Source organism: Sorex araneus, chromosome 3 (genome assembly GCF_027595985.1).
Source record: "Sorex araneus isolate mSorAra2 chromosome 3, mSorAra2.pri, whole genome shotgun sequence".
Taxonomy (NCBI): Eukaryota; Metazoa; Chordata; class Mammalia; order Eulipotyphla; family Soricidae; genus Sorex; species Sorex araneus.
Genome location: NC_073304.1, coordinates 47,632,494 through 47,754,389, shown reverse-complemented (window position 1 = coordinate 47,754,389; position 121,896 = coordinate 47,632,494). Strand labels below are relative to the sequence as shown.

At 42.0% G+C, this 121,896-nt stretch overlaps 2 protein-coding genes across 2 annotated transcripts; one reads left to right on the top strand and one right to left on the bottom strand.

Annotated features, from left to right (window-relative positions):
* The first annotated feature begins 596 nt into the window (after positions 1 to 596).
* On the top strand, positions 597 to 17,341 carry RTRAF (RNA transcription, translation and transport factor). Its single transcript, XM_004601739.2, has 8 exons — positions 597 to 768; positions 4,159 to 4,283; positions 4,784 to 4,883; positions 9,771 to 9,857; positions 10,549 to 10,637; positions 13,372 to 13,440; positions 16,242 to 16,290; positions 16,998 to 17,341. Exons 1-8 carry the CDS (start codon positions 708 to 710, stop codon positions 17,150 to 17,152), a joined length of 735 nt encoding a protein of 244 aa, XP_004601796.1. The 5' UTR covers positions 597 to 707; the 3' UTR covers positions 17,153 to 17,341.
* Positions 17,342 to 18,316: 975 nt separating this feature from the next.
* Positions 18,317 to 101,350, bottom strand: NID2 (nidogen 2). The gene is made up of 21 exons (XM_055133867.1): positions 101,085 to 101,350; positions 100,166 to 100,474; positions 88,677 to 88,906; positions 82,709 to 83,010; positions 73,499 to 73,648; positions 72,901 to 73,146; positions 69,616 to 69,816; positions 68,163 to 68,393; positions 54,368 to 54,511; positions 52,552 to 52,680; positions 50,784 to 50,927; positions 36,710 to 36,820; positions 36,503 to 36,523; positions 35,724 to 35,945; positions 32,271 to 32,492; positions 26,464 to 26,621; positions 23,656 to 23,785; positions 23,012 to 23,183; positions 21,292 to 21,449; positions 19,898 to 20,021; positions 18,317 to 18,437 (listed from the first exon to the last, which is right to left on the bottom strand). The coding sequence occupies exons 1-21, from the start codon at positions 101,313 to 101,315 to the stop codon at positions 18,317 to 18,319; spliced, it is 3,756 nt and encodes a 1,251-aa protein (XP_054989842.1). The 5' UTR covers positions 101,316 to 101,350.
* Between the last annotated feature and the right edge of the window lie 20,546 nt (positions 101,351 to 121,896).

The window sequence follows — 121,896 nt, the reverse complement described above, 5'->3', positions numbered from 1 at the left end:
ATTTGCTGGACCCTTTGAAGATGCCAAGGAATAAAAAATGAGTCCCATCCCCCTCTCCACCTCCCTCCCTACCCCCCACCCACACCACCTTTCTGATTTTAGAGGTTCCATGTTTGGTGGAACAAACATACAGTCTAGTCGTATGTTTGCGTGTATATCACAATCATGCTCAACTAGTCCTGAAGGAATTTTGCAAAAAAGGGTTTGTATTCGGGTTTTCTTAGAGTAACACCTATATTATAGGTGGCAGGCACACAATGAATGAATGAATGAATTTAAAAGAGTAAACAGAAATTCTGTAATCTAATGAGGGCTCTGGCCAATAGGAGAAATCCTATACCAACTATTTGCAGTGTTCAGTATCCAAAAGTGTGACAAAAACGAAGATCCGGGCTCAAAAGCCGCAGAAAAGGGGCTTCACAGTCACTTTCTGTCAAATGTACAAGTAGGGAGCGGACAATAAAGTTTATTTGAGCGTCGACGTGCCGCGTTGTGGCCCCACCTCCCCCGCCGGAGCTTTGATTGGTGGGAAGTCGCCGGCATCCGCCGTGCCTGGGCCGCGATTGGCGCAGGCCGCCGTCCTTTGCGGACGTCTCGGCGCCCGCCCGCCCTCCTTCTCCGCGCGTCGCCGGTGCCTTCGCAGCCGTCTCCTGCTCCCCTCGACTCTCCGGGCCGAAACCCGGGGGACCAGAGCGAGAAGCGGGGCCATGTTCCGACGCAAGCTGACAGCTCTCGACTATCACAACCCTGCGGGCTTCAACTGCAAAGGTGAGGCAGCGGCGGCCCCGGGCCGGCCGCGTTTCCTTCAGCCGCCGGCGGCTGCTCTTCGTGGCGTCGGGACCCGGGCTCCCTCAGCCGGACCCTCGGAGGCCTTGTGACGGTCGGGGCTCCCCGGATCCTTCCCCGGGCCACCAGGTAGCCGCTGCTGTCGGGCGAGCCTGGGTGGCACCCACTTCTTTGTCGTGGTTCCGACTTGCTAAACTCCAGCCTCCCCCCCCCCCCAGACCCCCGCTCTGAGCACTTTGGCAGGAAGGTGTTGGCGCCCTCACTCGCCCTTCAGCACCACCTCTCCGCAGGGGGAGCGGTATCCGAAGTGAATGGCGGGCGAGGGTCCCGTGGAACTGCAAATACGGAGGCGTTGGGGATCTTACAGCAATGATAGTTTGTTTTTGTTTGTTTGCGGGAGGGGGTCGCACCTTTAGCAGAGCTCGGGGCTTCCTCCTAACACCGTGCTCGGGAGCGCTCCTGTGATGCTTAGGGAACCATATGGGGTGCCGGGGAACAGTTCCTGGTTAGCCTTGTGCAAAGCAAGCACTCTGTCTCCTCTGTACTTCCCAGATCCCTCTGTGTGTGTGTGTGTGTGTGTGTGTGTGTGTGTGTGTGTGTGTGTGTGAGAGAGAGAGAGAGAGAGAGAGAGAGAGACTGACTGACTGACTTTGTTGGGGAGTAGAGGTGTGTGTGTGAATTTCTGTTGGGTAGTAGGGCTGTGTGTGTGTGTGTGTATTTTTGTTGGGGGTTGACACCCACCCAGGTTAGCCTTGTGCAAGGCAAGCACTCTGTCTCCTCTGTACTTCCCAGATCCCTCTGTGTGTGTGTGTGAGTGAGTGTGTGAGTGTGTGTGTGTGTGTGTGAGAGAGAGAGAGAGACACACACACACACACACACACACACTGACTTTGTTGGGGAGGAGAGGTAGGTGTGTGTGTGTGTGTGTGTGAATTTTTGTTGGGTAGTAGGGCTGTGTGTGTGTGTGTGTGTGTGTGTGTGTGTGTGTATTTTTGTTGGGGGTTGACACCTACCCAGTCGTGCTGGCCTCAGGGGTTCAGGGGTCACTCCTGGTGGTGCTCAGCTGGGGATGGAACCTAGGTCTACCCTGCACTGCCTTCTCCAATCAGCCCTGATTTAGTACATTTCTAAGGAAGTTAACCTTGCTGACCACTGTTACCCACCACTACAATTTATTTCTTCCCTGGTTTTAGGTCTGTGAGACCTGGTTGACCATACCTTTGAAAGGGGTCACATCCCATCTGTTGTGTGGACTAGACTTGCAGAGCTGCACCCCAGCCTTCCTTTAAAAGTTTCAAAAGCACCCCAGGGTGTTTTAAGGCTTGAATTTCAAATGGAAAATATCTGTGCAGTTCCAAGTGTCTTGATGGCCTACAAAGACATATTCGTTTATAGACTCTTGGTTTTTCTATTTTTCTGTTTATTTAACAAAAGTGGACCAGGGTCAACAGAGCTGAGATCAGAATCCGGGATCTTCGAGTCCAAATTTTCTCATCTCTAAAGTGCAGAAGGGTGTGGGAATACTGATATAATTCTCCACTTTCTCTTTAGTGCACACCAAATAGTAGCATCTGTTTTGTTATCCGATTTCTTTCACTATTACTTTGGCTTTAATTTAGGTGGGGGACACAGCACATTGGGCCCCAACGTACTCAGCTCTAGTACTATTCTCAGCTGAGTGCTCCCTACCTGGTGGCTTACAGAGGTGCTCAGAGGATCTTCCTGTGCTGGTTTTCACACCCAGAGTACCTGCAGGCAAAGCCCTTTAGTTTAGTCAGCTAGCTTCCTGGCCTAACTTAGCTTTGAAGTTAACATGGTCTTATATCCCCCATCCCAAAGCAATGGAATTAACACTTCAATAGCAAAAAGATAGTCCAGTCTGGACACATTATTTCTATTTATTTTATTTATCTTTAATAACCCCATGAATAAAGCCCTATTGCATATTCCTGTTTTGTAACAGACTCTGAAGCACAGAAAATTCAAGTTCCTGCAATCATTAAACATCTGGACCTAGAATTTGAATTCAGACCAGCATATGAACAAAACTTCTTTTTTATTTTCCCCATTTTTCATTTTGCTTGATTGACTTTTTATCTCTGAATTATAGCACTCAACGAATTGGAACAAAGGCATGTGGAGAAAAGGGTTTTTTTTCCCCCCCTTCTAAAGTTTTAGATATCAGTAAAGACAGCTTGTTCACAATTGAGTGTATGCTAACTCAATCTTTGCACATAATGCTTTTTTATTTAACATGTTTGAATTACTTACCTTATTGATATGTACAAATTTCCTTACTTTTCCCCCTTTCTCCCCATTTCTCAGGTGACCTGAATTAGTGTCTTGCTGATTTGTCTTTGTTCAACTTTATTTCCTTATATCATCTGTAGGTGAAATCATTTTTTTTTGCTCTGCAGTGTGTAGGTGGCTGCTCCCAGCTCAGTGCTCTGGGAACCATTGAGGAGCCAAGGATCTCAATGCAGAGCATGTTCTCCAGTTCTTTGCGCTCTCTCTCAACACTCTGATTGCTGCTTTCAGTGTAGCCATTCTCATACGAAGGAGGTATCTCATCATCTGAGTGCCCTTCTGCTGTGATAACAGTTTTCCTATGGGCCACCTGTTTGTCCATCTTGAAGAATATTAAAATCTGCCTTTCCTGGGGCCAAAGCTATAGTACAGTGGGGGGCAACATTTGTATTGCATGCAGCTGACCCAGGTTCGATCTATGGTCTTCTGAGCACCGCCAGGAATAACGCTGAGCTTTGATGGATGTGGCCCCCAAACCTAAATAAATATAATCTGCCCCCTTTTTTTTTTTTTTGGTTCGATATTCATCAATGCTCAGGATTTATCCCAGGTTCTGTTCCCAGGGATCAAGCACAGATTGGCTATATTTAAGGCAAATGCCTTTATCTGCTATACTTACCTTTTGAACCTGTTTTTTAAATTGGACTGGACTGGAATTTTGTCTTCTTTATGCCTTGGTTTTATGTCTTCATTGTTTTACACTTAGTTAGCTTGTTGTTTTGGGTTTTTTTTTTTAAGTTTGGAGTTTTATCCAGCAGTGCTCAGGACTTACTCCTGGGTCTGTACTGAGGGATCACTCCTAGTGGGTTAAGGGGAACAAATGCTGTGCTGGGGATCAAACTCAGGTTGGCCCCATGCAAGGCAAGCACCTTGCCTGATGTACTCTCTCTCCAGCCCTTTCTTTTCATTCTTGAACAGAACATTTTTAGTTTGTTGATTCAGTCAGCCCTTTGAACTCCTACTTGGAACAGTTCAATTATTTTGATAAATCCCATCAAGCAGTTTGTGAAAGAGAAAGGTTCCTTTCTAATGCATTTAGTGATTTATATAATATTTTTCTTGCAGATGAAACAGAATTTAGAAACTTTATTGTTTGGCTTGAAGACCAGAAGATCAGACATTACAAGATTGAAGACCGAGGTAATTTAAGAAACATCCACAGCAGCGAGTGGCCCAAGTTCTTTGAAAAGGTAATGTGTTAAAAGTGAAGGAAAAAAAAAAACTTGAAATGACTTTGGACTTTTTTTTTTTTATGGTAATACCTAGTGATACCTTGGGGGATAACATGGGGCTGGGGATTGACCCCAGGGGTCTCTGTGCAAGGCATAAATTTTAGCACCCTGAGCATATCCCTGGCCCAGAAGTTACTTTGGCCCCAGATCTAAGTGCATAATCAATGACAGTATTAACTTCTCCAACCTTCAGTCTTTTCATCTATTAGATAAGGAAGTTCAGAATCCCCAGCTGGACCCTGAACATAAAAGAATTTTAAAAAGCCTGATTGAAACCATTTTCATAAGATGGTATGCTTCAATGTTTCCCCCATTGGATTCATAATTTCATAACAAAGTAATAAAAGTGTTAGAAGAGGTTCTTAAAAATCCATTTCAGGTCTCTTTAACTTGACCATTTTTCAATGATTCTCTTGACTTTATAGTAATAATGAGACTAAATTTTTTTCCCCTTATAGTATCTCAGAGACGTTAACTGTCCTTTCAAGATTCAAGATCGACAGGAAGCAATTGACTGGCTTCTTGGCTTAGCAGTTAGACTTGAGTATGGAGATAATGGTATGTTTTGTGGGGAATGTTTATTTTAAAGAGACAAGGGAAGGTGGGAAAGAAGAGTATAACTATAGGGAACTTAACAGTATGTATTTTCAATCTCATTTCTGGGTTAGTTTAATAAGTTTTATACGTTTTCCATCTCACTTTTCAGCATATATTTTTAAATGTGTTTTTGTTTGTTTGCACCCATCCATCTGTTATTGGCTCTCACTCTGAATCCCCAAATTGTCAAGAAAGAATTTTTTGGTTTCATTGTTTTAGGACCACACTCATGGGTACCCTTGGGTAACTCCTAGCTCGTTGCTTGCAGGTCCTGGGGAGCCACAGCAAGGCAGCACTTAGAGCTGCCTTCCAAGCACCCGAAAAAATCTTCAGGTTGAATGTCTCACTAAAAGGCAGCATTTTTTATTGATCTTTAGAGTTTTCTTTTAGAATTTGGAGATGGTGTCTGCTGGAGAAGGATAATGAAATGTCATTTCACAAGACATTTCTTTGAATTTAGCTACCTTACGTAGTCTGTAGCTTGTAAGTGCTTCACCTTATGTACTCTCTCTGGTCTATTTAAAAAATTTTAGTCTTGTTTTCGGGCCATAGTTGGTGATGCACTATGGGGACAAAAGAGTGTAGACAGAGAACTGAGCTTCTTAGCTGTAAAGCCTATATTCTGCCCTTTAGAGCCATCTTCCCTGCTTAAGAACAGTTAATTTGAAGGAAGTATTCCCAAGTTACTGAACTCTTCCCAAATTAAATTATAGTTTATTCCATTTTAAATTATCATCTTAAAATTAATTTTTTTTTTTTTTTGCTTTTTGGGTCACACCCAGCGATGCTCAGGGGTTACTCCTGGCTTTGCACTCAGGAGTTACTCCTGGCAGTGCTTGGGGGACCATATGGGATGCCGGGGATCGAACCCAGGTCGGCCGCATGCAAGGCAAACGCCCTACCCGCTGTGCTATCGCTCCGGCCCCTTAAAATTAATTTTAAATTGGGGTTTAGTTTAAAAACTGTTGAAGTCATGTTTTGTACTAATACTTCACCATTGTGTCAGAATTCCTCTATCATTGTTCGACGTTCCCTCTCTCCCCTCCACCTTTGCTCCATTTGTGTAATTCTTCAACTTTGATTGCTTAGGTACAAGGATAATGGTTGTCATGTGATTATGTATCCCTATAGTTATCTCTTAATCAAGTACAATTACTTCTCAGTAATAGATGGTCTTTCTGAATAAATGATAGACTGAGTTTGTTTCTGAAATAAAGTTTTCTATATTGAAAACTGGTAACTGAATTTTATTTGAAAAAGTAATTGAATGATAGTGGGATTATAATTAACTATTAATGATTATAAATTCTAATGGTATCAAAAATACTAAGTCTGAATGTAGCACTGTAGCACTCTAATCCCATTGTTGATCAATTTGCTCGGGTGGGCACCAATAACATCTTCATTGTGAGACTTGTTACTGTTTTTGGCATATCAAATATGCCACGGGTAGCTTGCCAAGCTCTGCCGTGCGGGCGGGGATACTCTCAGTATCTTGCTGGGCTCTCCGAGAGGGATGGAGGAATCAAACCCGGGTTGTTGGCATGCAAGGCAAACGCCCTACTTGCTGTCACAATAGACTTTCGAAAGGTGTAAGTAGTAAAACTGTCGTTTTTTAGTCAGAGGCATCATTGTTCTTTTGTGGTTTTACATTAATATGTTGCTGTTAATTTTATATTTTTATTCTTTTTGTTTGTTTTGGACCACACCTATGTTACTCAGGTCTTACTCCTAGCTCTGTGCTCAGAGATAATTTTTGCAGGGCTCATAGTGGTGCCAGGGATAAATGCCTAGTGGGCCACATGCAATGGAAACTCCCTATCCACTGTGCTATCTTTTTGGTCCACTACATTTTTATTATTTAATGAGCAAATATGAATTTTTAAAATTTGTGCTTTAATATTTTTAAAAGCTTTTGCTTGCTTATCCATTAAGTGATTAAAATCTGACTTTAAAATTTTTTCTTGGGGGCCGGAGCCATAGCACAGCGGGTAGGGCGTTTGCTTTGCATGCAGCCGACCCGGGTTCAATCCCCGGCATCCCATATGGTCCCCCAAGCACCGCCAGGAGTAATTCCTGAGTGCAGAGCCAGGAGTAACCCCTGAGCATCACTGGGTGTGACCCAAAGACCCAAAAGGAAAAAAGAAAAAAAAACACGGGAAAAATTTTTCTTGACATAATTTCAAATTTATAAAGAAGTCACAAAGTATAAAGAGTTTTCATATACCCAGACTGCAAATGTTGACATTTTACTTCACTTAACCTCACCCTCATATATATTCACAGAAAAAATCAGTTGTTCCAGGGAGTGGAACATATAAAAAAGGTGGGCAAACCATTGGTTCTAGGAAGAGGTGAAATTCTGTACTTATCCAAGCCACTATACCAAACACTGCTATAAGCAGTAGATCCAAACTAAAACAGAAATGTAAAAATTATATTCTCAAATAATTTGGCGGGGGAAAGTTGTGGGCCACACCTGGAGGTGCCAGGGACCACCTCTAGCTCTGTGCTCAGGGATCATTTCTGGTAGTGTTCAGCAGACTATTTAATGCCTGGCATGCAGTGCCTGTGCTTTCTGCATGCAAAGTATATTCTCCAATCCACTAATCTGCCTCTCTGGCCCACCCACCTATGAACACTTACTTCAGTGTACATCTCCTTAAAACATGATGAAGAGGCCTGAGCAGTAGTACACTGAGTTGTGCACTTAACCTTGTATGGCTGACCCAGATATGATTCTCAGTACCCTTGAACATTGCTGGATGTAGGCATCCCCCGCTTGCCCCCCAAAATAAGCAGAAAAATAAAACCAAAAAATTATGTAGGGAAAGTAATAGCACAAAGGACTGGGGTGCATGCTTTGCATGCAAAAGCCTAGATTTAGTCCCTGGCTCTGCGTTATTCCCAGAACACTGAGATGGGAGTAGCTTCTGACTGCTGATATGTACCATCCCCCCAAACTTAAATAATAGCCACCTTGGACTTATCAAAATCAGAAAGTAAACTTTAATTCAGTATTGTTGTAATTACCAGTTATTTCAGTGAGTTCTTTATAGCAAAAAGTGGGGGAGTAGAGCAAAGCAGTCCTGGATCTTGTATTGCATTCAGTTGTTATATTTCTTTGTCTCCAGTAACCTGGAACTTAGTCTGTGTTCCATGACACTGTCATTTGTTTTGTAGCATCTTCTCAATTTTGATTTATTATTGACTCATGAGTACATTCAGGGTTTGCACTTGTGTTAGAAATAACATAGATTCTAAGGTTCTAATAAGTACATGACATCAGAAAGTGTATGCTAGTGATATTTTTCATTCTGTTGCTCGTTATATTATGCTTACCTGAATAAATTTCTCCACTTACAAAGTAATTATTTCCCCTTTACAATAAATACAATGCAATGGGAAGAATTTAAGGTGATGTCAGTAATGCTTTTTTTGCTCTTAAGATTTTTGCCTAGGTGTCCAGTGCCAAAAGGTGTTTTTCTAATACCATCATTTCTTCACATTAGTATGAGGAACTTCCACTTTTCCAATGTTTGGTTTTTGTTTATTTTTGTTTCTGTTTTGAGGCTACTCCTGGCTGTGCTTATGCTTGGCAGGTGGGGATGAGGGTAGATCCATTTGTTGCCAGACCTCAAACCTAAGCCTCCCTTGTGCAAAGCTTACAGGCAACCCCTTGAGTTCTCTCTCGGCTCATGTAATGTATGTTTAAGTCAGTATAACTTCAGACTCTCATACTCACTGGGTTATAATCTTTTTTTGTTGTGTATTTTGTTTATGCTGTTTTAGATGTGACTAGTGGAACGTCCTTTAAACTCATTCTGTTCTATCTTAAGGCTTTTGCTTTCCCTCTTTTATTTCTATGTTATATAAACAGTAGCTAAAAATGTCATTAGGGATGTTAAGTGTGTGAAATATTTTTGTGAGGACTTGTAGAGTATTAAAGTACTTTTAAGTGAAAGTAGTAAAAGCTGCTTTTAGACTTTTGCATTTCACATCTCGATAGGTATATATATGTTAGTATATTAAAATTGCTTTTTTTTTAAAGAAAGCGGGGTTTTGGGATTTGCATTTAAATATTTGGGTTGAATTGGTTAGTGAGTTTGTGTTTAATTTATTTAACTTGCCTTCCCATTTTTCTACCCCTACCACTTTTCATAGTAAACTATAAAAGCAGAGTTTTCTCCTAAAATTTAGTGTAAGGTAGAAGTTGGAATAAATGTATTTTAGGAATGTAGCAAAGAGATACTTTAGTCATGTAGTTCAATAATCATTTTAGCTTAATTGTATAGTCACTGGTAAATCACCTTTTTTTTTAAATTATTGAATCACCATGAGATATACAGTTACAAAGTTGTTCGTGATTGAGTTTCAGTCTGCAATGTTCCAATACCTTACCTTCATCAGTGTACATTTTCCTCCTCCAGTACCCCAGTTTCCCTCCCTAAATCTGCTAAGGTAGTATGTCCCAAAGCGTGCCCCTCCTCCCCTCTCACTTGCCAATACTGTTACTGAAAGTATGTCATGCATATCACTTTACCTCCTTTCAGCACTCAGTTTTGTCATCATTCCCAACTATCATAATCATTGCAGTCTCTTTGTCTCATTGACCAGTCTTCCTGGCCCTTGTTTCTGCTGTCTTTAGATACTACTCACATATTATGCTTATGCTGATAAGTTTTTTTAATAGTAAAAATACATTTTGATTGGGGCAGTTGTCTTATGTAAAAGTTTAGTAAGTAATCAGTTTTGATTGGGGCAGTTGTCTTCTGCTTAAATTCAATAAGTAATCTTTTGTTTTATTGTAAGTTGCAGTTCTGTAGTATTTTTAACCTATTTTTACAGCGGAAAAATACAAAGACTCAGTTCCTGATAATACAAGAAATGCTGACAATTCAGCTAAAAATGCAGAACCATTGATCAATTTGGATGGTGAGTTTTTAATGCATGTAAATTAATCATTGTTTCTTAAGTGCTTTTTTTACATTCTAGAATGGAATCTGGTTTTACCAGATTACAGAAAGTATTCTCCCTTTTGAAAATATGAAGATTCTAACTATAACAGAATGTTAAATATTTTTTGGTATAATATAACCTATAATTTATGAGTTATCCTTAAAAATTAGTAAGACATTGTAGTCTTGGACATTGTAGAACTGCTGCTTCAAGAGAAGGTTTTGGGAAAACTATCTGTTATAGAATTCTATATATTAATAGCTTTAGGGGAGTATGTTAATTAAAAGCGCTGCATAAATAAGCCTTGCAAAAATAAGTTACAGAACAAACCTAATGTGAGTTAATGTAGCATATTGATCTTCCAAGATTGATTAAAAACTTAACTTTTAAACATTCTATACTAGAGGTATCAAAAGAAGTAGTGGAGGACCTTGGCACTTTGGAGGGGTACTTAACTTGACTACTATATATGATAACACTGTTGTAACCATGTTTTCTAAACTGTAAGAAGTAAATTATTTTTAAAATGAAAAGAATGCAAGTAAAAAATGATGTTTTTACCAGAGAACTAAAAAATATTAGAGTTTACATATTTGCAAGTGTGTGTGTAATGTATATACATATAGTTTTTGCAGAGCTGAAACTTACTGTTTTTAATCTTTTATAGTCACTAATCCTGATTTTAAGGCTGGTGTCATGGCTTTGGCCAATCTACTTCAGATTCAGCGTCATGATGATTACCTGGTAATGCTTAAGGTCAGTATCATATTCTTGATTCATTTTGTTTTTGTTTTTGGGTTGCACCCGCTAATACTCAGGATTACTACAGGAACTCAGTATTCAGGGATGACTTCTGGTGTTGCTCAGGGAGCTATGCAATGCTAGGGATTGAACCTAGACATCCTGCCTGCCCAGCATGTGCTTTTTTTTTAGCCCTTTGAGCTTTTGTTTAGACCCAGTTTTTTATATTCGTGAAGGAATATTGGTTATAAATAAGCAAATTGCATGATTTCACATTTTAAATTGACTAATAAGTCATAGTGGGTAAAGTTTACCATATTTCTGAGCACTGCTAAATTTCTTGCATAGATTATCTCAACCATCCTCCAATCCCAGAGATAAATTCATATACTATCAAGAAATTGGGACTTAGAAAACTGTTCAAGATATCACTTGAAAATGATAGAGCCAGGATTTTATTTAGTACTTTGACCTTGTCGTTGAGTCTTTTCCTTTATCACTCTGCTTATATTATCTTTTTAAAGTATTTTATCTGAATTCATTAATTTTATAAAGAATGCCTCAGTAATATGGTGAATTTAGTCAAAAATATATACCGTAGAATCTCTTTGAGGTGTAAAAAGTCCCTTCTCCAAATAGACCACTTCATATCTCTGCTTCAGGTACCCCAGTGGTCTGAATGAGATTTTTTATTTTTTGTGTGCTTTTTTATTGAGGGGTTTGTTGGTGGGGGGTTGTTGGGAGTGGGGAGGTGGTCCATACCTGGCCATGCTCCAGGTTTACTCTTGTCTCTGCACTCATAAATTACTCCTGTTACTCCTGGCAGTGCTTGGGGGACCATATGGGATGCCAGGGATCAAACCCAGGTTGGCTGAGTACAAGGCAAACACCTACCAGCTGTACTATGGCTCTGGCCCCAGAATGAGATCTCTTATGTTTTTTCAGTTTTGGTCAGTGCGTGGTGGTACTCAAGCTACTTGTCACTGTGCTTATGGATTGCTCCTGGTGCTATTTGAGGCAGCACATGGTGTCAGGGATTGAACTCAGGGTCTCTTGTATGAAAAGCTGGTGCTCCAGCCCTCTGAGCTGTCTTCTGGGCCAGAGGTGTCTCAATTCTAAGAGAAAATTACATTTCTATCTGTGAAGGGTAGGGGTGTCAGCATGACATTTAAGATACCAGAGGCTGGAGGCAGAGATATTACACTGATTGTGGTACTTGGCTTGCCCTGGAAAATCTGACTTTGAACCCCAGTATCCCCTATAGTGCCCCAAGTCCTGCCAGGAGTGCTCTCTGAATGCAGAACTAGGAGTAAGTCCTGAGCACTGCTGAATGTGGCCCAAACCCCCTCTCTTCATTCTACCCCCTATACCCCCAAATCAGTCTCGCAAGCTATTTTAGAATTGTATTAAATGGTAGTTCACAAGGAGACTCTTCTTATTCCTAGGTTTTCAATTTCTCCTGAATCTGAATTTTAGCTCAGATTTTCTCAACTCAGATTGAATTCTGAAACAGAATTATTTTAAGTGAAATTTGGCTTTTTCAAAACTTGTTCCCAGGTACAGGCAATTATATAAATTGCTTTGGAACAGTCTGTACTGGTCATGTCAGTTTTAATCATAAACTGAGGGGAGAAGCAGACACATTGGCCTAGCATATTTGCCGTTCATTCCTCACATTTGAAACTCTGTGAAAAATTATAAATTTGTTATATCCAAAAGCTATATGAAGTTTTAGTCGTACTTTGTTCTTTGGGTTATGTTAGAAGCATTCAAATAATACCTGATCACCTGGAAATTATCTTCATAGGTTTGCCAGATTTAAGAATAGTATATTAACTTTGGCATATGGACTTTTCAGTATGTTCAGATTGGCTTAATTCTTTTCAAATACAGTATTTAGTTTTGTATTATTGAAAATAATAATTTTTCACAATTTCATACGGCCGGCCCAGGTTCGATTCCCACCATCCCACATGGTCCCCTGCGCACCGCCAGGAGTGATTCCTGAGTGCAGAGCCAGGAGTAACCCCTGAGCATGGCCGGGTGTGACCCGAAAAGAAAAGAAAAAAAACCTGTCCATTGTAATTGTCATCTGCTAACTAAAATTCCATTTCATGTTTTCGTTCACCATAATAAAATGCCTTGGTGAGGAAATAGTGCATCCCACGAAAACCTGAAAACATTTTGTCTCTTGAGGTCTTGTCCTTATAGGGTCCTTGTCCAGTAGTGCTGGAGTGGGGTAGGGGATTAGGGTCACACATCCAGCAGTTCTCAGGAGGTGCTGTAAAGCTGATGTGCATGTTTGACATGTGCTCCTGGCCCATTTTCATTATAATGGAGAGAATTAATGACAGTATGGCACGTTACTCTTTTTGTCAAAAAGTCTGCATGCTTCAGTATGTGTGTAATAGAGATCTTGTAAGGATACACGAGAACCTGGCACACCGACTTTCTGCAGGGATGGCTGAAGTTTATGAATAGAAAGAAGATAGACTTTTACTACATATATATTTATGTATCTGTATTTAAAAATATTTCTAAGCATACACAATGTTTTTTTCAATTTGAAAATAATTGCATTATTCCAACTTAAAATGAAGAGGTTCAAGTAGTGGGGTGTTTTTTTTTTTTTTTTGATGGGGAAATTGTTTTTCAAGTCCATCAAACTGGAACCATTATTCTATAGACTTAGAAGAAAAGAGAACAACAGCCAACAAAAAGTAAAAACACTTTGTTTTTGGTTTCTTAGGCAATTCGCATTTTGGTCCAGGAGCGCCTGACGCAGGATGCAGTTGCTAAAGCAAATCAAACAAAAGAGGTAAGTATTAAATATAAATTATTAAGGTTTATTCTGGTGGTATTGATAAAAGTTTAAATTCTGCACATTATCTACTTAAGATTCCCATAATACATTAGAAAAATTCAGGGGGAAAAAGTTGTTTTTGTTTCATTGTTGTTCAGGTGGTCAAACCTATTCCCTTATGCTTAAACATGCTCACTACTGCTTGGCTACATCTTGACCTCAAAAATAGTTTGGGGGAGTTGATTTGGTCTTTGCATTTTGTATCAATTGCTTGGTCATTTTTGAGTGAGAAATGAACTTTATATCACTTTCAAGAAACTCATCCCAGTCTTCTAGTACATACTATTTGCATGTTCCCAGTTTATTTTATACTGGATTGTTTTGAATAATTTCTAGAAACAAAGGACATTCTTTCTGTTACTTTTTTTCTTTTTTTCAGCCTGAATCCTGTTCCCAGGCTTTTCTTTCTTTAGAGAAATCTCTTCTCTTAAAGTTATCTAGGGGTTACCGAAGTTGATCAGCAGTTGAGCTCAGGCGGTCTGATTTTGAGAGTGTACCTCTAGTGTATGGTGGGGCCCATGTATAGAGGATCCATATATATATATATATATATATATATATATATATATATATAAAACACTGCTGGTTGATTGGCCAGGTGAAGAGGATGGGGGTAAAACTTAACAGTTTTAGGGTATACATAGCTGGAGCTGGAATGATAGTACAGCAGCAGGGCACTTGCCTTGCACATAGCTGATCCAGACCCAGGTTTGATCCCTGGCATCCTATCTGGTTCTCTGAACACTGCTAGGAGTGACACTGAGTGTAAAGCCAAGAATAGCCGTGAGTACCACTGGGTGTGTCCCCACTGCCTCACCAAATAAAAGATTCAGTGTATAGGTGACAAACTCATTTTTCAGTTCTGCTTTGTGAACTGAGAAAACTGTACAACTATAGCTCTCATTCTTAATTCTGGGATATTTTAAGATTATAACCCTAAAGTCTCATTGACCTTGGAATAGTGCAGAGAATATTTTTGAGTTAGTAGCAGTTGCTATAGGTGCCTATTGATAGTTCCTTCTGCTCTAAAGGTACCATGAAGGTCTCTCGCACAACCCTTGTTCTGATCCTCTTTTGTCTCCCTTCCATGCTTGCAGTGTCTTTTGTCCTCTAACCTTAGCGAGGCCACTGTAGCTCTTACTGAAAGATACTTTTTTAAAAAAGTTCATTTTGGCTTATTATGTATAAATTAGACTATTGAAAATCGAGTTACAGATCAGCTTGTTTCACCCATACTATAGTACAGACAGTAAATTATCCTAGCATAATAAAATAATTCATTCAGCAAAATTATGTCTTTTTTTGGGGGGTATATAGCTAGATCTTTGTATGTGAAGTAAAAGTTAGTTTTCAGTCCTCCAATTAAATTTTTGTATTATCTCAAAAGCTATAGTGGAGACTATTCTTTCAGTTGAATGTTCTTATTTGTAGCCACTGTTTGTCAGGGTTAGTTATTCCTTGGTGGTCTATTGGCAAACAAAGTGAAATAGAGTCTCTGGTGCCAGTCATGTAATGTAGTACAATGCATTTCTCTTTAATTTTGCTCACTCTATTTTCACATTCAATTGTTTATATCTTTACTAGTTATTTTAAGACAGATGGAGTTGAAGGAGATTTGTATTAGGGTCAGAGATTCAGTTTAGTGGCAAAGGTGGTTGCTATACATGGCTGACTTTACTTTGATTCCTGGCATCGCAGGAATTGTTAATAGTGATTTCTGAGCATCATTGAGTATGGCCCCCAGTAGATTTCCCCCACCCCCAACTCCACCAAAAGAAAAAAAAAAGGATTTGTATGATTAAGAATTGAATAGTGACAGTTTTGTTTACAAAGTTGAAAGTACAGTGTGCTTCTCTTCCACCCCCTTTTCCCCTACACATTTGGTTGTAGTGGTTACACACAGCTGTGGAGAGCGTTTTCTGTTGTGGTTCTGAGCGGAGCCCCCAGGATCACATTGCATGTGGGTGGCATAGGGCACAAACTTGGAGACTTGTGCTTGTTAGGAAGGTGCTTTTGGCACTGAGCTATCTCCTAGTCATAGTGTTTTCATGGTAGTGAGAAAATAATACACTGTAGCAGTAGACTGCCTGTTGTCATTTATTGGGAGTTATAAATTCCATATGGTTTGGCTTTATCATAGTTATCTCTAAAGTTCTGTGCATAGGTACTGACTGGTTAAATGGTTTAGTAAAAAAAAAATTTCTTTAAAGTTATTTGGAAATAATTTTTAAAAATATTTAGATAATCTGCTAAATATGATGACTGAAAGAATTATGTAATCAGAAATAAATGTGTGTTCAGAAGTAAACTAGTTTGAAGAAAGTGATCTTAAAGTAACAAATCCTCATTTGTCCTGTTTGCTGTTGCTAAAATGGGATGAGAATATCCTGCCGAGCCCTCCTTTCTTAGCAGTTGTAACAGCACTGCTGAGAAAAGGAGCTCCACGGCCTTTTTATACCTGCAGAGTGGCACTGGTCTGTGGACCAGCAGCTCAAGACTACTGGGTTATATTATATGCATTGTTTAAGGACTGGGTGGGTTATAGAGCTATTGGTTATAGAGCCATTCGTTTCCTAATAGATTATAGTAAGCCTAGTCATAAATTCGTTTAAGAAAAAAATTCAATTGCCTTGTCACTATAGCTAAAAGGTTATCAAAATCTCCAAACATTGTAACAGTAGCACTTCATTTGAGAAAAAAAATTGAAAATTGTTGTTCTTCAATAGAATAATTTTGCCATTTTTTATCCCCCACAGGGACTGCCTGTTGCATTAGACAAGCATATTCTTGGTTTTGACACAGGAGGTAAGTGATTTTCATTAGTTCTTTTTATTTTTTTTTATTTTATAAAGTAGCTCACAATATTTGATTACATTTAATATTCAAGCACCAATCCCACCACCATTACACCTTCCCACCACCATATTTCTGGTGTTCCATCCTGAACCCCAATCCCTGCCCCAAAGCAGAAATGAAATATTTCCCTCTACGGTTGTTTGCCTCCTACTTTGAGTCCCATCAGGTGTGGTGTGGTACTCTTGAACCATGGGTTGTATGTGTCCTATGCAGTGTCAAGAGGCCCAGAAAAATGTTCACTCATGGGTGAGGCTCAGCCCAAGCGTGAGGAGAGCACCCGTTAGCATGGCGGAGGTTGAATTCTGGAGGTTTTCAGTTGCCAGGTCTGGGTCCCTTGGGGCGGGGGGAGGTCTCATCCACCCCCCTCTGGGGCGCCCCGAGTGAAACAACCTGGCGCTGGGGTCCGGTGGCCTGGTTATGGCAAGCGTTATGTTATGCTCTCTTTCTAGGAGAGAAGGACATGCAATCTAGATGGCGGCCATGACGAGATTATCTGGCACGGGCCAGGGGTGGCTTATGGGCATGGCTGCTGAGTTACCAGAGACAAGGGGATTAGATTAGTTCTATTTTAGGGACTTTATAAATATTTTTTGAAAATAAGTAAATGGTTTTGAATATAGAGGTCATTGATTAATACACTGTTTTTTATAAAACAGATGCAGTTCTTAATGAAGCTGCTCAGATTCTGCGATTGCTGCATATAGAAGAGCTCAGAGAGCTACAGACAAAAATTAATGAAGCCATAGTAGCTGTCCAGGCCATCATTGCTGATCCAAAGACGGACCACAGACTGGGCAAAGTTGGAAGATGAACATTTTTAGGATTTTAGCTTCTCACCTCCTTAGTACCATTGGAACCGTGTACACTCTGGCATGTGTTTGGGAATCAAATGTCACATTTTCAAGGGTTTGGAAGCCCAGAAAATTGACAATGTTCTAGAGATTTGCCATCATTACTTTTTATTTAATAAAGTTGGAAAAAGTAAAAATTTTTTTCTTGATTATATGTTGTATATCTGTATGTGTAATCTGCTTCTTCCTCTTTTGTGGTTAAAGGTATGTCACCTCCCGCAATGCTATCATAGAGGCAATAATAAAGATCACTTAGGAAAATGTAAAATATTTTATTGGAGTACTCTAAAATTTGAGAACTGTTACACCTTTGGTATTTGTAAGTATACTTTCTGTGTGTAATGCTATAAAAGGGACTTAAAGGATCAGAAAAAAATAAATTGAAATATTCTAGCACCTTTTAATATAAATACAAATGCACTGATGCAGAGGTAAAAAAAATCTTAGAACTTTGTTGGGAGATAGTAAATAAGTTGGTTCTTCCCTTTGTCACTATGATTTTTAGGATTGCATATCAGTACTGATTATACATGCTTTAATATTTTGACCAGAAAGAATCCACAGCAAAAGCCAGATTTAGGGTCTTAATGTATTCTACTTGGTTCTTGGCTGAATGAATTTAACCTTTTAAATATAAGTGCAATAATTTTTACCTTTTTAAAATTTATGATAACATTTGTTTTAAAAAATACAGTAGTAAAGATTGAGGTATAAACTTTTCACAAAACACACTTAGTCTTTTGGCACTAAAAATGAATCCATCTTCTATGTCCAGGAACTTCTAATGGCTGCTTCCCTTTTCAGTTCATCTGTTTACAATGTTCTTTAAGGTACAAACTCCAAGTCCTGCCATATCTACTTTTGTCCTGTTAAGGGGAGATGGAGGAAGAGGAACATAGGTGAATATATTATAACTAAGTTGTAACAAGCCAGTCCTTTAAAGGGGACATACACCAATGGGTTAGCTTTTTGTGTGTGTCTAGTTAGGTAAATTCAAAAGTTACTGATCATTAAGTTTTCCAGCTCAAAATGGGATTGACAAATGTCAATGTCAGTGGCACCAAGGACAGATACTACATATGGTCTCCTTATCCTACTTACCCAAAGGAATCGCTGTAGCATGCTTATTTACCTGCTGGGCAGAAGGGTTGGACGAGAGTTATCTCGTAGAGATGAGTTCGCTGGTCTGGGAGATACTCTTCACTAAACTGGCCACTAGTTCTGTTTATTGCTATGATACCATCCCTGTAATAAAGAATGAGATTTGAAGTTGGATAAGAAAAAAGTCAGTTTCAACACAGGAACACAGCCTTCTAGAATGAGTTTTTTAAATTAATTTACTTAAATGAGTTTTGACTTATTTAGATTTAGATTGTATCAGTGGTTCCCAAAATGGTCCTCAGACTAGATTACTTAGAAACTTGGTGGAAATGCTAAGTCTTGATGCCTAGTGAATCAAAAATTGAGAGGGAAACCAGCAGTGCCTTTTCACTAGCCCTCAGGTTGATTCTGATTCCATGCTAAAATCTGAGAAACCTGGAACAAATTAGTGTTCTCAATCCCCGCTGCACATTGAGATTGCTTGAGGATCTATTGAAATAGTGATACTTGGGACTGGAGAGATAGTACAGCTGGTAGGGCATTTGCCTTGCATGTGACCAGCTGGTTCAATCCCTTATACACCATATGGTGCCCTGAGAACAGCCAGGTGTGGCCCTAAACCCAAAATCAGTAAATAAGGGGGGCTGGGGGCTGGAACCATAGCACAGCGGTTGGGCTTTCGCCTTTCATGCTGTCGACCCAAGTTCGATTCCTCTGCCCCTCTCGGAGAGCCCGGCAAGCTACCGAGAGTATCGAGCCCACGCAGCAGAGCCTGGCAAGCTACCCATGCATATTGGATATGCCAAAAACAGTAACAATAAGTCTCTCAATGAGAGACGTTACTGGTGCCTGCTCGAACAAGTTGAGCAATGGGATGACAGTGACAGTGAAGGGGGGCTGGAGTGATAGCACAGTGGGTAGGGCGTTTGCCTTGCACGCAGCCAACCTGGGTTCGATTCCCAGCATCCTATATGGTCCCCTGAGTACTGTCAGGAGTAATTCCTGAGCAAAGAGCCAGGAGTAACCTCTGTGCATCGCCGGGTGTCACCCAAAAAGCAAAAACAAAACAAAATCAGTAAATAAGATACTGATGTTGGGTCTCTTACCAGAGCAATGCAATTAGAATTCCTAGAAACAAGGTAGAAGGCCTTAGATTTTTCTTTTTTTCAGTGTTTGGGAGAACTAGTTTTAATTACAGTGCTGTGCTTTTTATTCACCCTGGTGGCAAATCGTATATCCACAATGTCAATGTTTTGGATTTTCTTTAACCCTATACCTAATGATACACCTCACGGTACCATCTAAGTGGGAAGCTCTTTATTCTTAGATTCTATAAGAATCCATTTATCCTTTTAAACAGTTGAGTACCAGTAGCCTTTTGCCACCTTTAAGCTCCACATAAACAATTCTGTTTACTCGGGTGGGGTGGGGTGGGTGGGGGAACACTGTAATAGTACAATTTTAAAAGTAATGCATGAAAGGTGTTACCTACTAACCATGAGACTTCAGTAGGACTTAAGGAAGTCCTATACTGATACTGGGTAGAACAAAGGGGTTCCCCAGGAGCATGCCTTTCCTGCTTGTGTATTGTGTTAGCACCTCACCTCCTCCAGTCCGTGAGGTAGAAGTGATCTTCATAGCTGACAATACTGAAGGGGTAGTTGAGGTTGCTATTGATAATTCTTCGTCCAGATCCATCAGGCTGTGCACATTCCAAAGTAGTGGTTCCTTTTAAAAATATCCGAAGAAAAATGAAATTCTTTGATACCATAAAAATATAGCTCCCAAATACAATAATTGCAGGTAGATCTCTTCTCAGAGGAAACAAAGGTACAATAGGAATTAATAATATTTTATTCCCCTTGGCATCATAAAAATTAAAACTTCCTTCCTGTTCTATTACCAGTCTTCAGTTTTTCTAATAGTATTTTAATCTTCAAGAAAATAAACATTTTACAAGGATTGAATTTACAGACATCTAGCTAAGTTTCAAAGTCGAGCCCTAGAAAATTTGTTACATATAACTGGTATAGTTTCAAGTTGTTATAAATACTTGATCCTTTTAAGGAATGTAGAATCACCAAGATACTGTTTAACTAAAATCCTTAATTAAAAATAAAACAACCTATAGGGCCAGGAGATAGCTCAAAGGCCTAGTGTGCATGCATGGATCAATGTGGAGCTGAGTTTGATGCCCCGCAAGGTCTTCCAAACACCGAAAGTAGCCCCTGGGAGCCCCCAAAACTTTTATTTTCTAGGTAGCAGTGAAAAGCAAAATTATAATGACTCATATTTTTCATTATAAGGAAAGCAATCTTGAAAATTTTGTAATAGCTTAAGTGAAGAATTTCCAAATTCCACACTTTTCATAGAACTTTTAAATTTGAACACTTTTTAAAAAACCATATGTAGAATTATTTTGGACAACTGTTAGAGACCCATCTGTATAATAGTTCCTTTTAGATAATAATCTCCAAAATGGCCTTTTTCCTATTCTTACACAACTAGAGACATAGCAGTCCCATTGTGCTTATAATAATAAAAAAAGAAATCACAGAATAGATAAGCTATATCTTAGCAACCCAATACCATCCTAACATTTCCCTAAGAACTCCTTCAGCATAGTAGCACACTGGCTACTAAAGTAATATTTAGGGGAAAATGCCCTGTTACCCCATCGTATTAGTTCCATCAGTGCATAATATATATATATATATATATATATATATATATATATATATACACACACACACGTGTATATATATATTTTTTAAATGTACTGAGTTTTTATGTGGGGGAGGGACAAGCTGTACAAAAATGAGTTGGACACACAACCTCCTCTCTGAAGTATTCTTTAAATGTTTACAGAACACATGGGCTGTGCAGCTGCAATTTTATTCAAACCAAAAGGTATATATGAGATTTGGTTTTATTGAAATGAGTGATTGTGCCCACTATAATGAAGTGTTCTGTGTTTGCATTGCATTAGTAATATTACCTGCATCTGCCCAGCAGAGCTGTCTGTTAACATGGTCAAAGGTTAAAGCATTGGGTAGTGCAAGGTGTTGATACACCAGAATTCTTCTATCTCTTCCATCTAAAGTAGATGTCTCAATTTTAGGAGCTTCTCGGTTCCAGTCTGTCCAGTACAAGTTTCTATGGAGATAAATGGAATAGAGAAAGATCTACCTTCTTCAGTGTGTTGAACTCAAAGTTCAGAACCAACTTAGATGCTTTCCACTAAGTAGTTGAGTCAAACCCTGCTAAAAATGAGAAAATACGGACCAATTTATATGCTCTAGTTGGTAACCATAACAATATGGACAGAGAACATTTTTATTACATTGAAAATGAGGCTAGTGAGAATCTGGAAAAAACCCGAATGCCCCAGAACGGATGACTGGTTGAGGAAACTTTGGTACATCTATACAATGGAATACTATGCAGCTGTTAGAAAAAAGGAGGTCAAAAATTTTGTAGTTAAGTGGATGGGCATGAAAAGTTTCATGCTGAGTGAAATGAGTCAGATAGAGAGAGACAGACATAGAAAGATTGCACTCATCTATGGTATATAGAATAACAGAGTGGGAGACTAACACCCAAGAACTGTAGAAATAAGTACCAGGAGGTTGACTCCATGGCTTCGAGGCTGGCCTCACGTTCCGGGGAAAGGTCAACTCAGAGAAGCGATCACCAACTACATTGTAGTCGAAGGCCATGTGGGGGAAGAGAGTTGCGGGCTGAATGAGGGCTAGAGACTGAGCACAGCGGCCACTCAACACCTTTATTGCAAACCACAACAGCTAATTAGAGAGAGAAAACAGAAGGGAATGCCTTGCCACAGTGGCAGGGTGGGGTGGGGGGGAGATGGGATTGGGGAGGGTGGGAGGGACACTGGGTTTACGGGTGGTGGAAAATGGGCACTGGTGAAGGGATGGGTTCCCGAACTTTGTATGAGGGAAATATAAGCACAAAAGTGTATAAATCTGTAACTGTACCCTCACGGTGATTCTCTAATTAAAAATAAATAAATTAAAAAAAAAAAATTTAAAAAAAAAAAAATAAAATAAAATATTGAATTGCCAAAAAAAAAAAAAAAAAAAAGAAAATGAGGCTAGTGGTCTGAGAATTATTAAGATGTTTGGCTTATCTATACTGGGTTAAGGTGCTTACCTTACCTGCTGCTAACCCTAGTTCAACTGAGCAATCCCCAGCAATAGTAATGTGACCCACAATTTTCTTTAAAGGAAAGAAAATGAAATCAGAGAAAGAAGTTAAGTGTCTTGTTTGCTTGCTTTAAGTGTTGAGGGAGGTCAGCCTTTCTGAGGCTTCAATATTGTAACTTCCCAAATATGTTGAAGGAGACCTATTAAATTCCAGTTCATTACCTCAGACAGGCCCTGCCTAATTATCTGAATCCAAGTAGACTCTGGTCCCTAGATAGAATCTTTCTGCATTCGCTAGGTATCACTTCACACCGTTAATGATTTTGTTTAATTATTAGTTTGCCATTTTCATTCATCCTAACAGAATAAGAGGTTGCCTTTGCATACAACAGGGCCTGACACCTAATGAGTCCTTAGTAAACTTGTGAACAAAGAGTGAAACAAAGAATTTTCTCTCTTGTCTGCTCCTTCCCAACTGCATGTAAATTCTAAGGACAAGGACGTCAAGTTACTCTTCATGAGGAATAGATGGGTTAGGAAAGCCCCACTAACCGTTGAATTGGATCCAGAGTGATGGCCCGGGGGTTCACCAGGTTCTTGTGAAAGAGAATCTGACGGTCAGAGCCATCCAGCCGGGCCGTTTCTATCTTATCCAGGACACTGTCCGTGTAGTACATCCTTCTGTGATATACATCAAGGGCAAGTCCTTCAGGGCTGATCACACCTGAGAAGCAAAGGAAGAACTGGAGCAGTTACTGCATGGAGGTAAACCCAAACCAAAGGATGTTCTGTGTTTGAAAAGTTAAAAAAATCTAAGAATCTCTAAGTTGCAAGAATTAACAGAAAATGACAGACCATCGATTGTTACCTCTTCTGCCACCCCTAGTTTTCTCTAGATTCACAAGCTCACCCACTTAATGGCACCAGCATCCACAGTGCTAGGAGAGGCTGCATCAGCTGTGGCCACTCTTGACTTCTGAACTGAGCCTTTTCTCACGAGAGCCCTGTTTCTCCTGAGGAAGGCCCTATTATAATCCAGCTCACTCCTTATGTGTGTTCATTTACAGAAGTGCTGTTCTTTTGTACATTACAGCACAGAACTTCACAAATAGGAGACACATGACATAAGCAGGGAAATAGCTTGGTTTCAGTTAAAAAGTGAAACTCAGAAGTGCCTTTTGGGCAAAGGTGCTGACCTGAATCAATAACAACCTCACGTTCTGCCCCTGGTTCCAATTTAACGCGGTTAATGGTACGTGCAGAAACGTCTGTCCAGTACACCATCTTCTCTCGGCAGTCATAGTCAATCCCTACGGTGATGGAGCCCTTCGTGGACCAGAATAGAGAAATGGAAGTTAGGACTTTCCTCAGTGTGTGCTCAGCTGACTGCTACAAGCAGCCCTGCTGGATTCTCAGGCACAGTTGAGTAGCGTGGTTATGTAAGGAGAGTGACAACCTGGGTCAAAACTAGGGTAGGCTCTTTACTAGGACGTTTAACTTGGGTACTTAACTGCTTTCTGTGCCTGATTTCCTCATTTGCAAATGGAGATAACACCTACTTACTACGAGTATTATGAAAATTAATACTATAAATGCTCATAAAGGACCCTAACAATACTTGGCACACATTAAACCCTTAATAAGTATCATTACTTTTTGTTTTTTTCTTTTAGGGCCAGACCCAGTGTTGCTCAAGAGTACTCCTGACTGTGCACTCAGGGACACTTATGGTGATGCTTGGGGGACTGTGGAGTAATAGGGATTAAGCCCAGGTCGGCTGCATGCAAGGCAAGGGCCCTGTCCACTGTAATGTTTCTCTGGCCCCATTATTATGACTGGTAGTGGAAAAACAGGGATTTCATGAAAAAAATTAAAAAAATCAGCCCCTTCATGATTGAAGACAAAACTCTGCAAAGTCAGCTCTTAATATTTCACTAGGCCAAAACGGAATCCTTTCTAATGCTATCAGCACTTTTTTGGAAGTTCTTTCTAAAATTTGCCAGCATTTAACAGTAAAACCTGCTCTCCCTACTCCGTCACTATGGCGGCATCTTTCCTTACCTGCCATCACTTATGCCACAATCTCTACAAATGTGTGTGGTTCTAGAACGTAAATAAAGTAAAATCAGATGAGTGAAGGAACTGCGCAGGGAGAGATGACAGAATGCCTCACTCAGAGGAAGCCCTCCCTTACTTAGGGCCAATAAAAAAGTCCTTGGAAAGGCTGAGTCTGTGATAATCCCTTCCCAAGCACAGTAATTGACTCAAGTGATTTCCAACTCAGACGCCTGCTCTGAGACCAGCAGATGTACAAAGGCCAACACTGAGGGCCTTCTGCTATCCCTGAAGTCATGCCAGCTTCTTGCTTGCCTAAGGCGGCCTCCCGGGGCTGGCTTGACTTGGGTCTTTAAATGAGGAGTCAGAGTAAGAAACGCTTGACAAAGCAGGACTTGGCTTCTGTGAGAAAGGGGCTGTTTATATAGGGCCATATGAAGGTCAAATACTTTTTTATTTTAATATTAAAAACTATCTTAGGGGGTCAGAGATAGAACAGCAGGCAAAGCACTTCCCTTGCTTCAGTCCCAGGTTCGATCCCTGGCACGCCATATGGTCGCCCCACTAGGCGTGATTCCTGAGCACAGCCAGGTGTGGCGGCAGGATTGCATCATCAGCTAAGCACCCATTAACCAAAGGAGTTGTGGGACCCATTAATTACAAAATATCTCCTTTTTTTAATTTTTTAAAGAAAAAAAAGTAAATTTCCACACCATCCCTACAGCCTATATTCCATTTTCTCTCTCAGTTCTGTCACTATAACAAGCCCACCTACTGCTGCAGGTTTAGAAATGCAATGACACTGCTGGACTAGACAGCAGCTGGTTAGTTTGAGGTGATACTTTATTCATTTCTGCCTCTTTTAGAGACTTTTGCAAAACAGCATGCGAGAGTATGTTAAAACATAGGTTTTGCTGTCTGTTTCTACAAACTTGGGGGCCTGATGAAGAGTTAGTTCACAGAACAGTAAGTTCTCACCATCACCTATAGGTTCTCAGAAACTAAGCTAAACAACTTTAAAAACCTTTGAATAAATGTCATGTCATCCAGTATAGGTCAGTATTGGGTGCCCCCACCCTCCTGTCTCCACAACACTTGATCTTAGCCAAAAGTCTGAGAAGCAATCCTGCCTCCACAACAGACCAGAATGACATTTAAACTAAAGGACACATTTATTTCTAAGTGTCAGTGTCTTTCTCCTTCTCTTTTCTCCATTTTCAAGATGAAATTCCTCCTCCAACATGAAGGAATGAAAGAGATCTCAGCTGCTGGCTCCAGAAGTAGTCAGCATTCCTTATGGCAGGTTCAGATCACTCCTCCCTTGCCATCAAACTAGTCACAAATTTTTATTTGAGAAGGAGTCAGAGAAAAGAGGCTGATCAGGAGAGCCAGCATGGGTGCATGGGGGATGTTATGTGAGGCTTCCATATTCCACTTCAGATTTTCACCTCAGCTGGCAAGGAAACTACTGCCTGCAGCCAATCCACCATTGTTTTGACTTAAGGAACTGTGAGTCTGTCTGTCAATGGAGAACCTGGGAGAGTTACATTAAGATTTCTGTCCATTTTCCCTTGGATTATCATACTGCCTCCATATCTCTACAATTTGGAGGTCCCGTTTTCAATTACAAGCTAGAAATCCCATGGATCAAGTGTGGCTTTATGGGTGAGGAGGGCCCCAACTTGCTTGCGGTGCTTGAGTCTACTCCTGGCTCCACACTTAGGGGACCATGTCACGCCAGGGATGGAAGAGGATTGGCCACATGAAAGGCAAGTGCCTTACCCCCTATACTATCGCTCCAGCCCTGGAGAGTAGATTATTGGTCAATGAGACATGAGAACCCTTCAAGACCTTCCTCCACCTCAGGACTCTTGCTTAGTGAGAAAAGATTAAAGTACCTTCTGAATGCTCCCCAAAGCCCCATCCCTTCCAGGAGAAATCCACTCTACCTGCAGTGACAGCAGGGGCTTGGCTTTGTCCTTCTGAAAATGGGTGCCGCGGAGGGGCATGTAGCCAATCTGTGTGCCATGAGCATAGAGCAGGAAGGGAGGTTTGATCTCAGGCTCAGTGGTGGGCTGGTGCACATCTGGAGCAGGCATGAGGTCACCTGCCATGGGACAGTGGAAGGTGGGGGGGGGGGGGGAGAGAGAGGGTAAAAAGAGGAAGAAAAATTACCTCATCATATGCCAGACTTTTGCTGAACATCAAAAGTTCTTCATGCTATACAGATATGCTGCAGATGTTTCTTAAAAAAAAATTCTCATTTATACATGATTTTTTGAGGATTAGTGATTAAATGATAGTCAGTTACAAGGAAGGAAGACAATAAAACACTAGTGTAGCAGAAGTGAAGTGAAAGGCTGCTAGCAACCCTGCTTGACTTCGCCCAGCCCTGGTCCCAAGAAACTGAGGCATCACAGTGTCAGAACCCTCATTTTTTCTCTGGATCACTATTTCACAATGTTACCCCTCCCCTGCCACTCACTTCAGGACCCCAGCCCACCCCATAAAGTACAAGACCACTCTGCGACTGCACATTTCTTTACCTCTTCATACCTCGTTCTGAGCATACAAAGATCCTAACTCGTGTCACACAACACCGCATAAAAAAACCTCCAGACTGCAGAAGTCACAATGGAATAGCAGCCCAGAACCCCACCACACTTAGTTAGTGACAATGGGAACCCTGAAGACTCAACCTGTAATAACAAGCCATATAACCTTTGTGAAAAGGAACTTTGAGAAGAAATGCTGAGGATATTTAAAGAGCTCAAAGAAACACAATGGAAAGGGCAACCAATAAAACACAAGCAGAGATGAGGACAGAAATGATAGAACTAAAGAATTTTGTAAGTAGAATAAAAACTCACTGGAAGACCTCAGCAGCTGAGTAACAGTAGCTGATGACAAACAGTGAGCTCCACATGAGGTGCAGAAAATCTCCAGACAACAACAGAAAAAAAACTCACAAAAAACGAATAGCTGACAAGAGAATTTTGGGATGAATTCAAGAGGAACGACATAAGAATCAAAGGACCAGGTGTTCCAAAGGACCAGCAAGGCAACCCCAATGAAGAAGCAATTATCAAAGACATCATTGCCGAGACATTCTCAGAGCTGAAGAATACATCACCAGATCTGGGAGGCCTGAAGCTAAAAGAGAACCAAATAAAAATACTCCAAGACACATCCTAATCAGAATGACAAAAAACACAGGTAGAATACTGAAAGCAGCAAGATCAAAGAAGGAAACTATGTATAAAGGAATGTCCCAATATTTATAGCAGATTTAGCAAATTTACCAAATAAAACCTCCCAGGTCTGAAGACAGTGGTGGGATATAGTTTAAAAAAAAATAACTCAATGAGATCAAAACCACACCAAGAATACTATACCCAGCCAGATTCTCATTCAGATTTGAAAGAATGATACACAACTTCACAGATAACAATCCAGAAATTTCACATACTGAAAATTGTCTTTACAAGGGGCTACTTTAAGCCAAGCAAACAACCCCTACGAAAAGGCCAAGATGGCCATTCTAGTGTCTGTCAGCATAGACTTTAGACTCAAAAAGATTATAAGAGACAGTGAAGGTCATTTCTTAATGATCAAGGGATATGTATATCAAGAAGAACTCATATCCCTAACAATAGCTCAGTAAGGAAATACTTGCACATGCTTCTCCAATGCACATGGGACATTCTCCAAAACACTACATTCTGGGATATAAACTATATCTGCACAAAGGCAAGAGGATAGAAAGCACACCGGCTATCTTCTTAGGCCCTAATGTGCTGAAAATAGAACATAATAACAAACAGAATTGGAGCGACAACTCAAACATCTGGAAATTAAATAGCTTGTTATAAAACAACCTGTGAGTTAAGAACTCAAAGAGGAAATTAAAAGATTCCCCAAAACAAATGAGAATGAGGACATTACCTAACAGTAACTTGTGAGACATAGCAAAGCTGCACAAGCATTCATCAGGAAGAAAGGGCCCATATAAATAACTTGAATGCACAACTGAAGAAATTGACAAAAGACCAACTAAAGGAAACCAAAGCAGGCAGGAGGAAGGTTATAATAAAATTTAGATCAGAAATTAATGAACTGGAATGTAAAAGAAAATCCAAAAGATCAATGAAACCAAAAGTTGGCTTTTAAAAAAAATTAACAAGATTAATGAACAACTAGCAAGACTCATAAAGAGAAGGATTTTATCAAACCAAATCAGAAAGGAAAGCAAGGATGTCACAACAGATTTAACAGAAATTCAAAAGATTAACAAAGATTACTTTGAGAATCTTCATGCAACAAAATGAGAAAACCTAGAAGAAATGGATACATTCTTGGACTCTTACAACCTACTATGCCTGAACTGAGAAGATATGGATTACCTGACTAGACCTAACAGTTTTGAAGAAATCAAAAGGTAATCAAAAGTCAACCCAAAGCAAAAGCCCAAACCCAGAGGAATTCACTAGAGAGTTCTTTCAAATCTTTAAAGAAAACCTACTGCCAATCTTTTTCAGGCTATTCCAGGAAACTTAAGAAACAGAAGCACTCCCAAACAGTTGTTAACAAGCAAACAAAACCCTGAGACCAAACGTGGACAGAGACATCACACAGACACAGACACAGACAGACACACAGAGAGACAGAGACAGGAGAGAGAGGGGGAGAGAGAGAGAGAGAGAGAGAGAGAGAGAGAGAGAGAGAGAGAGAGAGAGAGAGAGAGAGAGACAGAGAGATACAGGCTGATATCCTTGATGAACACAGATGCAGAGATCCTCAACAAAACACTAGCAAATAGAGTCCAACATCTCATTAAAAAGATTATACACAATGACCAAGTAGGATTAATTCAGGGAGGCAAGTATGGTTCAACATACACAAGTCAATCAATGTAATACACTGTGTCAATAAAATGAAAAATAAAAATCATATGATCATCAATAGACATAGAGAAAGCATTTGATAGATGAAGCACCCATTCATGATTAAAAAACTCAACAAAATGAGAATTGAAGGAATTTTCCTCATTGTAGTCAAAGCCAATTACAAATCCACAGCAAACATTAGTCTCAATGGGAAGAAACTAAAAGCCTTTCCTCTAATAACACACACAAGACAAGGTTGCCCACTCTTGCCACTCTTACTTAGTATAATACTGGAAATATTTACCGTAGCAATTAGTCAAGAAAAAGATATCAAGGGCATCAGATATGAAAGGAAGTAAGCTCTTAGTATTTACAGATGACATCGTACTATATTTAGAACATTCTAAAGATTATATGAAAAAGCCCTTAGAAACAATAGATATGTATAGTAAAGTGGCAGGCTAAAAATTATTATGCAAAAGTCCATAGCTTTCCTACAGCAATGAATGAAAGATAAGACAGAGATATTAAAAAAACAAGCCTATTCACAGTTGTGCTTCACAAATTGGCTTAACTAAGAAGGTGAAATATTTATACAAAGAAAAATAAAAAATACTTCAAGAGACAAAAAGGGACATGAGGAAATGAAGACACATCCCCACTGATTGATTGGGAGGGTTAATGTCATCAAAATGGCAATAATCCTCCAATCATTGTATAGATTCAATTCAGTCCCTATAAGGATACCCATAACATTTTTCAAAGAAATAGGCCAGACACCTGAAATTTATATGGAACAATATCCCCCTACCTTCCTCCCCTCCTCAACCATTATCACCCATAGGTAAAGCAATACTTGTGAAAAAGAAGATGGAAGGCATCATCACTTTCCCCAACTTCAAACTATACTACAAAGATAGTAATTAAAACATCATGGTACTAGAATAAAGACAGACTCTCAAATAAATAGAATTGAATATCCTGAGATAGACCCTCAAGTATTTGACTAGTTAATCTTCTATAACAGAACAAAAAATATGAAATGAAGTACGGAAAGCTTCTTCAACAAGGGGTGCTGGGAAAACTTATTTTTACATGAAAAATTAAACTCAGATCTCTTTCTAATGCAGTGTACAAAAGTAAAATAAAAATACGTTAAAGACCTCAACATCAGACCTGATCCGTAAGGCACATAGGGAAAAAATAGGTAGAACTCTCTATGATATTGAAGCTAAAGGCATCTTCAAGGATGAAACACCACTGATCAAGCAAATAAAAGCACAGATAAACAAATGAATCTACATTAAATTAAGAAGCTTCTGCACCTCAAAGGAAACAACAGCCAGGATACAAAGACAGTCTACAGAATGAAGAAAGTATTTACCCAACACTCATCTGATAAGGGGTTAATATCAGAGATATATAAAGCAGACCTTTACAAGATCTTTATGGTAGACCTTTACAAGAAAAAACAGCCAACATCATCAAAAAATCCGAAAAGGAACAAAAAAATTACTCAAGGAAGAAATACAAATGGCCAAAAGGTACATGAAAAAAAGCTCTGTATCAGTAATCATCAGGAAGATGAGAATCAAAACAATGAGATATTATCTCACACCAGAGACTGGCACACATCAAAAATAACAAGAACAACCCATGGCATGGATGCAGGGAAAAAGGACTTCATTCACTGCCAGTGAGACAGTAGACTGGTCCAACCTTTATAGAAATAAGTATGAACATTCCAAAAAACTCCAGGAATTGCGCTTCCATTTGACCAAGGAACTCCAGTTCTTGGAATATACCCTAAGGACCCCAAAACAAAATGGAGAAAAGAAATCTGCACCCCTATGTTCCTTGCAGCACCATCCAAAATATCCCAAATCTCTTAACAACCCCAGTGTCTAAGAATATATGCCTAGATAAGGAAACTATGGTATATATACACAATATAGTATTAATCGGCCATAAGAAAAGATAACATCATGAAATTCGCTATTACTGAAGGGACCTGGAGAGTATCATGCTGAATTAAGTTAGTCAGAGACAGACCGGCACAGAATGATCTCTCTCACATACAGGACTTAAACTTAATGATGGAATAATGAATGCCCAAAGACAAAAGAAACAAAGAACATGAGAACTGGTATTCAGTAGGAAACATGCCACTTGAGGAGGATGGAGGATAGGTCATGGAGGGGGCAACACCTTTGGTGGAGGGAAACATTTAACTGGGAGGAGGAGATGGTGGTAAAAGGTGATTACATGTGATGTATGAAACCCTATCAGCAACAGTACAGCACTGTAAGCCATAGTGCAAGAACTTCAAAAATAAAAAAAAATTAAAAAGCACCTTTCATATAAGTAGAATGATGAGAGGGAAGCAAAGGTGAGGTTGTACGCTAGTGGAGGGAAGTGGACACTGGTGAAGGGATCGCTGTTGAAACATTATATGCCTGAAACCCAATCATGAATAACTTTGTAATTTCAGTGATTAAAAATTTTTTTCTTTTAAAAATAATTTTAAAAATTAGTCTCAGAACAAAGAATTTGTCTTTAAAAAAAAAGAAAAGAAAAAAAACAACCAATATTTAAAAAGTTTTAGTGGGAGCACCGAATGAAGTATCCCCTTTAACCCTGTGTTGGGAGGGGGAGTGATTGCATACAGAACTGAATTCCAGATGCTCTCACTACAGTAACTTACCCAACCAAACATTAAATTGTGATCCTGAGTGGATGTGGACCAGATTATAATCGTCACCATCAGTGACTTCTTTGATCCCTTGACCACTTACTTGTCCAGCTTCATCCACAGTGGCAGAAACACCTTAGAAGCAGCTGAAGTGAGTAAGGGCTACCTGGGTGCTTACATTTAAGGGTGCCCTGTGGTGAGACATAGGGACGTGACACTTCTTTGCCTTCTTTGTTGACACACCAGCAGAAGTCACTGTTGCCCTGGCACTGCACTGGAATGAACTCACCCTCGTCGTCACACTGAGGCAGGTACTGGTCATCCTTAGGCTGTCCCTTGTAGACTTCCAACAGCTGTGCCCGCCAGCGCTGACACATAGTTGGTGGTCTTTGGATGGCCTCTGAGCAGATGGAGACAAAAGCCTTTGATCACAAGCCAAGGACAGAGTGAAGCTCACAGCTCAGGATCCCCATGTCGAGTGGTTGGCCTTCTGTCTAGTGGCTATGATATACGCCTCAGCCTGGACATGACCCCAGCAGAGAAGTGCTTGAGGTTCTCCATGGGAATCATGTGTTTCAAAGCCAGGAGGAGTCATCTTCAAGGCCCAGCCATTCAGGAAAGAACAAGGTAAGACAACAGGTATAGCTCCCTCAGCCTAGCGAGAGGACCTAAGCCAGTCAAGCCAGGAGAGTATCTTACAATATAACCATTTCAGCTACACTCCACAGTTCTTTTGAGCACTCAGTGACTTTCATGATGCTTAAAACCCATAGTAAGAGGGCTACTCTGAGACAGGGAAGTTTTATGTCTATGTCTTACTGATTTATATCTTAAAGTGACTGACCACCCTTCTGTGTGTCCCTCACTATCTGCCCACTGAGTAAAACTTGGTTTGCATAAGCACAGTAGAAATGGGGACAAACAGCTTAGACTCAATTCCCAGAAGTCTTGACCACTGTTCTTGAGACATCTCAAAGATGCACCACTTTCTTCAAGCGCCAACTTCCCATCATGTTGTTCTGTCCCTTTTTTCCAGTACTCCTCCTTCCCCTTTGTTTATCATGGCTCACCACCCAGCTTAAACTTCAGTGAACTGAGCTGAGAAACTGCTCTGCAAGAGAAGCTATCTCTCAGACTGCACTGCTTCTACCAGCAACTGAACGTGTATCCTTAGCATGCCAGCTCTTATCTCTGGAGAGCTCCACTGCAGGCTAGAACATCCCAGTGATGGTACCTTAAACTGAAGGTACGTCTTCCTTTTTACTTGCTCAACTCAGAGACTCTAACAGCCAGATATCTACTTGATACCACCATTCAGATGTATAATAGAAATCACAGAGGAGAATTAACAAAAAAACTGGGCCCGTGCTTCTTCCTCTCCAAGCAGCCGTCCCTGGTCTTCTCCACATCAGTAAATGGACCTTGCATCTTTCCATTGCTCAGGCCCAGTCATCCTCTCTTTTCCTGTCCCCATCTGACGTGTCAGAAAGTCACATAAGCTTTTTTTTCTTTCTGACATTTGAAGTCAAAACATGTTTTGAATATCTTCACTTCTCGCCGTATCTACCCCTAAACATTGTCTGAGCCCCATGATGTCAATTGAACCAGCAACCATAAGAATCCCTTTAAAACAGTCATACCATGTCATTCTTTTTTTGGTCAAACCATCCAGTGGCTTTGAAGAACCGCTAAGGTGGAAATATTACAGCTGGGCTTCAAGCAGCTGCAGTTCTTCTAAAAATGCGGGAAGCTGGGGAATAAAATTCTTAGTGTACAAACCCTATTAGCTCAACTACAAGACTAATTTGGTTTGGGGAAGCAGATGTGCCTTTACAACTCAACCCAGGAGAAGGAAAGCTCTTTTTAAGACCCTGGGGAGGGGACCTGAGAGAGAGCACAGCAGGAGAGATGCCTGCCTTCCACATGGCTGACCCAGGTTCAAGATCCAGGACCACATAGGATCTTCATATGTCACAGAGAACCAGAGAGGGAGAGGGAAATGGCACTCCCTCCAACCCAAGCCTTCCACCACAAGGTGGGATTCTGTGGGGAAGTTCCCAACCACATCCACATTCCAAACTCTGGATCCATTCTAGTGAGAAGGGCCCACCCAAGGAGACACAGGTCCTGGAATGCAGACACAGAGCATCCAGAGTGGCTCTGGGAGGTGGGGCCTCCACTTGGCCTCCGGCTAGGCATCCCTCTCCTTTCTACCTCTCTTCCCAACCTTGGGTTTCTCATAGGCAGGAGAAATTTGAACTATTTTGAGGTCTAGGGCTCAGAGTGTCCTCCCCCACCCCCTTGAAGCTGAGCCTCCTAATGCAGATGAGACCAGTTAGAAATGGCAGCCAAGGCCAAATCAGTGCCAAGGGACAAGTCCGCTGTGGGAAAGTCTGCACAAAAAAACATGTCCCTCTTTCACACATTAGCTTCACATTCTCTAGGCTCTCTTGAATCACTATCCTTAACATATGCTTATGTTAATGATGTTCATGGAATTCTGAGCCAGTCTCTTCGGCTACCTCCCAACCATCTGATTCATTCAAGACCTAGCTATAGTTAGAACCACTAACTAGACTTTTGGAAGAGTGGGCATGAAACAGATTTCTTATTTTTGTTTTTGATCTGCAAATTTTTCCTAATATGTGGGACAGAGGAATGAGGAGTGTGACTGTGGGAACAATGGTTTTCCATCTAGGACAGTCTTAGGAAAACTACAGTCCTAGCCATAACAATACTGCCAAAAGGATCAAAACTACTGGTAATTCTCCAGTTCTTTGTACTCTCCTACATTAAAGGCCAAGATACATATTCTTGAACCCCTTTTCAATAGTAAAAACGGATCGTTGGAGTAACTTTGGTCCATTGATACAGGAATCATTTTGTCTAAATCCTACATTATTCATAATAAAGTTCTTCTGTACAGGGTTGCTGGCGGAAGCTCTTCCTATCTGAAAGATGCAGGAGGGGCAAACGCCTACACAGATCACCTGTGATTTTCATCAGCTGTGAGCACTGGGAAACCCTGCCCAGGGGAAGCGTCGGATGATTGTAAGCTTGTTCTGCATTACGCTGCAGGCCAATGACAATAGATTCCAGTGCCACTCCCAGAGGTGGCTGGGCCAGGGGAAATTCAAGTTGGCATGAGGGGGCTAGGATATTAGCCTAAAGGAAATGCGCACTCACCCACTTGTTTTTATTTCTGTGCTGATATTAACCTGACCTTCTGCTTGTTTCCTGCAATTCAGAAGGCCGAATTTAACTGGCAGAAAGAAATCTGAGAAGCCCCTTTTGCCTGCAAAAAGTGGCAAGATCCTCTATCTCAAAGATAAGATAACCTCCCTAAACTGCCAGTAGTCTGAGGCTGGATCTTCAATCTGGACCTCAATGTTAGTCTCCAGCAGGGGTCTGAGAAATGAGTGCAGTAAATAACAGCAGCCCTGTATGGCACATGTTTGTGTCTCTAGCATGATGTACATATCTAGTGCACTCAGCATTGGGGTCGTCCTTAGGAAAGGATGGCCACTGATCTTGTGGCCATGGGTTTAGCAGTTATATCCTATTCCACAATGCCACTCTGCTGATTGTGCCCAGGCTCAAATTGGTACCCATATCTCCCGTGCTGTCTTACCTGGTGGTGGCCCGCACTCAGGGGGGATGGAGCCTGGTGGAGTCAAGGTATCAGGGACCCGTTTGCCATCAGGTTCCACACACCAGCAGAAGCCGGTGCTGCTGTGACACTGTAGGGGCATGTAGTTGCCCTGATCATCGCAGTGGGGAATGTTGATCCGGCTCTGAGGATCGGCGGCCTGAGCCAGGGCATCTAAATACTGTTGTTCACAGGGTTTCAGTTCTGGGAACCAGAGAAGAGGATGAATAAAAGGCTTTTCTACACTTTGACCAGGCACAGTCAAAGTCTCCTGTATGGGGTTTGGTTTCTGTGTTTATTTTTTTCCAAGAATGGGAAGATAGCATAACATAGCAGAGAGAGCAAAGTATTCGAATCTGCATCTGGTTCTGGCTCTGTTCCATCTCGCCCTGCAAGCTCCTCATTGGCTACAGTGTCAAATAGTAATCTTTCAGCTCTTGAGGCACAAAGATGTCTGGATAAAATGGAACAACCTGCAGCAGCAAACATTCCAAGAGACCAGAGAAAGCAAGTGATATGGCAAAATCTTCTACTCATCCACTGAGGTGCATTTTCCATGAGGATGGCTTTCAGCATCATCACCCCACTCCCCTACCTGCAGCCACATTTTCCCAGAGCAGCCTCCACGCTGCTAGAGTGGACTCCCTGCCACACAGGCTCCTGTTTGACAGGATTTTGCTCAATCCTGCATCCACATCTTCCTTAACCATGGCAAAGCAGGACAGTGGGTAGAGAACCAGAACTGCCACTACGTAGGACACTGGATGAGCTATCCTCATGGCCTCTCAAGAATGCTAAGAAGTCTACTAGGTAGCAGAAGGTATGTAAGAAAAAAAATCAAGGCCTGGAAAACCTACTAGCTAGCGTCTCAGACATGGATTAATCCAGAGTGAGCTGAAATGCAGAAAAATACTGATTGAGGCATAGTGCCCAATGCTTCCAAGTTTTTCAATACTTACTCTTTGTGCAGTGAAAGCCATCCCCATTGTATCCAGGCTGGCAGTAACAGGAAAAGGAGCCAGGGGTGTTAAAGCAGTTAGCTGAGGGGTGACATGTGTTCTCTGAGCATTCATCAACATCTGCAGAGGTTGGGGAAGAAAAGATGGGGGAGCATGAGGTCACATGATTGCCCTTCCATGGCTCTCATATATAGGCATCCACAAGGGACCAACTTCCGGAGACCTTTGGTCATATAGAAAAATGCTCAATCCCATAGGCAAACTTGCCAGTGAAACATTGAGAGACATGAGCTAACGCACTAGATGAAGAGTATTCAGAGTGAAACTCAAACAAGTGCCCACAGTGTGGAGAAGAAATTTCTTCAGTGTGCTTCATATGCAGTGAGTTCCAGGAAGTTATTACCACTGAACCAATTTTTAGACTATAAACCATTTCCCATCAGCAACACTACAATAATGATAAATGCATCAAATAATAGTTTTTTCCTTTCTTTCTTGGCATCATCTTCCCAAGACATTGATTTACAGATGTGAAGAAGCCTGGTGAAGTGCAGAATAATTTTTCAGCTGAGCTAGTGGCACATTCAGCCTGGCTTAAATCAGATTCCTACTACCTAAAACAACCAACTAGTAGCTAATTTTCTTTACCTTTCATTTTTAGAAGAAATTTAAAATTACAATAAAATTGTTATTGGATGTTTTAAAAAGGAAAAATCACATTTTTTTCAGGTTTATCTGAATAAACAATCCAGGCTCCTGCATTTCCCACAAAGATTCATTTCCATGGTATTTCTCAAAATGCAGCATCCTGAAACTTCAAACAAAGTCAATTTAATTCATTTACAATTTAATTCAATCAGTACGTGCTGATAGTAACAAGACACCCTATTCCCACCCTTACCCCCAGAAATATCTGAAAATCATATTAAAGATGTCCAGACTTTGAGATAAGCTATTTCCAGAGTCAGGATAAGGCTGGGAAAGGTGTATGGAGGAGGTGAGGGAAAAGGGTGTAGGTCTGCTTAAAACTCATTTAAGAGCCCAAGAGATACAGGGGTACAGCACTTGCCTTGCCTATGGCCGACCCTGGCTTGATCCCACAATATGTTCCCCAGGCGATACCAGGAGTAAACTCTGAACACTGATGGGTCACAGTGGCCCCCAAACCAACAATAACCAAAAAATACTTAACTGAAAATAAAACAAGGTCACATTTCTTGCTGCAATGTCTGAATGGGGGAAAATGGGATGAGCAAAGGGGCTCAGAAGGATGGATCATATCAAATCAGCAAAATGCTGTGTAGAGTCACTCTGGAAACCCGAAGACTTTCTGGCCTGAGCTTGGTGTGAGTGGGTGTTACCTTGCCCAGCCCCCCATTCTCTTCTGGGGCTATTATATCACCATGCAGTGACCAGGCTGTCAGTGAGCCACTCTGCAGTGACTAAAGAGGCTGGTTAGGAAACAGACATTCCATTCAACCTGTAGGGGAATCTCTGACACTATAATTAGCAAACTAGCATCTGCATCTCCTCCATCTTAGGGGATTTTGAGCAGTATCAAGAGGTTCCCTTAAGCCCCACCTATACCCTAATGTATATATGTAGCACTGTAGCAGTGTTGTCCAGTTGTTCATCAATTTGCTTGAGTGGGCACCAGTAACGTCTCCATTGTAAGACTTGTTACTGTTTTTGGCATATCGAATATGCCATGGGTAGCTTGCCAGACTCTGCCGTGTGGCTGAGATACTCTTGGTAGCTTGCAGGGCTCTCTGAGAGAGATGGAGGAATCGAACCTGGGTCAGCTGAGTACAAGGCAAATGCCCTACCCACTGTGCTATCACTCCAGTCCATCCATATATATATATATATATATATATATATATATATACACACACACATATATATATATCATCATCATCATCATCCCGTTGATTGTCAATTTTCTTGAGCGGTCTCAGTAATGTCTCCATTCGTCCTAGCCCTGAGATTTTAGAAGCCTTTCTTTACTCATCCTTCCCAATAGTGCCACATTGGAGGCTATTTCAGGGTCAGGGGAATGAGACCCATCATTATTACTCATTTTGGCATATGAATACACCACGGGGAGCTTGCCAGACTCTTCCATGTGGTAGCTTGCCAAGTTCTCCAAGAGAGAGAACTAGGCTATAAGATGTCTTCAGAGAGCTTAGTTTTATAGTCTCTGGATGTTGGCCATTGATGGGATTACATGGCGGCCAGAGGCAGTTTCTGGGTGTGACCACCTAGCTATTGGAAAATCTCCCTGTCACTGTATCACTGTCATCCTGTTGCTCATCGATTTGCTCGAGCAGGAACCAGTAATTTCTACATTGTGAGACTTGTTACTGTTTTTGGCATATTGAATATGCCATGGGTAGTTTGCCAGGCTCTGCCATGCAGGTGAGATACTCTTGGTATCTATCTGGGCTCTCCAAGAGGGGTGGAGGAATCGAACCTGGGTCACCTGCGTGCAACACCTTATCTCCAATCTCATGTGGGTTCTATACCACCATAGTATATTGGCCTAAAGGTTGATTCCATCTTTTCAAAAGGACAACTTAAATGCCCAGCTGGGCATAGCTGGTGAGAGGAACTCCCAGTCTTATAAGGGCCCATAAAACTGGCTACAAAGCCCATGCTGTAAAAAATGAACAACTAGTCAAATGCAGGAAATCAAAGCTGTTCACAATACTAAAATGCTGTATGTACTTCTAATGGGAACAGGAACCCAGGCAAAGATAGGAAGCAGGAATTCCTGAGTCTCAGGGCCTATTTCTAGAGCTCATAAACAAGTTTCTTGTGATTATTTTTGAACTAAGAAAGAGGGGATTCCCCCCTCAGCTGCCACATGACTTATAGTCTGAAAGCTTGTGACCTAAGAATTCTGATCAGACCTAAGTGCAGTGTCTTCCACGCAGTCCTGGGGAGATAGCTGATAGGAATGAACAATTAAAAGCAATGAGGGGCTGTAGCCAAAGAACAATGGGTAGGGCATTTGACTTGCATGCGGCTGACCTGGCTTTGATCCCCAGCATCCCATATAATCCCTCAAGGAACCCCAGGAATAATTAATTCCTGAGTGCAGAACAAGGAGTAACCCCTGAGAATCAATTGCCAGGTATGACCCAAAATAAACAAGCAAAAACAAAAAAATAAAAGAAGAAGAAAATGAAGAAGCACCAAGAGACTCAAAGTATGACCAGGACAAACCTGTCCATCCAGAAGTGGAAGTTAAGTTCCTGAGGTGCAGTGTCCCTGAGATGCACGTAGAACAGTGCCTCACTCAGTGGGTGAAGATACCAAGAGAACGAGGGAAATTTGAGAGGGTGTGAAGGAGAACTCGCCTAGATCACAAGATGTCAGGAGTCAGAGAAAAGTATCAATGATTTCAATCCCAGGGAGAGGAAGATGCTTTCCTGCTCCCATGGAGGAAGAGGCGTCGCCTTCTCTGTGGAGGAATTCAGAGGCTGAAGGCAAGACAAAGCCCTACAAGGCACAGAAGAGTGAACCTGAGTCTAACCAGAGAACAAAAGATAACTCCAGCTCTGCCTGAGTGAGTCTCCATTCAATCATCAATTAAGCTGAGAAAGAACCTGTCTTGACCAGGTGTTTAAAACCCTGGGTTCTGTGTTCCTGCTTTGGTGTTTGAGCATTCTCCTCTCTGCCCTAACTCTGAGCCCAATCCAAAATTAGCTCAAATTCCTTCCTAATAAACCCAACCACTGGACCCTAACTTTTCCCTCTCCCAACCTCCTCTAGTGACATTCCCTAGTGCCCTCAGTGACATTCCCTAGTAACATTACCACCCCACCCCTCCCCAGATCCCAGATCCCACTTTGGTGCCCAAGTGTTCAATGCCCACCCATATGGTCAAGTACCCCACTGGCCGGACCGTGTCTGTCCTGCCTTCAAGCCTGTTCTCCTCTACTCCCGTCACCGCCTCAAATTTTCTGTATCCTACCCAATCTCTACATTCTTGGAACAGAAAACCTGAGTGAGAATAAGGCAAACCCTCCCTACAGGTCTCTTCTGAAGAATGACAGCTCCGGGGAATTTCCTCAGCTCACACTCAGTTCTCCCCAGGAAAGTTCCAACTCAAGACACACTGTGTTTGCACCTGACAAAGTTGCCATAGTCTGTTGAGACAAACATGCCCAGCAGCTCTCCAGCTCCCACCGTCTCAGGGTTGGATTCAGTTCAGAGAGGAGGAAGCTGGAAGAGACTGAACTCCACTTGGATAAAAGCAATTCCCTAGTCACTCAGACCAGACTGAGAGCCAAAGCCCAGTGTGATCTCTCCAGGGAAGCTACTCGGCACTTTCATTTTGTTTTGTTTTGAAGGGGCCTCCTCAGAGGTGCCTGGGGCCACCAGCAGCATCCTGTGGTGCTTGGGACAGGTTTAGTGCCAGGATCAATCTTGGAGCATGTATATGCCAGGCTTTTTGTGCCCTCTCTATGGTTTACAACATGTTTGGGGTTGGATTTTTGTGTCTTTTCTTTCTTTCTTTTTTTTTTTAAACAACTGGCTGAAGAAAAACCTCACACACCCTTCAACTACTGGTCTCAAAGAGTTTTAAAAGAAAGATGAATAATCATTTCTCACCAAATAGAGCATTTATCTTTTCTCTAGTTTTAATTTTATTTCTTTGCTTTTCTCTATGGTCATGGGGGCATGCACATGATGGCATGCCTTTACACACAAAAACACACACACACATACACACACACTTTGCAAGGGTCTGTTATAACTAGTTTAGCCTGATTTATGCCTGGCACAGGTCTTTAGAAAGCGTTTCTTTTCTGCTACTCTTTCTGGAAGCCTGGATACTAGGCCATAGCCTCTCAAATGCTATTCTTCTGTAGTCACGCTCATAAACTGACTCACTTTTAATCAATATATCAAAACAGTACTGAAGGGATGTCATATTATGATTATACCTTTCATTGTACTAGTGAGGGCTCTCCTCTCCCTCTACTCTGTGCTCTGGGATCACTCCTGACAGTATTCAGGGGGCCAACTTCTGAACACAGGTTAGCTACATGCAAGGCAAGTGCCTTAGCCCCTATCATATCTGGTTCCTGCTGCTGGCTTTGATGTAGTAGGCTGGTAGTCTAACTTATTGCAGAGTTGCACGTGGAAAGACGGTCATTTCTATGTAACAGACAGCAAAGATCTGAGGATCTCAATTCAACAATCTCCAAGAAACTGAGTCCTGGGCTGAAGCGATAGTATAGCAAATAGGGCACTAGTCTTGCACACAGCCAAGCCAGTTTGATGTCCAGAACTCAATATGATCCTCTAAGCCTGCAGTGAGTGATCCCTGAGTTCAGAGCCAGGAGTCAGCCCTGAGCACAGCTGGATATGTCCCCCCAAAAAACAACACACAAACAAAAACAATTCCACAAAATTGAGTCCTGCTAATAACCATGTGAGGCTCTTTTCCTGATAGGGGCTTCCAGTGAAATTGATAATTCCAGAACTCTTTTTTTTTGGGGGGGGGTCACACCTGGTGATGCACAGGTTTTACTCCTGGCTTTGCACTCAGGAATTATCCCATATGGTGCTAGGGGACCATATGGGATACTAGGATTTGAACCCGGGTCGGCCATGTGCAAGGCAAACGCCCTACCTGCTGTGCTATTGCTCCAGCCCCCCAGAACTTTTGATTGTCTTGTAAGGTTCCTAAAACAGAGGAACTCAGACAAAACATTCCAGGGCCCCTAATTTATAGCTAATTAACCAGTATTGTTTTATTTATTTATTTATTTATTTATTTATTTAAATTCTTTTATTGATTCACCATGTGGAAAGTTACAAAGCTTTCAGGTTAAAGTCTCAGTTATACAATGCTCAAACACCCATCCCTTCACCAGTGCACATATTCCACCACCAGGAATCACGATATACCTCTCCCCCTCCCCCCACCTCCCCAGCCACCCACCCCGCATGTGTAACTGGTAAATTTCATTTTACTTTCACTTTACTTTGATTACATTCAATATTTAAACAAAAAAAATTCACTATTATTGATTTGGAGTTTCTCCCCCCTAAAGTCGATCTGCTGAAAAGAAAGCATTTGGTAACTTGTTTTCCATTGCTGAGAATGAAGAGATATAAGGTCAGGAGGCCGCACTAGCAGCATCATAGTTTTGGATTTCTCTATTTTAGTATTTTGGTAACTAAGTCCAGAGAAATGTCTGCCAGGAATTGCAACATTGTAAGCTTGTACCTCTCAGCTACTTTATACTCCACATATGAGTGCGATCTTTCTATGCTTGTCTCTTCCTTTCTGACTCATTTCACTCAGTATGATACTTTCCATGTTGATCCACTTATATGCAAATTTCATGACTTCATGTTTTCTGACAGCTACATAGTATTCCATTGTGTAAATATACCAGAGTTTCTTTAGCCAATCATCTGTTTTCGGGCACTCTGGTTTTTTCCATATTGTGGCTATTGTAAACAGAGCGGCAATGAACATGGAAATGCAGATGTCATCTCTACTATACCTTTTTGCCTCTCCGGGATATATTCCCAGGAGTGGTATTGTTGGGTCAAATGGGAGCTCAATTTCTAACTTTTTGAGAATCGTCCATATTGTTTTCCAAAAGGGCTGAACCAGTCGGCATTCCCACCAGCAGTGAAGGAGAGTCCCTTTCTCCCCACATCCATGCCAACACCGGTTGCTTTTGTTTTTTGGGATGTGGGCCAGTCTCTGTGGTGTGAGATGATATCTCATTGTTGTTTTGATCTGCATCTCCCTGATAATTAGTGATGTTGAACATTTTCTCATATGCCTCTCAGCCATTCGGATTTCTTCTTTGGAAAAGTTTCTGTTCATTTCATCAGCCCATTTTTTGATCGGGTTGGCAGTTTTCTTCTTGTGGAGTTCAACCAGTGCATTGTATATCCTTGTTATCAACCCTTTATCGGATGGGTACTGCATAAATATCCTTTCCCATTCTGTAGATTGTCTTTGTATTTTGGTCACTGTTTCTTTTGAGTTGCAGAAGCTTCTTAGTTTGAGATAGTCCCATTTATTTACCTTTATTTTCACTTGCTTGGCCAGTGGCATGTCAGCTTTGAAGATACCTTTGGCTTCAATGTCGTGGAGGGTTTTGCTGACCTTATCTTCAATGTACCTTAGGGATTCTGGTCTGATGTTGAGGTCTTTAATCCATTTTGATCTGATTATTGTACATGGTGATAGATGGAGGTCTAAGCCCATTTTTTTGCATGTAGCCGTCCAGTTTTGACAGCACAATTTGTTAAACATGCTTTCCTTGCTCCACTTCACATTTCTTGCTCCCTTATCAAAGATTAGATGATCATATATCTGGGGGTGTATGTCAGAGTATTCAACCCTATTCCATTGGTCTGCAGCTCTGCCTTTGTTCCAATACCATGCTGTTTTAATGACTATCACTTTGTAGTAGAGTTGGAAGTTGGGGAGGTTGATTCCTCCCATTTTCTTTTTCCCAAGGATTGTTTTAGCTATTCGTGGGGGCTTATTGTTCCATATGAATTTCAGGAGCGCTTGCTCCATTTCTTTGAAGAATGTCAAGGGTATTCCTATAGGGATCACATTGAATTTGTACAATGCTTTGGAAAGAATTGCCATTTTGACAATATTAATTCTTCCAATCCATGAGCAGGGGATGTCTTTCCATTTCCTCGTGTCCTCTTTTATTTCCTGAAGTAGTGTTTTATAGTTTTCATTATACAAGTCCTTTACCTCCTTTGTTAAGCTGATTCCAAGGTACTTGATTTTTTGAGGCGCAATTGTGAACGGGATTGCTTTTCTCAGGTCACTTTCTTCTCTCTCATTATTCGCATATAGGAAAGCCATGGACTTTTGGGTATTGATTCTATAGCCTGCAACTTTACTATACGACTCTATTGTTTCTAGGAGTTTCTTGGTAGAGGTTTTAGGGTTCTCTAGGTATAGTATCATATCATCTGCGAATAGTGAGAGCTTGATTTCTTCCTTTCCTACCTGAATGCCCATAATATCCTTTTCTTGCCTAATCGCTATTGCAAGTACTTCCAGTACTATATTGAACAGAAGTGGAGAGAGTGGGCATCCTTGTCTCCTCCCTGTTCTCAGAGGGAAGGCTCTTAGTTTTTCCCCATTGAGGACAATGCTTGCCATAGGCTTGTGATAAATGGCTTTGACTATATTGAGGAAGGTCCCTTCTATACCCATTTTGGTGAGTGTTTTCATCATAAACGGATGCTGGATCTTGTCAAATGCTTTCCCTGCATCTATTGATATGATTATATGATTTTTATCTTTTCTTTTGTTGATATGATGGATTATGTTGATTGATTTCCGGATGTTAAACCATCCTTGCATCCCCGGGATGAATCCCACTTGGTCGTGATGTATGATCTTTTTGATGAGTTGTGGAATTCTATTTGCTAATATTTTGTTGAGAATCTTCGCATCTGTGTTCATCAGGGATATTGGCCTTTAGTTTTCTTTTTTTGTGGTGTCTTTGGTTGCTTTTGGTATTAGGGAGATATGAGCCTCATAGAAACTGTTTGGGAGGGTTTCTGTTTCTTCAATTTCCTGGAAAAGCTTGAGAAGGACTGGCAAAAGGTCCTCTTTAAATGTTTGGAAGAACTCGCTAGTGAATCCGTCTGGACCTGGGCTTTTATTTTTGGGAAGACTTTTGATTACCATTTCAATTTCCTTGATGTTAATTGGACTATTCAGGTACTCCAGGTCTTCTTGGTTCAGCCTTGGGAGATTATAGGAGTTGAGGAATTTATCCATTTCTCTAGGTTCTCTTGTTTCGTGGCATAGAGATTTTCAAAGTAGTCTCTGATGATCTTATGAATTTCATTGGTTTCTGTTGTGATGTCCCCCTTGTCATTTCTGATTCGGCTTATAAGGGTTCTCTCTCTCTCTTTCTTTGTGAGTCTTGCTAGTGGTTTATCAATCCGCCGGCAACAAGGCCACGCCCACTTTTCTTAGGCCACGCCCCCTGACAATTAGGCCACGCCCCTTTCCCACAACCCGGCAGCGGTGAACGGGCTGGGGTCGGCGTGCTGGCCACTCGGTCGGCAGTCCGGAGGAGAGGGAAGCGCGGGGTGCTCAGGGCCGCGGAGCAAGCTGGGTCCGGAAGGGCAGGTCGAGGGAGCGTCACAGACCTTTGCCGGAAGACAGAATGGCAGCGGCGCTGGGGGGTCGGCATGCCGGCCACTAGGCCGGCAGTCCGGAGGGAAGGGAAGCGCGGGGTGCTCAGGTAACCAGTATTGTTTTAAACTATTACATTTTGGGATACTTCTTATACAAACAGTAGATATCTAATACAGATATCACGGAGAAGCAACTGATGGATCTGGGTATGTTTTAATTTGTAGGGCTCTACATAGAAAAGAGAATCCCAAATATGAGACTGAAATTAGGACAATTCATAAATGGCAGAAATCAGGGCAGAGCGATAGTACAGCTGATAGGGTGCTTACCTTACATGCTGCCAACTCTGGTTCAATTCTGGCACCCCATTGGGTCCCCTGAGCCTCACAAGAGTGATCCCTGAGTGCAGAGCCAGGAATAATCTCTAATAACCACTAGGCATGACCCCAAAAAAGCCAAAGGAGAAAAATGGCAGCAATCTGCAAGAGAACAATGCTAACAACAACAACAACAAAATGACAGTTCTCTATAGTTTTCAATATGAAAAAGTAGCTAATTTCAGGATCCCAATAGGACCCCGCAGGTAACAAGCCTTATAGGACAAGTGGAATTCCAAGAAGGAAGATAAAATAATTTTAGAAAGGACTAGGGCATGTATGTAACCTCTATTAGTGTTCTGATGACAAGCACTCATCACATTTAGACTGCACTTAATGTCAGCTTCTTTATTGAACTTCTCTGGGGTGAGGGAGATAGCCCAAGGGTTGTATTTTTGCATTAGGAAGCCTGTATTTGATTATCAAGCACCACATGGTCCTCCGAGCACCTTCAAGAGCGATACACTTCCCCACACATACTGCCCCCGCACACACACACCCAGTACCAAACAACTAAACAATGGTAGAGCACTACCAGGAGTGGCCAAAGAAATGCTTTTTTCAGGGGGCTGGAGAAGTATTACAGTGGGTACAGCACTTGCCTTGTACATAGCTAATCTGGGTTCAATCTCTGGCATCACATATGGTCCTCCTGGCACCACTAGGAATAATTCCTGAGTGCAGAGCCAGAAGTAACCCCTGAGCATTGCCCAATGACCCAAAACAAAAAAAAAGCCTTTTCCAAGAAAACCCTGGCATTTCTGCTGACACAGAATCCAGATGTTTAAATATGAAATTCTAATTATTTATTCATATATTCTCATTTTTTAGAGTCAACAGAGTGTTAAATCAAACTGCATGATAAGTTCCACAAGTTTGGGAAAAGCAGTATTCCCACTGTGGGATTTAAGATAAACATGAGGAGCTTGTGTACTCGGTCCAGCCCCCACATATTCCAGCCCTTCTCCATCTGGGAAGAGCATCATCACATGGGAATCCTTGGCCGGTCCAGTTGGACAGTGGTGGAAACACGAAACTATCCCATTCTCAGTTCACAAACATTTCAACTCAGTCTACAGTTGGTAGTGTCTTTAGGCACAAAATGAAAAACAATAAATAAAGCTAAACTGAATTTTAGAACTTTGGGTCATTTCAATATAAATTGTATTTTCAAAAAAATACAAAAAAGCTCTATAGAAAGCTCTATAGAAGCTTTATTTTTATTTTTGGTTTGGAGTCACATTCAGCAGCGTTCAGGGCTTAGTCCTGGCTCTATGTTCAGGGATTACTCCTGGTGGGACTCAGGGAAACAATATGGGATATTGGGATTGAATTCAGGTTGGCTGTATGTGTGATAAAGTCCTGACCTGCTGTACCTGCTGTAAACCTTCTCTTTAGCTGAAGTCAAAACATTCAAGAGCCAGATTCAGGAAATGCCAAATTGATGCCAAAGGAGAGAGAGATGGCTCAACATACTGAGTACTGTGAGCACATAGCATGTTGGAGGCCCAGATTCAATTCCTAGTAATACACAGTCCTCTGAGCACCACCAGGAGGAACCCTCAAGCAGAGTCAGGAATATCCCCCAAGCAATGAGCAAGCAACCAACCAAGAAATCAATGTCATGTCTGGGAAGAGTGAACAAATGAATTGTCTTTCTTCATATATTCTGCCAATGATTCAAGGCTTTAGTCTGCTGGCCCAGTTAGCCTATCCTGCTGAAAGAAAAGGCAAAAAAAAATGAGGGGAGAGAAAAATAAAAATGCAACATTGCATGTGTATATGTGTGTGTGTGTGTGTGATAATGGGGCGGAGGGATCACATGCTATGATTAAATGCTATGACACTCCCAGAGATACAGGTTTTCCTTAGAAAATCACCTATGTGGGCCCAGCACTACAACTTCAGGTGCAAACAATAGTTTGGGAAGGGAGAACTTGTTCTTTTCCACTTTCTCTTTCCCAAAGAGACTCTTTCTTCACCCCTTCCTCTAATTCTCGGTACCTCATTTTACCATAATGTACATAACACAGCTTTTAACCAGGTCTGCATATGTGTCTTTGTACCAAGAGAAATGTATGAAATTGAGTTTTAATTCCCCCCAAAAAAAATCATTGCTCAGAAAGATTTTAGTGGATTATATGTAAATATACTTAATAATTTCTATTTAAAACTAATCCCAGTTTATCAAGCAATTAAAATAATGCTTGTTTATTGAAGTTTACTGAATTATTTTAAACTAATGCCAGTTTCTTGAACATTGACAAGAAAACATTGACCCAGAGAATTAGGCCTAATTCTTAAGAAACTACCTCACTTACTATGTCTGACCAAGTTAAACTTGAATTGTTGGCCAGGTATTCTGGTGTGATGATTTTTATAAAATTCTGTAAAAGGGCATGAGAAGCAGACCCTCCGTGCCTAAAGACTCTGATCCTGAGGTCTCCCAACCCATTTTCTCACCAGAGCGGATTCTTGCAGCCATGCATTTTGACTGTGAACTGAGCTACAACCTCGTGCAGCCCGGGGAGGGATTTTTCCCTCTCCACCCCATTTTTCTGAACAAAAATGGTGGCAGCGGCAGCCTCCACGTGGTGAGAGCCACCCTCTAAGACCCCTCAACCTGGAGGTAGGACTTTCTTTAGTGACGTAGCCTGTAGGTGGTCCTGGGAGGGGGGGGGCGTTCCCGGCGTGCCTTCCGCCCAGAGATGAACCGGAGCTGAGGCACGAGAAGCGCCTAAAGACTCTGATCCTGAGGTCTCCTAACCCATTTTGGCACCAGAGCGGATTCTTGCAGCCATCCATTTTGACTTTGAACTGAGCTAAAATATTAGAAACCCAAAACCGTGCGGCCGCAATAGCGGCCACACGGACTCAAAGTCTTCACTCTCAGCAATGAAGAGAAATTATTAGATGATGCCTATTCAGCAGGCCTGATTGTTGGGGAAAATTTCCAATCAATAATAGTGAGTTCTGTATGGAAATATGGAATGTACTCAAAGTATATAGAGAATAAAGGGAATATCATTAGCTACTTAGTTGGGGGGTGGGGTGGGAGGGGGGTGTATTGGGGTTCTTGGTGGTGGAACAGGTGCACTGGTGAAAGGATGGGGGTTTAATCAGTATTTGACTGTGACTTAAACCTGAAAGCTTTGTACTTTTTTTTTTTTTTTTTTTTTTTTTTTTTTTGCTTTTTGGGTCACACCCAGCGATGCTCAGGGGTTACTCCTGGCTTTGCACTCAGGAATTACTCCTGGCGGTGCTTGGGGGACCATATGGGATGCCGGGGATCGAACCCGGGTCGGCCGCGTGCAAGGCAAACGCCCTACCCGCTGTGCTATGGCTCCGGCCCCAGCTTTGTACTTTTTTTCTTTCTTTTTTTTCACGGTGATTCAATAAAATATTTCTTAAAAAAATTCTGTAAAAAGTTGCATTAATTTCTGGGATACAGTTCTCGTAATTAGGTAATTAGGGTAATTTTGATATCAGTGAGGTTTTCTTTCCTTTCTAGAGAGGAGAGGGAAATTTTAAAAAGAAATGTCTATTTTGTTCAATCCTTAGCAAGACATTATGGTCCCTAGAGCACCCCAAAAGTGAACTCTGAGCACAGAACTAGGAGTAAGCCTTGAGTACCAAGGAAGAGGAGGAGGATGAAAAAAGAGGAGAAGGAAGAGGAGAAGAGGAGGAGGAAGAGGAGGAAGAGGAGGAAGAAGAAGGAGGAGGAGGAGGAGGAGGAGGAGGAGAGGAGAAGGAGGGAGAGGAAGAGGAGGAGGAGGAGGAGGAGGAGGAAGAAGAAGAAGAAGAAGAAGAAGAAGAAGAAGAAGAAGAAGAAGAAGAAGAAGAAGAAGAAGAAGAAGAAGAAGAAGGAGGAGGAGGAGGAGGAGGAGGAGGAGGAGGAGGAGGAGGAAGAAGAGGAAGAAGAAAAAGAAGAAGGAGGAGGAGGAGGAAAAGAAGGAGGAGGAGGAAAAGAAGGAGTAGGAGGAGGAGGAAAAGGAGGAGGAGGAGAGGAGGAGGAGGAAAAGGAGGAGAAGGAGGAGGTGGAGGAAGAAGAGGAAGAAGAAAAAGGAGGAGGAGGAGGATTGTAATTGTGTTCTAAAGACTGTTTAAAATACCACTCAACCAGTTGCTAAAGAGTAGCAACTAAAAGTTAGGCATGACTGAATGCCATTAATCAACCAAGGAGATGAAAAGATAGAGATTTCTTGATGGAACACAGGTTTTTCCTGAAGTTCCTTCAGCATATAGTAGCTCCAAGAAGAGCAAGTCACAGGGTGGCTGAGTCCACACCCCATCCTTAACCCCCCTGCTGCTTCAGACACATCTCCACCAGGACACTGTATAAACTCAACATCCAGTCCAGGGATGTCACCTGGGCTTCCTTTGGGACTCAGAGCACACCCTTTCTCTCCTCATCTGGCCTTTCCAAGGCTGTGAGGGGATCATAGGGGACGGAGAGCCCTTCCTGAGAGTGGTCCTTGCCATGCAGAGATGTTTATTCAAGATGACCTTCTGGAGTGGTCGTGTTGCCCCTGGTACTCACCAGTACACCTGTGCCCATCGCCCACGTAGCCAGGCAGGCAGGTGCAGCTGAATGAGCGTCCTCCGTGGTAGATGCACCGGGCCTGATCGGCGGGAGCACAGGTATGACTGCCATCCTCACAGGGGTTGGTAACTTGTTCAATAACTGAAAAAGACAAGAGGGCAAGGATATCCAAGAGCTCAGCCTGTCAATGTGTGAGCCTGTCTTCTCAGAGGAAGTTGCATGCCCCCCTCCCCCCCCCGCCTGCTCCAGCCTAGGTGAGGCCTCTGAAGTCATGCCAGTTCTCAGGCTCTAACTTTGAGACCATGAATTAGAATCACTTTGAAAAGATTAGTAGTGGCTTGTACAGGGAGAGTCTACACATATTATATCTAAGAAGTGCTGGTTACGGCTTTCGGTTAAAATATAATGCACAAATATCAGTTATCAGAAAGGTCCCTGGTTAGAATTTCTAACTCTTCAGAACAATGCTACACAAACACACACATATACACACATATTTCTAGGGTCATTTCTACTTTCTCATTCCACTGAATTCAACACATTTTTTTGATCTATCTTCATCTAGCCTTTTTCATTGGGATGAGTTCAGAATTCTAGTTCTTTTGGATTTATTTTTAGATCCAAGAATAATTTTTGGAATCAACAATGGAAACATAACATGAGAACTGGTAGTCATTAGGAAACATACCACCTGAGGGGTTTGGGAGATAGACAAGGGGGAGTGAGGAGGTAGACTGCAGTGGAGGGAAGATCAAACAGGAGGAGGTGGTGCTGAGAGGTAGTGAAGTGGTATGCATGAAACCCTATTGGCAAAAGTATAATAAACCACATACAAAATCATTTATTTTTAAAAAGTGCCACTGGAAGAGGCAACCCATGGGTTGGAGGCAAAGAGGGTGAGGGGCGGAACTTGTGGAGGGAAGTGGGCACTGATGAAGGGATTGGTGTTGAAACAATGCATGCCTGAAACCCAATCATGAACAACTTTGTAATTTCATGGTGACTAAGAACAAACAAACAAATAGAAAGTATAATTTTGGGAATCCTGGAAAGCATTATTACAGATGTAGATCCTCTGAGGATCCACTGGCAGAGCACCTGTGTTAATCTGAGTTACAAATCCATTTCCTGCTCATCTGGTAATTATTTGACCTCTTCCTAGAGCTGATAATATATACTAGAAGTCTGTCCTACTATTACATAACTGGTCCAAAATTATGGGCATCCCAAATGAAGTAAACATACTTCAATAACTCCATGACAAAACCATCTATTTGGGGGAAGACAACAGCCACAAAATGAAGCAAACAGAAAACAGGGCTGAAAGAACTTAGAATTATTTCAATGGAAATTATTGGTGTACCTAGAAAACAACATAGCAGAACTTCTTTTTTTTTCTTTATTTAATGTAGGAGTATTGCTATTTATTTAGTCATTGATTAAGCTGATTGAATTGGGCATGAACTCCACATTAATTTTAAAAAATTTTTTGAATTGAATATTTGTGAGATAGACCATTACAAAGCTGTTCATAATTGGGTTTCAGTCATGCAATGATCCAGCACCCATCCTTCCACCAGTTCACATTTCCCACCACCAATGTCCCCTATCCCCCACCCCCAGCCTCCCTCTATGAGAGGCACTTTCCTTCTTGCTCTCTCTCTCTCCTTTTCCTTTTAACACAGCAGAACTTCTATATGAAAAACTGGAAATAGAGAATCAAACAACAATTTTGACCAAGAAGAGAAAGGATTTGGTCACTCACGGGTGCAAGTGTGTAAGTCATCTGCCAGCTGGTAACCACTGACGCAGTCACACCTGTAGCTTCCTACCAGGTTGATGCAAATGGAGTTGGGGCCACAGTTGTGTAAGTCGGACGAACATTCATTGATATCTAAGAAGAAACAGGAACAAAACTCAAATCAAGTTCTTTAAGTCACAGGTCTCAGATCACGAGGTTTTTCTCAGCAGCATGACACTTGCAACAAAACAAATGATTTTGGATGAATCGGAAACGGAAATTACCAAAATCAAACAACATTAAAAAAAAAGAGGGGCTTGGGGCTGATGCAATAGTACAAGGGGTTCGGCACTTGCCTTGCACACAGCCTACCCGGGTTCAATCCCTGGCATTCCATATGATTCCCCGAGCCTAGCAGGATTGATTCTTTAGCACAGAACCAGGAGTCCTGACCACTGCTGGACGTGGCCAAAAAAACAAATAAAAGCTGAAATGTAGAATTTTTTTTAAGCACCAGATATGGAAACATGTTGCAGGTTAAAATAAGAAACATTTATTTCAAGCCATTCAGGAAAAAGCCACAGGGAGGTGCATTTTGAATACACATTCTAAGAATCCTCTGAACATTTGTAAATAAGGACACATTTGGAAGGAAAATGACAATCATGTTTCTTTCAAAATGTAAACAAATCCCTACTCTGGCTTTTTGGGTCTATTTGTTTGGGTCAATTTTTTAATAAAATCACCGGGAGATACAGTTACAAAGTTGTTCATGATTGGGTTTTAGTCATCCAATGATCCAACACCCATCCCTTTATCAGTGTTCATTTCCCACCACTAATGTCTGCTGTGGCTTTTTGAAATACAGATAGTAAGTGAGGGAGAAAGCACAATGTCTAAAACCTAAAGATGACTATACATATTAGAAAGAGGTTTAAAATGACAAATTTTATGAACTTGAAATATTCAAAAACTGCAGTAGACATTAGTAGTAGTGTGTGTGTCCCTGACTGCACTCAGGGATCAGTCCTGGCAGGGCCCTGGGGACCATATATGGTGTTGGGAATCAAACCTGAGTTGGCCGTGTGCAAGGCAAGCATCCTACCTGCTATACTAGCTCTCCAGTCCCAAATGCAGCAAGATGTTTTCTTTTCAGAGTGCCAGTCCCCAAGACCCACCTTCAAAAGGTCCTCTCAAATCTAACCCAAATGTGCTTCTGCTTTTAAATATATATTTTTTTGAGAACAGCAGCTAGAATAGTTGCTGAGCTCATTGATCATGGAGATCTCCAAAACAGTGCTATTTGTTTGGGTCAAAATAAAGGCATCTTACTTCTGGCAGATATCTCTCTGGACTTAGTTACTAAAATACTAAATTACAGAAACCCAAAACTGAGAGGCCGCTAAGTGTGGTCACTCGACCTCACACTTCTTCATCCTCAGCAATGGAAAACAAATTACCTAATGCTTCCTTTTCAGCAGGTCTGACTTTAGGGGAGAGACTCTCCAAACAATAATAGTGAGTTTTGTTGAAATATTGTATGCAATCAAAGTGAAAGTAAAGTGAAATTTATTAGTTACACAGGCGGGGGGGGGCTTAGGGTGGGGGGGCTAGGGGCGTGGGGGTGTTTGGGGTGTGAGGGGGCGGGGTGGAGCTATACTGGGATTCTTGGTGGTGGAATATGAGCACTGGTGAAGGGATGGGTATTCGAGCATTGTATAACTGAGATTTAAACCTGAAAACTTTGTAACTTTGTAACTTTCCACAATAAAAAAAATAAATAAATAAATAAATAAAAAAAAAAAAAAAAAAAAAAAAAAACAAAATAAAGGCATCTTACCCAGACACGTCCATCCATTCCCATGGAACCCAGGTATGCATTCGCAGGTGTAAAGCACACCTGATGCCGGCTGGCACCGAGCATTTGTGTCACAAGTGTGTCTCTCATCAAAGCATGGATTCACTGTGGTCCCATCATAGTCTCCTGTGTGGGAAGAGGAAATACATGGGATGATTTTAGAGTGGGTGGCGAAGATCAGAGCGCTTGGGAGTGACTGGCTACTCATCTGCCTGAACTAAACTATCAACACCCAAAGTCAGACTGGGTTATGGCAACACAACTCATTGGCCCAATGGTTTCCTCTTTTCTACAGACAATGCACTTTTTCATATTTACAGCAGGTTTGTATACAAGGGGCTCAACATATCCAATGTAGGGCACCCTGCATTGAAAAGTGTATAATCTCCGGGGTGGTAAGGGGAGGCCCCAACAACTCTCCCACTCGCTGCCTGGGTTGGAGGATCTTGCCCGGCCTATCACCTAGCCGGAACAGCCTGTGCCATGGGGCAGACAGAGGAGGAAACAAGGGCCAAGCCAGTTGGTTGATCAGATGCCATTTATTCCATTCTCCCTACACATCTATTCCAATTTCTCTGAGCCCCCATTCTAGCCTCACACTACTCCTGCCTCTCATTCCCATCTCCTGTCTCTCCCACTCATCTTTCCATACTCCATCTTGCTCCCTGCTCTGTCTCCCAAAAACCCCAACTCTCATATCTCAAGTATCCAGCACTCTGGGCTACACCCAGTCCCGCAGAAAAATCAACATAATTTCTTAAGGAAGATTCCTTCCTTCGCTCAAGGGCAAAATACCACGTAAGGTGTTTTACTCCTTTCCTCAGTCCAATAGCTTAACATCTTAATTCTACTTCTTAATATAAGTTATTTTTGTATGGACATAGTAAGAGATACATTGAGGCTTGTAGGACAGCTCTCCTGGGAACATCTTGTCACAGACTCAAACTACAGTGCTCAAGCAGTTTAACTTTCCTAACCCTAGCAGTATCCGAATCTAGTTACTGCTTTTTGGATCATGACAGCAGTTGTCCATGCCAAGCTCTTAACTTACAGTTAAGCATTATGGTACTTTGACCAGGCCCATTTCGATGCCAGGGTAGCACATCGCTCACTGCTTGCCCTGGGTCCATCTGGTCCCTTGTTGTGACCCTGCTTTTGGGGATGCTAGGAAGTTAAGGCAACTGAGACTTAAGTCAAGAGAACAGATGCCCAGAAGGTAAATATCATTGAGAGATCGTTAACTCCCAAGTTACAAAAGCATAGCACTCTCTGTCTTCTTGTGCCCATAAAAAAAGAACATTGTTCTGAATTAACGATGCAAAAGACTTAAAAAGAAGAGAAAAACGGTATTTACAAGTTAACAGGGCACAAAGAAAGAAGTTACAAATAAACACAGAGGAATGGGAGCAGTGTGATGGGAACAACCCAATAAACCTAAGCTCCCTGTGGCAAGGCAGAAAGGACAAACCAATGTTATCCTACAGAAAAGTACTTCTTTTTTCTTTTTTTTTTTTAAATTTACTTATTTTTAATTAGTGAATCACCGTGAGGGTACAGTTACAGATTTATACATTTTTGTGCTCATGTTTCCCTCATACAAAGTACGAGAACCCATCCCTTCACCAGTGCCCATTCTCCACCACCGGTAAACCCAGCATCCCTCCTACCCTCCCCAATCCCATCTCTCCCCACCCCACCCTGCCACTGTGGCAGGGCATTCCCTTCTGTTTTCTCTCTCTAATTAGGTGTTGTGGTTCGCAATAGAGGTGTTGAGTGGCCACTGTGTTCAGTCTCTAGTCTATATTCAGCCTGCCTCATCCTTCCCCCCCGCATGGCCTCCGAACGCATTATACTTGGTGATCCCTTCTCTGAGTTGCCCTCTCCCCAGAATGTGAGGCCAGCCTCCAAACCATGGAGTCAACCTCCTGGTACTTATTTCTACTATTCTTCTATTCTTGGGTGTTAGTCTCCTACTCTGTTATTCTATATTCCACAGATGAGTGCAATCTTTCTATGTCTGTCTTTCTCTTTCTGACTCATTTCACTTAGCATGATACTTTCCATGCTTATCCACTTATATGCAAAATTCATGACCTCCTTTTTTCTAACAGCTGCATAGTATTCCATTGTATAGATGTACGAAAGTTTCTTCAGCCAGTAATCTGTTCTAGGGCACTCAGGTTTTTTTCTATAGTCTCTGATTCCCAGAATAAGCCTGTGAAGTCGAGTGTAGCCCCTACTGGTAGTTTCCCAGAGATAATGAAAATGTGTGAGAAATTGGAAAATTGCCTGGATTAACAAAGCCAGGAAACAAAACAATAAGTAAATTTTCTTACTTTAAATTGGGTAGGCAGTCTCTTGTTAAATATATTTATCAGTCAATGTTTAATTAATGAGAAAATTCTACATTTGTAAAGTATTATGAGATCAAATGAATACAAATGTCTTTTAATTTTCTGATGTTGCTGTTGGGAATCTCCCAAGCAGTGTTCAGGGACTAGGGGTCTCTCCTGGTGATTATCAGTCAACCATGCTGTCAGTTCAATGCTAGGGCCCAAGGATGTGGTGCTGTTTGAGTCTTACAGTGCCAGGGATACTTTGGGTCACCCTGTGATGATGTGGTGCCAGGGATTGAATCAAAGTTGAGCAATACAAGGCCTGAGCCTTAACCCCAGTTTTATTTCTAACTCTAGGAATGACTTTGGACTCTTTAGGATTAATCTTACCATGGATCCATCCATCCATCCACTGGGTGGTGGTGACTTAACAGCTGTGAATTCCCCCAAAGGGCTTTATTTCTATATCTGGTATAATAGCAACACTTATTAAGCACTTGTATGGCAAAAACTGTTTTAGGTACATTACCATCTCATTAATTCTTTATGCCCACACTGAGGAGAGTATTATCTTTATTTTTGTGGTACTAGCACAGCGAATAGGGCGTTTGCCTTGCATACAGCCGACCCGGGTTTGATTCCTCTGTCCCTCTCAGAGAGCCCAGCAAGCTACGGAGAGTATCCTGCCCACATGGCAGAGCCTGGCAAGCTACCAGTGGTGTATTCGATATGCCAAAAGCAGTAACAAGTCCCACAATGGAGACATTAATGGTGCCACTTGAGCAAATCAATGAGCAACGGGTATATTTCTCGTGGACAGGCCTACCCTGTCTCCAACGCCTGCATTCCTTCTTCCTTCTCAGTGGGGCTACTGTTAATCTTCATTTGAGGTTTTAACTGTGTTTCTTTCTGGAATTAATGTTTATCTTATATGAGAAAGACTTCACAAGTCTAGTCACTCACCCAGGCCTCCCAGCAAGTCATCTCTGCTACTAATGAGGTTTAAAATCATGATAACTAAGCTACTACCATGTATTTTAGTATAAGAGTCCCTGTCTAGATCACCATACTGTTAAGCATTAGCCCTGCCTGATTCTCACCAGTTCTCACTGCTCCAGAAGAAATAGAAAACTTAAATCATCCATCAGAATTATGGAAACTGAAACAGTGAAAAACAAAATAAAGGGCCGGAGCGATAGCACAGCGGGTAGGGCGTTTGCCTTGCATGCGGCCGACCTGGGTTCGATCCCCGGCATCCCATATGGTCCCCCAAGCACCGTCAGGAGTAATTCCTGAGTGCAAAGCCAGGCGTAACCCCTGAGCATTGCTGGGTGTGACCTAAAAAGCAAAAAAATAAAAAAATAAAATAAAAAACAACCCACCAACCAACCAAAACCAAAGTCTTGGTCAAGGTGGCTTTACCAGTGAATTTTATCAAACCTTTAAAGAATAATTCATGCTACTTTCTCATTCTTTAGTAAAAATCAAAAGAAGAAGTGTTTCCAGTATACTTTTGGGATCCAGCATTATTTTCATATGAAAACCAGTCAAAGACCTCACACGGGAAAGAAAACTCTGACAAACATAAATGTAATAATTCTCAACCAAATATTAGCAAGTCTAATTTAATTATGCATTAAAAGGATCATATATCATGATCAGATAGGGTTTATTCTAAGATAACAAAGAGGATTCCATATATGTAAATTAATTTTGTTAATTTATTTTAGTGTGTAATATACTATCATTAAGATAAAAAAAATCATGAGATATGAATAGATGCTAAGAAAGCACTTGAAGAGATTCAACACATATATTGATAAAACTCAATAAAATGGGGGATAGGACCCCCATAGATCAGCATAATAAAGCCTATTTATTAAAGCTCCACAGCTAATATCTACTTAATGGTGAAAAAAAAAGCACTTTCTTTAAAATTAAGCATGAGACAAGACTGTTCTTAATTTACACTTCTATTTAATAGTATTAGACACCTTGACCACAGCAACTAGATAATCAGAAAGGAAGTAAGCTATCATTATTTGTAGGTTTTATAATATACAGAAACCCTAATGACTATGATAAAGCTATTAGAAATGAATATAGCAAAGTATCTAGTCAAAAAAATCAATATACCAAAATCTATTATATTCTGTATTCAAATAATGAACTAGAAATTAAGCAATACACTTAATTGCACCCCAAGAATTAAACATATAGAAATAAATTTAACAGAGGTTGTGATACCCTATATAAAATAACTTAGAGAAAACACTTTTTAAAAATCCATAGAGTAAGACATTAAGAAATTGGGCCAGAAGGCCAGAGAGACAGTACAAGGGTTAAGATGATTAACTATATGTAGTTCAATCCCCAGGACAACATATGGTCCCGTAAGCACTACCAAAACTGAGCTCTGAGCACAGAGCCAGAAGTTAGCCCTGGGAACCCCTAGGTGTGGCCCCAAAATGAAGAGAGGTAGTACAGGAAATAAGACACTTGCCTTCATGTTGCAGACCCCAGTTCAAATCCCTGAAATCCCCATATGGTTCATTGAGCACCACCAGGGGTCAGGTCTGAACACAGCCAGGAATAGCCCCTAAATACTACTAGGCATGCCCAAGGCCCCTTTCTAAGACCACCAGTGTTCCAGGGGCCTCACCAGTACCTCCCTCCACCCCTGACCCTCTTATGTAAGCTCAGTCCGATTGACAAAATTTTCAGTTCCAATGACTTTGGGATGATCAAGGCTTTACTCATGGTTCACCTCCATGATACTCGCTGGGGTAAGAAGATCTTTGGCAAAACAAACAAACAAACAAACAAAAAGACCAATAAATAGTTTCAGTACTTTCTAAATGTCTTGCTAACCAAACCACACAGATGCCTTAGATATCCCTGGACTTCCCCTGAGGAACCTGGCAGATGGGATGGAGAAAAGCAGCAGGAAAGGCTTCATTAGCCGATGGCACCCACCAAGTTCCTTAGTTTCTCCCTGGCCTGGGTCATGGATAAGAGTATCATTGCACAGCCACTCATCAATGGTGCAAGGTAAGACAAAGTCCATATCCCTCCCTCATTAGTTCTCCATATTTGGAGATTCTGTAAAAAGTGCCTGTCCTTCCCACACAACAAGTGTGTTTTCATTTATAAATCATGCTTAGTTCTCTTGTTGGTACTTTCTGGCATCAATCTTTTAGCATAGAGGTTGTGGTCAGGAGCTCACCACTCTGCTAAGCATTAAAAGAAAAAAGAAAATAAAAAAAGGTGGAGGGAAACAACACACAAAAAAGTGATTTATCAGTTTGGGCAGAATATACGACCCACGTGAAATTGAGGGAAAAAATATCCATACTTGATTCTCCCTGACTTTCTATCCTGAGTGGACTGTATAATTTGCAGAGCTCTATGAATAATAGAAGTCAGGAGCTCCTTGTTGAAAAATTAGAGTTTGAAGGGCTGGTATGTGGCTCAATGGGATGGGGTTTCAATGTCCAGTTTCTTTTTTTTTTTTCATTTTGTTCTACTTTGGTTTTATTTCTAAAAAAATTTAAACATTAAAGTGCTCATTTCTAATGCCATGTTTTGCTTTTTTTTTCATTTTTAAAGAAATATTTTATTGAACCACCGTGAAAAAAAGAAAAAAAATACAAAGCTTTCAGGTTTAAGTCACAGTCAAATACTCAAATACTGATTAAACCACCATCCCTTCACCAGTGTACCCATTCCACCACCAAGAACCCCAATACACCCCCCTTCCACCCCACCCCCCATCTAAGTAGCTAATGATATTCCCATTATTCTCTCTCTATATTGAGTACATTCCATATTTCCATACAGAACTCACTATTATTGATTGGAAATTTTCCCCAACAATTAGGCCTGCTGAATAGGCATCATCTAATAATTTCTCTTCATTGCTAAGAGTGAAGACTTTGAGTCCGCGTGGCCGCTATCGCGGCCGTGCGGTTTTGGGTTTCTAATATTTTAGCTCAGTTCACAGTCAAAATGGATGACTGCAAGAATTCGCTCTAGTGCCAAAATGGGTTAGGAGACCTCAGGATCACAGTCAATAGGCGCGGAGGGTCTGCTTCTCGTGCCACGGCTCCCGGTTCATCTCTGGGCGGAAGGCGCGCCGGGAACGCCCCCCCTCCCAGGACCACCTACAGGCTATGTCACTAAAGAAAGTCCTACCTCCTGGTGGAGGGGTCTTAGAGGGTGGCTCTTACCACGTGGCTGCTACCGCTGCCATTTTCGCTCAGAAAAATGGGGTGGAGAGGGAAAAAAAACCTCTCCCCAGGTTGCACGAGGTTGTAGCTCAGTTCACAGTCAAAATGTATGGCTCAAGCATCCGCTCTGGTGCCAAAATGGGATAGGAGACCTCAGGATCACAGTCAATAGGCTCGGAGGGTCTGCTTCTCATGCCGTGGCTCCCGGTTCATCTCTCAATGTCCAGTTTCACACACACTCAAAAATCAGTACAGTTTTGTGACAATGACAGCAAACAGAAAATCAGGGATTGTGCCCGTTAGGGCCTTGGATTGGGCTTTATTTGTTGTATCTGATTTTAACAAATGTCACTTATCTGTGTGTGTGTGTGTGTGTGTGTGTGTGTAAAGCTCCTAATCAGTGCTCTTGAGGCCCAGAGACCCCCATAGCAATTCTTGACTACTAAGCCAGTGGTTTAATGCTAGGGCCTGCAGATGTGGTGCTGGGCTGGTCCGGGGTACCAGGGTTTTCTTAGGCCATCCCAGCTGTGCTTAGGGGCCTTCAGGGTTGCAACCAGTGAAGTTTGGGGGTCCATGTGATGATGGGGATAGAACAAAGGTTGGGCACATGCTAGGCACGCACCCTAAATGCTATACTATCTCCCGGCACCCAACACTATTTAAAAATTATATTTCTGAAGGACTGCACTTATTTGTGGAGTGTAGGGTAGCATCACATGAGGCTGACACCCAAGGACAGTAGATACAATGGCCAGGGGGATTGCCCCATAGCTGGAAGACTGCTTCATGAGCAGAGGGGAGAAGGCAGATGGAATAGAAAAGGGATCACTAAGAAAATGATGGCTGGAGGAACCAGTTGGGATGGGAGATGCATGCCGAAAATAAATAATGGACCAAAAAAAATTATATTTCTAAAATTATCTAGCTATTCATTGTCTCTAGCTTTTCAAACCCTTTTATAGTAACTAGAGACGCCCCATGTCTTTCTTCCTAACCCTATCCCTCTTTAAGCGGCCTGACTCTCTGACAGGGGATCTGGAACTAATTTACTCATTTCATGAAGAAGGGAAGAGTGGTTCTCCTTAAAGGAGCAGCTGCCTCAGCTTTGCTCAGGGCCCCGCTACCCCGCGTTACCTCAGCTGACTGCAAGGATAGGAAGTATTCCTGCAGCCTGCTCTGGGACCCCCCAGAGAAAAACAGCCAAACCACACTTGATGCTCCACTGTGTGAGGAAAAACGGGAAGTCAGTGGGGGCGAGGGGTGGGCAAAGCCGGTTGGGATGTCTCCCAGGGAAGACCAAACAGCATGGCCTCCTCCTCACCCCGGGGAAGGTGCAGCTGGGCCGTTTCTCCGCATTCCAACCCCACAATAGCTCCCTCTGGAAAAAGGGGAAGACTTAGTAAGATCCAGCTCCACACAGAGGGAAAGGAAAAGATCATATTTTTTGTTGTTTTTCTTCTCCCCACCCCTCCCCATTTTTTTTCTTCTTCAGGCATAATGAGTATTACTGCTGTGGTAAGGAGAGGTGGATGAAGTAGGCTCAAACACCAGGAGGAAAAAAAAAATCCCACGCACTTCTACTTTCAGAGTTTAGTCTACATAATGAGGCAGTGCTGAGGTGGGCAGAGTCCTCGGAGGAGCCGCAAGAGGTGAGGTTCTGGAGCTGAGCAGGGTTGGGATGAATCCCAGCTTGCCCCGTTCTAGCTGTGACCAGGTTCATTTGCATCGGCAGGTCTATATCGCAGGTTCTGAGTAGTAAGCCTAGTACAAACCACCCCCTGCCACTGCGTTCACTTGTGGAATATAAAATTACATAATATTCTCGAGACTAACACCCAAGAACAGTAGACACAAGGGCCAGGAATATTGCCCCATAGTTGGAAGCCTGTCTCATGAGCTGGGGGAGAAGGCAGCTGGAATAGAGATGGGATCACTAAGACAATGATGGCTGGAGGAATCGTTCGGGATGGGAGATGTGTGCTAAAAGATAAAGGATCAAACATGATAGCCTCCCAGTGTCTATATTACAAACCATAATGCCCAAAAGGAGAGAGAGAGAGTATGGGGTGAAATTGTCTACCATGGAGGCAGGGGGAGGGTTAGAAAGGGGGGGTATATTGGGTATATTGGGGATATTGGTGGTGGAGAATGTCCACTGGTGGAGGGATGGGTGTCTGATCACTGCATGATTGAAACTCAAAGATGAAAGCTTTGTAACTGTATCTCATGGTGATTCAGTAAAAAAAAAAAAAGTCACCCCATTTCTTTAAGAAGTGTTAAGGGGATTAAATGAGTTCATTCATACAACATATAGTAGTTGGCCTCAAAGAAAAGTACTTGGCCTCAGGGGGAAAATGTTCTTTGCTCCTATTAGGAATTATTATTTGACCTAGGTGGAATGGAAAATCATAAAATCCTAAAGACAAATAACAACTTGAATTGGCCCATTTGTTGGCTTTTTCTGATTTTCTGTTATCCCTTGGTAGGTATGACCCAGAAAAATATACCAGGATTTTTTTTCCCCCTAAACAACTCCAAATTCAACATGTGATCCCACGTCTCTGGGAGAGCTTTTAACTATTGCTGTTCTTACATGATGCACCAGTGATGGCCGCATAGGCATTTGAAAGTAAAAGACCCAAGTAATTGTTGAAATTATTTCTTAGGAAATCTGCAGTAACAAGTTTTTCCCCCTTCTGATATTCAAATTTCTCTCAAATCAACTGACATCTTTGTGCTATGAACTCATGATCTTGTAATTCCATTTTCAGTCACTCGGTGCTTGACATGCACCAAATTTTCTACAAGCAGCCAATGAGCTTAGGATTTGCATGTCATGTCACCTGTGCGTCCAGAGTCTAGTACCCTTCATCTGTTTACCCACTGCTGACATGACACTTGCACATCTGAGCCCAAGGAGGCTGACACAGCCATCTGCACCCATGAACTCACTCATTTTTCATGAGCTCATCTTCTTTGATTACTAATTGATTCCAATGTCCTGCCTATATTTTCATTAGACTTTCTTTGTTATTGAGTTGTAAGAGATTTTCATATGCCCTAAATACTAGTCTCTTGTTAAATACTTTCTTCCATTCTGTGGGTTGCATGTTTACTTTATTAGTAAGGTTCTCTGAAGCACAAAAGTTTGGAACTTTTATAAAATACCTTTCTCTCTCTCTCTCTTTTTTTTTGAATTCCTTATGCTATTAAGCTTATATCTAAGAAGTCATTGCCAAATTCAGATCAAAAATACCTACCTCGGGGCTGGAGAGATAGCACAGTGGGTTTGCCTTGCACGTGGTCGACCCGGGTTCAAATCCCAGCATCCCATATGGCCCCCTGAGCATGGCCAGGGGTAATTCCTGAGTGCAGAGCCAGGAGTAACCCCTGTGCATCGCCAGGTGTGACCCAAAAAGCCAAAAAAAAAAAAACACAAAAATACCTACCTCTATGCTTTTCTAAAATTTAAGCTATTTCTAAAGTTTTATATATAAAAATAAAATCACCAAAAATTATAAAATAAAATGTGCAAAGGTCTTTGACCCACAAGTCCATTTTTGTTATTGTTTGTTTTTGTTTTGGTTTCTGGGTCACACCCCGCAATACTCAGGGTTTACTCCTGGCTCTGCTCTCAGGGATCACTCCTGGCAGAGTTTGAGGGGCCATACGGGGTACTGGGGATCAAACCTGGGTCAGCCTCTTGCAAAACAAGTATCCTATGCACTGGACTATCACTCCAGTCCCATGTTTGAGGCAGAGAATCCATCTTTATTCTTTCACACGTAGACATTGAATTTTATTAAAAAGGCTAGTCATTCTCCTCAATGAATTGATTTGGAACTTCTACCAAAAACAGATAAACTATACTGTGGGTGCTTACTTCTGAATTCTCACTTCTGTTCTAATGATCTCTCTCTATCATCTTTCTCTATCTATCTATCTATCTATCTATCTATCTATCTATCTATCTACCTATCTATCTATCTATCTATCACCTTGTTGGGCCACATCCAGCAGTGCTTGGGGGCTACTCCTGGCTCTAACCTCAGGAATTACTCCTGGTGTTGTTCAGGGTATTATATAGTGATGGGTCAGAGACCTCATCCAGCACAGACAGAGGGGACAGAAATGAGTAAAATGAAGAAATAGGAAAATTGGGGCGTGCTTCTGGGCAGACCTGCAGGACCCTGGCAAGGCTGGAGTAGAACAACAGAACAACGCCCTGGGAAAGGCTAAGCGGGATTTTAAGTTGTCTTGGGTACAAAAAAGGAACAGAGATCAGTGGGACGGTGTGTTTGGTCTGGTCTTTTGTTTTCTGTAGAGGGTGGATGTAAGAAAGTATGGAATATAGCCTGATAGCTTCCTGGCACCAGGTGGGTCTTTTGTGCTGGGGCAGGGTGATCTCTGATTCCAGGAATGTTGCTATCTTATCAGCCAATCACCTTTTGACCCCTAGCAGTCACCATTTGGTCCAAGCAAACCTTACATATAGGATTCTGGGGATGGAACTGGGTCGACCTTTTGCAAGACAAATGCCCTACCCACTCTACTATTGCTCCCTGTTCCATTGATCTTTAATTCTCTCCTATGCCTTAATTATTCCAAGTCAGGATGGATATGATCTTTAATTCTCTCCTATGCCTTAATTATTCCAAGTCAGATGTGCATAAATCAGGAAAATATGCACATCTCAACTTTGTTCTTTTTCAAGATTATGTTGAAATAATAATATTTCCAAGATTATGTCTAAGTTTCTTAAATTCCACTTATACTTTTTCACTTATGGGGGTAAAAATTAGCCAAGATAACTGTGTGATCTTCCTAAAGATCAATTTAGAAAGTATTAGCAGTTAAATAATATTAAGCCTTCTGACTCTCCGCCGAGATGTGATCCCAGCGGCCGCACGTGTGTGGCCTCACCACAGCTGCACAAGCATGATTCCAGAGGCCAGCTAAACTACTTTTGGTACCGGCAGCTCTTTGCAGAAATGTCTCCAGACTGAGAACTAAGCCGAGGCCCCATGCCTGCCAGGAGGGGAAAGGTTTTCCTCTCTCGCCTTTTCCTTGCCGGGGTGGGGCGGGGGGGGGGGGGAGGGAAGGAGGGAGGGAAGGGCGTGGCGACCACCATATTATGAGGACCACAAATGAGAGGTACAAGCTTGCAATGATCCTTGGAAGAAATTTCCCTGGACTTAGTTGCTAAAATACAGAAATCCAAAACCTCGTATCTCTTCACAGCAGGTCCAACTCTAGTGGGGAACTCCTAACAATAATAGTGAGGTTTTGTTGAAATATTGAATGTAACCAAAGTAAAGAGAAAGTAAAGTGAAATTTATCAGTTACACAGGTGGGGGTGGGTGGGTGGAGGGATGGGAGGTATACTGGGTTTTTTTTGGTGGTGGAATATGTGCACTGGTGAAGGGATGGTTGTTTCAGCATTATATAACTGAGACTTAAGCCTGAAAGCATTGTAATTTTCCACATGGTGATTCAATAAAATATATATATATATTATGTCTTCTGAACCATGAACAAATTTTTTTCCCATTTATTTGTCTTTCTTTTTTAAAAAAGTGTTTTGATGTAAAAGAATCATACTTCTTACAGATGTATTCTGAAACATTTTAGTTTTGAAATGGAATTTTTTTCAGTTTGTTCACTACTACTATATAAAAATACTTTTTCGGTATTTTCTAAACACAAGGTCATCTCAGGTGATAATAAAGATAATTTTGGGGCTGGAGTGATAGCACAGCGGGTAGGGCGTTTGCCTTGCATGCGGCCGACCCGGGTTCTAATCCCAGCATCCCATATGGTCCCCTGAGCACCGCCAGGGGTAATTCCTGAGTGCAGAGCCAGGAGTAACCCCTGTGCATCGCCGGGTGTGACCCAAAAACCAAAAAAAAATAAATAAATAAAGATAATTTTGCTTAATCCCTCCCAATATATTTTAGTAGTCTAGCCTCATTGCGCAGGTAGGGCATTTGCCTTGCATGCAGCCGACCTGGGTTCAATTCCTCCATCCCTCTTGGAGAGCCCGGCAAGCTACTGAGAGTATCCTGCCCACAGGGAAGAGCCTGACAAGCTACCCATGGCGTATTCAATATGCCAAAAACAGTAATAACATGTCTCACAATGGAGACTTTACTGGTGCCCGCTCGAGCAAATCGACGAACAACAGATGAAAGTGCTATAGTGCTACAGCTTCATTGCCTGGCTAGAAATTCTAGGATAGTGTTAAGTAGAAGTGGAAAACAGATATCCATATCTAACTTCAGAGAAAGCACCCAGTCTTTATGTATATATTTATGCCTGTGTTTTTCCTACATTCAGTTCTGTTTTGTTGTGCTATTTTTTTCTAGGCGCTCTGCCCACCCTCTTTTGGTGAAATCTTCAGTGTTCAACTTTTAGCTGAATTGTGACTTCTGTAAGAACTTCTCCAGGTAGCCTTGACATAGCCTCTATAGCCTGCCGTCCCCTTAGTTACAAGGAATACTTGTCAGCAACATTGTTTCTCTTGGATAAGCCCTACTTGTTCACAAACTGGCACATACAGTGGAGAGATGCTACAAACCAGCCTCTTCTTACCTTCAATTCCTGATCTTGATGGGATGGTTTCTGAAAGATCTATTTGTCCTTGCCTCCACCTCCACCCAGGACAGCACCCAAATTTCTCTCTGGTCCCTAACACAGAGACTGGCACTCAGACCCCTGAGGAACTTCTGTGAATCATTCTGAGGCGACTAGAGGGCATAAAGAGGGTTAGATGGAATTTTTGTCCAACAACAGTAAAAAGGAGAGCCCATAGCTTAGACTCGATGGTAGGACACCTGCCTTGGGTGATACCCTCAGTTTGAACCCTGACACTGCTGAGTCTGATCCCTGATGTTGCCTCTCTAACCCCCAGTGGACACCACAAGTGTACAATCCCTGGATAGCACAACCACAATCATGGGAAGGGAAGGTGTGGGGTGGTCATCGTAAGCTAATGATTTTTTTTTTAATTTTCAAGTTAAAAACATAAAAAGTCAGAGAGATACCTCAAAGGGCACATGGTCTGCATGTAGGAGGCTCAGGTTTGATTCCTGTCGCCACATAAACACCTTCAGGAGCAACTCCCAAGCACGGAGCCAGGAGTAGCCCCTGAACACTACCGGGTCTAGTCTCAAAAACCAAACCGAAGCAAATTAAACGAAAGGGAAGCCATACCTTCAACAGGGCCCATCTGATTGCTCACAGCATATGTAAGCATATTTTCGCCTTCGAGGTATGAGACGAAGGCCCGATCCACGGTGAGCTGCTGGGTGAGGTGGAGGGCCCCGTGCCTGGGGGCGTGCTTGCACGTCTGGTAAGTGATGTTCTGGCGAACGTGGTAGGACCTGTTCTCCCTGACAGCGCCACGCCTGAGAGTGTAGTTTCTAGTACTTGTGGAGGTCACAGCTGCAACAGATACACATTTTTTTAGTTTTTCATTGAATTGGAGCATGTTCCCTTAGAAAGCTCCTGAACGTATACAAGACACAGGCCAAACCATCTCAAGAACCTGAACTGACTGAAAACTAGTGTTGAAGGAAGGGGCTACAATCAATGCTGCCACTGTTGGCAGAGTCGTTCCCTCTCAGTGCTGGCCACGCCGCTGAGCGCACCGGGGGGCTAGTGCCTGAGTCCTTTCTCACAGCAGCCCTGCTGCTTCGTGCACAGAGCCCTCCAGAGTGAGGGCATGGCCAGAGACACAAGGCCGAGTGTGGTAGGGGTAAGACTGGGCTCAAGTCCTTCTGACTCTATACCTGAGTTTTGTCCAGTTTGTCCTCTGCCTGACACCATGGTGACACCTTGTGCTTGATTCAAGTCTAGCAGTTTCCTGGGAAAGTAAAGGCCCACTTTTCTCCCCCTGCATGGGCAGCACAGACCCACGATCTGGTCTGAAACTCTTCTACACAAGTCCAAGTCCTCACTGGCCCACTCTTCCCCATCTCTGCTCTGACTTTTGGCTCTTTAACCATAGAAAAGCAAAGGCCAGAAGGTATTATCATGCAACTCAAACCAAAACCTGGGGCTGCAGAAAGGTGCATGAGATCGAGGCACACATTTCCTTCAGGCAGCATTTCACAGAACACATCACACTGACCATATTAGCTATTCCAGGTAGAGAGAAGAGAGCTTCCTCTATACATGAGGAAAGAGGCTCTCAGACTCTCAACTTCCCCCCTACTTTAAACTTCAGCTTGCCTGACTTTATGCATTATTACCAAATCCAGCATCTAGGTTGTAATGCTGTGAAGCAGATTGGGCTGTGATTTTAAAGAAGATGAGAATTAGGTTACGAATAAAGATTCTAATACTTTTCCCTGGTACAGAAAGCAGGATGATTAAAAATGATATACTTGACCCATCCCTGACAACCTCTCCCAAACAAGGCTGATATTGATGATATTATTATTAAATAATGTAGTATTAACCTTCTTATGTATAGAAATTGGCAATCTTCTCAGGATCTATTTAATAGTTAGTTAATAGCAATAACAACAATGATATTGAGCTCATTTCACATGTTACACATTGTTCTAAGGACATTCCATGTAGTAATTCGCTGCATCTTCACAAATATCTTGGGAGAGATGCTTTATTCCCAGTTACAGATGTGAAAATTGGTCACACATACCTGAGTCTGAGTAATGGTAAAGCTCCTTGTAGGGCTCTATATCAACAGCAGAAGGTAGCTGAATGGAAGGTAGCTGGCCATGAATGTGGGTATGAACATACATATTGTTCTCAGAGTCAAATGTCTCAGCTCTTTGAGTGATTTGAACCCTCTCCCCTCCTGGGTTGAAAGTAATTTCCATGTCCTGGATAAAGGTAGCACCTGCAGGGGGCAAAATTTCAACATGGAGATAAGAGAGGCTTAGCTTCTCCCAGTAATAATTTCCAGATTATTATGAACTTCTCCCAATTTCTATTGATGTTGGCATTCAAGGAGCTGAACTGAAATCTAAGATGAAGGGCTTCCTTTTTTTTTTTCTTCTATTAAAGAGTGTAGTTTCTTTCTGCTCATGTCATGCCATTTCTCTTGGGAGAAATTTGTTTTCTGTGTGAAATGAACTGTTCAACTGGAGGTTTAACCACTATGTTTGAAATGTGTCTTGCCCTTGGCCAGAAACTAAATGGAAAGTCGCACTGTGCCAACTCTTGACATCCGTCCCAAATTGGCCTGCATCTCTGATCACTCCAATGACTTCAGGTCGCTGTAGTTTAAGGCTTTATTTTGTGTACAGTTTACAATTGTTCTGCAAGAGTGCTCATATGATATGAATACCACAGAAGCAGCCTTCTTAGTGAAAATACATAATGATGCCTATGTTCTATCACTTCTTACTTCCTTTCACTCCATTCTCCCATTTGCTCTTTACTTACCAACACACTGGTCTTCCAGAAATATACCAAATTAATTCTCCTTCATGATCATTTTACCTTTTTTTCTACCTTATATTTGTGATCCTAACTCCATTTAACAGAATTTTTTGGTTTTTCATTAAGTTAGCATTTTACACGTAAAAAATAAAAACAAAAAAAATCCCTGAAATCCAAAGTAATAAAAAATTTCTGAAAATAGGATCATGAATGTCCAAGACTGATTAGAAGTTAAATTTACGGATGGTTTGTAAGCTACATTTTAAAAAAAAGTAATATTTGGGGTGGGGGGCTGGAAAGAGAGTACAAAGTTAAGGTATTTACCTAGCATGTGGCTGACCCAGATTTGATTTCTAACACTGTATGGTCCATCAGTACCAGTGGGAGTGTCCCCAGAACAAAGAGCTAAGAGTAGCCCTGATCACTTCTGGGTATGGCCTCCAAAACCCACCCTTCTCCAAATGTTTTTGGTGTTGTGGAGATCAAATCTAACATGTCAAACATGCAAGGCAAGTGTTCTTCTAAGATATATCCTAGTCCAAATTTCCAAATGTATTTCTGTCACCTGTTTACAAACAAGAAACTTTTCCAAAATTATAGACAATGAAATATCATAACAAATGAAATGTAAATAGGGTTAGTGGAGATTTAAGTATTTAGGTAAATAGATTGCATAAATGCATAAAGTGAAGCACCTTCTGTCACTATTTCAAAAATTTGCTTTAAAAATCAATGCCTGGAAACAAGCTTGACCTTTCTAAGACTACTCGACTTAGAAAAAACAAATAAAACTAGGAACCCACCCCCACCAAGTGAAATTTGTTTTCAAAACAAAAAAATTGTTTTAGTATAAGCATTCTCCATGTGATATTTGGGCATGCCTAAGCTAACCTATTCAAATTATTCATTGTACATCTAAATTTCAAACCAAAACTACTATATTTCATTAATCTATTATTTGACTCAAGGTTTTACTTAAGCCTTGATCAACACACTGATGCTGACATGTACCACCAATGTTTCATACTTGGATGTAGCATAACACAACTGCACTAACATGCTAGTGCACACTAACTTGCGCACTAACAAGAAACTACTGAATTATGTGGCTGGAGGTAGGGGAAAAACTTCATTGTGTGCAATAAAAATACCAAACATGATGGCCACTTAATACTTCTACTGCAAACCACAACAGCCAAAAGGAGAGAGAGAGCAAAAGGGAATGCCCTGCCACAGAGGCAGGGTGAGATGGGAAGAGGACGGGGTGGGGGTGGTGGGAGGGAAGCTGGGACCATTGGTGGTAGAAAATGGGCACTGGTGAATGGATGGATATTCGACCATTGCATGACTCAAATGCAAGCACAAAAGTTTGTAAGTCTGTAACTGTACCTCACGGTGATTCACTAATAAAAAATATAGCTGTCAGGGCGATTTCTGAGGTGAAACCACATTTCAGGAGCTTTTGTTTTATGGGGTCATGGTTTTTAATTTTTATTGTATTTTTGTATTTTCTTCCATACCCAACTGTGCGCAGGTTCACACCTAGAGCTATGTTCAGGGATCACTCCAGGCAGAGTGCAGGGATTGCGTATCAAACTCAGCTTGGCCACATGCAAGGCAAGTGCTCCACCTTCTGTGCGACTGCTCTGGTGCCCATGCTCCAAGATTTTTAGGTTTGTTCAGGATGACAGACTGACAGTCTGCTCTAGTGTCCAGTAATGCGAGAAAATGGTACTATTACCGGTCATAGGTGTGGGGGTGGGAGAAGAGGAAAGCCCCCACCCAAGCCTGCCCCTCCAGCAGAATCACCTTCAAAAGCCTTCTGATTGTCTATATGGATCAATCACTATTTGATAGACTTGTGATTGATGAATCAATTAAACAAAGCTCACAAATAACTTGCAGTAAACAAAGGCAAGAACCCAAATCCTCCAAACAGAGTCATCATATTACTCAGAACTCATAGAATTTACCCGAAATAAATCACTGTCTTCTAAAAGCAGTTCTGGGCATGCTTTGCATGCAGGAAGACCAGGTTCAATCCCCAGCACTGTTTAGGAATGCCTGAGCACCACCAGGAGCAACTCCTGAGCACAGAGTCAGAAATAGTTCCTTGGTACCAATGAGTATGACATCAAAACAAATCAATCAATCAGTCAATCAATAAAAGCAGTTCTTCAAGGCCAAATCATCCCCAACTACCTCCAGACAAAAAACCACCTGTGTGTGCCCCTGGAACACTGTAAGAATTAAATCTTCTTCACTAACTAAAAACCTAGCACATGGATGAGAGATCACAGTGGGGGGTAAAGTTCTTCCCTTGATTCTAGTGGACTCAGTTCCATCCCCAAAACAGCACATGATACCCTGAGTATCACCAGGAGTGACTGATCCCTAAACAAAGAGTCAAAAGTAAGCCCTGAGCACCACTGAGTGTGAGCACAAAGCCCAAAATTAAACAAACCTTAAGACTCAGCCACAAGGAGTAATGGCATCTCAGTAACGGTGACTATCCACCCGCTCGGAAAACCCGACTCACCTGTAAGTCGGAAGCCATTCTCCCAGCCTGGTTTTTCTAAAGCAAAGAGCCAGCCAAATAGGCCCCCGATGGGGATGAGAGGGAGTAAGGCCCGGGCAGCGGGCACTGGGAAGGAGCTGATGGACGTGTATGCTCTGCCGTCATTGCCCACCATGTAACTATGCAGGTCCAAGTCGGAGAAGTCCATGGAGTCGTGGCCCACGCGGAGGTGGCCGCTCACTTTCCCAATCACTCGGTTTGGTGCCCCTGTGAGACAGCAAATCCAGTCAGCCTGGCCCACTGTTCCAGCTGAGAAAGGACTCAGAGCTCTGTGATTTCCTAACCAACCCATTAACCTTCCAAGCAACAGACACATCTTCCCTCCTGTGTCTCCTATCTGCCCCCACCCCTGCCCACATGACTCTCAGGAGAAGGAGCGATTCCTGCTTATTTTCCAGAAGGGAATCCAGATTGCAGGTATTCCTGTTTGAGGTATGGAGCACTTGCAAGCTGGCAATGCTTTGACCCAGTCAGTGGAACCACAAGAACCAGAAGCTGATCTCCCAGTAGCAGCAGCTGGAAGCAGAGATGGGCATGAAGTCGCATCCATTCCCCTCACCTTCGGGCAGACAGTGTATCCCGTTTCCGTAGTACTTGGAGTGACAGTGGCAGCAGAAACCAGTGGGATAGTTGGTGCAGAAGGCATGTTGTGAGCACTGCATGTGGTTCTGTTCACAGGTTTCCTTGCTGGAAGCTCTGAATGGGGAGGCTGGAAAGAAAAGCAGACTCGGATGAGAAGGGCTGAGTGAGTTCAGCCCGGCAGCTGCCAAGTGTTATCTCAGACACCGAGTCTGCCCGCTACAATCAGTCTAGGTTGTAGTAAACAAATGAGTTTTTGATGGTTTAAGCAACAGGAACAACATTTAATCCAGGGGAATCAACTTGTTTTCACTCCTGGCATGAGATCGTACTGACAGCTCCCTTCTGGTCTCACTGCAAAGCTGGGGAAATAGGAGGAAATGGGGCCACGCTGATTTGACTACAGAAACACGAAGCCCCACTGGTAACCATATGTTTATACAGTCCAACACCCCACTACCACCAAAAAGGACCAAATTTCAGCAATTTCGCATGCTTTAACCTCTTCTTGAAGACCTCCTAATAAGACCAGAGACCAGCCAGAGCCTAACCATTTGTCTTCTTTTTTTTTTTTTTTTTGCTTTTTGGGTCACACCCGGCAATGCACAGGGATCATTCCTGGCTCATGCACTCTGGAATTACCCCTGGCGGTGCTCAGGGGACCATATGGGATGCTGGGATTCGAACCCGGGTCGGCCGCGTGCAAGGCAAACGCCCTACCCGCTGTGCTATCACTCCAGCCCACCATTTGTCTTCTTTTAGGTGACCCAGAACTTTAAACAAAGTTTGTTTTACTACCCAGAAAAAAAAATTTTCCTTCTGAGAAAGCCTGTAAAGAACATAAAAAGTCTATAAAGAGAAGCAGAGAGGGAAGGGAGGGAGAAGGGAAGCTGGTGATTAAAATATTCTCTGCCATTGTAGGGATTCTTACAAAGTGTAAGGCCCGAGCAGGAATCCAGCCCTGGAAGAGAGGTTGGCTGAGATACAGTGCTGCTGGGATGCCACAGTGGTTGCCAGATAACCTCAGGGCTCCAGCAGGGATTTCCCACTTCCCTCTCCTACCTCTGCCTATTCAAAAAAAGAGAAGGACAGAGCCTTTGTACAGTAGATAGGGCACTTGTCTTGCATATGGCTAGCCCAGATTCCATCCCCAGCACCCGAAGTGGCTCTCTAAGCACTGCCAGGAGTGATCCCTGAGCACAGAGCCAGAAATAAGTCCTGAACATCATTGGGTGTGGCCCAAACACTCAAACACTAAAAAACAAATTAATGAAACTAAAAAATAAAAAAGAAAGAAAAAGTAGGTTATGTGTGCTACAAAGAAACCAAAGAAGAAGAGCAGATGATGTAAAGAACTGGCCAAGGAAGTGAGGGACAACCAGGGATGCTGATTGATGGAGTTTTCTTCCTGACACTGAGGATGATGCCAGGGTCGCCAGGAGAGTGAGGGGCTATGTGCATCTCTTCCTCCACCTCCTGGGGGGTGGGGAGGGAACTGGAGGGGAACACTCCTGGGCATGTGAACAAAGCAGGAGTGGCCCCAGCCATCCAGGGTTACAAGCTCAGATGCTGTAAAGTGGGAGCTTATGAGAATGACAGTCCCTCCCAGTAGGAATAATGAGTTGTATTCTAGATTTCAGTCTGAAAAACAGGAAGCAGAATAGTGGTGGGGAAGATACTGAAAGATCAATATTTTCCCAGTATGCCTGGGAGAAGAGAAAACAGAGAGTCCAATGGTGAGGTCAGGAGAAGAAATGTCCCAACAGTACAGCCAGCACAAAGACTAGTATCAGGAAGTCAATGAGAACCAAGTTAACATTTGAATAGTGTTTAATATTTGCCAGCTACTATTCCACAAACTCTTTGCCTAAGAGCAGGAACTGTGGTTTTTAATAGTCACGATTTTGCAGATAAGTCAGGCGAGACACAGATTAAAGTGGCTTTCCTAAAGCCAGACAGGCAATAGGTGGCAAGGCTGAGATTTGAATCCCGAAGTCTGGTTCCAGAGTCCGGAGGGCTGTACCTTATGACTCTATAGTGCAAGCCATGTGCAAACATCACCAAAGCTAATGAAAGATCCAATCCTGTGTTTGGGGCTGAGCTACAAAGACTTCAGCAAGTCAGGCTGGAGTCATGCTATCGAAAGCAGGTTAAATGGCAAAAGAAAGCCAAGATCATCCAGACAGATTTCCCAGCACACCAGAAAAAGCACTGGCAAGAAATGAGTGGTGGCAGCAGCATGAGCCTTGCTACACGACTTGACTGCTCTACATAGAGCCTTGGGAAAGCAGCAAGCCATGGGGCTGGTGAGACAGATAACGAGGTTCAGGTGGAATATCTGGGAACAGAGGAAGGACAGAGCAGGTGACAAGATTTGGAAGAGGCCTGAATGATTTGCTTGGGAAATGACAATTTGACAAAGCAGAATATTACATGTAACTTAAATTTTAATTTCATCTTTTAAAGAGTTTTATTTATCTTTTCAGTTTTTAGGATCATTCTCAAGGGTGCTCAGGGCTTACTCCTGACTCTCTGCTTAGAGATCATTCCTAGTGGGGCCTAGGGGACTATTATGGGGGTGCCGGGGATTAAAACTGGATTGGCTACATGCAAGGCAAAGGCCTAATCCTTGTGCTATCTCTCCAGCCCAATATCCAAATTTTAAAAATAGTATCATAACATGGTAGAAAAAAACAGAATGTAATATCATTTACATATACTCATATATTTTTAAATAAGGGTGAGGAGCTGTGAGAAAAGCTGAATTTTGCTATCATTGGGTTCATAGGGAAAGGGGGAACCCATTTTAACAAAGAAATGACTATCTATGTATCTTGTTAATTCTTGGGTTCCTCCAGCACAGACTGTCCCAACTAAGAGTGACAGTCCCTGTGGAGGGACTGACGTGCTTGTATGGACGCTTGTGACTTCAACTGCCATCAGACTCATTCCCCTGAACACAAGGACTTGTTTTTTTTGGGGGGGCGTGCCCAGAGGGTCCTAAATTCTAAGACTACAACCATGATCATGACTCAGGAGCTCAGGAAGCTCTTAGGAAACCACAGAAATGCGCTATGTCTCCTCAGTGTCCTCGCCCCTGAAATCAGGCAGACACCCTCCTTCTCACCCCCCCCACCTCCACACCCCACCCTGTCTCATGCTTCCATTGCCAAGCACATGTTTTCCCCAATGTACTTTTCAGCACCAAAGTGAAAAATCTACTGCAGGTGTAGAAAGCAGTTATTTTCAGGAAATTCAGACACAAAATAAAACCAAACTCTAACACTGCTCTCTCAAATCATGGGTGTGTCCTGTAGTGCCCTCTGTGTTTGATTTGATTCTTTGGTCCATTTCCTATTCCAAAAATGGATGGGTGGAATAGAGAGAAAATGAGGGATGGGGGGGGGGACTATAGACATGGAGAATTAAGCTGATCTAACTAAACTAAGCATCAGCATCTTATAGGAGTAAGAAAAAAAGTACAGCAATGCAGCCAGCAACTTATAACACAACTGGACAAAAGTGTGAACTGAATACATTGCAGATTGCATTTTTCTAACAAAATACTGCCTTAGATCCCATGAGAAACCATGAACCAAAATGATAATTATAATGGGCTTAATAAGTTACTGGCAAGCTGGTCTAGTGCAGTTTTTAAACAGATGTATTGTTGGATAACACTGAGTTGCCTAAGCTTCCCACAGGAAGCTTAAGGTTTATTGAGCCACTCCTACAATAGTGCAACTGAGGCACAACTAACAATCCTTTACTGCTTTTCTCTTTCCTCTATATCATTTGTATGATCTATTTAGCAATGTCCTTTTTGTATAGACACAGGATGACAATTGATGCTATGCTATGGAACATAGGCATTAATTGACTCCAACATAATATTTACTCCTGGGCATCCATATTTTACTTGACTTAAAGCTCATTTGCCCTTAGTTTCTAACACTCCAAGAGCAGGGTCCCAACAATGGCCTGATGGACCCAGAGCAAGCTGTGAGCTACCCTGGCATCAAAATGAGCCAGGCCAAGCGCCATAATATTTACTATAAGTTAAGAGCAAGGTCATGGACAAACTCTGTCGTGACCCCAAAAAAGAGGTAACTGAATAAGGACCCTGCTGGGGTTAGGAAAGACCTGGCCTGAGGAATATACAGTGAGATGTCCCCAGGAAGAACAAAACTTTAGGCTTAATATATCTCTTACTTTGCTCATACAAAATGGCAGTGCTAGAATTATTATAAGAAGTAAATTTACTATGACTGTTTAAGTGGATTACTAGCTGAGGAGAAAGTAATATAGCCTGGATGAAATCCCATCCTGGGGCAGATCTCCTACTAATCTTGAGTAATCTCTTTAGATGAGATTTTGTCCTTGAGAAGGAGTGGCCTTTACCTCTCTCTGTTGATTTGTACAAATACAAATAAATACAAATACAAATTTGTATGCCCACCCTACATGATTCCTATATAACTGTGCTTTAGTCTCCCAGAGACTAAAAACTGGGAGAAGAAGAAGACAACTCACAGCACAGAGAGGGAGTTGCAGATGGAGACAGAGACTAAGACTGGAGGAGTCTGAAGACCATGGAGGAAGATGGAAGATAGAGGCAAGAGACTACAAAGAAAAAGACAATGGATAGAAGGAAGACAATGGCAGCAGACTAGAGACCAGGAGACAGAGAGAGAGACAGAGACTGAGGAAGACAGAGGCAGGAGACCGAGGGGGAAGACAAAGCATGGGGACAAAAAAGACACCAAGAAAAGATTTAGAGTGAAGACTAGATGCTGAAGACTAGGTGTTGAGGATGAGAAGGTTGATGACGTGATGCTGAAAATGAGGGAGAGAACTGAGACTTTGGAGACTTTGAGGTCTGCGAGGAGACTTGGATGATGGAACTCTTGACCAGGACGACAGCCAAAACAACGACTACGACTGCACTGTAAAGGGAGAGATCGTAGGATGCCAGGGAATCCGCCTCTCACCCGTCCTTTGCCTATCCCCCAGAAGAGCCTGGAGAGGCAGCTCCCGACCACTGAATGCCACTGCCATGTCCTACCTGCACACAGGCCCACCACCACAAACCTTTCTTTCCACCCTTACCCTCTTTCTACCCTTTATACTCATTGTATCTTGTGATGTTGTGTGAAAACTCATAGTGTATGTGAGAATATAAAACAGGATGAACAAAAACACATATTCAGCCTTCCAGGAAAGGCTGTCACAATAGTTTCCTTCCTGTCAGCAAGAAAGGAGGCTCCTTCTAGGATCCCTAGTCCAAATCCACACCTGTGCTACTGTCTGGAGTATCACACATCTGTCCCACCTGACTGCACACACCTGTCCAAACTACAGGAACACACACACCTACCAAACCACAGAAACACACAGCTGTCCCACCTGAATACAGGGATGCACACCTGTGCTACCTGACCTCAATAATGCACAGCTGTCCCACCTAATTGCATGGATGCAGGGTGTCACCTAATTAAATCTGAGTGCATATCTGAGCCAAATTAGACTCTTGTGACACAAATATGTAACTGTCACCTTCCTCTCTTCCTCTCAGGGCTCCCTCACAGTCTCTGTAGTCAGAGATGCCACCCAGAATGTTCAAAGTTCAGATTCCTTCTCTGTAAGATAGGAATGATGACAGTAGGTACCTCCTGACTCGATATTAAGGACTAACCCGGATGGCAGAGTTGGAAGTAAAGTTCCTCCTCTGAGTTTCAGGGGGTACTCAAAGATGTGAGTGAAAATTCCCACTAGTGTCAGGTCAAAGGAAGGCACTTAGTACTTGGGCAATATTTTTCATGAAAACTACTGACAACGAAACCACTGGTACTTCCTAGAGAAATGAGAGCCTTCAGACATTTCACAGCTGATCCTATAGCCTGTGGAAGCAGAACAAAGCAAATAAAAGGAGATTATGACATTCTTGCCTGGGGTAGACCAGAGCAAAAAAGATAATCATCTGAACAAAAATAAGTATCTCTAAAAAAGACTCTAAGAGGATATTTTAAAAAGGAGGAGAGATGTTGGGGTGTTTAGACTAAATCTTAATTTCTTACTTAAGCAAGATTACTGTGAAGTTTAAAGGGGAAAATAAACTGCACTGTGCATTGTGGCTCCTATACCCTGTTATACAGCTTATTTCTAATAGTTAACAAGGAAAACAGGGGGAAAATGAGCATAGTCCTTCCCCATACAACATAGCAGAGCTGGGAATCAAACTTCTATCTGCCTAACACCACAATCCACTGTCTCAGCAGGAAAACCAGGAAGCACGGCTCATGGGCAGACTGGTAGCATGGATTATGCTGAGTCTCTGCTACGTCCACCAGCCATCTCCGTGGGCATTTACTTTGGCCTAGTGAATCTCTGGCTACCAAGGTTTTACTTCAAAAATTCAAAGTTAGGATGGAGAGATAGTACAAGAGTTAAGACCTTGTATACTCACTGACCTGGACCCAATCCCTGATACGAGAGAGAGAGAGAGAGAGAGAGAGAGAGAGAGAGAGAGAGAGAGAGTTAAACACTGATGGGTGTGGCCCAAAAGACAAAACACACCAAAATATTCCATTTGTGGGCCAGAGACATAGTACAGAGGTGAAGGTACTGATCTTAAATGCAGCCAATCCCTAGTACCACAGGGTCCCAGCAGCACCACATCCTCTGACCTTAGCATGGAAACATCAGCTGGGTTACTGGAGAATTGCCAATAGGCCCCCCCAGGCCTCCTGAGTACCATCTGGGAGCATCCTCCAAACAACAAAACAAACAAAAGATTCAAAGTTCATTGACAAAATAAAACCAAGTATTTAACAACTGCATGGTTTCTCAGTAGCACATAGATTTCCTAAGGCCTGAATTAGAAATAGAATCTCCCCTATTTTCCTTCTCTACTTTCAAATTGTTTGTTTCTCTTTACTCATACAGGACAGCTGATATCCCCCTTAAGATGAATAACCTTCTAGTGATATCCTTTGTGTGTTGGGGGGAAGGAGAAAAATGTCTCATTGTGTGAATCTGCCTTTTCGACAGCATCTCCAAATGACAGGAATAATACGTTCCAGCAGCTGACAGATATTGGAGTTGGTGTCCCCAGGGCAAGGACTGCTAGCTTTATTCTCCAAAGTGGTTCATTCACCTCCTGCTCTGAAGCTCCCAGCACACACGATGGCAAAGGAGGTAACACAGCCTCTTCTTAACTCTTTATGAACACACTCTCTGGATCTGCTCTGCAATAATCTATGTTCATTGCAGGGCAGGAAATTGCCATCCCCAAATGAACACAGCCCACTCAGGAGTCCATCTTCACCTCAAAATCTTTTATCTAAAAGTCAAAAAATTCCTACCTTTACATGTTAGTTGGATACCAGACACTTATGCTGAAAATTCACAAAATTGTTAGAAGGGCCAGGAATCTTCCAATAAGATTTTCATCCTCTCTTTTACAGAAAAGTGGTCCCTAAGCATTGATTAGGGTACATCCCTTTAGCAAGCCTTCACTCTCTACCCTCTCCCAGCCTCACTGTCACTATACTAAACCTTTTATAGTTAGTAGAGGCGATCATCATTTATAAAGAACCATCTAGTATAGATGTTAGTTACATGGATGATCTCATTTAATCCTCTTGAGAAATGTGGAGGAAACTGAAGGTTTGGAGATTACATAAGCTGCCTGGAGTTACCAGGCTAGTATGGTAGCTTAGGATGCAAATCCAAGTTTGACACCAACTTCTCTCTCTAACCATGACACAAGGCCAGAGAGGAACAAAACAGCCTCTTCCCTGCTTACGTAACCAGCATTAAATAAGTCCTTGTCAGTCAGCAGAAGAACCCAGAAGGCCCTTGTTACCCAGTCAACGTGTTTGCAACCACACAGGGGATGGGAACTGGAGAAATGAAGGAAGGGAAGGCCTGAGGAACATTTTCACCCGTGACTCCTCTCCTCCTAGTACCAGTCAGAGGAGCAGTCCCGGAAACAAATGGAATGAATCTGTTCTCGGTTTCTCAGTCACATCTGTGTGCCCCTGGACAGGAAGAGCTAAGGTGGCAAGTTTCAGCTACGAAAGAGAAGGAGACGGGGATCCGAGTCTGTACTGATTAACCGCTGCTTCCTCTCAGCACGGCTCTCCTGGCCTCTCCCTTCGGTCAGTGAATCATGAAATGAGGACAAGACTCCAGGGAGGTGAATACCACAGCTGCACAGCCGTGAACCAGCGATGACGAGACACAGGTGGTTAGCAGTGTTCTTTCCCCATGGGCTGTTCTCTCCCCCACACCACTGATTTGTCTAACCCAGGGGAGCTCGAGGGCTGGCCTGGCATGGAGGAAGAATCTGGAATGCTTGTTGGAGCGGCCCAACTGGCCTCCTCAAACTCAGAGCTGCAGCTCTCCCTCACTAGAATGCGTGTGATGCCTCAGACCATTTTACCTTTGCTGAACTTTCAAACCGAAATATTTCATTACACTTGAGAGCGTGGCTGGCACGAACAACTCTGTTCTTCGCCTCTCGCTTTATGAGGTCCATTTTCAAAGGAACGTTATTAACAGCCAAGGGATTCCAAACAAAATTTGCCTGCCAAGATTTATTTGGCAAATAAAAGATGCTCTATCTCTTAAAACATGGGCTTTAAAAATCAGTTCCAGTCTTCTCTTGGCTAAACATTTCACTTACTTGCCTGAGAGAAAAAAAAAAATCTCTACTCTCTGCAAAACACAAAATCTTAGGTTTTCACGCACCCAGCTGCTAACCCATTTATCCCGAGTGTTGTCTTCTGCCCCTAATAGAAGTCCCCGGCTACAGCATGCTGGATGGACATCTGACATGGGATAGTTTGGAAGATCCTTCTACCTGCTGGGATGGGCAACTCTGTGTCCAAAAGCATTGCCCCTTTATCTGGGTAGGGCTAGAGGCTTCTGCTTTTAGCATAAGGTGGTGGGGGTGTCTGGGGAGGGTTCTATGAAGCTGAGCCATGGGTTATTGGCTGTTCAGAAGACTCAATTGGGCCTTTGGAATCAGAAGCATTTACTTTCTGGGGTCACTCTTTGGTTTAAGGTTCAAGATGGAAGATTCTGATTTAAGGTAGAATGACTGGTCACTAGGTGTGGGATGCAGTATGTGGGGCAGGGGTGGGGGGCTGGGTATCAGCGAAGCATGTGGGGGAGCCAATCCTACCTTCATTAGGTGTTAAATGATCTTCAGAATGGAAGGAAGTCTGGGTTCTGTCTTGGGTGAAGGATGATACCTCTGGATCAGTCAAGGGGTGCTCCACCTGATCCCCTTTCTCAGGATAAGTTAAATGGTCTCCATTCTTCTCACTTTCCAGGGAAGCTTCTTGGCTGGAGGGATTCTCCCGGAGAGCTGCAGGGTAGGGTTTGGAGAATTCTCCCCCATATGCTGCTGGCTCGATATTATACATGGGGGATGTGCTGCCGATACGAAAAGCCCACACTCCGCCGACCTCGAGGTTGCTATGTCTAAATAAAAAGAAAACAGGAGATTGTCACCAGTGTCCATTCCCCTCCAAAGGGAAGAAATTTACTCTGAAACAGAAAAATTACTGGAGCTAGAGATAGGGCAAAAGCTAAGGGGCTTCTTGCCTTGCACAAGGTCAGCCAAAATTTCAATCTTCAGTGCTGGATGGTCCTCAGAACACTACCAGGAGCAGCCACTGAGTACAGAGCTGGGAGTAGCCCCTGGGCACAACCGAGTGCACCAGAGCCCAGAACCCCCAAACTAAATGTTCACCGGTGTAGAAAACCAAATAAAACCAAACATAGATGATTGCCAGAAGGGCTATACCAACATGTTGTTGTATACTGCCTCTTTCTTTTACTTTTTTTTTTATAAGGCGCCATGATTCACAAAGTTAATCAGAGTAAAGTTTCAGGCATACAGTCTTCTAATACCAATCCCACCAAATATGTATCTTATGTACAGAGTTCATGGCTTATGCGCCCACAAAACACTAGACCAGTCCGGCAAGTCAGTATCAGCACTACATTTCCACTTTATCTAAAATCTTTAAATACACTCAAGAAAAATGTGTGCTTGAATGGGGGGTGGGGTATCTTATACTTAAATAATAACGACCTGGTATCCTTCTGATAACCCCTTCAATGAGTAATTAAAGTTCTTCAATACAATTTGCAAGACAGGACAGTGACTATGCCCAATTTGAAAGAGAAGCAAGGCTATCTATTTTTTTTTTACCGTCATCATCATCATTATTGTAGTTTAGGTCATGTGCTAAAATAGTGCAAATGTTTATGGTTTTGATGTAGTCCCTGCTCCTCACCCCCACCAAGTGTCCAAGCCCCTCCATTAATGTCTTTATTACTAATCTTAAGGCTACACAACTAGAAAGGCAGAGCTTGGGTTTGAATTCAGTAATAACAATAAAGCCTAAGCTCAAAACACCTACATTAGATTATATCAAATAAACAAAAAATCACAAAACAAAACAATTCACTACAGTCAGCGTAAGAGTTAACCCAGGTTTACATAATATTAGAGACTTTTTGCTACTTAGTCATATGGATTATTTAAATCACAGGAAATGGTGATTCCATGTAAAAAAAATAAAAGAAATATAGCTACTTGTCTAAAAAAAGCAAAGCGGTGAATGGTATTTAGGAACATCTGGAACCAGAGAGCTCACTTATTTTCTCCATTAGAAAAGAACATGAATTCCATTCAATCTTCAAAATATTCAATGTGCCATAATATTTTAAGAAAATAGCTACATATAAAATATCTAAAATAAGGAAAAACTAGATAAGCAAGACTCTGACTAGATTTTTGTTTGTTTTTTGAGCCACACCCAGTGGTGTTCAGGTGCCCATATGTGGTATCAGGGATCAACCACAGGTTGGACATCAGGGACCCATATGTGCCAGGGATCAAACACAGATCGAACATGAGCAAGGCAAGCTCTCTACCTGCTGTACTATGTCTTTGGCCCCCTGACTAGTTTAAATGTACCACTTTATGTTCTATGATTTGTGTCAGATTACCAGAGATGGAGTCTCACATAATTTAAGTTCTCTTTAAAAGTCAGCCTGGGGACCAGAGTGATAGTGCAGTGGGTAGGGTGCTTGCCTTGCACACTGCTAACTTGGGTTCAATCGTGAGGATCCACATGGTTACTCAAATCCACCAGGAGTGACCCCTAAGTGCAAAGCTAGGACTAAGTCCTAAGAACTTCTGGGTGTGGGGCCACAAAACAAAAAAAGCCAGTCAATGAGGCAAATTTGTATGGAACCCACAAAAGACCCTAAATGGCCAAAATTCCTGAGAAAGATAATGTTGTAGTAATCTCAGCTGCCTGATCTCAAACTATATTATAAAGCTACAGTAATCAGAGCAATATGGTAGACATAGAAATGGACACATAAGTCAATGGAGAAGAGACAATCCTAAAATAAATACGTATGTAGTTAATAAATTTACAACAAAGACGCCAAGAATATAAATAGGGAAAGAAATCTTTTTAATAAATGAAACTGAGAATACTGATTAGCCACACACAAAACATTGAAACTAGATCATTATCTCACACCTTACACAAAATTTAAACTTAGAATGAATTAAATATTTGAAATATTTGGCAAAGGACTGAAGCACATATTTTGCATGGAGGAGCTCTGGGTTTGATTCCTGGCACCACTTGGTCCCCTGAGAATTACTGCAGTCACCCTTGAGGATGGAGCAGGGAGGAGTACTCATGTGTGGCCAATAAATAAATAAACAAATATGATTTTTAAAAAAGACTTGAGCATATGACCTGAAGCCACAAACTCCTACAAGGAAACATGGGTGTAAGCTCCCTGACATCTGATTTGGCATGATTCTTTACATCTGAATCTAGAGCACATGCAAAAAATGCAAAATTAAACAAGTGGACCATATCAAATGAACAATTCCTGTACAGATAAAGAAATGGTCAATACATAATGCCCAAAAGTAGAGATAAAGTATGGGGGAAACTATCTGCCATAGAGGCAGGGGGAGGGCTGGAAAGGGGAAGTATACTGGGGACATTGGTTGTGGAAAATGTGCACTGATGGAGGGATGGGTGTTCAATCATTGTGTGACTGAAACTCAAACATGAAAGCTTTGTTAACTGTATATCACAGTGGTTCAATAAAAAAAAGAAAGAAACAAATGGTCAATAAAATTGACTATTTTGTCAATGAAGACAACCTATGGAACAGGAAAAAATATTTACAAAGCACATATCTGATATAGGCCTAGTACTTAAAATAGATTAACAAAAAAGGTTTATAACTCAATAGAAAAGAAGGTCTCACTGAAAAATGGAGAGAGAATACAAATACGCATACTTGTAATGAAGATATACAGGGGGTCAACAGATACATTAGAAAGTAACAACAATGCATCTAATGTTCACTAATCCTCAAGAGAACACCAATCAAAACCATAGTGAACTCACCGTTCTTGGTACAGCTACTATCAGAAAGACAAAAAACAACATGGAGAGTACATGGAGAGAAAGACAAAAACAACATTGGAGAACATGTGGAGAGGACTTCCTACAGAGTTGATGGGGAGGTAATTTGATGCAGTCATTATAGAATACAGTACGGGGGGCACTCAAAAAAACTCAAAACAATTCTACTTCTGGACCTTTACCTAAAGAAAGCAAAAATACTAATCTACGGGGACTCAATGGCAAATAGCTCCAGCCTTGCTGGTGTGAGACCAAGAATTCAATCCTTGGTGGCCTCCGGCATTCGCAAAGAGCAGTAATGGCAGCTCTGCCCTTTGGCAATCTTTGTACTGCCATACACCTCCAGTGCATCACCACCAGGTGAGCGCAGGTACTGCAATTACAGTGCATGATTTCTGATGAGCACCAACTTTTTTTAAATGGCCAGGAGTGCAACATCTGTGAGCAGATGTGCAAGGACACAACTAAGAATGTGACCCCTAGTGGACATTCACAAGCATTGCAGCTAAAGTGCATGATACCCCCAGTAGGTACCACAACTAAGCAAGCGTGGTAACTGGTAGCATTGTAGCACTGTCATCCCATTGTACATCAATTTGCTCCAGCAGGCACCAGTAATGTCTCCACTGTGAAACTAGTTACTGTTTTTGGCATATCGAATATGCCACGGGGAGCTTGCCAGGCTCTGCCATGAGGGCAGGATACTTTCTGTAGCTTTCCAGGTTCTCCGAGAGGGCGGAGGATTATTTATTATGTTATATAAAATAGGGCTGGAGCAATAGTGCAGCAGGTAGGCTGCACTTCACCTTGCATGCAGCCAACCCGGGTTTGATTCCTCCGCCCCTCTCGGAGAGCCGGACAAGCTACCAAGAGTTGCATGCATAGCAGAGACTGGCAAGCTACCCATGGCGTATTCGATATGCCAAAAACAGTAACAAGTCTCACAGTGGAGACGTTACTGGTGCCCACTTGAACAAATCAATGAGCAACAGGTGTTGACAGTGACAGTGATAGTGATATATAAAATAAAATTATATTATATAAAATAAATTTTAAAATTTTATTTAAATGAAATAAGCATATCACAAATAATAAAACTGATTTCCATGATTATTTCAGACTATTTGTAGGAGCAAATGAATTTCTAATATATATTTCTCGTAGTTTTAGAAATGCAAAAATATTCATTGGAAAAATAGTAGAAATGCATTCATAGCAAAATTCAACTTTATATGTGAGAAGTTAGAACTACAGTATAAAACTCATAGTGGAAAAGAAACAGGATTACATCACTAATGTAATGTTAATTAATATTAATGGACCAAACGGGACTATGTTCCTTGAAGCTAGAAAAATGTCAGAGGGGAAAGATATACAATTCAGCTTGAAAAAGCAAATACAGTAACCATAAAACAGAAAAAAAATCAAGCTTTTCATATACAATATTCTACTGGAAAAAAATTATTAGCAAGAAAGACTTCTACCAAACCAAACATTTTCAACTCAAAATAAATATAGAAATAAACTATTTAAATTTTTTTTAAATTTCTACAAAATTTATTTAACCAATACTATTTTGTTCATGCCCCTCTCAGAGAGTCTGGCAAGCTACCGAGAGTATCTCACCTGCACAGCAGAGCCTGGCAAGCTACCCGTGGCGTATTCGATATGCCATAAACAGTAACAAGTCTCACAATGGAGATGTTACTGGTACCTGCTCGAGCAAGTCAGTGAGCAATGGGATGACAGTGACAGTGATTTTGTTCATATCAACTAATAAGAGTACCAAACACTTCTATCTTTGAATATATAGATCTCAAAAGAATGCATACTTATGAAATGCATCTTTTTAAGAAAGTCCCATATTAGCTATTGCAAATTTGATCTGAAATGTTCAAAGTTCATGCCTCCATTTGAAATAATTCCAGTAATATTTAATCTGGAAAAGTACTAACCCTTCGGTATAAAGGTATTTGTCCCTCTCAGTATACTTACACTTGCTAAGTTTTATACTGTCTTCAAGAATAAATATTTCTTGGGTGGTGGGGTCTCCCACGCCATGGTCACAGCACCCAGGGGCCACTCCCAACAATTCTCAGGAAAACATGCATGACAGTTCCATGCCTGAGACATGGATGCAGTGCCCTCAACAGTGCTGAGGCCACCAGGGACATGCCCCAGCACCAGGGGTAGTGATAAAGTCCTTCAGGGTTACACCTGGTAATGTTCAATACCACAAACAATAAAGGTAAGGAACGGGGGAAGAAAATACTAACTCAAAAAGATATGTGAATCCCTGGGCTCATGGCAGCATTATTATTTTTAAAATTTAATATAGTTAAGATCATGTTTTTGCAATAGTGTTGACATTTGTGGTCTTGGTGTATACAGTTATTTACAGTAGTCAAGATCTAGAAACAATAGGAGTGTTCTCTGATAGACCAATAGATAACAAAGTATGATATATACACGTGAACAGTGGAACATCATTCAACCATTAAAAAAGAGAAAAGCTTGCCATTTGCAGCAACATGAATGCTCCCTGAGGGCATTATGTGATGTGATAAGCCAGCTAAAGAAAAGCAATGACCTTGTAAGCCTCTCAAGTTTGGGGAACTCCTCAGGGTGCTTATATTTGAACAGCAATGGGCTAAGACTTGTATAACTTACTGGGAGAGAGTTTGCAGAGTCTGTTTTGTGCTAGTCAAGCTGAGGTAGGGTCCATCGGTCTTCTCGTCAAGCTCCCCTCGGCAGAAGCCCACCCGAGCAGTAAGCATGAGCTGGGCACTGTAACTCTCCTTGGGGTGTGTTCCAAAGAACTGAAGGCCGTTGATAGGATAAAGAAAGAAGGCGTAGGAATCGGTTTCATTAGACACCAACACTGCCTGGAAAGTATTCAGCTGCAAAAAGAGAAAGAGACAGGCTTAGTGAAAACAAAAGAAAAAAAGAAAACAATGCAAACTCAGCACTGTTAGAAAAAAAAAAGGGATTTCCCCTCTCTTAGGATTTTTCCAAATTTTTTATACATAATACTCTTTCACATGTCTCTTTCAAATTTTTATTTCAAACACTATTTTAGGCAAGCTACTGAGAGTATCCCACCTTCACAGCAGAGCCTGGCAAGTTAGATATGTCAAAAACAATAACAAGTCTCACAATGGGGATGTTACTGGTGCCCACTTGAGCAAATCGATGAACAACGAATGACAGTGCTACAGTGCTACATTATTTTAGGATGATCATCTCTTATTAGTGTAATAATTGAGGTTAAGCAATGTAGGTGAAAAAAACATGAAAAATTACATTGGTAAGGATTCAGACTTCACTTTTCCAGATCTCTCTGGGGGATGAGTGCAAGTAGTAAAGCCAAGTTGTGTCTTCACAGTCTTGGCCTGAGATTCCTGCCCTGACACTCATCTGGATCAGTCGCTCATTCATTCAGCGTTGAGACAGGTGTGGTGTGAGGGAGAGTTTCATCAGAAGTCCCCTTCTGGCGGTGGGAACAGCCTCACTCTGGCACCAGCACCAACCAATGTCCTGCCTTCCCCTCCCAAGAGAGGGGACACATGCAGGAGTAACAGTTCTGCCAATGGTTGGTGGCTGGTGTCCAACCAGGCAGCTCCAGAGTCCCTGTCCAGCACCCTTAGGCCATCCTACCTGTAGCATGCAATTCAAGCTGCTCCCAAGCCTTCTCTGGAGTGCATGTTCCTGGCACTGCCCTTACACTCTTTCACATTCCCCATGGTGCTAGTGCTGGGATATCGATGCCAGCTCCCCTGTTTCCTGAAATCCTCCTAGAAAACCTGTCACTGCGCCAAGGACTGTGATTGGCTGTGGGTGTTTTCTGATTCCATGTAGATTTGTTTCTACTTCTGACCCTCCACAATGCCTGTGTGGGTATTTCTCATTTGTATGCTCCTTCTTTTTGCCTGGTTTCAGTGTTTGTACCCAAGGTTTGTGAATCTCTTTGTACCTGAATTCAAACAGCCAAATGTCTTGGAGGCTCTAGATAAAAAACGATGCTCGGTGCTGACCAAGAACAGGAGACTGCCTGGAAAGCCTCAGGACTGAGGACAGGGGCGTGGCCACATGTGGGATGGTGAGTGAGAATTTAGCAAGGGGCAGAGGCCACAAAGAAGGATGTGTGTGTGAGACCTCAGGGCTGGACGGCGGAGGCTCTGCAGAGGAAGCCTGTGAATGTGAATAAACACAACAGGAGCCAGAGCAGACCAGAGAGACACCACAGCCTCCACACCCAAGGCCTCCCAGACAGAATCCGTTCCTTCAAGTTCAATTTACACTCATCTTACCATCAAGACACTATTAATTTGTCTTTACCTTCATCCAGCTATTTGGAACCCCCCCTTCTGTGATCTGTTAATGGAGTTCAATTATCTTGAAAATATGTTGTAAATATTTAGGACTATTCTCTCACTAAATCCACCTCACCCCTCTCCACGTTTCCCCCCACCCTTGACTAATTGAGTGGGGCACTTGGGAGGTATTTGAGACATTCTAGCACTTCCTAAATAACATTACTCTTAGAAACTTTATTCGCCAATAAGCAGCATGATTTCTCCATGTTGCCAGACAAAATAAGCCCATGAAAGAGAACTGAATTTCACAAAATAAAACAGCAAGCAAAAGGATTGTGCCCTGCACTGAATTTTGTCCAAGATCTTTCCTAGGACAGTTCAAATCCCTTGCACTGTTCAAATCTCTTCTAGTGTAAAATCATCCTTTCACTATTTAATTCCAAAGCATAGTTTTGGGCTCTTGCTTACAAGACAAAGAATTCAGGTGTTCAAATATTTTTCAGGGAAAGCATCCAAAATACCCTATGCCCTTCTTTTGGTTTTCTAATATATAAATTTTCTCCCCTTTGCTTATTTTCTTTACACATACACACACACACATACATGCACACACGCATTCATGCCATGCACGCACATGGGAAAGGGCCTCAGATATCTGTCAGTGTTGGAGTTGTTGAGTGTTTCACCCACAAAGCTGAACTTTCCCAGACACAAAAGTCAGGAATGTTTTCTAGAATTTCTCAAAACCAGGGAGCCATCATTTTTGCCAAATGTAAATAAAGGCTGTTCTGCCTCATGTCTCTGGGTAACAGAGACTACATTAGCCATTTGTGTTGACCTAACAGTCTCAGAGTTTTACTTTTGTCACAAGGTGGATCATTCAAACAGTGAAAGAACAGTTACTGATGGAGAAAAAAAAAACCTGTTTTCACAAGCAGAGCTTTCAAAACTGTTACCTAAGGCTGACAATAAAGGTAAGATTGGAGAAAATCTGAATTCTAAACTGAAGGGAAATCTATAAGGTAAGGAGGCCTATGGACTAGGAAGGAATTGTAAGGAGGTGAGGGGGAAAGCAAATAGACTTGTGAAGGTAAGTGGCCATTTATCAGGGAGTTGGGTATTTAGCACTTTCCTTCATTCATTATCTCAACCCAGTCTACAAATTCTTTATTTTTCTTGTTTGATGGGGCACACCTGGCAGTGTTCAGGGCTTACTTCTGGCTCTGTGCTCCAGCATCACTCCTGGACGTGGTCAGGGGACCATATGTGGTAGAGGGTGTGAAACTGGTGTGGAACTGGGGTTAGCTCTGTGCAAGGAAAAGGGACCTAGCCACTATATTCTCTCTCTCTTTCTCTCTCTCTCTCTAGCTACAGATTCATTTCAATTAAAATGCACTCAGTGCCTCTTATCTACCATCCTTGAGAAAAATACTTGTCACAATCAAATGGCAATCATTTTGTCTATTCAGCTCCACTGCAGTAGGCAAGTGGAAGGGAAGAATCATTTTCCCTCTTCCTTTCTCTTTGGTGGTCTTTTTTGTTTTGTTTGTTTGTTTTTTGCTTTGTTTGGGGGTTACACCTGGTGGTGCTTCAAGGCTGACTCCTGGCTCTGATCAGTCCCTCCTGACAGATGCGTGGAATCAATCCCATGTCAGATGCATGCAAGCCAAGTGTCCTTCTCTGTTGATCTTATGTGATGACTGGGGTTGCGCATAGCTAACTGTGGTACACACATGTGGAGACCCAGACAGCAGGGCCACCAGGATCAAGCCCAGTGCATAGAGGTGGCAGCAGAGACCCAACTCATGACCATATAACTTGCAAGACAGGCACTTTTAGCCACCACTGAGGCATCCTCCAAGCTATCTAGAATAATTATATTTGGGACTTGGGGGTTATACCCAGTGGTGCTCAAGCACTTAGCTCTGTACCTGGGGTGCTCCCAGTGGAGCTCAGGGCACCAGGCAGAACTGGAGACAGAAGTGCAAGTAAGTTGCATGCAAGGGAAACGCCCTGAACTATCTGTCTGGCACACAATAATTTTAAAATAGATTTTATGATTCCAAAGTACAGGCCAAGAAAGTTTGGATATTCCAAAACAGCCCACATGCCAAATCATCACTTAAAAATTCTTTCTTGGTTCTACAAAATTCTACATCGAATCGCCAAAGAGCACTGGAGGGCTCCTCCTGGCAAAGTACATTCTGACAGTTTTCCAGACCAGAAAGGAATTTGTAATCTCCAAGACAGCCTTTGCAAGAATGTCCCCCCCCCTCCCCCTGCCACAAGGTGTCTGGAGGGAAACCCTGAGAGGAAATGCCAAAGCCTATAAAAGGGCCACAGCTCCAACCCTCAGCCCCCAGGATCCTAGAAGAGGGGCCTCTGCAGGAAGAGAGCCAAGCACAAAGAACATCAGGGCCAGTGACATGGAGCTGACGCCTCTGCTACCGTCTTATCAGAAAGAGAAAAACCAGAGCCCTCGGCAGAGACACAGCAGGATTCTGACACCCCCTTCCAGCATGTCATCAATCAAGGTACCCACTGAGTCAGGCTGATGGGCACAAAACATGGTCCCCTTTTTAAAATCAATATCAGCCATCTGGCAAGTAACAAAACAACAAAAATCAGAACTGTGGATGGGAGAGTACAGGGGTTAAGACTCTTGCCTTACATGTGGCCAATGGGCGACATTCCTTCAAAGTCCCAGTACTACATGTGGTCCCTTGCTTGCCATCATGGACCACTCCTGAGCACAGTGTCAGGAATAACTCCTGAGGCCTCCTGAGGCCTTCTAGGCATGGTCCCCAAAACCAAACCAAACCAAATGGAGCTGCATGGTTTCTATGCCAAAGGAGTTTGCCCACACAAATCACAGTAAGACTAAGAGGTAGAGAAACTCCTAGAAGGGCACAAAGGGTTCCTCTCTGTTTTCCTCAGGGACACACATTCTCTACAGCTACAGTGTGATGGACTGCAGGCTCCAGGGCTTGGAATGAGCACAAACTCTAGTCTTTGGGAAAATCTCCATTTCCCACACTCCTGTGGCACAAGTGGTGTTGGATTGATATATGCACAAAGCCATCATTATGAATATTATAAATCACAGTACTGCAATAAATTTTTTTAAAATCTCCATTTTCCATAACCATTATCCTGGCCCTGATTTTCCTTGACTTCGTTTTTCTGCCCTAAATCCGAACAAAACAAAAGATGAATACTCAATGCTATTGCATCCTTAATATTATATCCTTTTTTAAAAGTTATTAGCAAAACGTCAGCATTTCTTTCACCAATTCTATATATGTATCTATTCTGTCTTCATTGCTATATCTCAGGTTGGGGTTAAATTCTTTTAGACCAGCTGAAGAGATAGTACACCAGGTAAGCATGTGGCTGACCCAAGTTTGAATCCCTGGCTCCTCAGAGGATCCCCTGAACCCATCCAGAAGAAATCCTTCATCACAGAGCCAGAAGTAAGAAGTAAGCCCTGAACACTGCTGAGTGTGGCAAAAAACTAAGCAAACAAACAGAACACCAAAATAAATTCTTCAGACAGACCAAAGACTTCTCCTTTTCTGAACCTTAGCTCTCAATGACAAAAGGTCATACCAGGGTCTTGCTTTGACCATTCCTATTCTTTGTGGGTTCAACTCCCTCCACCAGTGAGACACATCCTTTGAAACAAATCAGGATCTTTCTGTCCCACACTGAGGCCTGTTATGGGCCTTCCACTCCTCTAACTCCCTTCATCCATTTCTTGGGCTCAGGACACACCCTCATTCAGAACAATTTCTCCTGTTGCCTCATTCCTAAGGTCTGTTTTTTCAGTTCAACTTGAATTCCAGTGAATAAAACATGCCCCAAATCATGCATATCTGTGGAGTCCACTTGTCTCTATGCCCAACTCCTTAACTTAGCAAAAACAAAATAAAGTTTCTCTACCACCACCCCATCTCCACAACTTAAATAATCACTAGTCCTTTTTGTATCTGCTGTCCGGATGGGTTGTTTTGGGTTTTGGCTTGTTTGCTCCGTTGGTTGGTTGGATGGATAGTTGATTAGGGGGCCACGCCCAGGTGTACTCAGTGTTTACTCCTGGAATCATCCTTTGTGACAATATGAGATGCTGGGGATGGAATTCTGTCAGTAAGCTTTATGAAGGCTATTTTTTATATTATTGTTATTATTATTCTTATTATTTTGGTTTTCAGATCACATCTGAAGGTGATTAGGGCTTACTCCTAGCTCTGTGCTCAGGGTCACTCCTGGTGGGGCTTGGGGGACCCTATAGGGTGCTGGGGATCAAACCCAGGTTGGCCACATGCCAAGCAAACACCCTATCTGCCATATTATATCTCTGGCCTCAAGGTTAATGCTATGACTTCTTTGCTCTGTGAAGGAACATTTCAAGGAGGATGAAACTGACTGAATGAATAAACACAAGTTGTTCAGATGTTTTTAGGTGAATCTAAATGCATCTTGCAATATCATGTACACCATCTAGTCACACTATAAAAGAATATCCACAAAGAGAAAGGACAAGTTAGACTGTTTTAAATGGTAAGATGCCATTCCTCTGATATCTTTGAGTTTCCAGTAACTTTGCAACATAAGTTTAGTAATGCCAAGCCTTGAGAAAGCCATGCTGAATTCATGCTGTCTTTCAAGCAAAGCAGATTACCGTTTGCCAAAATCTTTCTCTAGAGAATTATTAAAACAAGAACTCAAGTCATAGGGCCCCTTTTAAATATTCAGAAGAAACGTCAACGTGGGTAATTGAAAAAGCATCCTATTTCTAAACAGAATCCACATCTTATTTCTACTTTACACAAATTATGAATTCAACTCAACATACAGCAGTGTCTGAAGAATGATTCTGATTAGTAAAGTAAAAGAGATAAATCTTGCCACATTTCTTTCAATGATAAAAATCTCAGATAGAAGTTATAATTTGTGAACTTGTATTTAAAGGGTCCTGTGCTAAGAACCTACCTCCCCTCACCTTATAACAAAGAAATAGAACAACTAGGCAGGAGACATAGTACAGCAGGCTAAGGTGCTTGTCTCGCAAAAAGCAGACACGGGATCATCCATGATATTACATATCGTCCCTCAAGCACAAGGAGTGGTTCTAAGCCTTACCAGGGATGCCCCTCACTCCCCAGCGAGAAGAAGGAGGAAGAGGAATCAGAGGAGGAGGAGGAATTGGAGAAGGAGGAGGAGGAGGAGGAGTTGGAGGAGGATTTGGAGGATGAGGAGGAGGAGGAGGAGTTGGAGGAGGATTTGGAGGAAGAAGAGGAGGAGGAGGAGGAGGAGGAAGAACCTGGTCCTACCAATTAGAAGAACACATACATGAACAGCCACACCCAGTAGGTCTAAAACCTAAGTTCTAAAACTGTGGGTCACAGCCCCCATATGGGGCCATGTAACTGAATGTGGGAGGTATGAAAATTATGGCAACTTTTTAATTTATTATCAGTAAATGGTTGATATGTATACCTCTTTTCTATATGTGGGCAGGAAAAAATTTTCCTGTGAAAAGGGGTCATAAATGAAAATAGCTTAAGAAGCCCTGGCATGCTTTAAAATGTCACTTTAGAGCAGTAGATATAGTACAGGATTAAGTACTGCCTTATATGTGGCCAACCCTGATTCAGTCCCCAATACCTCATGGGTACCTGAGCAAACCTGCTGGCAGTGGGCCCTGGGTCACTTAGTTCATTCTTACAATAATCTCGCAAGGAGAGCACTGCTACCCCATTTTATAGATGAGGAAATCTGGACTGAGGCTGGACCATTACTGCCAAAGTTACTTCTTTCAAAATATTGCTCTCCTATCAAAGTCTGTCCAACTAATTTGGAAGTTGGGAAAGAGCAGCATCATTTCCATGCTGTACATGAAACAGAAAAACAACAAAGTTCTGTATTATTATCTTGGGTTTCAAGTGGCCTTGATAGATACAGAATCTTAAAGCTCTTATGTGATTTCATTACCCAAGAATTTCTCTTCAATTGTTCATCTCTCATTCATCTTACTTAGCCTACTGTGTCTTGTTTCTGTGTTGAAAAGTAAGAGTGGCTGACTTCTCTTATGAGCATTGGAATATTTAATTTGGCAACAATAAGACATTAACTGTGTTCTTGGCAGCAGATTCCATACCAAGTTCATACTTCCATTAAATGTGATTTCCAAGACTTTTCTGATACAAAGATCACACAGAGACAAAAGACAACAACATAACAAACCAAAACCTCTAAGCCTGTAGTTACTAAAAATCTCTGGAAAAGATACAATTGTTGTGCCTACCTAAATGACTTGTGCCAAGGAAATGAGTCCTTTGTGAAATTCTAGGTAACAACAACTGCTAAGATATTTTTAAAAAATAATCTATATTCTAAACCTGCCTTTGCCTCACTATGAACAGAACTGTGTCCAATCACTTTAATACCTATTTGTCATTACTTGTAGAATAAAAAGAGTTTTATAATTGTATGCTAGTTGTGAAACACTGTTAAACTATAACTGTTATATTATCCTATGATAAATATAAACAAGATACTTGAGTAAAAAACACATAACAGCTAGGTGGTCAATTTTTTTTTTAAGCTTTAGCCTTCTCATTATAGTCAAAAAGCACTCTCTGAACAACAAAAATCAATCTCCTGCTTAGAAATCCTTTGGGCTACCCCCTGCCAAGACCCAACTCTGAATTCCAGTAATCGCCATCTGCACCTACCATGACCTTTCTAGATCCATGTCTCCAGAACCTCCCCTTTTGGTAAGAAGGTACCAACATACAATGACCCCAACAAAACACCTTATACCACATGGGGCTATTACTCTCTACACAACTCAGATACAAAGCTTTTCCTTACCAAAACCTCCCCAGACCAAGCCCTAACTAAGAAGGAAGAGTCAGTCTTCTTAAGCCAAGAATCTACTACACTTACCACACTTACAATAACAATGTCCCTACCACTACACGATCCTGGGGAGAAAAGTTGGTTCTTCCATGGTACCTCTGCTAGTCCTAGCAAATAATTAATTCACGAAAAAGGGATAAAGTCCAACTATGTTTCTAGACACACTAAATATACAACATATAGCACTGTCACAGCACTGTCACTGTCATCCTGTTGCTCATCGATTTGCTCAAGTGGACACCAATAACATCTCCATTGTGAGACTTTGTTACTGTTTTTGGCATATCGAATACACCACAGGTAGCTTGCCAGGCTCTGCCATGTGGATGGGATACTCTCAGTAGCTTATACAACACATAAGAAATATATTCAGGGGAAAACAAAGACAGAAAATAGCAGTTGAGATTTCCAGGACGAGTAGAACTCAAAATAATGTTTCTTTTCTAATTTTCTATGTTTTCTAAGTATTTGATGCCATCGGTATTATTGATATAATACAGATATGATGTTTAATTTTAAATACATTTTTAACTTATACATGAATGAATATAATATAATGGACCTTGAATATTTTCTCCCAACTCTCTACCTTGTACAGAAGATAATATACTGTTTGCATTGAATTATGCTGCTGAATTGAGTATTTGAAATGCCAAACCCATGCATTAAAAAATTATTCAGAGCCAGGACTGGGCCTCCTCCACCCAGCTCCCCAGTTTTCCAGTAGCTTGTTAGTCACACCCACAAACTGCCCCCAGGCACCATGTAATCTCATCAATGGCCAAGATCCAGAGACTATAAAATAAAGCTCTCATAAGAGAGCAACACAGAATCTCCTGACCCCTGCACCAGGCTGTCTTCACTGGGGCACCTCAGAGGGGGGCAGGTTGAGTTTCCCTCCCTGCTCCAAGCAGAACCCTGGCAGCCGAAAGCCTCCAGAACCCAACCACAGCCATGCTCAAGGCCACTCTCCACATGCTCGGATGAGCCTCACCTATGAGGGAGCCAACAGAGAAACCCAGGTATGCAGGACCTGTGGCTGAGATCTCCAAACCTGCTGGGATTGGGACTGGACCACCTCCACCTAGCTCCCCAGTTTTCCAGTAGCTTGGCAGTCATACCTACAAACTGTCCCTGGCTCCATGTAATCTCATCAATGGCCAATATCCAGAAACTATAAAATAAAGCTCTCAGAAGAGAGCAATGCAGTATTTCCTGGAGGGCGAGACCACATTTGCGGCCACGTGACCTCTTATACTCTAGCCCATTGATGTACCTAAAGCAGCACACATTTGTTTGGTTTTAACATACTTGCTTATATTCTCTTATATATGGGCTTAAAGGGCTCCAGAATGAAATACAATCTTCTCACACTTCTCTCTTATTGTGGTGGTCGCTGGTGGGGTGGGTGTTTGAATATTATCTGTAATGAACTCTTGTGAACTACTTTATGAAAATAAAATGTATAAAAATCACCAAAAAATTATTCAGAGCTAGAGAACTATTCCAGCAAGTAAGGCGCTTGCCTTGCTTGCAGCCAAACCAGGTTCAATTCTAGTACCACATGTAGCACCTTGAGAACAGGCTATGGAGATAGCTCAGTTGTAAGACACTGGTAAAGTACACCCAGGATTGGCCTGAGCACTACCTAGGAGCTCCCTCAGGCCTCCCCTGCAAAAAAAGACTTGATACTTGGGGCCAGAGAGACAACACAGGGGCTTTGCATGTGACCAATGCCAGTTCAACCCATAGCACTGTACAGGATCCCTGGACACAGAGCCAGGAGTAAGCCCAGAACACTATGGTGGGTGGGCCACTTACCCTCAGAAAGACAAAAAGACAGAAAGGCAGGGGAAGACTAGGACGCAGAGAGAGACAGAAAGAAGAACCTGGTACCTAGAAAATAATTCTACCAGATCTAGCAAGAGCCTTATAAAAAATGCATTCTCTTTGGCATACCAAGTCCATTTTCTGGATTGTCAATTTAAAAAATGTGCAAAGATTTCACTTTAAAAATGTGACTCACAGGGGCTGGAGCGATAGCACAGCGGGTAGGGCATTTGCCTTGCAAGCGGCCAACCCGGGTTCGATTCCCACCATCCCAGATGGTCCCCCGAGCACCACCAGAAGTGATTCCTGAGTACAGAGCCAGGAGTAACCCCTGAGCATTGCCAGGTCTGACCCTCCCTCCAAAAAAAACAAAATGTTATTCACAAAATTATAGTGCTGAAAATTGAAAAAATCTTAATGATCACAAGAAACAACAGTGAATCCACTAGACGGAATAGTATGCAGACATTATAAATGATGTTGCAGAAATATATTCAATGATAATGAAACATCCTAATATACTATTTGGTGGGATTTAGTGAGGGCAGGAGAGGAGGTTACAAAGCAGTATGTGCAAACAAATCTACTTTAACCATCAGTGACAACTACACATACGGAGCAAAACTGGAGGAGACACATGAAAATGTTTAAGAGTAGTTATCTCTGCATGGCAGGAAAATAAGCGGTTGGTTACTCTCTGTTAAATTGCCTATATTTTCTGATGTTTTTTTCTTCAATGGACATATCATTAGAAATAATTCTTGCATAAGGGATGATTCTAAAAACAAACCTCCAAACAGTAAATGGCCTTGTGTTCTAAGTGCCTCTTGCCTCTGTACTAGGGTTGGGCTGGGGCCGAGGCTCAGATCCCCAAAATAGTTTTCCTTGCTAGACTAATAACCACCCACTCAGAAAGCCTGGAGTCAACAGCCCTCTTCACTTCAAAAAGCAGCACTGGGCACCACGTTAGCCTTAGCGCCACCAAAGAAGACATCAGAAGGAGCTCTGAGCCAATGTCTGGGTTCCAGCCCCTAAGCCCAGCCCAGTCTGCCCATTGGTTTAGCAGCCAAGCATCGGAGGCTCACTCACAGCTTTCGAGGGGGTCGTCCCGAGCTTGTCTTCCTGGTAGGCGCCCACTTGCTTCCAGGTGACCAGGAAAGTGTGGATGGGAGTGAAGTGCAAGCCGTTGTGAGGGAAACTGGAGCGTACGAATTTGGCGGCCAGGTCTAGCACAGCTGGGGTCATGTCCTCGCGGTACAGAATCTTCCCCCGGCCCCCGCTGGTGTCCAGATCAGCCAGGAATGGGGCTATGGCAGGGAAGTCGGTGGGGAAAACATCGTCCACATACTGGGTCTCCCTGGGGAAATCTTGGGTCGAGATGATGCCATTGGTGCCCACCTAGGAGAGGAGAGGGACCAAAGGGGGCGGGGGGGTGTGAAGACCGTCGCACAAGCTGCAGAAAACTCAAAACTGGTCTCCCCAGATGTGCTTCCCACCCTGACGCGTTGGAAAGTAAAGGATACCAACTGCCCAGGTCAAGAAGCACCCAGTCCGTTTGACTGGGCGCTCCCTAGCCTCGCTCAAGACTACCAGAGCAATTTCTCCAGTGTTCCACCCAGCACGCCTCACGCACGATGGTGGGCAATCGCTTCAGGAGCCTAAAACTCACACCTCACTTGTAGCACAAGTCTAGAGAAAAATGAACCAGGTTCAAGGAAAGAACCCCTAGCTTTGCAGGCACGCACCGCATGGTCTCTGCCTCAGCCTTCCCACTTTCTTTTCTGCTTAGGACGCCTGCCTACATGCTCTTCCCCCTTCGAAGTAAAGGAAAAGCAGCTTTGCTGCAAAGCCGGGTCCCACGCCCAGGGGCGCTCGGGGACCGCGGAGTCAGCAGACCATTTCCTCCCCTCCAAAAACAGAGCGGTTCGGTGTGATCCACTCCACGCTGACCTCTACATAAGTGGAGAAAAGTCTGCAGAGTCCCACACCAGGAGGGGGACGAACTTACGTAGAGTTTACTAAACTGGGCTTCATAGAAGTGCAGAGGATGCGCCAAAGTCACCTCTGCGCTCTCGTCGTCGCCTTCCGGCAGTAGCTGGTCCCCCAGCGATTCCCCATGGGGGAAAAGCTCCACTACGGGCGCCGCTGCCACTTTGGACGACAGCCGTAGCAGCAGCGGCGGCAGCGCCCACAGCAGCCACCGCACAGCCGGGAGCCTGGCCGCCGAGTCCCCCCGCATGCTCGCTCGGCTCCTGGGCTGCCCGACAGCAGAACGCGTCCCCGCCCGGCCCGCCGGCCCGCTCTGCGCGCCCAGCCAGCGGGCAACCTGGATCCCCGCGGGCGCCCGGCAGGGGCGGGATTCCCGCTTCGCCGAGAGCTCTGATTGGCTGCGGCTCTCGGCCGGAGACCAATCGGCGGCTCTGAGAAAGTTAGATCTCGGCGGCCGCATCTGGTTCTTGTTAAAGATCTCTGGGGCTGCGGTCGCGGGAGTGACGGGGCTGGCGAGGTAAAAGCCTGCGGCTGTAGCTGCTCCTTCTCCTGTGCTCCCGAGTCTCGGAGCTGAAGGACTCACCTCCGCCGCCCTCCTGTCCGGGCAGTTTTGAGGTCACGACCAGTCCCGCCCCTCTATCCCCCACCCCCCTGCCGAGACCAAAGGACCAAACGCTCCGCAAAGTCGCTCGGAGGCGGCGCCGCAGGAGATGATCTCAGTGCCCACAGGAGGGGACTTCGCGGCGGCGAGTGCAGCTGCTGGCTGGTCGGACGAGGGTGGGGTGTAGTGTGCACCCCCGCGACTTGGTCCTAGAGAGGAGAAGCAAAGAGGCATTGTCGCAATCGGCTTGCCTTGGCTCCACCCGGAGACTCCGCACTGAGAAGCGCGCCTTTGTGCAGTGTGTGTGTGTGTGTGTGTGTGTGTGTGTGTGTGTGTGTGTGTGTGTGTGTGTGTGTGTGTGTGTGTGTGTGTTACGTCCTTCTACTTAAGGTCAGTGCTGCCCGGGAGAACTGGGTGGCCCTGCAGAATTCCAGTCTCACTCAAGAGTACTGTTCACTCTCCCCCCTCCGGAAACGAGGGAAGATCGTGACAGGCGAGTGTGCGTGATGGACTCGACTTGAGGACATAGGCTGGGGCACCCAGCTTGGATTCCTTGGATGCAGAGGGCTACAGAGTCGGGGGAACCCCGAGTGACTGTCAAACCTGGAAGTCAGCCTCCAGGGCTTTGGGGGACCTCGCCTACCATCACCATTGGCTCTGTGAAGGCTCGGGGACTGGGCGAGGTTCTGTTTCCATTTTTGTGATCAAAAGCTTGAAATTTTCCAGGAGTACTGTTTTCTCTCTAGAGAGACACCTCCCTACTTCACGTGGTCCGTGGAAGCAAAGCTACTTTAAAAGAAAAAAAGTAAATCCTGAACCTTAAAGGACACTCAAAACTCCCCCTACCGCACCCCATGACTGTTTATTCCAGTTAAACTAATTCATGTGGACTAGAGTGGGGGCCCTGTCAACCCCTTAGAATTTCTGATATACCCGGACTAAGAATCAAAAAGTCCACAATGAATGAATGGGAGATTGTCCAAAGGCAGTTAGCTTCTTCAAACTGCTGAGAGTTGTGTGTTTGGTGTTAGAACAGTTCTTACTTCTTTGGAGGACAAATATTTACATTTTCCTGAGGAGGAAACAAAGGCTCAAGGATAGAACGGCTTGCCCAAAGTCACTCTTTAGTGTTTTTCCTTCACTGACTCGATGCAGATCCTCCAAACCCTCCTTGTACTTTTATGGCCATTAATAATAACCATTGCTACATTCATGGTTGGTATAAGCTATAGATACGTGGGCCAGACAGGCCCCATGATGGTCCCCAAGGATCATCATATCCGGGTGCTCACCCCCTTGACAATTCCACCATGTGACTTCTATGGGCTCAGTGAAAGCTGCATCTGTCTTGGCAGCCCCTGTGACTTTGATGTATGCAGTCTGCGGGGGAGGCCCACAGGGCAGGGAACTGAGGGCAACCTCTGGCCAGTAGCCAACAGCCAGCACAGAACTGAATTTCTACCCCAAAAGCTGTAAGTGAGCTGAAAAGTGGCTCCTTCCCAGTCATCTTGAGATGACCCCTTAGCCCCTGGCTGACACTAGGTTTTCTAAGAGCCCTGTTTCATCCTCCCCATATTACTTGCCCACAGGAACAATGAAGATTTATGAAATGTGAGTTGTTAGAAACTGTTAAAGCTAGGGAGCATTCATTATGCAGCCATATCTACATAAGAGCACAGCTAGAAACTGTGCTAAGGAAACTAAGGGTCAGAGGGATTTAAAAAATCAAGTTATTGTTTCAAGACTGGTATGCACCAGCTGGTATTTGAACTTAGGTCTGTCTGGTTTCTAAACCACTGCTCTGAAGCACTAAGGCCATACCACTACAAAGCTCTTCACGAAGTTGCTCTCTTCCTCTAACTTCAGCTCTGGCCAACAGCATCCCTCAGCTGAGACTTGACTTCTCAAGTACAGCATTCTGTATGACGGTTTGGCACAGTTTTCCCATGCGAGCTCCTCTGTCTGGAATGTCTTCCCCAGTCTCATCTAGCCAACCCTGGCTCATTGTTTGCTACTTGAATCAAAATTTTTCTTCATCCGAAAGTTTTTCTGTAAAGCACAGATTGGGTTTTTGAAAAATATATCTTTTTATTTAAGTAAGGATAGTTATTGATAGTTGAATTTTAGGCATAGAGTATTCTGACACCAATCCCACCATCAGTGTCAACTTCCCTCTGCCAGTGTTCCCATGTTCCTTTCCACCTGCCCCCTGAACTCCCCCAACTTGACAGGCACATTTCAAGTTTGGTGGTTGTAGCTTAGATCTCATGTTTCAGTGTTGTTAAGTCTGTGCTTTGGATATAGAGCTATACAGCTCTCCCACATCACCAGTGTACCCGAGGTTCCTGACCCCTGTTACCTCATTAGTTCTACTTCTCATCTTCTTTCCTCCCCCTTCAACTTGTTTTCTTTGTCCTTATCTCTATACTCAGGTCAAGAGTGATCTAGGCATTTCCCTTTATTACATTACATTTCCTTGTCCAGTTATTCTATATATCACAGATAAGTGAGGTCATCCTGAACCACAGTTTGGGTTTAAAAGTCCCTCCCCTAGGATTACTCCACAGCTTAGAAGCCAGATTCACATACTGGGGCAGTTCAGAGAAGGGATCACCAAGTAAATGGTGCTAGGAGGATCCACTCGGGATGGGAGACGCACCCTGAAAGCAGACTATAGATCGAATATGATGGCGACTTAATACCTCTATTGCAAACCACAACACCCAAAATGAGAGAGAGAGAGAGAGAGAGAGAGAGAGAGCAAAAGGGAATGCCCTGCCACAGAGGCAGGGTTGGGGAAGGGGGAATGGGGTGGGGATGGTGGGAGGGATGCTGGGACCATTGGTGGTGGAAAATGGGCGCTGGTGGAGGGATGTATACTCTTCCATTGCATGACTGAAATGCAAGCGTGTAAGTTTGTAAGTCTGTAACTGTACCTCACGGTGATTCACTAAAAAAAATTAAAATTTGAACCAAGGGGAAAATAAATAAATAAAAGTCCCTCCCCTGATCATGTGTGCTGCGCTTTGCCATAAGGTTATCTTCATAATCCCTGTCCCCCAGCTTGCACTTCACCACACTTCCACACTCCTAAAACACAGGATATTTGTTTTATACAGGCCTATAGCACTACTATCTGGTTTGCTAGAAAAGTCTTTAAAGAAGTATTTGTTAAATGGTTAAAGCTGAACAAGTTGAGGCTAGGAACCATGCATGTCAGTTGGCTCAAATGGAACATTCTTTCCCCCATACCACAGTTCCTGCTAATCTCACCTGAGTTTGTTATCCTCTTAACAGACTACTAGCAACTCACCTACTAAAGTTTTTGCCATTCATTCATTCAATAACCATTTCCTTCAAGTTTGCCATAACAGATCCAAAACTTTGCAAGGAATAAAAGAATACAAGATGTGACCTCTAACTTAAGGCTCTTGATCATGCTGGGAAAACAAAACATATATATGGGGAAAAAAAGCAATGTTGCAATGTAGTGTGTTTTTAAGAGCTGTTTTTCTTTGTTTGTTTAAGGCAGAGAAATTCTTAACTCAAGAGGATGCCACTATTATGAATCTGATACCATCTGACTAGAAAGAAATACTCAGATCCAAAATGACCATACTGGCTCCTTTCTACACAGAGTAGTCAGATTCTTCTTGAAACATGAGGCTCTGGCAGCTGTGCTTGAGCAGACCTTTCTTTGAGTTCTAATTCTAATTTTATTTTTAAAAGACTTTATGGCACCAAGAGAATGGTTTCTTCTTTAAAATGTCACTTTATGTCTGGGGTGGGGGGGGGGAAAGGAAAAACAAAAATCTGTCACAGTTATTTCACTGGGCAGAGTAAATAAAGAAATAGTTCTCTCATAGCCACTATTCCAGTGCAGAATTTCTGTGGCCTGCCAGACTGGCTAAAGAGGCAGAGGCCCTGTTGAGGCTAGAAGTTCTAAAGGTCTTCTGCAGTTCTTAGCCCTCTTACATTGAGTGTTCCCAGAAAACCTGAGCATCTCTTGAAAAATCGGATTGTTTAGGGACAAGATTTTCTACCTCATGGCATGCATAGATTAACATGCCTTGCCAATAGACCACCATAAGACTCTCCCCAGTTGTTTTTCTATGTCTTTATTTTTGGTATAATACCAAGATTTCAGGACTGATGCCACTTCCTGCTATTTTAATCAAGAGAGTGAAAACACATTTCCTCTAGTATGGCAAATATAGAATTGTTATTCCAGAAAAAAACCTCTGGATAGTAATGACTGGTGTGTGTACATTTGCACTGGAGGTGGACTTGGTAGAAAATGTCCTGGTTCTTATTCCACACAGTGATTCTTTGCATAACTTTACAATTCATTAAATTCCTGGGTGGATGTGGTAGCATGTAGAAAAAAATAGAGTTGTGAAAAATAGCATGCTTCCAAAGACTAGTCTTAATTGAAATTGTTAAGCCTAAGAAAAGCTGTGTACTACTCACAGATTCTCAGCAGTGCTTGAGATGTATTTAGAGGCCATTAGAATTTTAACAACCTCAAAATACACCCCAAGCCCTAAGCCTTCACTTAAATTTTTTACTTTAAATCTCATTCCCTGATAAACATTCTTACTGGGATGACACCTCAAACTCATGTTTAAGATAACTGGAGACAAGAATCAGAATTTCTGAGTTTTTAATTTTACTGAATGGCCACAATATTTACTTCCTCCTTTTAAACATTGACTTGTTTCAGGTCACCATCATTGTGGCAGAGATTACATGTTGGTGGCCCTATACTTACTCCCAATTTCCTTCTCCCTTGTACAATTTTACTGGAAATTAAGGTGATTGCTTTATCGGTTTCTCTTGCAATTAGAATTGTATATCTACACTAATTCTACCCAACCACCAGAAGTTTGCTGGAAGTCTGAAGGTTTCTGGAAGGGGCTGGAAGAGTATGTGGAGAAGGTTTGTTAAAGAGAATAATAGCTTCTTTCCCCATTACTGCTACTTTAAGCATGAATGTAATGTTTGAGCTTGGACAACTTGTTATTATATTTTAGGTAACATGATTACAATAGTGTTAAACATATGGAATTGGTGTAAAAAGCTACTGCAAGCACACCACATTTTATGGGCTGTAAAGTAGAAGGCAATTGATCCAGATCAAATATATATATATATATATATATATTAGCACACAAAACTCAAACTGTAACAACATGTTAGTAATCTCTTATACAAGGGCTTAATGGCTCCAAGATAAGACACAAAAATTTTCACACACTTCCCTCAAAGCAAATCTTTTTTGATAATTTTTAGCAGATTATTCATAATAAGCAATGCAAAATAAATTATTTAGGATCTGTCGTGAAGGCAGGCTTGGGTGGTCATGGGAGAATTGAAAATAATGGTGGTGGGAATGTATAAAGGTGATGGGATTGGTTTTAAAATATTGAATGCGATAAATTATTGTAAACAACATTATAAAAATAAAATTTAAAACAAATTTTAAAAAAAGCTACTGCAATCCAATACCAATGTGTTCAAGACCCTCCAGCTCTATTTCTATGACACCTCTAATCTACCTCTCCACCTCCACCCTCTCAATTTCTCCCACTTCTTCTAATCTGAGTTTTAGAACACAAATCCAAGGGTTTGCCATTGTTTGATATTTTCTATTGAAAACCACCTTCTGACAATGAGGGAACAACTATAAAAACAAAAGGATGGTAGAGCAAAAAGAGCAGATTTGTGACTGAGCCCATGAGTAACTCATGACCTCTACATATCTTGTTATGATAAAAACCATAACAGACAGACCCCAAAGACTGTCCCACAAAGCCTTACTCGATCCTAACTGGCAGTTTGATGAATCTTTAATGTGGATCTGAAACACAAATCTGACTCCATGTCTTAGACACTTTAATGGTGAATCTTCCTGACTTTTAGGATTAACTTTAAGCTGTCTGTTAAGATAAGAAAGGTCCTGGTGACTTGATATCTGTCATCTCCTGCCCTCTCATATTTATCCCCTTTTGCAATGCTCAACTGTTTATAGTTCTTCAGCCACACAAGCAGCTTGACCCCAGTGTGCTTCTGTTTATGCTGTTCCTTGTCTGGAATGCCATTCTCATCTCTTCATGACCTCTTATTCCTGTTATTACACAGTTCAGACACAGCATATTTGTGGCCTCTCTGGGTTCCCGCTTCTAAATTTCCCCAGTAGCCTGTGTAATCTGTTAGTGTATATCTGTGGTCTAGACTCAATGTATCATTACTGCGGTATTTGAAGGTATTATTGTTAATAGCATTTATTCTAAAAAGAATGTTACAGACCAGTAATACTCTTCCTCCTTTTGAAACTCCTATTGCAAGCCATACAAATTAAAAGTTAATCATACAATATCAGCATCCATCTTCACCACATGACTTCATGCCTCACCCAGACCCAGGTTTCTCAAAGGTTCTATTCTGTATTTCCATTATGACTCCCATCCCATCCCATCCAACTCAGTATAGAATAAATAATGCCTGGTTGCCTTCTAATGAGTTAAGTGACTGCCTAAGGGTTACCTCAGAGCATGCTGTCTCCACTGGGTAGAGACTGGCTATGTTTTGAAAGGTTGTTATCCTTGGCTTCAGTTTTGCTTCTTTCATAGAATCTTTTTTACCTAGTTGAATCAACTCATTTCTTTTGCAGTGACCTGCTGACCACTGTCACTTCCTCTAAAAGTTAGTACATGAGTCAGAATGGTGTTAATAAAGCTAATAATAATATCTACAACAAGCCTTAACTAAACCTTATTGTGAACCGGTTTTATTTAAACATGATATTTGCATTATATTAATTACCCATTTCACATGTCCTCTGTATAGATAGGTAAAATGAGCTAAGAAAGATTAAGCAACTTGACCAAATAAGACTTAAAATCAGCTTTTAAACCCAGACAGTTTGACTCCAAGAATTATGCTTCTAAAAACTAAAACTATGGGTATCTTTCTCTAGAAGAACAATAATTTTCTCAATAGGAAATCACACACTTAACCTCTAATTATGTAAATATACTGAAGGCAATATTTTCTAATATTCTCTGTCATTTATAAAGTTAGGCCTTTACTTAGCACCACCTTATGCATGCTTAGATAATATTAATATCTAAACTTGGTAGAAATACATGACCCCATATCTTTAAGGAGTTTGTAATCTAGATTTGAAATAATAATAAATTTAATTTATTGAGCATTTATTGTGCAGTAGACATATGCTATTTATAATCCTTACAATAACTTTATAAGAAGAAAATTGAGATTCTGAGAATTTAAGCCACTTACTAAGTATACAACTGCCAGTAGCAGCTGAACTTGATCTGACATTCCTAGGGGCAATATAAAACATGAATAGAGTTGTGCTGCATTCATCTGATAACAGAAACAAGGTTTACAAGCCGTCCAGAATGATTCCCAAACAATCCCAAAATCCTCTGAGCATAAACATGAGGTTAAAACAAAAATAACAAACAAATGATGAAAAGACAAAGACATGAAGGCCCTCAAAATGTCTCTGATTCCACTGACAGATCCCCAAGTATCAGAAAACCCACTCTGGATACCACTCATGTGTCTTCATATTTTGATACTACTACTGAGACGAGCCTGAGTGAAGAACAAGCTCTCAAATTCTAAAGGATGCAAAGTGGGCTATGTCTCTTGGCTTCCTTTTACATTTTAAACCATGGAAATCTAACCTAGTAAGTGTAGTACAGTGAAATGGCTAGTGCATTTCCAGTGTCAAAGGAAAAAGAGGGAAAGGGGCCCTTCTATGCTGATGGCATGGTTTCAGAAACCATAAAGCTAGAACAGACCTCAGAAATAACTGTGTAAGACTGATCCCAGACAGGTGGTGTGCCACAAGCAGAGCACAGGTGTTAGCCGGCAGTCAGAGCCAATATGCAGCAGGTCAGTTTATTTGGGAATTAAATTTTTCAGCTACCTTACATTGCTGAGAGCCTCTGGCACATGACTTTACTCCAAGTCAGATGTTCTACATTTGTGGTTCTTGGCAATGAGGCACATCAGAGTCACCTGGGACATCACTGTAACTCACAAGGACCAATGGAATCAGAACTCCTGGGCCTGGGTTCAAGTATTAGTTTTTAAAACGTTTTCAAGCTAATTTGAAACAGTCTATGTTAAAAATCACCATTTTACAGATACTGTGTGAATAACTTATGCTAGCAAGTTGTAATCCTCAGTTTATACAAATTCTCTGTTCCCTCATCAAAATCAAATTTCTTTTTTTTTTCTTTTTGTGTCACACCCGGCTATGCACAGGGGTCACTCCTGGCTCATGCACTCAGGAATCACCCCCGGTGGTGCTCAGGGGACCATATGGGATGCTGGAAATCGAACCCGGGTCAGCTGCATGCAAGACAAATGCCCTATCCTCTGTGCTGTCGCTCCAGCCCCCAAATCAAATTTCTTAATGAGTATATAGACCACAAAAATGAGATCAAGACAACTTATATTTGTCTTCTTTATAGATTGACGTGTTTCTACAATATGTGATGGAAGTCATTGTTCCACTGACTTAATTCCTTACCTCCTTTTCGGCCTCCCTGCCATTCATTGCTCAAGTACAGGTTCTTGACTTCTAGCTTACCATTTAATAACATACTTATTCAGTGTTTCTCAATATTTTTCTCATTGTAGTCCCTTCCAACTTTGTTTCCTTCCTGTGTCCTGTGTCCTACTGGTTGTCCCCATAGTTTCATGCCATGCCCTCCCATTTACACAATTTTTACCCTTTGAAATATTCTTATTTTCAGCAGGGTCATTTTCATATGACCCCCTCCGCTCCAGCTGAGAAATGCTGCACTAATCTGTCCCTATTTCAGTCTGTTTATGTCAATCTATCAGAATTCAACTGCTATTTAGGAAACTCCCAAATATACGAGTCTGTTTCTTCCTTGATCAAAGGCTTCCCTAGCCCTAACATTCAGGATGACTGGTTTTTGGGGTTTTTTTTTTGGCTTTTTGGTCACACCTGGTGATGTACAGGTGTTACTCCTGGCTCTGCACTCAGGAATTAACTCGTGGTGGTGCTCAGGGAACCATATGGGATGCTGGAGATAAGAACCCAGGTTGGCCGTCCCACTGTGCTATTGCTCCAGCCCCATTTTTTTTTTTTTTAAGAGTCGGCTTCACCTAAACTTCTTGTCCAGGGAACACAGTCTCCATGGCTGCTTAATGCCCCATTCTCTCCCCCTAGGACTTCACATCCTGACATATGGATGGAAAGAGAGCAAGAGGACTACAGGGCTATTGCTAGCTTGCTCTGGGTACTGCTGATAGATGAAAGACTAGAGGTGACCTGTAGCTGAATTACTACTGGAATTGCTGAACCAGGGGACATGAGAATCCCAAGCCTACAAGTCTTCTGCTTCAATTCAGTGGTGCATGAGTTCAAATATCTTGATATACAATGTAACTGGGGACGAACTTCCTTGAGTATCACAGCTACTGTCTCTTGGAAGTGATAGTTTTGTTTCCTTTTTTAAATTTTGTTTTCATAAGGTTGGTATTGATACACTGAATGTAATTAATTAAAACTTGAATAAAAGGAGGGGGAGGGAGCAAGAGGAAACAACAGCAAGGCAAGTTCTACTGGCCAGAGGCTCAGTTTTCCTTAGTCACGTCCATTTTCCAGCTCAGCCTAGAAGTGAGACTGGCCCCAATCAATTAATCGATTACAGTCAACATATCAACACAAATCCCACTACCATTACACCTTCTCACCGCCATTATTTTGAATTTTCCCACCACCGTTCAAGCCTGCCTGCCACAGGCAGATTCTAGATAATTTATTTTCTATTGCTTATTATGAATATCATGAGAGGTTGTGCACTTTCGCGTCCATGCACTCCTGGAATTCTAAATATGTAAATGATTAGGGTCAGAGACATCTCTGTAGAGAGCTAATCTACTTTGGGATTTATTTGTGAGTCTCTGGATCAAGCTTGTTGGCGCTTAAATATTGTGGGGAGGCAGTTTGTGGACGTGACAGCCAGGACCCCAGAGGGGCGAGGAGACTGGAAGGGACAACCGTCTCCGTGGTCATGTGGCGTCTTCAGAGCCTGTTCCCGGGTACCTGTTTTTTTCTTCTGAAAGTTTATGGCCACCAGGGGCTCATCTGGAGTGGGCGGAGAGGGGACACCTGCTCCATCTGAGGCCCTCTGGTGAAATTGGCTCTGCTCGGTGTCCAGAGAGATGTCCGGGGAGCTGCTGTCTTCTGGGATTCACTGCTGCATCTTGGAAGTAATAGTTAAGACTTAATACACTCTTGTTTATGTCTCTTACACATGGGAGCATTAACTCATTTAAGTTGAAAAGATTCCTTTTTCAGTCCTTACTTGAAGTAGCCACAGGAAACAGACTAATAGAACCAAATAAGCAGCAAACTAGATTACTATGATTATTTTCTGACAGGAGGGAAAAGATGTTCTATTACAAAAATAAATACATAAATTAAATAAAATGATTGGGGAGGACTTTGGAGGGGAGGCTACTTTGTGCGGAGAGGGTATTTAGTTTTAACTCTTGAATCTGCTATTATTTGGTCACTGCCTTTAGAGCATCCAGGTCATCATAATCATTGCTTAGAATACAACTTAAAGACATATTTACTCTATAAAAAACCCATTTCAGTCTCTTCTATTTATGAACCCAAATTTGTCAAGCTTGACTCATTAACAAACCATGTGATTGGGGCCAGTCTCACTTGTAGGCTGAGCTGGAAAATGGACGTGACTAAGGAAAACTGAGCCTCTGGCCTCTGGCCTCTGGCCAGCAAAACTTGCAGTGCTGTTGTTTCCTCTTTCTCCCTCCCCCTCCTTTAATTCAAGTTTTAAATTATTATTTTTTTATTTTCCCTCTTCCTTTCCATTGTTGTTGTCGTTGTTCTTGCATGTATCACTAGGGGTCGCACACAGGCTTGATTGTATGCTTGCCAGGGGTCGCACCATCTGTTGACACTTGTAGTATTCTGGGATCACAATAAGCATGGGGCACAGAGCTGTGAATCAATCTTACAGCCCCATATTCCCAGTCTTTGCCCTTCTTTAAGGAAATTAGGGGAATAATATGATTGGAAATAGTGCTTTTATTTTGCCAAGTACTGGCTAATTATTGGAGAGATTATTCTCATGCTGTCCACTTAAGAGTTAATATTTCACATTTTGAAGCCAAAGTAGATACAGGCAGTTTTTTGTTTTTTTGCTTGCTTGTTGTTATGTTGTTTTGGAGGGCTTGGAGGTGGGACACACACAGTGTTCTCCAGGCTTACTCACTGCCCCCGTGGTACTACCTCTCTGGCCCCAGACACAGGCAGTTTGGAGTCCTGAGCTATCAGAGAGAACCTCAAGTACTTCCTTTGCTCAAGATTTTAATAGAAGAAAGAAGTAAAGCTGAAAATTTAGAGATGAGTGATCCTTTCTTGCATCTGACCAATTGATGGGTGGGAAAGACATCTTCAGTGGTGAAAGGGAAGCTACCTAGGGTTCAAGTCCTAATGGACACATCCATGGCCTATGGAGTCCACTCCAAAAACCACAGAGTGTTGGCCTACACCTCACCTGATTTGTGTTTACAAAGAATTTACAAGCTATGGTTCTTAATGTTATGTCTCAATGTTATGTCTCATATAGCAAAAATATTACAGTCTGGGCCTGGAGACATGGTAGAGCACGGAAGGTGCTTGCCTTACAGGCAGGTGACCCAAGATCATTTTCCAGCACCACATATAGTCCTCCAAGCCAAACTCCACTAGGAATAATCCCTGGCAACAGTTGACTATCCCCCACAAAGAATATTAGAGTTAACTTACACATGGTAACTACCATTGCCAATTTCACATGTGTTTTTTTTTTAATTATACCAAGAAAATGTATAGGATAAATCAAGATATGGAGAGAGAATTTACATTTCTTTTTCCTCACCAGACACTCCAGACTGTAGAAAAACTGGGATTTTCTCTGCATTCTGGCACTGGGGATTGGACTCAGAAACTCAGAAACAGTCCTTGTGTTTGAACTCACATCTTTGCACTGAATAACCATATGGACCCTGAGATTTCTATGCCAGAAGTGGCTCCATTACAACTTGCTGGAGATCAAACTGGGTTAGCTATATAGAAAGCAAGTATTTTTTACCTTCTATACTATTTCTCTTCAATGTGTCAATATTTTTTCAAAAATAAAACATTAGAGCTTTTGTTTTTTGTTTGTTTTTGTTTTTTTGCTTTTTGGGTCACACCCGGCGATGCACAGGGGTTACTCCTGGCTCTGCACTCAGGAATTACCCCTGGTGGTGCTCAGGGGACCATATGGGATGCTGGGGATCGAACCTGGGTTGGCCGCGTGCAAGGCAAATGCCCTACCTGTTGTACTATCACTCCAGCCCCCATTAGAGCTTTTGTTTCAATAGCATCTTTCTTTTTAAAAGATTTTTAAAAGTCACCTGCAGTGAAATTCACATTTTTTAATGTATAGTTCCATATGAATGCCTCGAATTGTGTAACCACCACTACATTCAAAATTCAGAACAGTTTCATCAACATAAAATGTTTTGTAGTTTTCTTACTTCCCCTTTTTTATTAAACTCCACCCTTAATTACTGGATGCCACAAATATCTTCTTCAATCCTACATTTGTGTCTCTTCCAGAATGTCACATAAATGGAAGCATATACCTTTTTGAGCTCCAATCTTTCTATCAGCATGCTGTCAAAAGTTCATATCTATTGTCTATTGTTGTGCATATTCATTGTTTCTTTTTGCTGTTGCTGAGATTTCTAAGGGTGTTGCACAGTTTATTCATTCAATAGTTGAAGAAACTTGAGTTTGCTCCAGATGTTGATAAATCAATAGAACAGCCGGAAAGCTGCTCAGGTATTTGTGTAAAAACAAGTTTTTCTCTATTTGTCTTAGGCTTGGCATATGCTAAGCATGTGTTTAATTTTATAAAACTCTACCAAAACTGTCTCCCAGCATGGTTGGAGCATTTACATTCCCACCAACAAAGTCTAGATCAGAGGTTCTCAAACTTACTAGGCTTTTTTTCATTTCAGAAAAAAAATTACTCAGCAAACCTTTGGAAACTGACCTTCTTTAAGTGACAAACAGAAAGTGTCCTCCTATCGCACTCAAAGCTACAAGGGTTTCCCCAGTTGCACACAAAGCTGTATAAACCCCAGAGGGCTGCATTGCCCATTTGGAGAAGGATCTGATTTTTCTACCTTCTCTCCAACATTTGATATTGTCATAACTTTTTACATTACCTTTTATACTAGATGCGTATTAGTAGCTAGTAGAAAATTTAATTTGTACCTCTCTATTAATAATATTAAACATATTTTCTATACTTGAAATTTGTATAAAATTTTAAATGGTCTTTGTCTTATTTTAAATGTAATGCATGTTTATTACTGTCACTGTCACTGCCATCCCGTTGCTCATTGATTTATTCGAGCGGGCACCAGTAAAGTCTCTCATTGTGAGACTAATTGTTACTGTGGCGTATCGGATATTTATTACAAATATTCAAAAGTTATAAATATATAATATGTTAGATACAATTTTTATTTGATAATTTTACTCTCTATTGCTTCTGCTGTTATGTAGTTTATTTTGCTCCATATCTTTCTTATGCATGAAAATATAACTATTATTTACAGTATCACATTTAGTACATACTATTCAAAAACTTTCTCTGATCATTTAAAAATAATATTGAATAATCTTTCATATGATGTATTCAATTTTATGATGTTCAATTGTCATTTTCTAATAAAACACAAATTTTCTATTTTTTAGGTCAAAAAGTAAAGTATAAGCAATTTCTTTCTTTCGAATTTCATTTTTCTTCCATTTTCTCTCTCTCTCTTTTTTTCCACTTCAATACCATGGATTGAATCCAAGATCTCACACATGCAAGCAAGTGCTATACCACTGAAACACATGTCTGGTCCTTGAACAATTAACACTTTTTCGTTTTGTACTTTGGACCTCACCCAGTGGTGTTCAGAGGTCACTCCCGGCTCACTATGTGGGTCACTCCAGATGGTACTCAGGGGACCATGCAGCGCCAGAAAGTGAACCTGGGGTTCCTGCATACAAAGTATGTGCTCAGCTAGTTGTGCTCATACCCCTTCACCATCATCACTGGCAATTTCTTTTTGTTACTGTTGTTGCAGTGTGAAGGATGGAATTCAGATCTCACGCATGCAAATCATAAACATTTCTGCTATGTTTCAATGTAATAGTAGTTGTATCTATAATGCATTCTAGTAAGATTAAAGTTGTAAACTTTAAGTCAACTTTTATGTAAACTGTGTAAACTTTTATGTAAACTTTACATTAACTTTTTTTATGAAGTCAAACATTAAACATTTCCCAGCTTTGAATTAAGAATTATGTCGCAGCAATGAGAATTATTTTAGACAGATATGAATATTTAGATTACATAGAAATATGAAGCAAGGTCCAGTTTCTTTTACATTTCTGTCTTAAGAAACTTGGTATATTGGGGCTGGAGCAATAACACAGTGGGTAGGGCATTTGCTTTGTACATGGCTGACCCGGGTTTGATTCCCAGCAACCCATATGGTCCCCTGAGAACTGCCAGGAGTAATTCCTGAGTGCAGAGCCAGGAGCAACCCCTGTGCATCACTGGGTGTGACCCAAAAAGCCAAAAAAAAAAAAAAGGACACTTGGTATATAGATAAATGCTTTAGAATAAGGAAGGGAAAGACTACAAATAAATTAACTACACAGCACTATTTGCCAGTCTTTTTCATAATATTTATTTTCATAATAAACTAAGTCTGGTAGGGACTTTTAATTTTATCATTTAAAAGCAATTCGACTTTTAATTTTCTCACGGGGGGGGCGGTAAATTAACACCATATCCCTATATTGATAATGTCATAGATCAGCATTCTTCAACCACCAGTCCACAGAGTGGTGCTGGTGCGAAAGTATAGAAATGTTGGAGAACACTGTCATCGAGAATAAAAATGCTGTCAAAAGAATGTAAAAAAAATGATTTTTTGTGACTTAACCTTAGTCACTCCCACCCCACATGCTCAATTAAATTTTGGGTAAATAAAGAGCAATATTGATACTACGGCCATCCTCAGGGCCACTCTCCACACATTTTTTTTTATGTTGTGAAGATATTTTCCTATTTTTTTTTAATTTTTAAAATTTTATTGAATCACCGTGAGATAGTTACAAGCTTTCATGTTTGGGTTACAATCTCACAATGATCAAACACCCATCCCTCCACCAGTGCACATTCCCCAACACCAATATCCCGGGTATACCCCCGTTTTCCCACCCTCCCCCTGCCTCTAAGGCAGACAATATTCCCCATACTCTCTCTCTCTACTTTTGGGCATTATAGCTTGCAACACAGACACTGAGAGTTCATCATGTTTGGTCCATTATCTACTTTTGGCACATATCTCCCATCCCAACTGCTTCCTCTAGCCACCATTTTCTTAGTGATCCCTTCTCTATTCCAGCTGCCTTCTCCCCTCCACTCATGAAGCAGTCTTTCAGCTATGGGGCAATGCCCCTGGCGCTTGAATCTACAGTCCTTGGGTGTCAGCCTCATGTGATGCTACCCTACACTCCACAAATGAGTGCAGTCCCTCTATGTCTGTCCCTCTCTTTCTGACTCATTTCACTTAGCATGATACTCTCCATGTTTATCCATTTATAAGCAAATTTCATGACTTCATCTCTCCTAACAGCTGCATAGTATTCCATTGTGTAGATGTACCAAAGTTTCTTTAACCAGTCATCTGTTTTAGGGCACTCGGGTTGTTTCCATATTTTGGCTGTTGTGAACAGTGCTGCAATGAATATATAGGTACAAATATCATTTCTACTGTTCTCTTTTGCATCCTTGGGATATATTCCCAGAAGTGGTATTGCAGGGTCATATGGAAGCTCAATTTCTAGTTTTTGAAGGACTATCCATATTGTTTTCCAGAAAGGCTGAAGAGTCGGCATTCCCAACAACAGTGAAGGAGCATCCCTTTTCCCCCACATCTATGCAAGCACTGGTTGCACTTAATCTTTGACAAAGGAGCAAGCAATGCAAAGTGGAACAAGGAAAGACTCTTCAACAAGTGGTGCTGGGAAAACTGGATAGCTACCTGCAAAAAAAAAAAAGAACTCTGACCTCTGTCTAATGCCAGTCTGACCTCTGTCTAATGCCAGGCACAAAAGTCAAATCAAAGTGGATTAAAGACCTCAATATCAGACATGAATCTATAAGGTTCATAGAAGAAAATGTAGGCAGAACTCTCCATGACATTGAAGCTAAAAGCATCTTTAATGTCGAAACAGCACTGACCATGCAAGTGGAAGCAAACATAAAGTAATGGGACTACATCAAACTAAGAAGCTTCTGCACTTCAAAAGAAACAGTGACCAAAATACAGAAAGAGCCCACAGAATGGGAAACAATATTTACCCAATACCCATCTGATAAGGGATTAATATCCAGGATATATAAGATACTTGTAGAATTGTATAAGAAAAAACCTCCAACCCTATCAAAAAATGGGAAGAAGAAATGAACAGAAGTTTCCTCAAAAAAGAAATATAAATGGCGCAAAGGCACATGAAAAAATGCTCCACATCACTAGTCATCAGGGAGATGCAAATCAAAACAACAATGAGGTATCATCTCACACCACAGAGACTGGCACACATTCAAAAGAACAAAAGCAGCCACTCTCCACACTTTCGGACAAGCCTCAGGCATTGGGGAGCCAGCAGAGGAATCCAGGTATGCAGGACCCGGGCTGAGATCTCCAAAGCTGGCTGCTCGGATGGGGACTAGGCCTCTTCCACCCAGATCCCCCATTTTCCAGTAGCTAGGCAGTCACACCCAGAGACTGCCCCCCTGGCACAATGTATCTAATAGCCTAGTTCTCCAGTTCTCCCTCTCGGAGAACCTGACAAGCTACCAGGAGTCTATTTTCCACTTGGGAGATCCTGTCAAGCTCCTCATGGCATATTCATTTCCCAAATACAGTAACAGATATATACATACTTCTTGGAGAGCCCAGCAAGCTACCAAGTGTATCTCGCCTGTACGGTAGAGCCTGGCATATTGAATACCCATGGTGTATTCAATATGCCAAAAACAGTAACAATAGGTCTCATTCCTCTGACCCTGAAAAAGCCTCCAATCGTTGGGAAAGACAAGTAAGGAGAGGCTACTAAGATCTCAGGGCTGAGAGTAATAGAGACGTTACTGGTGCCCAATCGAGTAAATCAATGAACAAAGTGATGACAGTGACAGTGATTGATACTACAGTAGTTCTGATAGTTCTTAAGTAGTGGATTCTTTTGGTCATTTTAGCCACAAACAAGCTTATATTTAATCCTAGAAGGCTATGCAGAAGTGGCTTGAAGGAACTCGTGGAGATCTTAGTGAGTATTCTCTCTCTCTCTCTCTCTCTCTCTCTCTCTCTCTCTCTCCCCTACCTCCCCCCATCTTTCTCTAATCTTTTGGTTTTCTAAGCAAATCTCTTGCAGCTGCTTAGATCCCTGTTTATGCCAAGTACCTTTTGTTTATCCTAACTGCACCCAAAGAATTCTTACACAAGTTGTACTACTTAAGCTTTTGCAAGTCTCTGTCTTTATCACATCCGTCCCTGGGGAAACAGAGCCTTTTCTTTCTTAACATTCCTTCTGGTCAAAAGAGAATGTAGAGGATTGAATTCTTACTCAGAGGATTGAATTCCTTATGCATTAAGTCTTGGGGGCAAGGGTCAGGGAGCTAGGGAAGGGATTGTTTATTAGAGGGTCTTGTTTGAGCACCTGGAGATGCTCAGGGCCTTCTTGCAGATCTGTGCTTAGGAGTTGCTCTGATTGTGCCCAGAGGACCATTCAGTGCCAGGAATTGAATCCAGAGCTCCAGCATGCAAAGCATGCTGAGCTGTCTCTCTGATCCCATGAATTAACTCTCAATACTGCTTGTGATCTCCACGTAAGGATGATGAAGATTAAGGCTAGCTTTCACAAGCCTGTGTTTAAAGGCCCCTATTATTTCCATGAGTGAATTTAGAGTGAAAGTCCTAAAAAAGGAACCTAATATAACAGTTGAATCAATCTGGATTTCAGTGGTCATTTTCTAGCCTAACTTGAAAATCAACAAGAACAACTGTATGTTCACAAAAGAAGAGCGGCTGTGGGGCTCTATCTCTCCCACTGCCCGCGTTTGGTAGTCTCAGGCCACTTCCCCCACCCCGCTTTCCCCACCCCGGGGAGGCTGATGGAAATGGGCAGGCGAAGGAAGAAGAACAAGTGCCAGGCTGGTCGGTATCAGTTGCAGTTTATTCCAATCTTCGTTCCTGTTCTGCTTCTCTCTCTCCCAAGCCCCACTCACTCTCACTTCTTTTGCCTTGAGCTCTGCTTCTGTGTATCCCCTGCCTCTATGTCTTCTCCTGTGCTTCTTCGTGTTCTTCCGTCCTTCTGTGTGTTCCCCTGTGCTATTGTGTGATCTTCCCTCGCTTCTGTCTCTTCCCCCTAACTTCTCCTACAGTCTTAGTTTATATAGCAATCTCGTAGGGTGGTAACACAAAGGTGGGTCTGGGCATTAACCAATCAACAAAGAGAGGTAAGACCATTTCTTGAGATTACAAAAACCTCATCTAAGGAGATTACTAGGAGATCCATTCAAGGGTGGGATCCAAACAAGGGTGTGTGCTTTCTCCTTCCCTCAGCTAGTAATCCACTTACATAGTTGTAGTAAATCTACTTCTAATATTTCTAGCAATGTCATTCTGTATGAGCACAGTAAGAAATATAAAGTTTGGTTCTTTTTGAGGACCTCTCACTATACATTCCAGACCACAGTCCTCAGGCCAGGTTAATCTTCCTAACCTCAGCAGGGTCCTAGTCTCGTCATTACTTTTGGATCATGACAGCATTGTCAATGATCATGCCCTCAACTTATAGTTGAGTATTGTGGCACTTTGGCCTGGCCCATTTCGATGCCAGTGTAGCTCATAGCTTGCCCTGAGTCCATTCCGTCCCTCGTTGGGACCCTGATTTTGGGGTGCTAGGAACTAAGGGCAACTAAGTCGAGAAAGCAGATGCCCATGAGTAAATATTATTCAGAGTCAATCAACTCCCAAGTTACAAAGCATAATATTAACTGTCTTCCTGTGTCCATATAGAAAGGACATTGCTTTAAGGTAAACTATGCAAAAGACACTAACTTACAATACAAATTCAGAGTCCTTAGAAGGATCTGATCTTACAAGATAACAGAATTTGATTAGGGAAAAGGTGATTAACTGGTTGGGAAGGAGGGTGCAGAGAAGAGCTTACAGATAAACAAAGGAATGGGAGTGTCTCCAGAGCACTTAGACCTAAACTCCTTGTGGCAAGGGAGGAAGGACAAACCAATGTTATCCTACAAACAACAAATAAAGTAAGAAATAGACTAAAACCACCTGGTCTATCTGTAGAAGTCTTATTCTAGGTATTCATTCACAAGTTCAAAACTTTTGGAGCTGCAGAAACAGCTCATTGGACTAAGCACATATTTTGCATGTGGGAAGCCCTGGGCTTGATCCCCAGCACCACAACTGGAGCATCACCAGGAGTGACCCCTTAGGGGAGAGCTGGAAGTAGCCCCTGTGCAATGTTTGGTGTGGGCCCAAAACAAAAAAAAAACAGCAACAACAAAAATCACTAATTCCATGAGAAGACATTTACTCTGGACATATTTTTTAAAGTCCTTGAAGAATTTTTTAAAATATCACTTTATCAAACCCTAAACTGTACAATAAAACACTGAGACCAACAGGAATTTTCCTTTATTTAACTGTGTCTGTTCAACTCCCCAAATTAATATATACACTTTTTATAGTGGATAATAAATATTATTAATTTTATAGAAGAAAATGAAAGCTAGGAATGGCCAGGATCTCTAAATGTCACAGCAGGGATCATTTAGAGATCCATTGGTTAAGGTGGCTTCAGCCAGGCCCTTTCATTTCTCCACATTTTTTACACTATGCCATAATTGCTTTCCCAGATTATGTAGACTGCGAAAAACAGTATTATTCTCATCCTGATGTTTCCTATCTATCACCCAGATATATACAACTGCCTTTTTTTTTGCATTACATAGATAAAACATATTTAACTAACACTACTTCGTTCCCTAAT

What these genes read in the sequence shown, in the direction of transcription:
- RTRAF (XM_004601739.2), top strand. Translation starts at nt 708, where the DNA reads ATGTTCCGACGCAAGCTGACAGCTCTCGACTATCACAACCCTGCGGGC. An exon ending in ATTACCTGGTAATGCTTAAG is followed by an intron (nt 10,638 to 13,371) that starts GTCAGTATCATA and finishes TTGGTTTCTTAG; the next exon opens with GCAATTCGCATTTTGGTCCA. An exon ending in AAGCAAATCAAACAAAAGAG is followed by an intron (nt 13,441 to 16,241) that starts GTAAGTATTAAA and finishes TATCCCCCACAG; the next exon opens with GGACTGCCTGTTGCATTAGA.
- NID2 (XM_055133867.1), bottom strand. Translation starts at nt 101,315, where the DNA reads ATGCGGGGGGACTCGGCGGCCAGGCTCCCGGCTGTGCGGTGGCTGCTG. An exon ending in GAATGGATGGACGTGTCTGG is followed by an intron (nt 52,681 to 54,367) that starts GTAAGATGCCTT and finishes GTTTCTTCTTAG; the next exon opens with ATATCAATGAATGTTCGTCC. An exon ending in ACCACAGGGCACCCTTAAAT is followed by an intron (nt 26,622 to 32,270) that starts GTAAGCACCCAG and finishes GTCCCATGGCAG; the next exon opens with GTGACCTCATGCCTGCTCCA.